Source organism: Crinia signifera, chromosome 5, assembly GCF_055691185.1.
Source record: "Crinia signifera chromosome 5, ASM5569118v1, whole genome shotgun sequence".
NCBI classification, from domain to species: domain Eukaryota; kingdom Metazoa; phylum Chordata; class Amphibia; order Anura; family Myobatrachidae; genus Crinia; species Crinia signifera.
The window spans coordinates 131,467,765-131,611,943 of NC_139221.1; the positions used below are offsets into that span (position 1 = coordinate 131,467,765).

The 144,179-nt window shown below is 45.1% G+C and overlaps 1 protein-coding gene across 1 annotated transcript; it reads right to left on the reverse strand.

The window, feature by feature from the left end:
* Positions 1-20,217: 20,217 nt before the first annotated feature.
* On the reverse strand, positions 20,218-114,132 carry TNFRSF11A (TNF receptor superfamily member 11a). The gene is made up of 10 exons (XM_083188054.1): positions 113,607-114,132; positions 55,136-55,220; positions 53,863-53,988; positions 43,505-43,648; positions 42,585-42,678; positions 41,971-42,044; positions 29,951-30,055; positions 26,184-26,236; positions 22,597-23,176; positions 20,218-21,616 (listed from the first exon to the last, which is right to left on the reverse strand). The coding sequence occupies exons 1-10, from the start codon at positions 113,667-113,669 to the stop codon at positions 21,222-21,224; spliced, it is 1,719 nt and encodes a 572-aa protein (XP_083044180.1). The 5' UTR covers positions 113,670-114,132; the 3' UTR covers positions 20,218-21,221.
* Positions 114,133-144,179: the final 30,047 nt, after the last annotated feature.

A 144,179-nucleotide genomic window follows, 5' to 3' on the forward strand; every position in this document is an offset into this window, starting at 1 on the left:
GAGGTCCAATATTGGGTGGTCTCTCCCACAGTCCCTGGCATCGTACACATTTACTACTATTTGAATTCATATATCATATACATTAAAAAAAAAAAAAAAAAAAAAAAGGGGGAGAGGAGAAAAAAAAAAAAAAAAAAAAAAAGGGGGGGGGGGGGGGGGGAATAAGTTTCCCTCTTTCCAGGTGCATTCCCTCTAGCAGTTGTTGCTTATAGCTTTTAATGTTTTTTTCTTTTTTCGAGCCAGTCCTCAGCTTCTTTTGGACTTGAAAAAAAGTTTGTATTATTCTCATGTATTACTCGCAGTCTTGCAGGGAAGATCATAGAATATTGAATATTTAGATCTCGCATGGCCCTTTTAACATGCATAAATCCTGCGCGGTTCTTTTGCACTTCGATGGCGAAATCTGGGTAGAGCGACACCCTGTGACCATCATGTAGAATCTGCCCTTTTTCACGAGCTGCTCTTAGGGCAGCATCTCTATCCTTATAGTGCAATAATCGGGCTATCAGTGTTCTTGCGGGAGCACCAGGTAATGGCGGTCTCGAAGGTACCCTGTGTGCTCGCTCTACAGCAAATTGCTGGGTGAATATTTCAGTTGAGAGAGTCTGCTTGAGCCATTGTTCAACATATTTTTCTGTGTCTGTTCCCTCTACCCGCTCTGGGAGCCCGACTATACGGATATTATTTCGCCGAAGCCTCCCTTCCATATCCGATACTTTGGTTTGTATACTTGACATCTGAGCGGAGAGAGTTTCCACCTTTTTTATCAGTGGGGTAGTTGTATCCTCCAATTGTGAGATACGGGTCTCTGTTTCCTGCACTCTTTCTCTAATATTTTGAAGGTCTTGTCTTAATAGAGAAACATCTGATTGCACTTGGCCAATCTTCTCTGTTACCCTCTGTTCTGAGGCATTTATTGCCTGCAAGATTTGTTGTGTCGACTGTGTCGACTCTGCAATTGAAGTTTCTAGTTCTGCCCGGGAGGAGGGAGAACTTGGTACACTTTGTGAGGCAGCCTTGGAGGTTTGTGTATTACGTGCAAATTTCTCTAATTTAGCCGCAGCGGATGCTGCTGCTGCTGCGCCCTTCACCATCTTTTCCACCTTTTTATACGTGTTTATTTTGAGAAGCAAGGCTCAGTATTTCAACATGTATTTTGGCTTCTACCAGAGAACCACAGAGGAAAAATTAAAAAAAAAAAAAAAAAAAAAAAAAGATGTATCATACAATTGTGTGGTATTGGCAGATTCTAATCAGTCACAGTCACAATATTCCAGAGACACAGTGTCTCAGTGTATCAGGGTTCCCCGTCTTCTTTATTTAAAGGGAGCCAGTGCACTGGGTATATTGCGGGGTCACAATTTTAACTATATATAGATAGGTGGCAGTTTACCTGCTTTTGGACTCTGGCTCAGCATATATCCGTGATACAATATGTTGTATTGTCTGCCGCAGATGTGATCGTCTCTACGTTGCTGTCTTCTCCACTCAATAGTGCAGCTCGGTGTCCAGCAGACTTGTTTATTGAACACGGCGGTCACTCACTTGCCTGGTCCCTCTAACCGCGTCAGCTGTAGCACACCCGGGGCAGTGTCTAGAAACTCAGCGTCTGAGTATAGCAGGATTCTCCTCCTTGTCTTTATAGGGAGCCAGTGTAGGAGCTGCGTCTAATGGATCACAGTTCTGGGTGCGTGCAGGTATATAGTATATGCTCGCCTGGACCCTGCAGCAGGCTTCCAGCCTCAGATAATTTTATTGCTGGTAGACACCCGTCCAGACCCTCCAGCACACCTCCAGACACAGCTTCACTAACATCCAGCTCAGTGTCTCCTTTATCTGGGCTCCGCAGTGAGCCTCCAGCCACAGGCAGTTCCAGCGTCTGAACCACCCACTCGCCTGTACCCTGCAGCCAGCTTCCAATTGCAGGGTAGCCTTCGCTCGTGGCACATATGCAGGCAGGGGACAGAGGTATCAGCGTTTTTCCCAGCTCTCTTACATATGTGCGCCCGTCTGTGCGCTCAGCCGGCTGGGGTCAGGGTGTCAGCGTCTCGCTTTCTCCCGTCTGTGCACTCAGCCGGAAGTGCCGTGCCGCGTCACCGGGGTGTCAGGTCCCAGCTCCCTTCTCGTCCCCTGCTCACCCGGCAGCGTGTTCCCCGCTCCAAGTCCCCGCGATAGGGAAATCAAGTCTTTTCTGGCCGACCCGCAGTAAGTAGCCGCAGGAGTTTTTAGTTATTCGGATGGTGCCTGCTGCTAGGGGGGTTATTTTCCAGTGAGAACCGGGGTTACATTACGGATGGTGTGCAGGAGCTACAGCGTGCTGCTGCTACTCCATGCTCCTCCAGACCACGCCCCTCGATTTATTTACGCTTTATTGATGATCTCTTCATGGTGTGGACTGGGTCTCAAATGGCATTGGACGGTTTTGTGGACAGGTTAAATTCGACAGCTGGGTCCATTAGATTTACCTGTACTAGCAGTATTGAGCAGATCAACTTTTTGGATGTGATGGTGTCCAAGACTGATGAAGGGTTCAGGACAACTCTTTACAGAAAGCCAACAGATGAGAACAATCTATTGTTGGCTACAAGTTTTCACCCACAGCCCCTCAAGAGAGGGCTTCCGTTCTCACAACTAGTGAGAGCGGTTAGGATTACTTCCAATAGGGAGGATCTTATTAAAACTCTGGAAATCATGGGACAAAACTTTATTTCCCGGGGCTACAATCCAACTGAGGTGCAATTGGCAAAAGAAAGGTGCCTGGAACTCAAAAGGGAGGAGTTGCTGTTACCTCGAGTAAAAGGCACTCAAGAGAAGAAATTGTTATTCCCCAATACATATTCAATCAGCTCAGGCTTGCTGAGGGGAGCCATTATGAGACATTGGCATATTCTAAGAACTGATCCTGTTATTGGCACATTTTGTCAATCTGCTCCAATGTTCTGTTACAAAAGGAGCTCTAATATCCAGCAGAAGGTGGTCACCACGGATGTGGGGCTTAAACCGGTGGTCAAGAGCACCTGGCTGAATACTGGTTTAGGAGCAAACAAATGCACGGGATGTGTCAATTGTAAATTCGTACTCAGTGGCAGTAGCTGGCAACACCCCCTGACAGGCCAGAAGTACAATCTAAAACACAGGATGGACTGTACAACCAAATACACTGTGTACATTATACAGTGCCCATGTAAAAAGATCTATGTGGGGAAAACGATCAGGATGTTGAAGGAACGCATTAATATGCATAGGTCCTCAATTAACAAAGCCCTGATCAAAGTGGATAACAGCACACCCCCCGTTGCGAGGCATTTTGCCCAGATGGGGCACTGTATTAAGGACTTTCGTTTTTTGCCATTTGACTACATTCCCCCATTGAGAAGTGGTGGGGATAGGCATGCCCTATTGCTACAAAGAGAAAGTTACTGGACTTATAAATTGCAGTCTATGGCGCCATTAGGTTTGAATGAAGAGCTCAATCTAGCTATATTTATATAGTTTTGGTCCCAGCTGTCGCTCACTGTCCATACATGACTTTGTCAATACTTGTATATATGTTTGTGTATCTGCATTCCTGCTGCCCTATTTTTCTCATTTTTTAGTCTTTTTTTTAAATATTTTTTTGGTGTAGTGTTATGTGTTTTTTGTCAGTTGTGACATGATGCCATAAGTAATGCCATTGATCCTCTATTAATGAGTAAGCCAGTGGCGCTGACTGCTCATCTTTGGATATTGTATATTCTGGCTATTTTACTTATTGCGCTGTTTGTTTATTATGCAAGCCGCGCTGTCATGGCAACACGTGACGCACTTCCGGCACCAGGGAACCTTCCTGCAGTCCCTGGGCGCGCGGCGGCTAAACATTGGTTCTGCCTGAGAAGGTTACTTCCGGGACGCCGATGTCAGGCAGCCGCGTGGAGCGGGATTGCGGGGGGAGGACCTCGATGCCGATTGGATTACTACATTTCGCACAGGTGAGATTGCATTACTTATAGGTTTCTTAGATTCATTACTGGTTTTGTGCCCTTTGAGAAAGGTTGATTACCGAAACGGCCCGTCAGGGCTAAACTGTGGATTGAAGTGTCTGCTGTCTTCAGCTACTGCCACAATCATGATGAGTATATGAATCTTATTCTCATGTTTCAATAAAAGGAACTATTTTTGCATATTACTTGCAAGGGTGTGCTGGCCCTGTCTGTCAAAGGATTGGTGAATTGCCTACCTGATGATTGATACAAGCTATTGGATTTATGCCTTGCACTCCGGTTGTTACATTACCATGAGAGTGCGTCTCCCTTCTACACCCCATACACACACATATATATATATATATATATATATATATATATAGATATAGATATAGATATACATACATACATACATATATATACATACATATACATATATATATATATATACACATACATATATATATATATATATATACACACACATACATACATATATATATATACATACATACTGTATATACATATACACATGCATATTAATATATATATATATATATATACATATATATATATATACACATATTATAAATATATATACACACATATATTATCAGTAAATGTGCACATACATTGGTGGCCAGGGCCAGGCTGGCAGTGGCGGCAGGAGGACAGTCCTGGACAGTGGACGCATTTCAGCGTGGCGCGGAGGTCGCGGCTCGGAGGTCACAGTCACTGACCCGGCCTCGCGCACAGCACGCCGGCACATGCAGCGGCACCAGCGCTCACTTGCTGCTCTTCAGCTGCCGCCGGGTAGAGGGGGAACGGGCGCTGGGAGGTGCTGCGCGCGCATGCGCAGCAGCCCTCACACAGCCATTTTTCATTTGGGCAAAGTGCTGCGGCCGCTACTCGTGGCCCGGCCAGCCCAGGGGGGAGAGCGGCCGGCCCCTTTTAATGAGTTTTGGGCCGGCCCACCGGGAAATGGCCCGGTTTCCCGGTGGGCCAATCCGCCCCTGCCCTGTACACAGTCCCTGTACACTGGACACAGCCCCTGTGCACAGCCCCTGTACACTAGACACAGCCTCTGTACACTGTACACAGCCTCTGTACACTGTACACAGCCCCTGTACACTGGACACAGCCCCTGTACACAGTCCCTGTACACTGGACACAACCCCTGTGCACAGCCCCTGTACACTGGACACAGCCCCTGTACACTGGACACAGCCCCTGTACACTGGACACAGTCCCTGTACACTGGACACAACCCCCGTACACAGCCTCTGTACACTGGACTTGTGTACAGTCAGCAGCCCCTGCGTGCAGACCCTAATCGAGTGAGCACTGCAGCACCAAACAAAAGTGCACAGCACCAGGGCCGGCGCCACCACTTGGCAGGACTAGGCATTTGCCTAGGGTGCCGGCCGCTGGAGGGCGGTACTGAGCCGCCGAGGTACCATAGAGAGGTACCCGAAAGCAGGGAGCGGGGAGCAGGTAAGTCTGTGATTCATCCTTCCTCCTCCCTCACCCCTCTCCTATCCCGCCCGTGGCATGAAACAACGCTGCTCCCCCCGCGCCGCCCGCTCCCCTCTCCTATCCCGCCCGTGGCATGAAACAACGCTGCTCCCCCACGCCGCCCACTCCCGGCTCCCCGCTGGGGGGGATTTCTGCGTGGCACCACCTGCGCTCCGGGGGGGGGTGTTCGCCCACCGCAGTATCGCCCGCCACCCCCCCCCCCCCGTGCCGCAGTATCGTCCGCAGCCGGTGGGCGGGCGGTGCGGGTTTTTTTTGCCTGGGGCGGGCGGGGGGCTTGCACCGGCCCTGCACAGCACAGAGCACAGAGCACAGATCCCAACCACCCTCTTCCCTCTCCTATAATGGAGTGAAGATGGCAGGGCGCGCGTGCGTCTTATATAGAATCCAGATCCCTCGTTTTGAGTCCGGAATTCAGGCGGGAACTCCCGAGTCAGCTCGGATCCCGCCTCGGATAGCGATGTTCGGGTTGGTTCGGATCTCAAAGATCCGGACCCGCTCATCTCTTAAAAATATAATCATTACATCAAATGTCCAAACTCAAATCATGTCTAACAACAGACTGAAAATAAAACATATTGTTTTCCCCCTAACTACAGTTAGGTTTAGTCTCATGTATTGCTTAACCTAATCATGAGAGTAAGTGGATATCAAAATTTGTTTGATGACTTATTTTACATAGACTAAAGTTCACCCAGAAATCCTTGTCCCTCATACAGAAAGTGGCACAACAAATTTCAACAATCAAAAATAGAGGACAAGTGCCAACTTCTACAGTAGCTGGTGCATATTTGCCTACTTTCAATAAAGCAGTATGGTGTAATGGTTAGCATTACCGCATCACAGCAATGAGGTCATGGGCTCAATACCCACCATGGCCCTAACTGTGCAGAGTTTGTATATTCTCCCCGTACTTGTGTGGGTTTCCTCCGGGTGCTCCGGTTTCCTCCCACAATCCAAAAATATACTGGTAGGCTAATTGGCTCCCAAAAAATTAACCCTAGAATGTCTGTGTGCGCGTGTACATGTGGTAGGGAATATAGATTGTAAGCTCCACTGGGGCAGGGACTGATTGGTCAAATATTCTCTGTAAAGCTACGGAATCTGTGTGCACTATATATAAGAAACTGCTAATAAATAAATAATAATAAATACTAATAAAGCATGTCAGGAAGATTGTGAAGGTGACACCTAGAAGCTCGGACATGTACACGTCTACATGTGAGAGGCGTGTCATAAAATGACTTACATCCAAATGTAGATGAGCCCCAAAGCAGTTAGTAAGATCTAATATTTATTGAAGAACAGACACTGATACATGTCAGGCTTGTTCATGTATTATGTTTTACAGATGGTTCCATATAAGTGGTCATGAGAAATCTTATGTAAAATGCATATAGCCTTAGCTATCATTGTGCCCTTATATGCAATGCAGGGAAACGACACTGATTATTCCATTTGAATGTATATATCACTGATTTGTTTTCCCTAAAAATGTTACATATGCATAATGTTTAGGTGCAATCCGGGAGATTGATAGATTCTTCTGGGAGTCAGGGAGATGCTACTGTTTTAGGGAGTCTCCTTCAGAATACAGTGTAGACAACTATAAGCTGGTGTCTCCCTCTATGGGGTGTAAATGCAATTGATACCACTTTCGGACATCCTCCAAAATCCCAGGTTTTTGCATATGAACGCACAGCCATCAACCCAGTATTTTTTTGTGTCTGAGAGGAACCAACCCAGGAACATGTTTCATGGCACCGACCTGCAAGTTACCTGGGTTTTTACCGAGTCTTTGTTCCCGGATGGGTGACCAGCGATAAGTCGGAATGATGCAACCTGGGAATTTTCTATCTGGGAATTTTCTATCTATGAAAACTGTTTGAATTGGCCAGGAAGGGCCCATCTCTGAATGACCTGCAAACCGTCACCGACCATCGAATGATTTTGTAAGCGTTTGCATAGTTAAGTCAGTCACTGACTGATCTGCAGTGCCCTTGTATGGGAAGAGGGCGGGCAGCTGACATCAGCTGACATCCTCCGCCCACATCCACGTCATGGCCGCATTATCATGGGAATGCCCAGAATTTTTATGGGGACGCCCATGAAACGCTGGGCATTCCCATGGGTGCTACCCCTCGCTGCCACCACCCGCCCGCACTGCTCAGAGTGAATGGGCCGGCGAATAATCAATTTGCTGCACCCACTTGCAAATGGAGCCTGCACATGCGCAGTCTAAAATCATCGCTACCCTGTGCAAATGCCCAGGGGAGCGAATGTACTACAGTCAGGCCCTATGTGTAAAAGGGGCCTACCCTGGAATTTCCCAGGTCTGTTGCGTAGTGTGAAAGGGGAACAAAAACCCAGGATTTTACATATGAGAAAATTCCGGGTCTTAGCAGGGAAAGGCCTGGGTCTTCTGTCTGATCAAGGTATTAGTGGTGCTACTGAACACTAGCTTGTTCAGGAGAGACAGCAAAGCCATCATCTAAAATGACATTCCTCCAAAGTATTTCACTTGCTACATTACAGGAATATTAATAAAGATGTAAGTATGCTGTGAAACGGGCAAATGACTTCGTCCACAATTTATGTTGAATGTTTATATACTTTTAGCAAAAAAATGTAACTCTTCTGGGAAATCTTAACTTTGCCATCAATATTCTGTGACCTTACAATGAATGATTTAATGGTGCAAAATCATATTAGGTAACGTGTAATATCAGAGCAATATAATATCACAACTGCCCTTTTTTAATAAACATTTATCATTATTACCACATAAACATGATAAAGTGAGAATGCAGGAGCCACTGTCTGAGCCAATGATTAACTTCTGCAGGAATGTAGCTGTGTCATGCTGAGAAAGAGCATACTACTGTACCCTCTACTTGCCTATTTGTATTACTTGTACTTACATATATAAAAAAACAGAAAGTGATGGAGCTCTTGCCCCTGGCATTGCATCAATTGGGGTGATTCTAATTCATTCGCTAAGCAGCAAAAATTCACATGTTAGCAAACCATGTAACGACCCCCGCACAAATCCAGGTATTGCCCGCCCCTGCTTTAAACACTGGGCGCTCCCATGGGCCAGCGCCACCCCTGTACTATATTATAGTATCTCTTATATATTTAGCCAGATCTGTCACTCATTCCCTGTGTGTATAACGCTGGGCAGGGTTACAAGAGTGATTGACAGTGTTATACACACAAAGTTTCTGTCTTGGACATACCCCCCCCCCCCGCGCCCAGCGTTATACACAAACCCGCCCCCTCCCCTTCCCCCCCGGGAGAAGACCAGCGATATACACACCACCACCCCCTTGGAAAACACTGCCCCCCCCCCACGCCCAGCCAGGGCTACAGCACACTCCCACCATTATACACTACAGCCAACTGGTGTAGGTGAGCGGCGAGTCTGTGACTGCAACCCCCCCTCCCACGCGAGCGGGTCTGCCCGCACCCTCTCCCCGCAACCCCCCCGCCCCCGCAAGCCAAATTAGAAAGATTGAGCTCTTGAGTGAGACGTTTGCCACTTCTCCATCAGCCGCCTTGATGTAACATCCGTTGCAGTCAATAAACACTAGGAGCAACCACTTCTCATGGGACGATAATGTGTGTCTCAGTTTTCTGTCCAATCAGGAGTGCTCTGTCGCACTAGGTAACAGCACAATGGGATTTGCCCGCACCCCCATAGTCACACCCCCCCAGAGCGGGTCTGCCGCCCGCATCCCCCCTCCCCACGAGCGGATCTGTCCACACCACTCTCCCCCCCCCCCCGTGAGCGTGTCTGCCCACACATAATGTGTGTCGTGAGTGGGTCTGCACTCATATACCCCCCTGCGAGCGGGTCTGTGCCATAATATATCACATATAATGTGATATATATCACATATATTGTGTGAACTTTGGGACCAGTGAAGTCTATGTCCCTTGCATACTCATTTGTGTTTTCATTCCATCATAATTTAGTCATCATCATCATTTTGTAGTCCGCAATCTGAATTTTATCCTAAGTGTGGCAATGCCCATGGGCAGTGGCGTAACTAAAAGTTTTGCGCCATAACGGACCCCCCCCCCGCTGAAATTTCGGCAGCCCCCCCACACACATAGTTAACCCCCACAGTTAAAGCCCCCACCCCGCACAGTAAAGATAACCCCCCCTTACCCCTCCAAAAAGCAGCTGTAGCAGGCACCTTGTCTGTGGTCCCAGCTTCCCTGTCAGCTCCAGGCTCCAGCGTCTAATGAAAACGGACCATAACAAAATGTCCGCCCTCATACACCAGACAGTTTTGTGCTGTATGGGGGCGGACATTTTGTGATGGTCGGTTTAGATTAGAAGCAGAAGCCAGGAAGGGACAGGGGAGCCGGGACTGCAGACAAATCTTCTGCGGGTCCCAGGCTCCGGCAACAGGTGAGCTCCCAGCAGGCGGCAGTGGCAGTAGCATTACAATAGTCCCGCAGACCCCGGCACCCACACCTATACAGCGCCTCCCCGCCACCACGGGGTCTGTGGGGCTATTGTTACGCCACTGCCCATGGGACCTTTTGGCATCTACTGTATTATTGAACAATCAAATTTGGATATAACCAAGCGCAGGGCACTAGTTATAGACCCAGCTGCCGTTTATGAGGGATACTCAACCCTCAAAATAATCAAGCAAATAGACAAAACAAGTAAACGGCGCTAATGGACCATAACACAAGTATCCAAGAATAGAAAAAAATGTTTTAATAAACAAGATAATTTATATCACAATTCCACCGGCCGGTGAGACAATTTTATAAACTCTGTGCACAGAGATTTTTAATAACACATCATATCACTGTTAAAAATCGATTTCTAACCTAAATTGCCCCTGTAGGTGGGGATGGATCACCCACACTCACACAGATGCGCAGGGTTAGTATCATTCGAAAAAGCAGATTAGTCAATCACACCAAAGCTTGAGTTTTTTAGAGCTGCAATTGCTCATTCATTAAGGCGCTGTTATAGCCAAAGAACTCTGCACAAATATTTAGGCTTCCGTTTGGATATATCGGTTTTTGCCTTACTGTATTCCACTTGTAGGTGAGATTTTACCTGCCTGGAGCGGGTCCCCGGCTGCTGGTCCTCCCAATGTCACAGCCTTTTCTAGGACTCCCTGCTCCGGCTTGTATCTCCCAGGCTCTAGTGGTGGCGACGGCAGTTGGTGATGACGCGTTTCCCCGCCTCTCTCCTTGTCAGCGGCTTCATCATGATGAATACTGGAGTAATATACTGTTTTACCTGCAATAGAAGTCTCAGAGTGCCACTATCTTGTACGTGTATATATATAAATATATCTAAAAAATACAGAGAACAAAGGGGCGCTCCATAGTGCATGTAAATGATGTTTTAATAGAGTATACACACTCCAACATAGATAAAAGCAGTTGCTCGTACCATATAAAAAACTGCTGTGGGCTGGTTACCACAAGATGTTAAACAAATACCCAGGAGGGACTCCTGACCACACGTCGGGGAAACAGACACCAGGCTGGAGACAGGGTATGGCAAGAACGCGGGTATCACAGGCCACGCCCTAACGCGTTTTGTCAGGGACTTCGTCAGAGGGCGTGGCTCTGTGAATACCCGAGTGCAATATAACAGGCAGAACCTCCAATGAGCTTCATGCAAAGCGGATGACATCACCCGCCGGTAACAGTGTACATTTAAACAAACCACACACAGTTTGCAACATAAAAAGCAACATAATAACAGTATAGGGCGTGGCCTGTGATACCCGCGTTCTTGCCATACCCTGTCTCCAGCCTGGTGTCTGTTTCCCCGACGTGTGGTCAGGAGTCCCGGCAGCGCAATCCAGCGTGTGCGGTATCCCTCCCAGCGGTGGTGGTGAGCATTTCATCAGGAGCTGTGTGCCCCGGGTATTTGTTTAACATCTTGTGGTAACCAGCCCACAGCAGTTTTTTATATGGTACGAGCAACTGCTTTTATCTATGTTGGAGTGTGTATACTCTATTAAAACATCATTTACATGCACTATGGAGCGCCCCTTTGTTCTCTGTATTTTTTAGATATCCATTCATCCTGACCCTGGATGCCACATTTATTCAAAGGGAGCTGCAGGTCTGATTGTGGACTTTGGTGACTTTATTTGGAAATCCTATTAAGGATCATTTGCTGGACCAAATTTGGACACTACATATTGAGCGCAGCTCACAAGTACTTTTTTCCATATATAAATATATATATATATATACTGCACATCCAGGTGAGAGGATCACACTCTACGCATCATATCGGCTGCCAGGGTGCCATACTCAGGTGTTCCAGAATAACCATTCCATCCAGTATATATAACAAATTAGAGGGCCCACTGTCATGCACTTAACACTTTAATGTATTGGTATGTTGAATTAAAACTTTAAAGCTACAAGCAAGCCCGGTGAGTGCCTCTTATTTTATGTTTACCCCATTTGTTCAGATCAGTGCCAGGCCATTGTGAGTGATATATAATCCAGCAAGATACTCCCTGGATTTTATGTAGCATCACTTGAGCTGAGTGGAAAACTTCCATGTCCCAAACACAGTAACAAGATGGCACTGTGCATGCGCAGAATTCCAAATGGTGGTCATCTTGGAAAAGGTGCTTCAATATGTAGCATGATGTTACACACTCCACACTACAACACCAACTTTGAGATCAGATATCACTTTATGAGCTTGCGGAGAATGGATCTGTGTGAATGCCCGCCCCCCTCTGGCCGCTGAATGTCCCTGCAAGCCTAAACATTCATTCATAGGCTTGCATGGGTGGCTGGAATCATTCAATCGTTGAATGATTTCTTAAGCTCTCGCTAATTACTCGCTGTTGACCTAGATTAGCGGCACCCTGCTCCGGGAACAGAGCAGGGGGCTGACACCCGGTGGTGTCAGCTGCCCGCCCATGGAAGGTCGGTAGCGGCCCCCATGGGCATGGGGACACCCAGTGTTTTTCATCTTCAAGGGAGCCAGCATAGAAGACCTACACATGTGCAAATTCGCATGTGCAGATCTTCAACATTGGTGCCCGTTGCGACCGATTACATTAGAATGACCCCCAAAGAGTTTTACTGTACATTACTGGTCTACTTTATAAATATGTGTGGAGTAGCATACATGTGAAGTGATGACATGTTAGAACTTGTTTAATCATTCTTATTTTAGGTTGCTGCAAGAAGCCACAAATTGTATGTTTTTGTAACATGGACACAGAGTTTCAAGCAAGGGTGGGTGTTGCTGTGTGAAGTTCCACTGTAATGCTCCATTAAATTATGCTTTTTACTTTACAAAAGATGGCTACCTTTTATAGTCTGCACATTCACAGTGTCATCCTGTTATTGTGTTTAATTGCTGCAGTGGCAAACACACATGTTTACTACTATAACAGAACAGTGAATACTTAACAAATAAATATAGAATTTGATGGCAGATAAGATCAACATGGCCCACACAATCTTTCCTACTGTAGAAAATGTGTTAAACACTTGAGCTGGAGTTAAACTATATTTATTTAATAACTAGAAATTATGCTCAACACCCCCCACACATTCAGTCCCTACAGTATGTGTCTCAGACCCTCCTGTGCATATCACCTTTTCATGTCTGTGTGTTATGTGTGGGTAGTTTAACATAGTTTTGCAAAAGTTGACCCAATAAAAAGACCAAGGATGCAGAGCGTGCCTTCAGGAACTCCCTGATTGATTGAATCTAAAGTGACAGTTGCCATTGTTAATGTGTGTAGTCAGAGGCATAAGTTCCTCACAGTCACTCAGAGCCAAGTCGGAATTTGGTGCCCCCTCCCCGTAAAAAATGGTGTGACAATGGTTGATGGGTCTGGATAAGACTCACAGGATTTAGCCATCTGCAGTGTGAATCTGGACTCACAGATTCTGGACTCACAGCATCCATCTCACAGTTCTGCAGCACAGCAACTGCTGTACCAATGGTAGTTCCACCTCTGTCCCTATTACAGGTGTTACCAGGATTCTTGGGACAGAGCCGATTAACTCTGCAGCAGCAACAGTGGGTATATTGCAGAGCTGCGGTCACAATTTGTATCCCGCGGTGAACCACACAGGTGCTGCTATATATGCAGGTGCACCTTTAGAGCATGGAGCCCGGAGGCATGTGACTCCGTTGCCTCTGGGAGATATGCACCTGTGTGTGGTTCTATCCACAATGTGGCCAATACATAATGGCCAGTCACTAAAGCATTGTGTGACAGTCTCCATATAATGAATTAGTCTTTAACACTTTAGACCAAAATTGTACATTGGTCGCACTATTACGGTATAAGTACTGTGCTACAGGCTTATTAATTAAAGTTGGAAATGGTTTTATACAACTTGAAAAATTTGTTGCAGCAACAAGTGCTGCCATCAGTGAATCCAAATGGTCACACTTTAATGTTTATTAAATTAACACTTTCCAAGTATTACACTATAAAGCTTGCTACTTAGCTCTTCATACCACTCCTTGGCTCACATGTAAGATCCAGCAAAAAAAAGCAGTAGGTTACTGATTGCAGTAGGTTTAGTGTAGAGTCACTATTTGTGTCACATCTATAATTTTGAAAGCGGAATTCATAATGTTACAAAGAAAAAGTCTGACACAGCCGCATCTGTGTCTTTTTCTGGTCAGCAATTTTATGAACATAACGTTACAAAGCTTTTCTCTGGTCTGAACATGTCAGGGCAGGACTGAGATATCCACTGTCAGCATCCTTGGATGCTGGAATGCTGATTTGTGCATCTTTAGATACACCATTGGTTGCACCATCAAAACTTGGACTAGCCCCATGGCGGGTGCAGTTTCTCCATCCAAATATGGTCTATACGTAACCACTATCAGCGACATGCCTATCACACTCCTATAACATGACCATGACACAAACCATCTCCATTTGTCAGTTAAGCCACATCTCTGTCACAGACCAGGTAAATATGTCTATCTCCAATTACGTCTTTTGAATCCAGTGGAAAGCCAATTCACCCCCTCTTAAGAACTACATTGTTCCAATTGGGACTTTATTAAGGCGGCATAATAGGAGCGGATCCTTACCAATATTATCCACACAGTGGCACATAGAAAGGGCCGTATCTGAGAGTTTTTATGTACCATTTTTTATTATTGTCTATTATGTTCATGTCATTTTTATGGTTATGCATGCACATTAAATGTTTTTTACATTGAAAATTCCTCATTGGTAAGCGCTACTTTTTTTCCTTTATTCTTTTTCTATATTTAGGGACCTACTCAGTCCCTCTAAGTAGCAGCTTCACAGACCAGGGATACTGGTCAGGTCGGACCTGAGTCGGTGGTCAGACCTGCAGGCCATCCAACCACCTAATCTTGGACCTCCCTCCCGGCAGCAGGATGGGGAGCAGGGGCGCATGCTCAGAGTGACTAAGACGCATGAGCTGGTGAGAAAGACGTTCCAGCGCATCTGACATCGGCACTGCACGAAAACCAAGTCCATATTATTTTCTTAAGTGATTATGGTGCTAGTGTCTAACGAAAGCTTCACCAAACCCTTACTGTAGCCAGTAGTTCAGTAATGAACATCGGTGTGATTTGGTTACAATACATTAAAGAGTAAAAATGACATAGAACAATTCACACATTTTTAAATTTCATTTATATTTGGATCATTATTCCCTGAGCAATTAGTGAAGCAAACTATTTACAGGCAAAATTTGACATAGTATTATCATAAAAAATAACCAATAGTCTTAACAAATAATTAACAATTGCTTAGCTTGGCATATTGTGATTAAATGGCTGAGGGAATAGTATTTTATCTGCAGAAAGCCGCAAAAGAAATAGCACCATTACTGTATCTTGTGCACAGATTTCACATATTATCTAATAATCAGAAACCAGCATTATGATAGGGCTGTTCTGTGCAAGGACAGAATGCACAATACTATATATATACCGTATTCCATAAGCCATGGTCTGGAAAACGGAGTAGAATCCGAAATTTTGACCAAAACCCCTTGTGGTGTCATTCTTTGGAAATCCGTGTGAGTGCTCCTACTCCCCCCCCCCCCCCTCCCTCTCTCTCTATATATATATAAATACACACACATACATACATACATACATACATATATATATAATTGTTGCAAGGGTCCGGCACTGCCCACCAGTTTGATGAACGTACTTGCCCGAGTGCTCGTTCTATTTCAGGGGTCTCCCCCTTACACATATAGCAATCCAAATAAAGAACGTCACTCCAGGTCTAGGTGCAGAAAAAACGTAGTTTTACTAAGTGCCTACGGCGTTTCGGGTCAAGCCCGTCTTCAGGACATACTCACTAAGTATGTCCTGAAGACGGGCTTGACCCGAAACGCTGTAGGCACTTAGTAAAACTACGTTTTTTCTGCACCAAGACCTGGAGTGACGTTCTTTATTTGGATTGCTATATATATATATATATATATATATATATATATATATATATATATATATATACTGTAGTAGTGTTGATTTGTTTGGCATTGAGGAAGAGAGTGGATGCCTAGGTGCCTTCCTCAGAAATACATATAGATTCCCCCGCAGCAGCAGCAATGCTCCTTTCAGAACAGAGAGGCACCAGAGCAAGTAATTCGTATTAGCAGTTCGCATTAGTCCTGAGTGACGGCCCTATCCCTTCTGCTATATTTGCAGTAAAAAAAAGTTGCACTTTTTGCGGCAAATTCACACATTCTGACCTGGCGATTTTAAGTAACACTTCTATTCGCATCCAGATGTTTTCCCATTATAAAGTATACAATTCGTAAATTTAATGGAATGCGATTTTTGTTAAACGTTACTAAAAATCTCCATATAAATAGACCAGGTTCTGTGTTAAAAATTGTGTTTAAGGTCAAATAAAAATAAAAAAAAAAAAACAGCGCGGATTTCCCCCTCCTGAGCATAACCAGCCCCCGGGCTCAAAGAGACGGTCCTGGTTTCTTAAAATCATGTGGCAAAACAAATAGGGGTCCCCTTGATTCTATAAAACCAGCACCATGCTCAAGGGCCGGTCCTGTTCCCAAAATACAGAGGACAAAACGAGGAGGGGGGTCCCCTGTATTTCAAGAACCAGCACCGGACACAACCAGCCAGCAGGGTAATGCCACAGCTGGGGGGAGACTTTTTATATAAGTCCCCCCGGCCAAAGCATTCTCTCCCTGATCGGTCAACATGGGCAGGGATCCTGGGGAAGTGGGGACCCCCCCCAAAGAAGGGGTCCATGCTTCCAGAACTTACCTGCCCATGCTGAAGCCTGGGGCTGTCCCCGATGGCCCTGTGCTGTGGCCATCAGGCTGATAACTGTGTAAAAAAAGAAGAAACGATTGTGTATTGCTGTGGAACTACAATTCCCAGCAATGCAGCACTACATGCACTAAAGGGCCCGCTGGGACTTATAGTCCCACAGCAGTACAAATAGTTAAATAAATACACACACCTGAAAAATAAAACGGCCGATGGCCGAACATTATTGGCTGCTGGGCGGGCCCAACTCCTGGTCTGGGTGCAGAGCCCCAGATGTAAACAGAAAACCAGCTTGTGCGTATCGCAATCCTGGGGTCCCGTAAAAGCACCAAAGGCGGCTGGTGAGTATGTTTTCTTTGAACAGGTACCCCAAACGGATTCTACTGGACAAGGGCAGCGAACTACTACTATCAACATAGGTAAGTATCTGGATGAATGGGCTCCATATGTAAGAAAGTTTTCTTTTTCAGGTATGTGTGCATTTATTTAAATTTTATGAAACCAGGACCGGCTCTTTGAGCCCGGGGCTGGTTATGCTTAGGAGGGGGGACCCCACTCCATTTTAGTTTTTTTACACAAAATCGCACATGTCCGCAAAATCGCACATTTTCATTTCTAAAAATTGCACCATATCACACTTTTTTTGTCGCAAATTCGCATCTCATTAAACATGCAAATTCAGTGCAATATGGTGCGATTTCAGAGCGTGCCTTAAAATTGCAAACCATTAAATGTCACCCGTAGTTCCACTCACTGCCAAAAGATGCCAGTGTTTCGGAGACACACAAATGGACACTAGTAGCAGAATGCAGTACCCCGACATCACAAATTTTCCTGCGCACCTCCACGGATGCTTTTTCCTGGGAAATGCTAGAGCCCATAAAATGGCTTCCAGTTATGGTATAGTTTTCACAAAATAGCTTTTTATTTTTGTAACAAGATGTACAGGTACACAGTAAAAAAAAAAGGTTTGCCCCTTCATGGTGTTCACCTGTACATCTTGTTGCATTAATAAAATGGTAATATATATACAAGCTATTTTTAGAATAATTACATTTGTTGGAGTGAAGCCTTGTCCATGTTTTTCCCAGAAAATGGCTACCTCAGCGGTGTAAGTGAGAGATGAGCACACTTTGAGGAAAAATGCAACCAAAATCTATTTTTGGGTATTTGCCAAATTTTTTGAGCATTGGCCAAATATGACACATGCGATCCATCACAACGGATCCCATGCGTCCCTGCCACCGGCAAGGTCCCGGCGGCTCGCAGGCTGTTGGGTGTCCGTACACTTCTGCGAGACATCGCAGCAGTGTATGGGCACATTAAGTGTTTTAGGGGAGGGTATGTGATGTCATCGTCAGGCCGGATATGCCTTCTTCCATCACACCACCAAATAAGTCCAGGGCTAGGAGGCGGCTGCAATGACTTGTGCCCAGTGTAAAAATCCTGATACGATGGGTTTTGTATATATTCGCAAAGCTGCAAATGGATGTGTAGCCGTGTACATCCATTCGCACAGCAAGCATATTGATTCACAAAGCGGGATATCACACTAGCGGGGCGGAGTCTTAAGTGAACATTGGTCGTGTGAATTCGCATCCGCGCAATCAAGTCTGAATTGACATCCCAGGATCCATCCATAAGTAGTAGTACCAAGGGTGCGGTCTACATTCTATTCGTTGGTGTGTTGTTGTAGGTCTGAATTGGGTCCTAAAACCTTACGCACTGCTTCACAGGCTATTTGTAGTTTTGGCTTAATACAAAACCAAACAAGGCAAAAAAAATATCTACAACTTATTTACATTAAGTATAACAGTGTATAAATTTTTTTTTGAGGGAAACAGTTGCTTAAATAAAGCCACAGAAAGCTTTTATTTAACTTTCCAGCAGATGGCGGACATATTTCCTGTGTAGCATGTGATGCTAAGGAACTCATTTTTGTAATATTTGTCCTTATCCTACTTGCCATTTGTTGATGTAACTTAACCCTTTGAGTGCCAAGGGAATCTGTCAAAATAGTTGTGAAAATTACCAAGCAAATCTTTTTAGTAACCCTTTGAGCATACTTGCCTACTTTTGAAAACTAGTTTCAGGGAGATTATAGTTGGTAGTAGAATTTTGCAAAGAGCCCCATTGTCATGCTCCACCCAAAGGGCGTGTCTAGTTCCATATATGGGGAGATTCTGAAAAGAGATTGTGCCGTTGCACCTAGAAGCGTGGGTGTGTACTGCTACATCTGAGAGGAATCTTTTCAAATTACTTATATCCAAATGTCGATACTTGGAAAAGTGCTGGGAGATGGCGCTGATGATTCAATGTAAATGTATCTATCTCTCATTCCTTTTTTTCCCCAAAAATGTAACAGTGTAATATGGGCTAGGTGAAATGAGGGAGATTGCTAGACTAATGAGGGAGAGAGGGAGATTGCTGTTATTTCAGGGAGTCTCCTGCAGAATGCAGGAGGGTAAGCAACTATGCTTTTGAGTGCCAAAGTTGCTGTGAGAGATATTCAAAATATCCATTAAAAATGCCAACGCCACTCACAGCGACTGTTCTTTTTTGGGTACCATATTTAAAGAACTTCAATTAATTGACTTTGCTGTATTTGTAAGCATTTATAAAAAAATGAAAAATAAAACAACAACAGTGGATCACAGCAATGTTGGCACTCAAAGGATTAAGGTAAGGTAGCATGGAAATAGCATGGTGGAAAATATAACATGTTATTCATTACGTGCTGATCTGTGGAATGAATATGGATAGAATATCCTATATGATAAGCAGTACATGTCTCATTTGAATGAATAATTAGTTTGACTATAGACTCCTGCAAATAGTTATGCTCCAGTGAGGCCACACCTGCTTTATAGCCTTAAAAAAAGTATAATGGGCCTAGTTTCAAATGTAGATGATTTAAAAAATCACTATTCGTCGATTTATGATAATCACTGCATATACATACGCTGGAGCGTGCATGCTTGACCTCCTAAATTGCGGTTGCATGTGGGAAAATGCAACCGCAGTCTAAGGGATGACAGGGGCGGCGACCTGGCATCTAAGGGACCACAAGGAGGCGTGGTGATGTGGCTTTGCTTGAGCGTCAACTCAGGGTTGCGGGAGTGTGGCCCGGGCAATGCAGGAATTGTTCAAGCCATTTGTGGGGTGGGCCTCAGCAGCAGCGTGAATTCACATGCAGCCACTGTGACCCAAAAGATGGCGGCCCACCGCCTGACTAGCCAGGACTTAGCAAGCCAGGACTTCACAGACAGCAATGCAATTGAAAAACTTTGCAATCGAATCAAAGGGAGGGCCTGATGGGCAGCATTGCCCTGTGCTAGGCGGCCCCTTACATGCTACAGATGGGAGTTGCAAATGGAAAATGATGCTTCCAAGACGAATGCCCCAATATATAAAGCAAATCAAATGATATACGAGTTAAACAATTTATAATATGTTGTATACATTTAAATATAATTACTGTATAAAAATATTGTTTTGTTATAATGCCTTTCCACTTTACTATTGCACCCAGCAACTACTGTGCTATTGCAGCCAGCCTCTCCTGTGCTATTGCACCCAGCCGCTACTGTGCTATTGCACCCAGCCGCTACTGTGCTATTGCAGCCAGCCTCTCCTGTGCTATTGCACCCAGCCTCTCCTGTGCTATTGCACCCAGCCGCTACTGTGCTATTGCAGCCAGCCTTTTCTCTAACCGATGGCTGCTGTTATTGCTGCAGTCTATGAAGAGGCTTTGCCTCTCACTACAATCTATCCACAGGTAATGCAATAAGTGAAAATGTCACCACAAAATATTACAATAAAACTAATATATATATATATATATATATATATATATATATATATATAAAATTGCAATTCAATAAATTACAATGTGAAAATATATCTAATTACAAATTAGTATGATGGACGTTACTATTTCCCTTTGCCCCCCTCACTCAAAGATTGCCTGTACACACTAGAAAAAATGACAGAATATGTAGTTCCGTCCACCATTAATATACACAGCCGTACACACAATATTGTGATACTGACCTCCAGCACATTCAACCTAAGGATATCGTACGTCATCCGTGGAGGCGCACAATTCTGCGTACGCAGTAGGTGTGCTTGTTGTTCCAATATGACAAATCATCAAGATATCGTTCTATTGTGTGCCCACCTTAACTTTATACATTTAAAAAATGTTAATTGATCATTATTTAATGTAAATGTTCCCCTTTAAAATGCAGAGATTGTAATTAAATAACTGACATATTGGAATTTCAACAACAAAGACCGCAGATGTCAGATATGTAAATGTTATGCAAATGATTTCCATCATGACTTTAGTGCCCAGGTCAGGCAGCTCTCCTGGCTCTGAAAGTGGTAGATACACAAGGTGCAGTATCCTACAGTAACATCACCTCACAGCTTTATACAATCTCTGTGTGATAATATTCAGGCTTTCCTTCCTCTTGCACAGGCAGAAAGCCTGTATTTTGACAGAACAAAATATCACAATGTTCCTGACTGAAAGTGACTGGGCTGTTTGAGTCTCTTATATGATCTGCAGCTGTTTTGCTGTCTGTATCTGATGTTGAGCAGCTGGGAATATCCGTATATCGGTTAGACTGTGTGTTTCCTACAAAGCTGTCACAGCGGCTTTGGCTCTCTTCTTGCATTGGCCTCCTCATGCTTTCTTCTTTTTTAGGTGCCGTGTGTGCATCCTGGGGGCCAGCGTTATAGTACACTACGACAACATCTGTTTTAATGTTCATTACTGGGGCGCTTGAGATAACCGTTGTGTTGTTATTCCCTGTCACATTTCCTGTCATAAGAAAAGCAGATTTATTATTATTGCAATTTGTCACAAGCAAATAATATTGCAGTATGTTACATACACTAGCAAGAAACCTAGGCCCTTATTCTGGTTCACTCGCAAAGGCAAATTCCTTCTCAAATGGACAAAACCATGTGCACTGCAGGTGGGGCAGATATAACATGTGCAGAGAGAATTACATTTGGGTGAGTTATTTTGTTTCTGTGTAGGGAAAATACTGGCTGCTTTATTTTTACACTGCAAGATAGATCTCACTTTGAACATGTTACATCTGCCCCACCTGCAGTGCACATGGTTTTGTCCATTAAAGAAGGAGTTTGCTTTTGCAAACCAAACAGAAACACTTCCATTATCTAATGTGACTCGTGCCTAAAACAAAGCAGATCTCTGACGACTGTAGTTGTACACTTGCTTTAAGCTGGATAGCGTTACAAACCGTCTCTAAAAACGATGTTCATCAGTCCACAGGAAAACAAATAGCATTCAGAGCAAGTAACTTTGCACCTTGTGCAACCATATAGCACTGCTGCTGGGGCAGATGTAGTGTGACATTTACTTTTGGGAGGGACGTGTCCTAGTTGCTCCATGTTGAAAGTTACCCATTTTCTTTGTTTTACTCACAACTTAGAATTAGACCCTTTGTCTATATATGGGAAAGCTCAGCACTGTAGCCACTCCCCATTAAGTGGTTGTTTTGCAAAAGATGATAAATCTAGATAAATCTAGTTAATTGTCAGGGTTCTCACGGAGAACACTGGCCCTGACAGATCGCTCAGTGACACATCGCACTGCGTGCTGAGCAATCTGGGAATTCTGAGCAATCTAGCATCGCCCAGAACGCTCATCTCCCCATATCGCTTTGTGTGTAGGCCCCATTACTCAAATTGTCTGTTTGTTTAGCCATGGTAAACTAAAAATAGTGAGTATTGGGTATTTTAAGTATCAGAATACTTTCTGCTGTGTCTCACCTGTCAGAGGTGGTGGTGTGTCCGTAGTAGGGCTGCTGCCAGCATTGCTCCTTGTGTACTGGCTGTTAGGGAACTGGAAACATGGCTCCTCTTCACCATTGCTGTCTTCCTGTGAGAATTGCTGGAATGTGTGCTGAGAGGCACAGTGACCACATAAGTTGTCCATAGGGTCTGGATTAGAATAGTTTTCCTCAGTCCATTTCCTAGGAATGGCTTTAGCAGACTGACCACAATGATGGTGTGTAGACAGTGGAATACTGACCCCCTCCTCCTGTGAGGGAGACAACAATCTTTCTGAGCTAGTATCCGACAAGCCAGGGAAAGTTCCTAGAGAGCCAACCTCTATGTCTAAGCAGGAGTCCATGCCTCCCACCATGCTTCCATTCTCAGCATCAGATGATCGTCTCTGATCCATATATTCATCTTCGGTCGGCACCATTCTACCTCGGTGAATCTCTGATTCCTTTAAATTATGTGAATAAAGAGGGTAGTCGATTTCCTCTATGGGCAAATTTGATATTTTGATGTAAGCTGTGTCATTTGTATCAGACTTAATTGGTTCATTGTATGGAGATTGTTTCTGAAATAAAAAGATAAATGGTACAAAATGATCAGTAGTGCGGAATGACGTAGTCAGATGTATTAGTCATGTTATGTGTAATACCATTATTATCAACAGGAACCATGTGTCAGGAAAACATACAGCATTTTACGTCTGTTTATCCACCACATATTGGTGGTCATATTAAATAGACACAGCAGATATGACTTTGGGGACATGTATCACAGATGTGGTTGAAGTGTATTTGGGAGCACCTTCTGCACTGAAGACGAAGAGTCATGGAGTCTGGTGAAGAGGATAGAGTCAGTGTACTGCAGGAGAATCCACTGCAGTAATGCATCCCTACCAATGGACATGCTGCCTGAATTTGGGGGACAACAAGGATCTGCTGCTGGCTGCATCCAAGCTTGGATACGTCAGACAAGGACTACTCTTTTACCTTACCCCAAATGCAGTGTTCCGCACCCTATCCAATTCTATCGGGTTAATTCAATTAGAAGTTCGCGCATCCACGAGTGAGTGCGGCGCCTCCCGCACTTTGGGCCTTATTCTGGTTGGAGCGGTCCGTTCCGAATTCTTTCGGAGCTGACCGAATGCCACGCTGTGCGGACATTGTAAGAACAAACGCCCACAGGTCCTCCGCATTCGGTCGGACTCACTCTCTAAGCAGAGGGTGTGTTTTCAGACTACATCCAAACCGTGCGTGTGCGGTGGGAAAACAAAGATTCTGCACGGTCTTACAGCGTCCGAACGGACGGGAAGCTGCCCGTACGCACCGTTGCGGTGAATTTACGCAAACCTCACGACTCTAATCGGAACTCATACATCTGCCACATGACACACATGCAATTAGGCAACCTCATAAAAAAGGGATTGTTTTTAATTGTAATCAATTATTTCCTAATTGATACTAACACATTACTACCACTTTAGATTAACCCTTACATCATGTGAAGTGCTATTCATTCATTGTTGCCCCTTTACCTATGTTTTATGTATGCATATTATATAATAATTGCACGTCAAATGCAATATTCTACAATGTGTTAATTATTACTAACACATAATAAAGCAAACTTACCTACAGTTATAATCACAGTGTGTGTGTATTATGTTTTTTTCTAATGTAATAAATTTTAATTTTACCCCCAAATGTGTGCTGTTATCGCTGAATGTAAAAGTGACATGTACATTTATATTAGTGTTACCAATTTCTGTCCATTGCTTGCAGTGTAAATTTGTGTAAAATAGCAACAATGCAGTCGTGTTTGCAGCATATATTTGTGTATTTAGTAATGGGCCATTTAGCCAGCAATGCTTCCAATTGAAGCTATGAAAAGAGTGTAATTAATCTCTAATGAGTAGAGGAGTGGATTGTATTGTGTTCAGCTGACAGTGCTTCAGGTGCGGGCGTACTAATTGGGCGAACCGAATGCCTAGCGCAAAGTGAAACTTGCTTATGAAGACCTCATATTTCAGGGGTGTTGGTTCGTTTGCAGTGGGTGTCTTGTCCAAATGCACGCCTACCACAGTTCGTGCACTCCCTCGTGTACGCCCAGATTTACGCCCAGTGTTTCCCACTTTGAAACCACGCCCTTGTGTAGGGCCAAATGACGCCCATATTACGCCCATATTTCCCGCGTCGATTCGGTGCACATTTCTGGACGGTATTACTGAGAACGAGTACGGAGACCATGCGTGGCACATGCGCATTGCGTTGCCTACGCAGACGGCTAAAAAGCGCCCTCCAAAAGAATTCGGAAAGGACAGCACCAACCAGAATAAGGCCCTTTGTGACAAAAATAGCAAATTCCAGGCACAAAAAAACTTAATTCTAAAAAATAATAATAATGAATAATCATTTTAATGCATGCAAAACTGTATTTCTAAACCAAATATTTTTACAAAACTTGTGGTGATTTTAGACACTAAAAGGGGAGCAACTATAGATCAGTTAACCATTATATCCTAGGAAATATTTCTTAAAAATATATTGTACACTGATTGCATGAAAAAAAATACAATAAAAAAATAATTAAACAACATTCATATTAACGATCTCATCTAGAATAACTCCTCTTTGCCTCACTTTGCGGCAGCCGGAATTCGCACAATACTGCCTGCAGTCCCATAGGGATGTGAGCACTTTTAAGTGAATTTGGGCAGAAATTGGGTTGTTATACGATGCCATTTCCGATAATGAAACGCCAATGCAACTGCAACTTACACCATTCACTCTAAATTGGATTAATACTGTATAAGGTTTTTAGCAATATAGTGATCAGGGATATTTCCGCTTCAGTACTTACCAACACGGCTGCAAGCATTTAGGTCAACTCTTTTTTTTTCTTTTATTCAATAATTTTTATTGAAATTTTCATTGTATTTTGTTTACAAACACAACATAAAGAAAAGCATGAAATAAATGTATATCGCAGACAACATTCCTGCCATGACATTTTGTGCTGCATGAATTACATGTATGGTCATACATTCAATAAAGTATACAAATACGTTTAACAATCACGTGTAATGACTCTGTTTTATAAATAATATCTAGTACAAATAAGTATCTTCTTGTCTGGGACACACGATTCAGGACACTACATTGGTATACAGTAGTGTATCTGTGTTTTACGATTTGTGAATCTAAATGATACGACACCAATTTTTACATATCAAACGTCGGGTGTAGGTTGTTGCATAAAGGGAGATGAAAGCCACCTATCCCAAATCTTAGCAAATTTCCCCTCCACTTGTCTGGAGATGTGAACAGATTTTTCATGTTTAATAACCTCGTTAGTCAATGATATCCATGTGTTAACAGTTGGTCCAATGGGAGCCAGCCATGACCTCACAGTGCATACCTTCGCCAACATGCAAAGATTGTTAATGTATCTTTGAGTATTTTGATCAAGGACATATCGATATATCGGCCGCCATGAAACTAAACAAGTACCGGTATTATTATTATTAGTAGCCCTCTGGGACTCATAACAACAGTAGCTGCACAAACATATCTTACCTTAGATTTATGTAACTGGTCACATTTTCCATGCACCCAATCCTGTGCCGCCTCTGTAACAAGCAAGAAATAGTGGAAGTTATCAAAGAGTTATAATTATTTTTATGTGCAGTCATTGATGCAATCAAAGGAGTTTGACAATCATCTATGTTCCACCATTCAAGCAGACTTTTCTGGAGATGTAAAAGTATGATGGGAGTTCAACATGAAAACTTTGTCGATATTAGGCTTCCTTTACAAAGTACATCATAAAAAATCTAACCAATACAATACAATACAATACAATAGATCAAATGAAACCAATATTTTGGTAAAGCGATTTATCTGGTATATTACTAGGGGGAAAAATCCCACTAACTAGAAATATACTCATACAGAGGAGCTGGTTCAGGGCTTCGTGCCAGACAGCCACACATGCATTACCATTGCATGCTCAAAACTAAGGGCCTCACTCAGAGCTGGTTGCCGTTTTGCAAAATTGCAACCTCCGGCGGTAGTCTACAGGAGGGAACATTAAGCACAGGGCCTGCCGGGTCCCTCCCTGCAAAAATGCACACAGCGAAGCACAGGCCAGCCATGTTTTGGGTCATAAAGCCATGGACCTCTCCCGAAGCAGAACGGACATGCCTGTGTTTTCCAGACTGCTCACATAAACGCTGCATCCTGTTCCCGCCACCCTGTGTCACTGCCCCATAAAAACTTAAAATGTGGTTACCAGGCTATCTGCGATTTTCAATAATGTCAATAACTCTGAATAACCCCTAAATGCGGAACTTGACGTGTATTCAGAGTGAACCACATTCATACAGTTGCCTCTGTGTACATCTGCTTCTGAAAATAATCCCCATCACTATCAGGGGTGCCAGATGACACTCGGGATCCCGACTGCCGGTGCTCCGACAGGGGGGATCCCAACTGACAGGGGCTATTCTCCCTCGTGGGGGTGCATGACCCCCATAGAGGGAGAATAGAACCTGTGGCGAGCCACCAAGCCCACATCGTGGTGAGCGCAGCGAGCCTGCAAGGGGCTTCTTTGCGCTCGTCCCCCTGACAGAGCACCGGCAGTTGGGATTCCAGTGTCGGTATACTGACTGTCGGGATCCCGATTGTCGGGCAGTCATAGCACACCCCACTATCAGCACACATATACATCAGCTTTATCCTTATTGCAGGTGATTTGTATGACACTATCTGCTCACTCAGCCATGTTGGAAGATTCAATCAGCGGGGAATACCCTATTTGGGAAAAGTCACTATCGGGGGTTAACACGTGTGGGAAATCCCATTGATTTACATGGAATTAGCAGGTTAGCCCATTTTAACCTCTAATAACTGTATAGGGTAAAGGTTATTTAATTGAATCAATTTACCTCAGACTCTACAAACAGGTAACAACAGGTACATTTGTATCATTAGTAAGGGTTAATACATGCAGGCATAGGGGGAAAATGTACTGCCCAAATTGCTAATTACCCAATTTAGGGCCTAGTTCAGCATGAATCGCTAATCAGAGTATTTGCATATTGAGTGATTATCGAACTGTGCATGCGTAACAAACACATCATGCATGCGCAAGGGGAATTGGTGACTGAAAATGCCTATGTATCATAAATGCAATGGAGTCTGACTGACAGGAAGATGGCATTTGGGGGTGGCAACCTGCAAATTTCTAGGTGTATCTGAAAAAAAAAACCGGCATGCCCAGGCATTTTTGAAGAGGGTCTGGGCTGATCTCTTCTAGCCTGTCTCAGTCTCAGATTAGTGGAAGCCTCACACTTCCTACACCTATGGATTTGCGAATGGATCATGATTAGCAATCAATTCTCATTTCTCTTGCAAGTTACCAAAGCGGCGCCTTCTTTTTCTGCCTGGGTGGCGGCTTTCGCCTCGCAGTCCACTGCAAATTTTCGCAAGAATGATCCCTGCTGAATTAGCCCCTTATTACAGGCAAATCAACCTAAACAGTAAATCACCAGATATATTTTTACCATCTCTCCAAAGAAAACAATAAATACCAGACATAACAAAATCATTGCAATCGCTGGTGTCTTGGTGTTAAGTTACAGTATAAAGCATGGGGAACCTCTTAAATATTCATTTAGAAAATAACTATGGAGTCAATAAACATTTGCCCATTGGTTTCAGACACCTGAAATTAACATAGTAACATAGTTGACGAGATTAAAAAAAAGACGTTATTCCTTCGAATAAACCCTATTTTTTTTTGCTTCAAAACTAGTTAGTGGAATTGAATTTTTTTCTTTACATGAAATTCTACTTTATTTTAATAGCACAGTTATGTCAATGGTGTTTACACCCACGGGAATTAATAATACTGTACATGTACTGGTAAAAAATACATATACTGTATGAAAAGGCACCCACTCCCCAAAACTCTTCATAGTGTGTCCTCCCCTCTAACAATGCATTTTTCTTTCAGTGTATTATGAAAGATTAAAAAATAACTTATTTTATATATAATAAATTGACAATTGGGGCTTTTGGAGAGTGGTTTATTTCATTAAAATCAATGATAAAATTCTACGTATGTTTACTTATTTCTACTGTTTTGGTTTTATTGATAACTGTGGTGATAAATATGTCACTGCCCAAGATCAAGCTGCATTATTCTAGGGCGAGACAGGAAGGAGTACAACAAACTGTTGTTGTACCTCTTTCCCCTAGCTCTGTGCTGATTAATGGGTCTCATGGTCTTTAGCTGAGGTTACATAATAACATACCTCCCAACTTCTTGGCTGCTGGAATAGGGACACTCGCACGGCGAAGCCGCACGCACGTGCCCGAAACGGGGACAGGGCCTATGCAAATGAGGGTGCGGCTTATGCAAATTAGACGCAACCCCATTTCCGGCCGCGAATAGACGCTATGCGCATGCGCACAGCGTCTATTTAATCAGCTTGGGGGGGCTCCCAACTGCCACCCCCCGCAGCGGGACAATGCCGGCCGCGGGTGAGACAGCGGGACAGGACCCGAAAATCGGGACTGTCCCGCTGAAATCGTGACACTTGGGAGGTATGTAATAATACAGAATACAGTATAAGATGAAGGGGGCGATGCTTGCTTTTAAAACTGATATATTACAGAGCTTTACTCATTCATTTCAAAAGAATGAATGGACTGGGTAAACTTTTTTTTTAAATCAACAGTCAACACTACAAATGTCATGCATCTGAATGGAATTCACTAACAAATGACAGAGCATGGACAATTCTGATCAATTAAAGATAAAAAACTAGAGTAAGCAACCTATCCATTTGTAGAACTTCACTTTCTTAAAGCATCTAACAGGGGTGTAACTAGATATTCATAGGCCCCATAGCAAATGTTGGTAAGGGCCCCCTATTTAGCAACTGATAAATGTATGTAAAACATATTACTTAGACAGTAAAGATGGGCCCCCTTCAGCTCTGGACCCCATAGCAGCTGCACTCCTTGCACCTACAGACTCTAAACCACATTCATCATTTAATAATGTTTCCCCTGGGAATTTTTACAGGTTTTATTCCTTTTTATTTGCCATTTGTGTTAAAGAATATGATTTCTTGTACAAGTCAAACTCCATTCCTGATGTATGCGCAGCTGAGCTTTTTTTGTGTGTGTGTTTCGCATACGCCAGAGAGGACGGATATAACTGCATTTACCACCGAATCAGGCCTTCATTACACAACATCAAGAAAAGGAAATGAAACAGTCCCTCATTACTTCGAAAAGATTAAGGTCACGCGCCCAATACTTAGAGCACCTACCTTTCCAGGTACTGTACTGCTTCATACAACACACAAAATAGATGCAGAAGATGATCACTGATGCCAAAATGAGTAACGTAATAATGATTATTATCAACTGTGTCGCTGCAAAAAAAAAGAAAAAGAAAATAATGATAAAACCATTTAAATCAACAGTTTATGTATAGAAAAACAAAACAACTGCAAAAATGTTACTATTCTGAAATATAAGAGTTGGTGTGTGTGTTGGAAGTGTTTCTGTGTTAACATTACTGACTACATACTTATGCTACACAATAGATAGTGTATTGTGGCAGGAATGGTGTCAGATCTCAACCCACTGTACAGGTTGGAATTATTTGTGTTGCTTTCTCTCAGTGTCACCAAGATGTAACAATGTGTTTCAAATGAGAGTTGAGGTGTCTGACTTGGGCTGTTAATACTGCATAAGTTAGTACTTCATAATTAGGCTCAGCAGCATTATAATGTGCCTATTCCAGCCTTACACCTAAATTGAAGCTGATGAAAACAACCTTAAACACAGTAACATTGCAATACTGACTGACCACATGGAACACTGATTCGCATTGAGAGTAACCTAGTGACCACTGCCATTCCATTCCACCTACCAGAGCATTCTGGGAAACTACAACATGTATTTCTTGTCAAAAGCAGTTAATGATCTTGGAAGCTTGACACATTAGTAAACTGTGCAAGTAAAATATCCTTTTCACAGGGACACATCTATTACACAGGCAAATTTGTGAGGTGTGTAATTTATCTGAGATAGGTAGCTAGAGGTAGATGAATAGGCCTCACAACTATAAATAATTTGGCTTTAAAGCAAGAACCTCCAAAAGTACAGTAGTATTCTCTGCGAAACTTTTTTGACACATGATATACCTAAAAAAAAACAGTGGGAGGTTAATAGGCTGCAGAGTACTTGGCATAGGAACATGGGTTCTGGTTTTGTTTAGAACTGAGCAGATTTCTGTTTCAGCTACATATTCAGCAGTTCAGAGATCAGCATATTAACAGGGAGAATAAGGCTGTGCTGGGGGAGCAATGAATTAGTTACTAGCAGGAATGAGTGTTGGAACTATGGACTATTAGAACTTATAAGGCAAAGGTCCACCCAAGTACATAAGGAACGAGCTGGGTTATCATATTCCATAAAGACTCCCTCACATGAGGGAGATCAAATGCATGTGTAATTACATACGGTAACTACCTTTATAAATGTCCCTAGTTGGACTACATGCTGAACATGGGCTGTAGTTTTGGGCACCAGCTAATAAGGTCAAAGAGAAGTTAATGATGGTTTAATTGCTGGCAACTAAATAGAAGTGTTAAATTAGAAAAGAGATGTTAGAAAAACAAAGTTTATTTGAAAAACAAAAAAGAATCCTTAAAAATGACCTAATTACTTTACTAAATTATACCCCTTTTACACTGCCGCAAAAACCTGGGTTTTTCCCTCGTAGACCTGGGTCAGCGGCGGTGTAAAAGGAAATAACCCGTGTCCCTTTACTTGGGACTTCTACCCAGGTCCTGACCAGGGTAGAACACGGGCAGGACCTGGGTAGAGGGCAGTGTAAATGGGTATGCCGGGTCATCCGACCCAGCTCCCATTTACAGCAATGGCGGAAGCCCAACCTCCAGAACGCAGCATCCTGCAGTAAACATGGAGATTGTACTCTGCAGACAGCAGCAGAGGCAGGGAGGAGGTAAATGGATGTCTGTGAGCGGCATCCATTTACCTCACGGATGGGGGCTGGGGGCAGCCCAGCAGCTTACCTTGGTGCTGGGCTTGCCCCCAGCGCAATGATCAGCGTTCCTGGTGGGGTGATCGGCAGTCCCGGCGAGTGGAGATGATGTCATCTCCAAGCGCCGCCCCTGTAGGCACCACAGTGTAAACGGTGCAAATCCCGGGTCCGATCTGGCTTGGATCCATGTTCCAAATACTGGGTCGGATCCAGGATTTGGGTGTAAAAGTGGTATTAGTGTGCCTGGTTTCAACTGGGCAAAGGTTTGCTAGGCAGAACATTTTACCCCTTTTCACTCCCTTAAGAATCTAATTCTGAAAATCCCTGCTGCAAATAACTGTCACAGTTTCCACTCAGTAGTTCCCATGTTCCAGGTCACCTATGGGTGCTCAGGGAAAGTTCACCAACTGAGCACAATGGTGATGCACTGTAAATGGCAGGTGGATGTTTTGCCCCATAAATCCAAAACAAAGCATCCAATTACAGTGGCCAGTATTCAATGCTCCCGATTCTCCGGGTTTTTTTTCGGCGAATCGTGCTGTTTTCACTCCTTGCGGTGAAAATCTGATTCACCCTATTCAATGTTCATGTGCCGGCCAGTTCTCCGTTTCATGCTCGCTACAATTCGCTGGTGTATTTCAATGGGGTTTTCACTGGGATTTGCCAAGAGTGTATTCAATGCTAGGATGGCGAATTGCTTTCTCCCTGATTTTTGCCATGATTCACCATTTTGCATTCGACATCTTTTTAAGGTGAACTGGAAAGTAATCTTTTGAAATAAAGGGTTTTTTTTTCTGTGAAGGGGCGTGCTATTTTATTCATGTGCTTGAAGCAAATTAATATATATTTAATTTTTATTTTATTTGTAAATTATTTTTTTTTACACTTTCACCAGCAGGGGGCCGGGAGCCGCTCATTAGATATTCATATATTCACTTCACTCTGGTCCCGGCTTGTTATGTGCGGGACCAGAGTAGCGGCTCCCTACCCCTGCCCCGTGCCAGCATTCCAGGGGGGCAGCCTCTGCTGCCTGTATCCCGGGAGCCCTCCCACACAAATTCTGGGGCAGGCAGGGAGGCTTACATCTCCCTGCCTGCCTCCGTCCCCCGTCCCCCTGCGGCAAATAAAATTCGCCAGCAGGGGCAGCGAGCCCCTGCTGCATTGAATAGGGTGACAGGGAGGGCTGGCAGCGGATGCTGCAGCCCTCCAGAACCCTGCGAATGTGCAGCGAATCCTAAATCCTAAAATTTATAGGGTGTGGTGAATTACTGAATGGTTAGAGCAGGGGTAGCCAACTTCAGTCCTCGAGAGCTACCAACAGTTAACATTTTCTGGGTCTTCTCACAGATCACAAGTGAAGTAATTATCTCCACCTGTGAATCTTTTGTAATTTGGCAGTGAGAAAAGAGTGCACCTGGGCACCTGCTAAGTGGTCAGGAAAACATGAACTGTTGGTAACTCTCGAGGACTGTTGGCAAAAGCTGGGTAGGACTGAATGCACATATAACTTTTCTCAACCATATCTCTTATATATTTAGCCAGATCTGTCACTCATCCCCTGTGTATATAACGTTCCTGCCCAGCGGGATACACAAACCCGCCCCCCCCCTAGGGCAAAGACCAGTGTTCTATGTGTATAACGTTCCCGCCCAGCGGGATACACAAACCCGCCCCCCCTAGGGAAAAGACCAGTGTTCTACACACCACCACCCCCTTGACATCACCTCCCCCCCGCGCCCAGCCAGGGCTACAGTACAGGCCCACCATCCACTATTACTCCACAGCCACCAGGTGAGCGGCAGGTCTGCCCACACTCCCCCCCTCTGCCAGCACCCCAACCCGGACCCCTGCAACCCCCCCTCCCGCGATCCGCGGGGCCCCTGCACCCCCCTCCCGCGATACGCAGCCGTCCTCCCGCGATTCGCAGTACCCCTGCTCCCCCCTCCCGCAATTCACAGCCCCCCGCACCCCCTCCCGCAATTTGCGGGCCCCCGCACCCCCTCCCACGCCCCCCCCCCCCGTGATTCGCGGCACCCCCCACGACCCCCTCCCGCGATTCACGGCAAACACCCCCCCCCCGCGACCCCCCTCCATTCGCAAAGACCCCCCCCCGCACGATTATTCGCGCCACCCTCTGCGACTCCCCTCCCGAGATTTGCGCCCCCCGTGCCCCCCTCACACTATTCGCGGACCCCCCCTCCTGTACTCCTGTGCTGCCACGCTGGACCCTCACCCACTGGCAGAAGCTGCACAGTGTCCCCCATGCTCCTCTTTAGTCCCCCATATGCCCACACAACCCTATCACTACTCAGCCTCCTGTTTTCCTGTGTCGTGACCTCCGCCAGTGGGGAGCCGCTGACTCAAAAACACCCTACTATACTATTGCACACACACACACCTAAACAACACGCACACACACCCCCACAAATGTCACTGTACCATCCACACTATCAATGTACATCTTACTCTGTAACCGCTTTTTAATTAAACAAAACAATGCACACCCCCTTCCAAATCATATGCTCTCTATTTAACACATTTCACCTATAACTCAAGTTGCAATACAGGCCATCTTTCATACAATTATAACCAGTGGTCGAAGTGGGGCGGTATACAACGGTATACCATACCGCCACTTCTCCACTGTCAGTTTTTTTTTTTAAGTAATAGGAGTGTGCAGACTAGCGTCTGCACACTGCCTTTACTTTACGCAGCGTCGTTGGACGCAGCGCCGGCCGGGGGATGGCATAGACCCTATCCTCTTCTGCTGAGGCTGCAGGCCGGCTGGCAGTCGTGCTTCTTCCGACTTACAGCTTCCTGCAGTGCTCAGCCTCTGCGTAATAATGAGAGCGCGGCAGCAGCATTGCTAGGAGCCGGGACCTGCATAGCCTTGGAGATTGAAGAGGCAGCAGCAGCAGATCCGCCCACTTCCTGTATGCTCTAGAGAACTCCGGAGGGCAGACTGCTCACCTCTTCAGCCTGAAGTCTGTAAGTAGGATTGCTATGTGTGTATTATGTATGTTTGTATGTACTGTATGTATGTTTTCAAGCAGGTATTTTCTTTGTGTGTTCTTTGTGTTTTTGAATGCTGTGTTTGTTTGTATGTATGCAATGTGTTTTTATGCTATATGTGTTTGTGTATATGAAAGTATGCTGTGTATGTATTCTTTGTGTTTATGTATGTTTGTAGGCATGCTGTATATGTATGCCATATTTGCCATGTGTGGGTCTGCTATAGGGGTCCGCAGGATGTTCACAGGTTGAGGGACCTCTGCTGGTGGGCTAGTCCCATTGAACCTCAGCCTGGCCAGTTTCACAGCTACCTTGGTCAGCCCGGACCAAAAGCCCCTCTGGTGACTGGCCAGCCGGCGTATGCAGCTTTACCCCAGCTGTCTGCTCCTGGCAAACCATTCCTGGCTTTAGCTGCACAGGTGGGCAGTAAAGAGCCAGCATGACCTGGCCTCAACACCTGTGCACTGCGCTGCCCAGCTTTAAGAGCGAAGACCCAGTGGCTGCTGTGTGACATCCCAGGGGTATATGTGTGTGTATGTATGTGTGCTGTCAGTGTGTATGTATGTGTGCTGTCAGTGTGTATGTATGTGTGCTGTCAGTGTGTATGTATGTGTGCTGTCAGTGTGTATGTATGTATGTGTGCTGTCAGTGTCTATGTATGTATGTATGTATGTATGTATGCGTGCTGTCAGTGTCTATGTATGCGTGCTGTCAGTGTCTATGTATGCGTGCTGTCAGTGTCTATGTATGTGTGCTGTCAGTGTCTATGTATATGTGCTGTCAGTGTCTATGTATGTGTGCTGTCAGTGTCTATGTATGTGTGCTGTCGGTGTCTATGTATGTATGTATGTATGTATGCGTGCTGTCAGTGTGTATGTATGCGTGCTGTCAGTGTGTATGTATGCGTGCTGTCAGTGTGTATGTATGCGTGCTGTCAGTGTGTATGTATGTGTGCTGTCAGTGTCTATGTATGTATGTATGTATGAATGCGTGCTATCAGTGTGCATGTTTGTGTGCTGTCAGTGCAGTGGAGGTATGTCATTTTTCAAGCATTATTATTTATTGTTGTACTGCAAGAGCTCCGCCACCTTGAGGAATATGGCGCCATCTTCTTCCCGAAGACAGAACCAACTGCACATCACCGCCAGCTACAGGGACTCATTGACATTACCAGGGACCATGATGGGTACGCACACCTCAGACTACTGCCTCCCCTGAACACAGGCCACGAGCAACAGTCAAGGTGAGTGGGGGTGAGGGCTATGCACTGCGATCGCAGCAGGGAGGGTGATTAAGAGGTGGCAGGCTGTACAGGGAGACATCACCTGTGCCTGCCCCCGGGTAGCAGGGAAGAAAGAGTACAAGAGGCAGGCTGAACTGCAGGGAGGCATAGATTGTGACCAAGCTGGGGAGTACAGGAGGCAAGCTGTACTGCTGGGGGTAAAGGGAGAGGAGGCTGGGTCTACTGCTAACCCTCCCCTGCTACAATCTAAACCCCAACCATCTCCCTCTCAAAGCCTAACCCTCCACTCTCCTCGCCTAACCCAAACCCTGACCTCCCCTTCCGCTGCCTAATCCTCCCCTCCTATAGACTAACCCAAACCCTCCCTTCCCACAATTTATCCCGCCCCTTCAGCAGCCTAATCCTAACCTCCTGTCCAGCAGCCTAACTCCCTCCCATATCCTAACCCTCCCCAGGCTCCAGTAGCTCAGCCCTAACCCTCCCCTCACACAGCCTAACCCTAACATAACCTCCCAAAGCCTATTCCTTATGGTCTCCTCCGGCAGCCTAACCCTATCCCTCCCCTCCTGCAGCTAAACCTTCCCCTCTTGCATCCTAACCCTAACATCACCTCCCATAGCCTAATCCTAACCATCTCCTCCAGCAGCCTAACCCTAACCGTCCCCCCGAGTAGCCTAAACCTATCCCTCCTCTCCCGCAGCCTAACCCTCAGCTCCCTTCCAGCAAACTAAACCTCCCCTCTCGCAGCCTAACCTTACCATCACCTCCCATAGCCTAATCCTAACTGTCCCCTCGGGATGCCTTAACCTAACCCTCTCCTGTTGTTGTTAACCCCAGCCTCCCTTCATTAACCCTAACCTCCACTTAAACCTAATCTCCCCTCCCGCAGCCTAAACCTTAACATCCCCCCCTAAAACTAACCTTCATCAACTTCAGCAGTGTAATGGCGGGTATAGAGGGGACAGTAGTGTAGTGGCCGGTATAGAGGGGTCTGACTCAAGCACAAAGAAATGCAGATGAAAATACAAAGAAGATGCAAGGAAGGCCGCAATAGTGTCCAACTCAAAAACAAGCCTAATGAGGAGTAATTCCACCCCCCCCCCCTCAACAGACCCCACCCACTCAAACTACCCCACCCCCCATTAGGGCTGCTACCATACTTTTCCCAGGCTGCTTTTCAATCCCAATCCGCCCCTGGGCATAGAGACTCTCAGCGGTGGAGATGGATGCTGGAGATAGATCGCCGCCGGGCTGCTGCGTGCACCGGGTGGAAGTACTGTACAGTCGTCCGTACAGTACTTCTGCCCCGCGCCTGCCGCAGCCCGGCAGCAATCTATCTGCAGCATCCATCTCTGGCCAGCAGGACTGAAAGACAGCCACCGTTGAGATTCTAAGAGGTGAGGGAAGGAAAGCTTCACTGACATTGAGAGGCAATGTGTATCTGGCACTGAGGGGCAATGTGTATCTGGCACTGAGGGGCAATGTGTATCTGGCACTGAGGGGCAATGTGTATCTGGCACTGGGGGGGCAATGTGTATCTGGCACTGGGGGGGCAATGTGTATCTGGCACTGGGGGGGCAATGTGTATCTGGCACTGGGGGGGTAATGTGTATCTGGCACTGGGGGGGGGGGGCAATGTGTGTGAGGTTATCAGATTCACTGTAAATCTGTAATTACTATATTTTATTAGGTGTAGTAATTAATGTACTATTTTAGTCCGTCGGTACCCTCTTGTTCTCCATATATGTCTATATACCCCTATATGTGTGTGTAGTTCCAGATCATATATTATTAGGCTGTATAATCCCACCTCAAATGTAATGTCTGTATTTCCCAGGACTTTATTCATGTAAGCATTGTACCATTGGCAATCTCCCCAGGGGGGTTTACAATTCTTTGTAAACCTCTGGGCTCTAGCAGACTTTGTGGAACCGGCCACCACAGGGGGTGATCAGCCCATAATGTAATCAGCCGATTATTGTTCCTGCTGTTTACATGAGGGGGATAGCTGAAGGACAATCACCACAGGGGGTGATCAAATTCCCCTACTATCAACAGGAGGGTTGTCCACAGGGGGTGACCACCACATAATGTAATCAGACTGTGTTTTATATCTTGGGTTGACTCTGCTATGCATATCTTGGCCACTTCCAGACTTTCTGGAACCGACCCCAGCAGGGGGCAGAAGCAGATGGGCAGCAGCAGTACCTGGGAGGGGGGATAAACCTGACTTGAATCCACCAATAGGGATTGAGTGCAAGCCCACTGATGGTATGGAGAAGCGTGGGAATTGGAAGTTTTTTAAAATGACTGGCACACAAGCCAGGAAGATTTTTTTTGATGGACTGTCCTGGACTAAGAGGTTATGCTCTGTCTAGGTATCGTGTGGACTTATATGCTATCACTGCGGTGTGGATAAGTGATAGTTTGCCCTGTGGAACTGATCTGGGACTGTGACTATACAAGGACTGTCTGTTTGGGCCTGCTACCCGATAACGTTTATATGCTACATTTGCCTCTTTTTCCTGTCTTCATCTACTTTCGTGTGCTGTGATAAAAATAAACCATATTTTGGTTTCATCTGCTCGGTGTCTGAGTGATTGAGGAACTCGTACCCTCACATTTGGCGGCAGCGACAGTGGGATCATTCAGACACCAACCTTCGAGCACAGAAAGCACAGAGAACAGAGGATCAGACCATATGTAAGGAAACGGAAAATGCAATAAGGTGATGTTCAGCAAGTGAGCAGGTGTCATTCCTGTGGAAAGGGAAAATGTTTCCAAGGAAAGAAAATCGATGCCTCAAGACCCCTGTAGCAGAGGAGCTCAGGGATGGAGGTTCTTCAGTGTATCGGCAGGCTGGGAAGCCGGATCTGTTATTTATTGTCAGGAAAATGCATTATATCTGGAAGTACTGGGAAGACGCTCAGCAGATGGTCAGCGGGTGGAGAGTATCCAGCATACAGGACAAGTTGTGTTACCTGGGGGATGCATTTCTGCACTGTAAAGGTGAGGCCACCTCTTGGAATCTGCTGGGAGAGCCAGAGTTTGTAGAATTTACAGAGGAAGTGATTGCTACAGTTACCCAGATGCTACAAAGAGGACAATATTCTGAGGCTGAAGGACAAGTCCAGAATACATTGATGCCCCAGATAGAACCAGAGGAAAGGTCTAGAAGGGGGCTACTGCAATCTGGGCAGACAACCGAGGGGTCTGCCACAGAATTAATTGTTACTGCAAGAGAAGGGTCGTTGTCAGGGGGGCCCCTAACTGCCCTTGAAGAAATGAGTATGGAGGAGCTGATAGCAGAAGGTCAGCTGCGAGGGATACCCATCCGATCCTGCACTCGCGGGGAAATCCTTCAGCAGATCCTTCACGATCAGGGAGATCCTACAAATGCATTTGCTGATTACCGAGCATGGATTCTCCATTTCGGTGCACAGTTGAGTGTGTGGGAACAATTGCAGTGTCTGGAGGAGTGCTTCGTGGTGGCAGAGGAAGAGGCGATTGATCGGGGGCTCCTGGATACCCCAGCATGGCAAGATCAGTGTCGCAGGGGGCGTGATGAAAGGCACCGTTTGCAATTGCTTCTCCCCCATCCTAGGGAGGAAGCTGCTCAGTGTTCTCTACAGGGGGAGGTTATCCCCAAAGTGAAGGAGGTTATTCAGGAGGAGCTGCACTACTGCTTCCCTTTTGCTGAGGTGGGAGATGCAGAATTATTAACCTGCTGCCAGGGGATCTATGAGGACTGCGCCCAGGAGGAGATCACCGTGGTTAGAGGAGTATCCAACAACATCCAGGCCACCAGCCCACCAGTCACAGATGACGTCGTGTTTCGGGCTGCCCAGCATACTCAGCTGGGGAAGGAGGCTATCGCGGAGAAGGAGGTGTGCGCAGAAGTAGCTGCAGGTGAGCATCTGGCTTTTAAGGGGACAGAGCTGACACAGCCTGTCCTGCAGCCACCAGCGGAATTGTTTGTGATGGAGGGTCCCTCCTCAGCCCTGGACATTGAGACCAAATGCTGGACTGAAATGTGCCATGCCCCTAGTTTGGGTTTGGGGGAGGAAGGACATGACGGGGTGGTGGAAGTGCCAGGGCCAGAGCCCCTATATTGGCCTGCTGTTCGGCCCCTGTTCCTTGGGCAAGAGGGGGAGGTGGAAAGTGGTCCCTGCCCCATTGTGCCCGAGGCAAAAGTATTAGTAGGTTACAATGTTGCAGAGGGGGGGTACCCAGAATCCGAAGAAGAGGAATTGCTACAGCCTTTGTTAGTTCCAATGTATGACTTAGACTGTAATCATGCCCTTGCTGGTTCTGCAAACCAGCCGCCTTTTACAAGATGGGTTTGGTATGATGTCACCCTGTGGGACTCAGGTGGTATATCCAAACCCCAGATTCTCGGCTCTGCATCCCGCTATTCCAGGTTGTTATTGGTTCCTGAACAGCTGGGTACCGGGACTACAATAGTAGGGGAAGGAATGTGAGGTTATCAGATTCACTGTAAATCTGTAATTACTATATTTTATTAGGTGTAGTAATTAATGTACTATTTTAGTCCGTCGGTACCCTCTTGTTCTCCATATATGTCTATATACCCCTATATGTGTGTGTAGTTCCAGATCATATATTATTAGGCTGTATAATCCCACCTCAAATGTAATGTCTGTATTTCCCAGGACTTTATTCATGTAAGCATTGTACCATTGGCAATCTCCCCAGGGGGGTTTACAATTCTTTGTAAACCTCTGGGCTCTAGCAGACTTTGTGGAACCGGCCACCACAGGGGGTGATCAGCCCATAATGTAATCAGCCGATTATTGTTCCTGCTGTTTACATGAGGGGGATAGCTGAAGGACAATCACCACAGGGGGTGATCAAATTCCCCTACTATCAACAGGAGGGTTGTCCACAGGGGGTGACCACCACATAATGTAATCAGACTGTGTTTTATATCTTGGGTTGACTCTGCTATGCATATCTTGGCCACTTCCAGACTTTCTGGAACCGACCCCAGCAGGGGGCAGAAGCAGATGGGCAGCAGCAGTACCTGGGAGGGGGGATAAACCTGACTTGAATCCACCAATAGGGATTGAGTGCAAGCCCACTGATGGTATGGAGAAGCGTGGGAATTGGAAGTTTTTTAAAATGACTGGCACACAAGCCAGGAAGATTTTTTTTGATGGACTGTCCTGGACTAAGAGGTTATGCTCTGTCTAGGTATCGTGTGGACTTATATGCTATCACTGCGGTGTGGATAAGTGATAGTTTGCCCTGTGGAACTGATCTGGGACTGTGACTATACAAGGACTGTCTGTTTGGGCCTGCTACCCGATAACGTTTATATGCTACATTTGCCTCTTTTTCCTGTCTTCATCTACTTTCGTGTGCTGTGATAAAAATAAACCATATTTTGGTTTCATCTGCTCGGTGTCTGAGTGATTGAGGAACTCGTACCCTCACAATGTGTATCTCGCACTGTAGGGAAATGTGTATCTGAGAATATGACCACGCCCCTTTTTCAGTGATCACGCCCCCTTTTCGAAGGCGCGCGCATAAATATAACCTTTATTTTTCCATACCCCCACTTTAAAATTTCCACTTCGAGCACTGATTATAACCATATTTCTCACAATACAAACGTTCACAAATTAAGGGGGCGCAGCCCCTTACGACTGTGTGAAGAGCGCCCGTAGGCAGGGGTTAAAGTGAGGGGGAACTGGGTGGAACTGAGTTCCACCACCTCTAATGGTGAGGTGGAACATTTTAACCTCTACATTGGCCCTGCACAGTAATTCTCACAGAAAAACATTCTAGTTTGCAGGGGGGTGCTAAATAACCTACCACTGGCCCTGTACCTGCCTAATGGGGGTAAGGGAGGGGGAGTAATTAGGTTGCATAGAGAAATTAGTTCCACCACCTCTGCATGACCACTTTAAGCCCTGCCCGTAGGGCACGATGAATCACCTAGTTAACAATATTACTGTAACATATTACAATGTAATATATATAAGAATGTAACATACAATCAGGTTGGTTGGGTTGATGGTTACACTCTGCATCAGAAACGTTAGTGCCAGGCAGAATCTCTTCTGTACAGCTGTGGGAGAAGAAACAAGGGGCTCTTATAATGATGTAATATTAGTGTTAAGCATAATAGTAAGTACAGATAAAATACATTACATATAAAACTAAAGGATGGTAATCCCAAGCCACAAAAAGAATCACCATTGAATTTCAGTATGTGATTAAAGACAGATGTCACCATTTACTGAGGATTTAAGCAAAGAAAAATTGTCGCTCTCCATCAGAACTTCAATCGCTTCAGATCGCTTCAGATCTTCTGATCTGTTTCAAACTTGCTGGATATGCAGAGATCGGAGGTAGGAGCAGATAGGGACTGGGAGTGGAGAATTTGTGGGCTAAAAACTGTCACAGCTCAAAGTAAAAATGGTCACAGCTCAAAGTGAAAGCACATTGCAGAAGCCATCATTTTGATTAGCTTTTAACTAAATAAAGAGAACCTACAGGTCACTTGTACTCTTGTCCTGAAGGCAACAAGGTATGCAGGTGGGACACAATCAAAAGTGCTCATGCTAATTATATACTTACAATTTCTAATGCAATATGAATGACTTACTTTGTCCAGGGCTTGCAGTGGTCTGTTGCCGATGAGGAGTCGGAATAAAATCCCACATTGCAAGGTGCACATATCGTATTTTTATTTCGTTGAACTAAAGTAGACAATAATTACAAGTCTTTAGATGTATGCCTGGATAGCAAGGATGTACGGCTGAGAATAATAATAATAATAATCGTGAAAATAATATTAATATTATGTACTGTAAGAGAGTGAACGCTGCCTAAAATTCTAGCACATTCTGATTTGCCAACATTGTCCCAGCTACTGATTAATGTTCTCTTCTTATCCAACTGAAATGAACTTAGTAAATGTATTTTCTCACAGCAAGGCACTGAGGGGCAGATTTATTAAGCTTGGAGAAGAGATAAACTGGAGATAAAGCGGAGAAAAGGTAAAAGGAGATAAAGCACAGCCAATCAGCTGTGTTTGAAAAAGACAGTTGGGAGTTGATTGGCTGGTGCTTTATCTCCTTTTACTTTTTCTCCGCTTTATCTCCAGTTTATCTCTTCTCCAAGCTTAATAAATCTGCCCCTAACTACTGTATGTAATTGCATGAACAACATCAAATATTTTTTGAAACCATGTAAAATAATAGCAGTAAACAGCAGAGAAAAGCTAGTGTGATCACATGTAGAATAAAAACTGCCTTTGTGAATACAGTATACAATGCTGTATACTGAAGCATTGAAGGAAGGTTTAAAAACTGGAGTACTGTAATCACATGTATAATGGAAACCGCTTTTACTGGACATGGGTCAGCTTTAGTATAACAATACGGTATACAATATAATACACTCTCCTGAAAATTCCCAATGGGGAAGAGTACATTTGTGGATAAATAAATCTCAGGTCTATAAGCTTAGTAAATAACATAGTAAATAACTAAAATCTACTTAGTAATTAACATAAATAATCACCGGGAGGCTGCACTCCAAATCCAGGGGGGCATTTTCTGTTTTCCATACATATATACTGTGTTGTGTCAAAGTAGTATCCCTTTGTGCACATACACTCTCGGGGATGGGTTATGTTCCCACTGTGAAGCTCAATCAATGCGCTCCCTGTTAAGAGAAAAGTATAAATTTTTTGATGGGTTTACATATGACATATTAGACAATGACCCTTATTCTGGTTCACTCACAAAGGCAAATTCTTTCTCAGATAAACAAAACCATGTGCACTGCAGGGGGCAGTTGTAACATGTGCAGAGAGAATTAGGGGCCTTATTCTGGTTCGTGCGGCTGGGCCGTACGCGTACGTTCCGTTTTTTTTTTTCATCTGCGCATGCGTACCATCTTCAATACGCAGGCGCGACCACTCCACAACGCTCACGGACGGGTCTTTCCATGCGAAAAAACCTGTACGCGAGAGTACGGTCATTGTGGGCGGCATAGGGGCGTGTTGAGGGGAGCGGCCGAAATAATGAGGGAAAATGGGCGTAAACATGGGCATACACGGGGGTTTGCACCAAAAAGGAACGGTGCTACTACCGCTCGATCGGCTAAAGCACCGTTCATTTCGGACACAAAACAGGCGGCCGCCAACCGCCACCTCAGACCACCCCTACAGATACCGCATGACAGCGGACGCCTGGGTTTGCTAATTTACACTGATTACTACTCAAACACATACACCTGAATGTAATAAGCAATGCTGCAGTCTATTAAGTCCAAACCATTATTTCACTACCTGCAAGCCACACACAGCACTCAAACACCTTGGAAGCTTATCTTTGTATACTTCTCGACATTTAAAGGTTTGTTTAATTTAAGGTAAGAATCTTTTTAAGACCTGCTTATATATGCTAAGGTAGGTATTTGTAAAACATTTATACACATTCACTACGTGCTTTCATAGACTTTACACAGTAGCACACTCAATCTACACAAGTCGACATGTGTCAACGTGTTCACTCTAATACAAACATAGGTTTCGTATTTATGATACAATAACATAAACCACACCTAACACCTACAAAGGATGTTTCAGCAATGTTTTAAGCCCATGCCCACTATTTTGCGCACAATCTTTGTATAGTACCCAAAATACCGACCTGTACCACTTTCTGATCTGCTATGAATTGGATTTTACTACACTCTGGATGTAAGATGCCACCAATCACATTATTGCACTCACATCTCTCTAACAAAGGATTCCTACTTCTGCTTATGACACTGTAAACTCATATATATTTAAATAGTTAAACATGTTTGTTCACAAGCAATTTTATCATGTTTGGCCGATTCACACATCTTTTTTTAGGGAGGACACATATGCATTCCTACACAAATGTCCCTTTTGCCCCTTGTTTGTCTACCTCACCCACTCCATGAGGAAATCATTGTTCTGGACCTGCTTTTACCTACTAATGTAGGAGCTACCTCACCTGCACACAAACTGCTTTCTCACCTATTAAGTTGCTCTGCACATGTGCTGACACAAACTAATTAGCAGGGAAAAGTTGGATATGAACATGTGAATGGCCATGGAGAGGGTTACACATGGGAAACTTCTACCACACTTCAAGAAATGCTCAAAAATACCCTGGTCAGTAAGTACACATAAATGTATTATTTGTTTCACACAAGAAATTACACATACAACAATTGTGTTGTAATTGGGAAAATAAATTTATTTGCTGTTCAGCATCACAGCTTATTTGCCACTTTAATGTCATAAATAAAAATAAAATATAAAATATACACAAAAATAAAAATCAGCCAGAACAAGAGGTTGCATATCTCCAAACATGTGTTACCCTGCAAATGCAATGGTGAAAGAAATGTGGACACCAGAATACGTACTGCAACAACCAGGGTGAATACTAAGCATGATACACACCACCAAAAATTTATCCTGCATTTCTAGAGGTCAAAATAAGAACTTTAATGCCCATGGCACGAAAATGGATCGATGGCCAACTCAGGAAGTGGATGTCCAGTGCAATTTAAACATTTGGGGTCCAACCACAGAGGAAGTGAACCAGGTGTCATTATTTTGGCCCTTTTTTCCCCTTTTTAGATGGGGCCTTGGGGACAGGGGCCTTTGGCTCTGATGGTTTGCGCGGCCTTCCCCTACTGGACACAGGAGGGTCAGCAGAGGTGGAAGGTTGGGGAGCAGCTTGGGGTGGGCCAGCAGATGGGGGATTGTCCCTTAGGGACCTGGCGGTGGTGAGCAGCTCCACCAGAATGTCATTCTGGCGGCTGAATTGCTGGACAATGCTTTGCATGCCAGCCGCCAGAGTGTCATTGATGCGGTTTAAGGCCTCACACTGCTGCCTCTTTGTGGGCTTCCAATCTGCCAGAAATTCCATAACCTTCTGCTGACAGACCGCAGACTCCTCCCCTCGCTGCTCCATCCTCTCCAGTATCACCATCCACCTGGCATCCCATGTGTCCTGTGGCTGGGGGTGTCGTGTTGGTGGAGGCTGGACCACTTGCTCCACCTGTGGCTCTGCAGAGGAAGATGCTGCCGGTTCATCCTGTGTTTCTGCTTCTTCTAGGATAATAATTGAAAACAATGTCACCATCACATACGCACTAAAAAAAATCTTTCCAAATACAATGCACTACTGTGACTTACCATCAAAAACAGCAGCAAAGACCTCCACCGGGAGCTCACTATCCATATTGGATATCCCCCTGACCTCGGCCACATCAATAACATCCAAGGCGTCCTGCTCCAGGGGGGTATATTCCAAATGATCTGGCATAGGCCCCCTCCCGGTGGACATGCTGTGGTTGTACCGGTCAGTCATCTTCCTCTTCAGTGTAGTTTTGAAGTCTGACCACCTACAAGTTAAAAAATACAAATATCACCATGAGATATGTGCACCACTGTGCTAGTGAACATCATGACTACGTTACATTTGCTAGTGTGGGTGATCTTATGTTTTTTAGCCATATGTTTCCCACACACACATTAATGTCTCCATTATGAGGCATTTCAGTGTCTCATCTCATTCATTAGGCCACTAAATGCACATACATAGATCACTATGCAGAAATGACATCATCCATGGCCAAATTATGCACCTCCACCTGGTGTCAAACTACACATTCCACCATAGCTTGACAGTGTTGTTATTATGGAGTAATTTAACTATGGGAAGGCATACTGGGATGTGTAGTTTCTCACCAGCTACATGTGCACAGTTTGGTCATTCTTGTTTCAGTAGCATCATATGGAACGTGTTACAACAACTCTTTTTCAACAACACACTTTCTGTTGTCCCATCACATACTTTACATGAGCAGAACTGTGCCCATAACCTCACATCACACCAATGGTGCATGTTTCATATATAAATGTGGGTTATTAGACATGGTTGTGTTCACATGTGACATTGAAGTGTAGCACTATCTACAAACACACCTTTCTATTATTCTCAAAACATACATGTAACATATGTACACACATATGACATTATCAGGGGGAGAAACACACTTGCCTTTTCTTCACTGCAAGCCAATCTCTGACCACTGGTGACACCTGGTTCACTTCCTCTGTGATCTTGTCCCAAAGGTTTCTCTTTGCACTGGCACCCGGCTTCCTGGTTGGCAATTCGATCCATTCTCGTGCCCTGGGCACTAAAATTCTCAATTCTGCCTCTAGAAATGCAGGGTTTCTCTTTTTGGTGGTGGTATCCTGCTCAGTCCTCGCCCTAGATGTTGCAGCTCGTTTTCTGGTGGCCCCAGTTCTCTCACCATGCACCTGCTGGGTCACACCTGTTTGGAGAGATGCAACCTCTTGTTCTGGCTGGTTGCTTGGCCCTTGTGTAGCTGGTGGCATTGCAGTAGTGGCTGTTAGTGAGGGGCCCCCTTGCTCTTGGGTCCTCCTTGTCCTCTCCTGCTCCCTGTGCCTCAACCTTTTAAGCAAGGATTCTGCTCTTGCTCTCTGTAGAGCGTCCTCAGCTGCGGAATCATCTGAGCTAGACATGTTTGCAGCAATTCTGGCCTGCATCTGACTGAATATTTATATGGTAATCTCCCGCCATGAACAAGGGGGCGTATATTTTTCCCGCAATGTAGTAGCTAATTTACGCCGATATTTCCCAGCGATAATTCCCGCTTAAATTACGCAGGTCTCAACGCACCTGAACATTCACCTGTACATGCACATACACAGGTTGTGGACCATTGTGTGCTACATGGTGAAATGTGTGCACCTGTCATTCCAATGATGAGTGTTGTCAGGTGGTATCTGTTGGAGTTCGTGTATGCTTTCTGAATCACATTTAAAAACATCACGTTATAATGCTTTCCTTACATATGTAATGAGTATGAAATTGTCATACACCAACATGTTGTATTGTGCCTTTTTATCAGCGTATTTATTAGTAGACGGTTGCGTGTATTATTTTCAGCACACTGTATATACAGTACGTCTCTCCATGGAAATCGTATTGTGCTTTTTTTATCAGCGTATTTATTAGTACACGGTTGCGTGTATTATTTTCAGCACACTGTATATACAGTACGTCTCTTCATGGAAATCGTTGTATTGTGCTTTTTTTATCAGCGTATTTTTTAGTAGACGGTTGCGTGTATTCATTTCAGCACACTGTATATACAGTACGTCTCTCCATGGAAATCGTTGTGTTGTGCTTTTTTTATCAGCGTATTTATTAGTAGACGGTTGCGTGTATTATTTTCAGCACACTGTATATACAGTACGTCTCTCTATAAATTGAAAGCATACTGTTGGTTATGGTGTGTGTATATCAGAACGGTCCGCGTAAGTTTCTATTCGCATCCAGTTTGTTAATGTAAGAAGGATTAATAAAGTTAATACTAAACAAACAAGTTTTTAGACCAATCAGCAAGCACCAAAAGTTATATATGTACCTGCAATTAATAACTGCACCATTGCCAATATGTCTTCAACCAGGGCTAACGCCTTTTCGAACCAGGAGCTGGTGGCCTTGGTTGAAGTGATGGACAGGCGCCTGGGGCCCAGGGGCCCATATGTGTCCAACATGGACAAGCGGCGGGCATATAATGCTGCCCGCCGGCTAATATACGCCCGGATCGGAGTCCGCAGAAGCCTGGCCCAAGTGAAGCGGCGCTTGTCTGACCTGCGCCGGCGGCAGCCAGTGATGCTCTCTTCAATTCGCCGCCATATTGCCCGATGTAAGTTTTTATTTACTAGTATGTCTGCGTTTTATTTGCAATGATTTCTGTACTTTTTATAAATATGTTCATGAGTATGTGGGTGTATATGGGGTGTATATGGGGTGTATAGGGGGTGTATATAGGGTGTATATGGGGTGTATAAGGGGTGTATAAGGGGTGTATAAGGGGTGTATATGGGGTGTATATGGGGTGTATAAGGGGTGTATAGGGGTGTATATGGGGTGTATAAGGGGTGTATATGGGGTGTATAAGGGGTGTATAAGGGGTGTATAGGGGTGTATATGGGGTGTATAAGGGGTGTATAAGGGGTGTATAGGGGTGTATAAGGGGTGTATATGTAGTCGCTCTGTTTTTGGGTGTAGCATATCAATTAGTTAGCATGATAAATGTATGAAATATAACAGAAATGATAATTTGTAAGGTTATGAGCATGACTAATGTGAATTTTTCATTCCCCAATTTTTATGAAACCCAACCTTCGATTTCTATGCCATCAACATGAACATTTCAGCACGCGCAAGGGCACGCATGGAAGCCCGGGAGGAGGCAGCCCGGGAGGAGGCAGCCCGGGAGGAGGAAGAGGAGGAGGAAGAGGAGGAGACATTGGGACCTGCTGGTGACCACCCCATTTCTACATCCCCTTCCACCAGCCACTCCCCTACCCCCACCCACACCCCTACCCCCACCCCCACCCACACCCCTACCCCCACCCACACCCATACACCCACCAACACCCCCTCCCCACCCCATTTCCAACCCCCCTACACCTCCCCACCACCCACCCCCAAACCTCTCCAATCCCCACTCCAACCCACTACCTGTTTCCCAAGTCCAATCCCATCCCCCTTGCTCCTGACCCCCCCAACCATTGGACACCCAACCAGCGGCGAGCAGGATGGCTCAACTAGCCGTAAGTAAATAATGTGTCTAATGTTTACCTACACATTTCTACACATAAACAATCACAACAACCACATATGTGTATCCAACATCAACATTAGTTGCAACATATCACTGCTTGGCGACCATGAGTTGTGGCCTGTCCTTCTCCAGGAACAAGGGTCCCCTTGGTGGTTTTTTTGAGTGTGGCCATGCCTCAACCCTTGAATAATTGACATAACAGTACATCCAATGACATATCCAACATTAGTGGTGTTGTAGTTATGTGGCTCCAGGTGTTGGGTAACTCCACTTCCCAGCATGATGTGCAACATTAATTTATAGATTGTTTTGTTCATAGTGTGTGAGCCCATGCGGATGCATGCTTTACAAACATAGCTTTAGGCCTATAATTTGTACAGCAATGTCCTAAATTTAAAATAGTAAGGAGTGCTTAAGCCGAAACAATGTCATAACCCTTAAATAGCACAGCCTAATTGTGAGGTTAGAGGTGAGTCCCCCAAAACAAAACTACCAATTGGGATACAGCATACATTCATCAAAGAAGGAGGAATCTATTTAATGTTATGTAATATGTACAGTATGTGTTTACATATTAGTTTTTTGTACTGTGTTTACAGCATACCCTTCTTCAATGTAGTTGAAAAATGTATGTGGCCTTCACACTTAACTCACAACTTCTTATTATGTTCAAATACAACAAACATTTGTGTATATTATATATTAATTATAATGTTTTTTTTCCCCTTCACTACAGACACTGAACAGCACCAGGAGGAGGTGGCAGCGATAATTCAGGAGATCTTCCTGACCCTCCTGTATTTGCACATCCTTTTTGCCCAACTGGAGGCCCGCATTTAAGTTTTTACAAAAAGTTTTTATGTTTGTATTTAAAAAATAAAAATGTATGTACAGAGAGAAGTTGCCTGTGTTGTTAATCAAAAATATGTTTGCAGATTTGTAAGGGCAGGTACATACAGATGTGTAATGTAAGTTATTTTTGTAATTTGAGGTGAGGATTGCTGTGTGAATGTGTGTGTTTTTGAGTTAAATAACACATAGTGAAAATGCATGAAAGATTAATGTTGTTAGATTAAAACATCACACATAACATCAGGGTAGGTATACATGTTACACATTTTGGACAAACTAATTATGGACATAATTTAGTACATACACACAAACACCAACATAAATTTATTTAAAAGTAAAAGCAATGTGGGGACACATAGATAGTGATTAAAATGCCACATAATAACATAACAAATATACATGTAATGAGGGTTAAAATGTTGTTTTATTAGGGTGTTTATTAAGGTAGACAATTGAGTTAATAGAAAACAATAATTGAATAACAATTAGAATAATTAATTAATTGTCTTCATTATAGTTGAAAGGCAAGATTTGCAGGTCCATATATGTGAAGGGTATGCCAGCGTGCACGGACGTACGCTCACTCTCATGAGCGGTGACATACGCTGAGTTTTCCATTGAAAACAATAGAGACCCATCCGTGCACGGTGGCGTACGCCCAGATGGCCGCAAGAAGTCGGTGGGAAGACGGACGAGAGACGTCCGTAAACGATGGCGTACGCTCTGTTGTACGCCAGTTGTCGGAGTCTAAGGGCTGATCCGTCCGTGTACGTTGGCGTACGCTCAATTGTACGCCACTCCCCTTCGACGTTGTTTCTGGCCGTACGTATGCGGCTGATTTGTGGGTGGACTTAACCTCAACGGCCGCGTACGGAGAGCGTACGCTAATATGGAACGTACACACGTTTGGCCGCACCAACCAGAATAACCCCCTAGATTTGGGTGAGTTATTTGGTTTCTGTGCAGAGAAAATACTGACTGCTTTATTTTTACACTGCAATATAGATCTCACTTTGAAGTAGAACCCCACCCAAATCTAATTCTATCTGCACAAATTACATCTGCCCCCCCTCCCCCTTGTAGTGCACATGGTTTTGTCCATTTGAGAAGGAATTTGCCTTTGCAAGTGAACCAGAATATCCCCCAATATTCATTGGTGAACACATTTTAAATGAACCATCTAAGTCTTCTTATCTGTTTACGTTGACACTCACTTAGGGGTAAATTTACTAAAGCTTCTAAAAGTGAAAAGAGGGGATGTTGCCCATAGCAACCAATCAGATTCTATAATTGTCTAAAAATGCAACAGAGAAATGATAAACAGAATCTAATTGGTTGCTATGGACATCAATCTCACTTTTCACTTTGAGAAGCTTTAATTCATTTAAGGAAACCAGAAACAATGTACAGCATATTTTTCATTGATAGCACATACAGGGCCAGATGTAAAAGCTTGAAAAGTGATAAAATGGAGAGTGATAAACCACCCACCGATCAGTTCCTACCTGCCATGTCACAGGCTGTTTGAAAAATTACAGGTAGGAGCTGATTGGTTGGTGGTTTATCACTCTCCATTTTATCACTTTTCAAGGCTTAGTACATCTCACCCAAAGGGGCAGATGTATTAAACTGCCTATAACGTTTGGCGAATAACGAGACCCGCTTCTCTAGCATAACGTGGAGAAGCGGGCAAACGTTATAGGCAGATGTGTTAAGCAGATAAGGAGAGCCGTTATCCCCAGTGTGAACGGCTCTCCTTATCGGCTCCCTCGCCGACCCGCACATGCGCACTCGCAGTCCGTCCACCCCCCCGGCCCGCTTTCTGGGCATGCGCGAGATCTCGCTAAAACCGCGAGATCTCCAGCGCAGCCCAAGCCAGATGCAGGGCTAGCGTTGTCCCCACAGTGGGGGATAGGACAAAGCTAGCCCTGAGCTGGTGAAGTGGCCGGGGTGAATAAACGCCTTGAAGGCTGGTAATACGTCGCCCCGGACGTTAATCTCTGGGGGATATTGCAGGGACAATTTCTCTAAGCTTCAGAAGTGATAAAATGGAGAGTGATAAACAGCCAGCCAATCAGCTCCTGTCTGACATTTTTCAAACACAGTCTGTGACATGGCAGGTAGGAGCTGATTGGCTGGCTGTTTATCACTCTCCATTTTATCACTTTTGAACCTTAGAGAATCTGGCCCTATATCTGGCCAGACTTCACAAATGGCTGGGCCTTTGAATTTGTCTGCCAGGCTGTGACGTCATTATTGGCAATTCCTGCAAGCCATATTATGTGCCACCGGTGCGTCGGCTGTAGACACAGCTGGACATGTAGCAGAAGTACACAACCAGATAGCCTGTTTTCCAATAGTTTCAGCGCATTATAATAATTGAATCTAAGTACACTTAGTATAACTGTATTGTAATGTCCCTGTGTAAGCAGTTCAAAGAGCTCAGACTAAAAAGGCAGCCTTCTGCCCTGTGGTCTGGCTGTAATTCCCCTTGATTTGATTGCATTGTTAGACCCAAGAGCAGACCTATCTAAATCATATTGTAGGTGGGAGACTTTAGGGGTGTATACAAGGTGCAATTGCCTTATTATCCCAATTCAATCGGAATCAAATCGCAGGGCAAGGTAACACTTCAATTTGGACTGTACAGTACAGATATGTAGTATATAGTCTTGCCTGCACAGTCTATTTTTCTATTTGATTTTGATGAGGCAGGAGTGATCATCGTGATCGAATTGGCATGGAATGCGGCTGAAACCCGATCGATGTCGATTCGATTTTGACTATATAAGCAAAATAGGCAGAATCACACCGTGTCTACGGGGTTTAGGGGTAAATTCACTAAGATGGGAGTTCAAATGAAGATGGGATGTTGCCCATAGCAACCAATCAGATTCTATCTATTGTCTTCTAGACAGTGCTTAATTAATAAGAAGTACTGTAAAATCAGATTTTTTTTGTTATGGGCAATATCCCATCTTCAATAGATTTCCCATCTTAGTAAATGTACGCCTTAATGTCTCGGCTCAGGCAGTGGCGCCAGGGAGATGATGGTTCTGCTGAAGTCAGAAAAAACACACGCTGTCGGAATCAGCCTACATATAGCCCAGATGCTTAGACACTATAGGGAATATGTATGAACCAAAGGCAATAGCCAACAGATGTGTTGCCCATGTTGGAAGCTGATATGATGCTTGACATCTTTTCTCTTGAAAAATTATACGCAAAAAACACTTGGTTGCTCTGGGCAACACTGCCTCTTTCCTCTGCAGAAAGGTTTGTTATACGAGTAGCCCTCTGAATGGGATATGTTATATACTTTGGCACATGTACTACACAAATATTAGCAGTGGGAATAGTTAGCTTACCTGGATCACACACTATATGACGTCCACATTGGTGATCATCGTTCCAAACACTCATGTACTCATTTTGGCCACATGCCTCGCAACTGGTGTTTTCTACAGAGGTACACCTGTTAGCCATGTATGTTCCTGTGTTAAAAACAACAACAACAAACCATGTAAGTTACCCGACAACTTCATTTATCACTCTGTACTAGTAACAGTTTAGAAGGGGACAGATGAAGATAAACGAGGTGTATACTGGGCATACAGTATATTAGCTGTAGATGTGGGGGGGGGGGAGGAGCAGAAAAAGGATATGAGGTGATGTGATGTAACGGATTCATGAGAGAAGCAAAATAACAGGGGTCACTGTGCTCACATTGTCAAACAGGCTCATCAACATACATATGGGCACATGGTCAAAAGATAGACACAAGCAATAGGTGTATAAACATTTTTTTAACTTTTCTATACTGGGTTCCGGCTGGGAACAGTAAAGTGGATGGGGCACACTCATTGGGAGTCCTGATGCTCAAGTGCACACACTAAAGGCGGGATGTACTAAAGGGAAAATGCGGTAAAACAGGGGTTTTACCGCATTTTCCTATTTACCATCACCCGTCCGCCCCGTTTTCGCATACCCTATAGAAGCCTATGGGCTTCTATCGCCGCCCGACGTCCGCGCCCCCCCCCCCCCCCCCTCCCGTCCTCCTGATCTTCTCCTCCCCCAGCAGTTGTCACAGCCGGCAGGACATCCGGTTTCAGGGGTGAGGAGGAGATGCAGGGGGACGCTGGCAGCCGCCGGGAGGTGATGGAGACCCCCGCAGACCACATCACAGGTATCGCGGGGGTCTCTGTTACTGCAACCCGATGCTAGCCGCATATGTTAGTACATATGCGGCAGCATCGCGGCAGCTGCCATGCGAAGGGCGGCGATGTATATTAATACATCTCGCCCTAACACAAGAAAATGTAAAAAAATATCATATTGATCTTTTTGTATTGTTGACCTTGTACTAGTGTCATCCTTGTGTATGTTGACCTTGTAGTAGTGTAATCCTTGTGTATGTTGACCTTGTACTAGTGTCATCCTTGTGTATGTTGACCTTGTAGTAGTGTAATCCTTGCGTATGTTGACCTTTTGACTGTCTACCTAGTCTGTGAGCGATACCACGCCCTATGGATCTACATTTCTCTGCTTGACCTAAAGGAACATTATTATTAAATGACTACACAGCAATTGTATATTCTTATTAATAAACACATTTTCTAGTAACCACTGGATAAAACTTACCTGGTGGACATTTATTGCAGCATCGTCCCTGATATTCATACTGCCTCTCTGAGTTGCAACGAACAGCTTTCTGGTACAGATGCACCTATGGATGATAACAATAGAATATCAGTTTATATGCAGATCACAATTATGATCGTAACAGTACTAAGTAATAGAGATGAGCAGTTCGTATTTAGCATACCTCCCAACTTTCCGGCTGCAGAAATAGGAGGGGGCGCGGCTTATGCAAATGAGGGGTGCGGCTTATGCAAATGAGCCGCGTCCCCGTTTTCGGACACGAATAGATTCTGTCAAATTCTGTCAAATTGGGGGGGCTCCGAACTGCCCCCCCCCCCCCCTGCAGTGGGACACCTCCGGCCGCAGGTGGGACAGCGGGACAGGACCCGGTAATCGGGACTGTCCCGCTGAAATTGGGATTGTTGGGAGGTATGATTTAGGGACTAATTCAGACTGGATCGCACAGCACATTTTTTTCGAATGAACAAAACCATGTTGCACTGCAGGTCGGGCAAATGTAACATGTGGCGAGTAAAGGCCCCCTAAGGACAAGTCAGCTCCCCGGGAGGGCTCACTTACAGTTTGGCATTTGATGTGCCATTTTTACATTTGATAATCCCGGGGAGCTGCAGCAGGGGGTAGGAGAATTTCTAAAAAAAACAGTCAAAAGACTGGCCAGCCATTAATTGGCTGAGAGAGCACTCTCAGCCAATCAGCGGCCTCCCATCAGTGCCCACCCCGCTGTCCAACACCTGCCGCCTGCCACGTTACTCATCACTGCCTGCCCCGCTGAAAGAGTTTTTAAACTCTGCTGCCCACCCCCTGCTGTCTGCCCCGACCTGCACTTAGGTGTGTGCCAGCGGTGCCTCACCACAGGTACACACTTACAGAATCGGAAAAGTGTGTCGCTGGTGAGTCCGATCCGATAGCTTGTATGTGCAGGAGGTTCAATCTCTAGAGTCCGACCCAATGTGCATTGGACCACGCATAATAACTAACCCAAACATGCAACACTGCAAAACATTGAGGGTATTCAATCCCTGCCGCTATTTCCGATGGGGTAACTAGCAGCGGGTGCCTATTTAATGCTGTCTTTCCCAACAGTGGCAGCTCATCAGAATGGACCCAACTTTAAAAGCAGTCGGGCCTGTTTTGCCGAAAACGGCAGTGGATTGTCGAGATCACAGCCTGTCAATTCACGGCCATTTTCGCAGACACTCCCCTTTTTGCTAATCGGAAAACAGGACAATGAATCCCACCTGCCGATAAACAGACGAGCAGACCGAAAGTAGGCCGGGTCCCGACTGTCAGGACCCGGGATTGAATTTCCCCTCAAGTTTGTCTGTCACAAAATTAAGGATGTCTCTGAGGAAAACATAGGTGGCAGGAACTTCCAAGATGCCACTTGAGGGGCTGAAAAGTGGATATTAGTCTCAGTGTAGGCTTGATGGGGTTTTCTCCTGCAGGAAACTGGGGGAGTAGGCATTTTCTTAAGAAGAGATAGGGCGGGATGCAGTAACATCCGCCGCCCCACTTTGCTTCCCTCCGCCGGATACCACAGCAATACTAATCGCATATGCTCTAACATATGCAATCAGGATCGCAAAGGGCAGCTCTTGAGGTAAGAGGCAATTATTTACAAGGCATTGCCTCCTTAAAAAAAATTCTGAGATCGGCGGCCATCCCGCACGTCCTGTGATCTCGGAGTGCATTACATCCCCCCCCCCCCCTTGTTCCAGATGAGACAACACAACTTAAAGTTTCATGGCATATCTATTGGGGAATCTGGTCAAGCTCGCAGATCCTGCCACTGAAGAGTACAGCTAATGCTTTCAAACTCTTTCCTTTTTCTTTCACTTCAAAAACAGCAATTTCACATAGTGCACACTAGAGGGTGTACAATCCTTATGTCAGTTTATCTAGAAGAATAGTGTTCAAGCAGTCTATTATCTGTCAGTTTGATGCTACAGTATGTCTATAGAGGATTATTACATTTATACCACCTCTTCAAATTGTGACCAGAACTACATACACCTAACATAGCATACATTTACAAAACTACTCTCACCTAATGTACAGTACAGAAAAAAATGTATACATTCCAAAACTAAAAAGATGCAGGAAAAGAGTCACCCAGGTAACTTTAGGTTGATAGTTAATAGATCGACCACTATTAAACTATTAATCGACATGGTCCGTAGGTTGACACGGCATATGGTCGACATGAGGTTTTCCCCGGGTTCATGTACTACAAGATAATTGCCCCCCCCCCCATGTTGCCCTTTTCACGTGTCAACCATTTTCATGCCACCTTTTTCCTCGTGGCAACCTTTCCATGTCAACATTGTGCATGTCGACACTGTCGGTCCTAAAGAGTCACAAAGAGTCTCTAACTTTCAGGAACAGGCTGTGACAATTGTTGCCAAAAATCTAAGCTTGCTTCCTTTTGTTTTTTCAAGGGTTTCTCATTTTTTGCAACTTCCTACTCTCCCATATAAGCCTAAAGTAACACTACCATGCCGTATACTGTATGCTTCAGACACCATGAGATTACAGATAGAGGTCTGATCCAGACATGGATGCAGTAAACACAGCAAATAATGATGGAAAGCGGGAATCATATTTAGTGCCATAATGTATTTATAGACACATGTACTGTATGTTATTTAGTTATTTAAATTTTTACTACTTTTGTTGATTTTAGCTTTTAGATTCTTTTTTTTCCCCCAGATGTTTTGGGCTGTGACTCTCTAGGACCACCTGTTTTGTTTTGGGCTGTGACTCTCTAGGACCACTCATAGAATTAAGAAGCACCTCTTCCACAAATAAGTTTATGGTAATATTCTTTACATTTGCACTTTCAAATTTATTTGTAGTTGTGCTCAGGATTAACTTCCTGAGTTCTGAAATTAGGACTATCTTTACACTTGACTCCCTGTAAACTGTAATCTTCTCAGCCTTGAAGGCCCTACAGATGGGGGGATGCCACATAATGGTTAAAAAATGCTTGTGTTCCCCCACTTGCCCCTTCTGTGGTATCAGACCTCTTCTTTTTTTTTTTTTTATTTAAAATTCTTTATTTGATTTTATATATGAAAAAAGAAGAAGAAACAAATACAAAAATAGGAACATAAATAATATCACAAACATACACTTACAATTATATTTACATGACTAACATACATTTAAATAGTAACAATTACAGGTCATTGATCAATTACAATACATTATTTCACCACGCATACTCCTCCTAGCATTCTTTATTAATACAGTCCACTTTTTATAGATATTTCGGGATATTCCCCTTCCTTTCTACTTTCTTTTCCTTTCATTTAAATTCCTTTTTAATTTAGGCACTGATTCATGCAGCACATTATTATTAAATCGATATCTAACCCTTTATATACCATATTTTATAGTGTAATTTTCAAATGTATTTACTTGTACAAAAAATAAATAAAAAACTTTATATATTCAGAAATTTTTTTACCTATTTACTTTAGTGTTTACTCGTGTATAAATTCATTTCTATTAATTTACTTTTATTTAATAGTATGTGCATTTAATGTGCAAAAAACCATCTTGAACATATTTGACATATGTGATTTTTTTTTTTTTTTATATATATATAATTTGTGGCCATGTATTATCTTCCCTTTTACCACTCCCTCCCCCCTCCCTCTTTCCTTACCCCTTTTCTTGTGTTGAATGAATCAGTGCCCATCATATCGCTGCTCTTCTTCTTCATCATTTATTTTATGTAGTCTGGAGTTCCGCCATCTATCCCATTTATCATGAAACCTAGTCATCGTTTTCCTTGTATAATGCATATGGTTCTCGTGCCTAATCACATCTCTCACCAAGGCTCTCCATTTTACTATATCTGGTTGGTTCGTTGCGAACCAAGTTCGTGCAATGATCACTTTCGCCAGGGTCGTCAAAGTGATAATATACTGATATAGTTGTGTTTCATTGCTTCCTCCTAACTCTAATCCAAGAAGACATGCCCTGGGGCCGCACTGTGCTATATTTGGGACAGTAAGTCTAATATCATTCCATACCTCCTCCCAGAACATCTGTACTCTAGAGCATTCCCATATCAGGTGCCAAAACCCTGTTCCTTCCATGGTGCATTTTGGGCATCTAGTATTGTCCCTTATACCTGCCTTATATAGCATCATTGGAGTACGGTAAACCCTGTGGAGGACATAAAAATATATCTGCTGGTATCTAATACTACTTGTTGCGTATTTAATTGACCTTAGTATGCTTTTCCAGTTTTCTGTTGACAGGTGACCTACATCCATTTCCCATTTGTTTTTTAATTTTTCTAATATCTCAGGATGTTGATTCGAGTTTATATTAGCATATAATTTAGAAATCTGCGACCTCCCATTCATAGTTTGTAACATTTTTTTAATGGGGGATGTGTAGGTCTCCAAAGTGTATCCTCCAAATTGCTTATATATGGCATGCCGTAGCTGGAGATATCTAAAAAATTGTTTATTTGGTATATTAAATTCAATACTCAATTGACTAAATGTTTTAAATTGTTCATTGTCATACAATTGTCCCATTTCCACTATACCACATTTTTCCCATATATTATCTACTGATATTTTTACAAACTCTTTATAATTCCTATTAAACCATATGGGACATTGGGCTTCTATTCCCGTCCATTCCCCCGTCTCATGCACCTGTCTCCAGATCAGTGCCATCTGTCGAAGCATTGGATGGATCCCTTTTAGGGGACATCCAGACAGCAAGAAATGAACTGGAGATTCCCACTGACCCATCTGCTTTTCAAAGAGGGCCTGGGTAGTTTGGTCCAGGTTGTTATTAACCCATCCCTGAGCATGTGCCAATTGTGAAGCCATGTAATAGTTTCTAAAGTTTGGCAGTGATAGTCCTCCTTTTTCTTTTGGTTTGTATAGGGTTCTGATTGCCACACGGGCTTGTTTATCTTTCCAGATAAATGAGAGTATGGTTTTTTGTGAATACTGCCTTGGATATATATATAGGTGAGTTTTGACAGACATATAGATATTTTGGCTGTACTGCCATCTTCATCATATTTATGCGCCCAGTGACTGTAATTGGAAGTTTTTTCCATATGTGTGCCTTTTCCTTAAACCAAGCTGTGATTGGCTCTACATTTAACTGGACAAACATATGCATTTTTGGAGTTATCCAAATGCCCAAATACTTAAATTTAAGGGTCCATTTCAACTTGTACTGGTTACGATACTCCTCAGGTATCCTCCCTGGGTACTTATGTAATATCTGGACTCCCGTTTTTCTTATGAGACCGCGTCCCCTCGCGGGGCTCGCTGCGCTCACCACGCTTCGGGCACGGTGGCTCGCTGCGCTCGCCACACTATATAAAATCAACTCCATGCGTAGTTGGATAGTAGGGGTATGAAAAAATGGGGTGCATTTAACATGGGAGTCCAGATAATACATAAGTACCCCTCCCTGATATTGGGAGCATGCTCGACTTGTCCCAGTTAATGCGCAACCCTGATGCTCTCCCAAACTCTTTTACTTGATCTAGCATTATTTGAAGAGACTTCCCTGGTTCTTGCAAGAAGATTAGCATGTCATCGGCATAGAGTGCTATAACATCTACCTTTTCACCTATCGAGATTCCCCTGATATCTGGGTCTGACCTTATCTTACAGGCCAATGGCTCGATTGCCATGGCAAACAGGGCGGGGGATAGCGGGCATCCCTGCCGAGTTCCTCTCCTAAGTTCAAAGGAATCTGAAACATATCCATTTACTGACATCATTGCGTGTGGGGATGTGTACAGCATCTGGATATATTTGATGAATCGGGGCCCAAATCCCAGTTTCTGTAGGACTGCCCACAAGTAGTCCCAGTCTACCGTATCGAAGGCCTTGGCTGCGTCCAAAGACACAACCAAGGCCTCCGTCTCCCCATTCTGCTCCCCTTGTAGGTGGCAAAACAGACGACGCAGATTTTGGGTAGTGGTTCTACCTGGCATAAAGCCTGCCTGATCCATGTGCACTATGGACTCAATCACCCTGTTTAATCTGATGGCCATTATCTTGGCCAATATCTTTGCATCTGTATTTAATAACGATATTGGCCTATATGAATCTGGAGAGACAGGATCCTTTTCCTTCTTCAATATCAAAATGATAACCGCTTCCAACATCGTGGGGGGAAGGGAGCCCCATTGTAACAATGAGTTAAATAAGTCTGTCAAATATGGTACAAAAAAGTCTGCATACTTTTTATATATTTCTATGGGAATCCCATCCCTCCCCGGTGCTTTCGCATTGGGAAGGGAGGAGATGGCCTCTGCCACTTCCTCTTTGGTATATGGGACTTCTACCATATCCGCATCTTCTATCGTCAGAGAGGGCATTGTAATATGCTTTAGATATTCCTGAAGTTCCGAGTATGTACATTTCTCTCCAGATCCATATAGGCCAGCATAGTACTTGCGGAACACCTCCACTATCTCTTTCCCTGTATAGCATGTATTGCCGTGCTGATCTTTAATGCTGGGGATTACATTACAGCTTTTCCCATCTTTAGCAAGGTAGGCTAGTTGACTGCCCCCTATTTCCGATTGATAGTACTGACAGTGCCTGCTGAATTGCATTTTCCTTTTAGATTTATTGAACAAATATTCTACCCACTCCTCTTTTGCATTTAACATTTCTGTCTTATTACCTAATGTCCTAAAGTTGATATAGACGGCTTCCAACTGCTGGAATTTAGTTTCTAGGTCTTTCTCTTTTTTTCTACTATTTATCTTAATTTCTGCTATTTTTTTAATGCAGGAGCCTCTTAATACAGCTTTCAGAGCATCATGGCGTGTTCCTAGGTTATAATGCATCTTATTGTCGTCCATATAATTTTCCCATTCTGTCTGCATTTCTTTATTTCTATCTATTACCTCTAACCAGTATGGGTTTAATTTCCACGTTGTTTTTCCCCGCTCCTGATTCAGATCAATGGTGAGACATATAGGGGAGTGATCCGATATTCCTTTAGAGAGATGTTCTACTTTAAGTATAGCAGGGGCAAGGGAGGGAGATATCAGAAATAAATCTATTCGAGAGAAAGTGTTATGCGTAGGGGAATAACATGTAAACTGAAGGACATCTGGGTTCCTGACCCTCCATATGTCTACTAGGCCCATTTCTTGTGTTAATTTCGAAAATGCAGTCATTTGGATTTTATCTGGGGGCTTCATTTGACTTCTATTAGCCTTCCATCGATCAAGTTCATTGCTCATTATATTATTATAGTCACCCATGCATATTACTGGTGTATCGGGGGATCCTGCAATAAATGACATTATCTGCCTCATTACCTCATTATTATAAGGGGGGGGAATATAAATTGCCAAAATATTTAGAGGTTTAAAATTTATGATAGCTTTAAGAAAGACGAACCTACCCTGGGGGTCAATAACACTAGTTTCTATTTGACATTTTATAGATTTCCTTATCAACACCGTTACACCTCTAGCATTGTTGGTAAATGTAGAGTGGAGCGCTGTACCCACCCATGATTTATTTAGCGCCTTAGTTTTATCCCCATACAAGTGTGTTTCTAAGAGGCATACAACATCGGCTTTATATTTCCTGAGCTGCGACATCACTAGATTCCTTTTTATTTTATTGTTCAATCCCCTGACGTTCCAGCTCAGGAACCCTATCCCTTTTAACTGCTCAGCCATATATATGCTTCTGTCTGTTCCATCCACCATATTTCATACATTTTACAGCATTTACTAGGCATATAATGACCCATCAAAACATGGACTGATTCATCCCATTTTATGTCGGGCGTCCTATGCGCATTATTAGAAATTATTTTAAATTGACCTGTTTTACACAAAAACATTTTTACATACAAATACAATACATATAACAACCCCTCCCCCCACCCTATCCCACTCTGTATAGCCTCATCCCTTAAGGTATACCTAGTTCCCATTACACTCAACCACTGGCGTAACTAGCGTGAGGCAACCCCCGCGGCCGCTTGGAGGAGCGGGGGCAGCGGGGGCGCCTGCACTCTCATACCCCACGGTGCAGTGCAGGGACTGGGTCGGGACGCGCTGTCAGTCAGCAGCGCCGGCAGCAGGAACTCTCTCTCTCTCCCCTCTGACGGCAGCTAAGCTCCGAGTGTCATAGAGACAGGCTGCCGCTGGCTGCAGATAGAGGGAGCTAGTGTGCAGATCCTCTAAGCTCCAGCCTCCGGCGTGTCCTGTCCTGTACGAGAGAAGGCCTGCCCTGGAATCTTGTGGCCAGCAGCTGAGTAGGTACAGTACAGGTAGTGGTACACTTTGCTGAAGTTTGAGGGAGTAGGGGAGGACTCGGAGGTGGTATGTTTGTGTGTATATGCTGTGTGTGTGCTTGTATGCATGTGTGTATGTATTCTATGTGTGTATGTGACTGTGTACATGCTGTGTTTATGTATTCTGTGTGTATGTTTGCTATGTGTGTTTTCTGTACATGCTGTGTATCTTTTTTGTATGTATGCTATGTGTTTGAAGTTATGCTGGGCTTGTGTGTGTGTGTGTGTGTGTGTGTGTGTATCTGATGTGTGTGTGTGTGTGTGTATCTATGTTATGTTGGTGTCTGTACATGTTGTGAGTATGCTATGTATGTATGTATGTGTGTGTGTGAATGTATGCTATGTGTGTGAATGTATGCTATGTGTGTGTGTGAATGTGTGCTATGTGTGTGTGTGAATGTGTGCTATGTGTGTGAATGTATGCTATGTGTGTGTGTGTGTGTGTGTGTGTGTGTGTGCTATGTGTGTGTGTGAATGTATGCTATGTGTGTGAATGTATGCTATGTGTGTGAATGTGTGCTATGTGTGTGTGTGAATGTGTGCTGTGTGTGTGAATGTGTGCTATGTGTGTGAATGCCCCTGCTCTCCCCTCAGACCATTTGCACTACTAGCAGTAATGGAAGCTGAAGCTGCAGTCATACATATATTTACACAGCAGCTACAGTTAGTAAAGAGTAGACACAGCAGAAACTGAGGTATGTAGTGGGAATTAAGGGGGGGGGGGACTTGTGTGCAGGGTGTGCTTCATGTAAGGAGTGAATAAGATATTGTAGGTATAATGGCTAAGAGGGGTGGGAAATGGAATGTCATAAAATTCTGATGACAAATGATTGGCAAGGAGGAAATGTGCTAACATTATGATGAAAAATGTGAATGGTGGGAGGTGGGGGCATGTTATTAAAAATATGGACAGGTAACACAAATATTAGAAGGGGGCATGTGAAGAAAAATTTGAATGGTGGGGGCAATTGAGGATAATTGTGATGGGCAGGGGAGACATGTGAAGAAAAATGTGGGAATAGGGAAATTAAATGAAAAATGTAGTAGTGGGCCGTGAAGGAAAATGTATATCAATGCCTCTTTCCTTTCTTTACCTCTGCCACAATCTACATTTGTCCCTCTAGGCACCCCTCTCCCCACTCGTCCTTCCTCATCTGTACATCTGCTACCTCCTCATCCTCATGTGTGCCTGCACCTCCCCCATCCATGGCTGGTGGCTGCCATTAAAAGTGACCAACAGAAACAAGAATTATGGCAGGTAAGCACAATTTACATAACACACATGTTGTGTGTGTGTGTGTGTGTGTGTGTGTGTGTGTGTATATATATATATATATATATATATATACACACACACACACACACACACATACGTGAGATGTGCCGTTACACATTGCGTCATATTGTGAAAGGGGGTCCTAAGGTAAGTCGCATATAGTGTAGGTGCACTATTTGGGGGGGGGGGCGCCAGAAAGTTTTTTGGCAGGGGGGAGCAAAATTTATAGTTACGCCACTGCACTCAACATACACCAAGCTACATTCCCTACCGGGAGTAAAGGAACCTTCTAGTTCCCATGGCTATATTAGCACATGGAGGCTCCCACATTTGTATCCATGTCATCCCTATTATTTCTTGACGGCAAGAAAAAAAAAAAAAAAAAAAGTCTCCACTTTAAGCTGTATTAAGTTTCATTTTGCGTATAATAATAACCATATTAGCTGAATACATAATGTTTATCTCCCATACAGTCTCGTGTCACATGTGCAAGAAGGAGAGGAAAAGGGGAAAAATAAAAAAAAAAAAATAAAAAAAAAAAAAAAGGTGCCGTTTTCTCTCCTTTCTTAGACTTCCTCCCCCATCAGATTTTAATTTTGGGCATCAGATTTTCTTATATTTTTTTTCTCAAGCCAGTCCTCGGCATCTTTTGGATTTAAGAAAAAGTGGGTTTCGTTTTCATAGATTACTCGCAGTCTTGCCGGGAATATCATTGAGTATTTTATGTCCAGATCTCGCATGCGTCTCTTAATCTGTATAAAGCCGGCTCTACTTTTTTGTACATCCGTGGCAAAGTCTGGGTAAAATGCTACTTTATGGTTGTCATACATAACTGTGCCCTTCTCTCGTGCCAGTCTCATGATAGTGTCCCTATCTTTATAGTGCAGTAATCTGGCTATTAAAGTTCTTGCCGGAGCTCCTGGAGGTAGTGGTCTCAGTGGTATCCTATGCGCTCTTTCAATAGCGAACTGCTGCGTGAATGATTCTTTTAGGAATATTTTCATGAGCCATTGTTCAATGAATTTTTCTGGATCGGACCCCTCCGTCCTCTCCGGGAGTCCGACAATGCGGATATTATTCCGTCTAGCTCTTCCTTCCATATCCGACATCTTAGACTGGATGCTCACCATTTGTTGAGCAAGGGTCTCTACTTTTTTCATTAAGGGAGCGGTAGTGTCTTCTACTTGTGAGATACGATGTTCTGCTTCTTGCACCCTTTCCCTGATATTTTGTATGTCTTGTCTCAGCAAAGAGACATCTACTTGGACCTGGCCGATCTTCTCTGTTACGCGTTGCTCTGAGGCATTAATTGCTTGTAGGATCTGTTGTGTCGATTGTACTGGTTCTATGTTTGAATCTTCTAGCTCTGTTCGAGAGGAGGGTGAGCTAGGTACGCTCTGGGACGCCATTTTGGAGGTCTGGGTATTGCGTGCGTATTTTTCAAGTTTAGCTGCCGCCGCCGCCTCCGCTGCGGTTTTTTTCACCATCATTCAGAATGGACCAGATGGTTTATGCAGAGTTTGTACTTCCTCTCTTTAAGGAGTGGGGTGGAGGTGGGGATATTCAATTAACAGTGTTCCCTTAGTCTGTTAGTGTATTGCGCAATACTGCCAGTGGGACTTATATACGATTTGCAGAATTTTCATATACCGTTAGGTGCACTGCGCCCTCTGGAGCCTAGGTATATCCAGTAGAGTTCAATCAGTATCTGCCCAGCATGTACAGCAGCACTTAAAGTTCAAAGTGCAACCACTCTGAGTTTCACGTATCCACCGCGTGTAGTCAGTATACAACCGGGGAAGAGTAACTCCTTGTCCTCTGTTGCGGATAGATAAGTCAAAGGCATGCAGCCCAGGTATGGGGCCTGGATGTATCAGATAGAAGTGTTACACCCATGTGTACCCTGTAATATATAGCAGCTCTCAGAAGACAAGATGTACACACCTTGGGTTTCACACATCCATAAAGCACAGTCAGTATATAACCGGGGAGCAATAATCCTCCATATCCTCTACTGTAGATAGACAGGTCAAAGGCATGCAGCCCAGGTATATCAAAAAGATGTTTCAACCAGTATATACTTTAGCAATATGCCGCAATTCTCTAAGGTGAAGGTGTTCACACTTTGAGTTCCACACATCCACAAGCTGCAGTCAGTGTGTAGCCGGGGCACAATAGTCTCCTTATCCTCTGCTGCAGATAAACAAATCAGAGGCATACGTATCAGTATCCCCAGGAGTAGTAACCCATGTACAATGCGCAGTGTGCGCTTCTCACCTCTGCAGCCCGTCCACTGCACTATCCGTCAGCGGGTTCAGTCCTTACTTCAGCCTCCTCCCCTACTCCTTTCCTTCACCTCGTGCGACTGGTGGCAGGGGTCACAGCAGCTCTCTGCCGCCTCAGCAGACGCTCTGTCTCTCCGTCTTCACAGCGTGTAGCGGCCGGAAGTGCAGCTGCGGCGTCACCGGGTACACAGGTACGCCTGTATCTTTATTCCCCGCACTCAGGGACTGGGGCTCTGGTTCCCAGCACTCTCTCCGCCGGCTTCCCCTCAAGCGGCCGCCTCACCGCTCCAAGTCACAGCGCTAGCGACACTCCCGCAGGTATCCGTGTCTTCTGGTTCCCTGATGGGGGATTTTGTCTTTATTCTCTAGGGCTCAGGATATCATCCTAGGATGATCTGTGGGAGCTGCAGCTTAGCGTGTGCAGCTGCTACTCCATGCTCCTCCAAGCCACGCCTCCCCCACTGGATCAGCACCGACCAGGTATCAGACCTCTTCACATATCCCATTATATACCCTCAGAACCCTCCACATGCCCCTTCTGTGGCATCAGCCCTCTCCACGTGCCCCACCCTTGGCGTGTAATATTACCCTAGACATGGTTGACAGTCTGAACACTAGCACTAAGGGGTACATTTATTAAAGCTTCGAAACCTGAAAATAAACTCCTTATATTTCATAGTTACCTACCCTCCTGCATTCTGCAGGAGACTCCCTGAAATAGCAGCAATCTCCCTCTCTCCCTCATTAGTCTAGCAATCTCCCTCATTTCACCTAGCCCACATTACACTGTTAAATTTTTGGGGAAAAAAGAAATGAGAGACAGATACATTTACATTGAATCATCAGCGCCATTTCCCAGCACTTTACCAAGTATAGTAGCTCTTACTAACTGCTTTGGGGTTCATGTACATTTGTATATAAGTCATTTTAAAAGATTCCTCTCAGATGTAGCAGTACACACTCAAGCATCTAGGTGACATGTTCACAATCTCTTTTCACAATCTCTCCATATATGGAACCAGACACGCCCTTTGGGTGGAGCATGACGCGCTCCCTCAATGGGGCGCTTTGCAAAATTCTACTAAAAACTATAATCTCCCTGAAACTAGTTCTCAAAAGTAGGCAAGTGTGTTATATTTTCCTTATATTTTGCTCTGTGCACTGTATTTTTTCTCTGGCTCTTTCTCTCTCACCCAGGGCACTTAAACTAGTTTAGTGTAGTTCTCATTGCTAGGCACTGGCACAATTCATAATTTACTCCAAACATGTTGGAGTTGAGCAGGGCCAAACTGTCCATCAGGCAACCTGGCAAATTGTGAGAAGGGCTGACTGCCTAATGGGCGGGCCTGGCTATGCAGAAAGACCAGGGTTAGCTGAGCAGCTACAGATGTAGCGCCTCTCTTCTTTGCTGGCGCCCGCCAAATCCCTTTCACTGGCGAGCACCGGCGATAGTGACTGGGACGCGCATGCGTCTCACGCACACGCTCGTCCCAGTATCATGGCGGCTGGGCAGCGTCTCCACTTCAGGGAGGAGGTGCCATGGCTCCGTTGCCATGGGGTGCGCAAGCATCTCGTGCACGCATGCCCCTGGCGGTAGCCGGCCGCTGGCGGGGACTGGCGATGGAATCGCCAGCTCCTGCAAAGATGAAAAGAGCTACATCTGTATGCACAGTCGCAAGTGAAGTAATGTGGATCTTTTAAAATGTGTCAGTAATGACCTGGAAAACATGAACATGAACTGTTATGGGTACTTGAGTACTCCCAGTACTTTGTGTGGCAGGCTGGCATAGGGCCAGATGTACTAAACTTGAAAAGTGCTAAAATTAAGAGTGATAAAGTACAAACCAATAAGCTCTAACTGCCAGTGCCATGTTGCAGGCTGTGTTTTTTGAAAATGACAGTTATGGGCTCAGTGGCTGATCATTTTTTACTCAGCTTTCAAGGTTTACTCCATGTCGCCCATAAAGAGCGATGGGGGCGTGCTACGAGGCCAAGCTCCCGTGATACACCCTAGTTAGCCGTGAGCACACACCCCTTCTTGTGCACACTCTGTAATTAACCATGGACATTTCACATACCCAGTGTGTCCCTGAACTTCAGACTCTCTAGTATGATCCAACACTAAGCTATGCGGTTTGCTGTTAGTCTACATTCCACATTAAACTAAATACCAGGCACCAAAGTTACTCCAAGTTACTCAAAGAAACCAATTGTTGCCTAAAGAAGAACAATGTGATACTTGAACACAAAGAAGAATTTATCAGAAATGCAGCTGTCGGTCCTCTGGTCATGCCCTGAATAAAGTAAATACTGCCGGATACTAAAAGAATATTGTAGCGCTAAGTAGTTGAAAACAATATGTTCTTAGCTCTCCTTCATGCGATCTAATCTGATTACTTTTTACAAAGCAAGCAATATGATAACTAATAATTACATATACAAGTCGTGTAGTGAGACTGAGGACCTGGAAGTATTCTCTCTATGTGCACCGAGGGGCATATCATATCTGCATGCTTATTTCACAATTGCTGCAGTAATACTTATCTGTACTCAGACTTCAGAGGCGGCAGAGGATGCAGATCCCTTTGCAGGACAAAAAGTTGTTACTGGCCAGGAAGCCATGCACCTCTCTTTAATGCTAAGGGCCTGAGTCCAAGTGCTCGCAGCAGTTGCCCACTTGTGACTTCTTTGCTGAGAATGCCAAGAAAACAGTACTGTGGGTCTCAGCAATGCAGTGATCACTTTCTTTTGTTCAACTCCAGCAGTGCAGCTGTGTCTTCCAGGTCAGGTGATGCAGAGTTCTGATGGTGTCATTTGGCCCAGTGGTTCTGGCAATGAATATGCTAAACCTAACCCTCCAGGCCCCCGAAGCCTAACAGTAATGTTGTCATTCACTTGAATAGGTCAGAAGAGGTTCTGAGCTATTCAAATCGGGGCAATTTTTCCCAACAGGGCGGAATGCTCCGATCTTTCGGAAACCACGTGGATTGGCGATATAGCCGCAGATCCAAGTGAAATGGAAACTGGGCCAAATCCGACCTCCTTTCCGAAAATCTCAATACAACTTTAAAAAAAGTCCTTCCTCCCACACCCTCCTCCTTCGATCACCTTATGGCCACCGCCATGCCACCTATGGCCCTGGTTCCCAACGTCAATCACCCGGGCCTGGCGCTGAGCAGCAGCACAAGCCTAAATCCAACAGTCGGAGTTTGGCCGCTGATTAAATAGGTACAGTAGTAATGAATGTCACAACGGGTCCGACACTAATTAACTATAACCCTTTCACATTTTCCATGTGTTGACGATTGTCATGTCGACCTTTACCTTGTGTCGATCTTTTGTAAATATTGACATTGTGCATTTCACCATTTTGCTATATCAACCTATTGCCTGTCTATCTAGACACGGTCAACCTGGCGCCCGGATACCGCCTAGAAGCAGCATGATACTTGTATGTACAATAGAATTTCTTTTCAGAGAATACTTTGTTTAAATCCCCCATGATCTTGTAATACTGGAGATTTGTGAAATATGGTTTTTACCTTTTAACAACCTGACAGAGTAAATAGAAGCTGGAAAGGTTATAAATGGCACAGGGTATTTCCGTGTAACATTGACACTCAGGTTTACTGTGTCAGCTGAAAACCAAAATGAAAAGCTGTTGAGAGAGATAAATGTATTAACTATAATTAAATGACAACAGTCACCTAGCCTCCATGTCGGGGTTTAGGGGTGACTGCTTTGCATCTATTTCCCATAAAGCCAATACTTACAAAAAAAGAGAGGAAAGAGACCATGGGAAAGACTATTTATGTTTCCCTAAGGACAGGCAAATTGCACAATTGCATGTATTTGGCAGACACTCCATGTTCTTGTAAGCATGAACACAAAGTGCCATTACTTTATTTGTCCTAAAATTATAAAAGACCTATTGCTGCATGGGAAGCTGCCAGTTCTATTTCAAGGGCAGTGGCATGAGATTGGATGGTGGCTACAGTGAACTAAAAATATGCCACTGCCTTCCAAACTGGAACTAGCACGTGCTTTCATATATCCCCTGGTGCAATCACTATCAAACACAAGGACAATCATTTTACCCTCAAAAAGTACTGTGTTTAACTTAAGTGTACATCGGATTACAGAAAAAAAAAGGTGTTTTGTCAGATATGAGGCGTTCCGTTAATGCAATGTGGCTATGGAAAGTTGGCTTTTTTGCAATATTTTTTTTATATCAAGCTATACAATCTAGCCCAGAGGTTCTCTAACTGTGGGTCCTGACCTTCTCAGCATGGGGTCGCGACTCCATGTTGCTGACCATCAGGCTGATGAGTTTTCTGATCTTAGTCAGTGATTCAAGGAGAGTCTAAAAAATCTGTTGAATTGTCTGTTATTTTAGACTCCTCCCATCATTTTGTGCCTCCACAATGCTGCCATGTATGTGCTGTCTGCTGACTACACATGTGATGTGATGACCTTCTGCAGTCACTTGCTGGGGTCCTGTAATTATTTTTACTGTCTGATGGGGTCCCAGAGCAAAATAGTTTGAGGACCCCTGATCTAGCCTACATTTTAATATTGAGTGAAATTATACCTGCCTATTCTCCCAAACTTCAGGGAGTCCACACAGACTCATAAAGGCTATGGGCCTGATACACATTCATGACCGATGGTGAGGGTCTGCGTATGTGCATCAGCAGAAATACGGATGTGCAGAACCACTGCACGAATGCCTTCCTGGCGTACTTAAAGAACAGGGTGAATAGGGGCGGGCAGGGGGCTGTCCAATGGGAACGCAAAGCGTTTTCTGGGTTTGCCCACAAAAGCAGTTGGTGTGCCCAGAAAAAAACTGGACGTCCCCATGAGAATGCAGGTGGGTCGAAGCCTGCATGGGGCGGGCGGCTGGCATCACATGACGTCAGACCCACCCCCCAATTCAGACCTCTCCAAGTCAAATTAAAGACTTATTTGCAAACGGGTAGATAAATGATTTTTAGCCCTTTCGGATGCACAAAAATGGATGTGTATGCATACACATCCATTCGTAGGCCGGTAGGGACATTCGTGGGGGGGCGGGCGTTCCATTGCCCGGCGGGTGGACAGAGTTAAGCAGCAAATGTACCCTGCTTAGCAAGCCAATGTGAATCATGCACTATGTCTGTGTGCACCTCTCTATAAGGCCCATTGTAAATAATAATAAAAACAGTTGAGGCAGATCTCATCAAGAATATATGCTATAAATTAGGTTTAAGTATAAAGTAAAATCAATGGTTTTTATTTACACTTCATGAGGGCAACAGTGAGCAGCACAGAGCCCCAATGCTTAGCTTGCTGCTTCAAAGCATTTGGGTCTTGAGCTAGATTTCCACCAAGACCCTATCTCTGTGGAGATTGTATGTTCTCCACATGTTTGCTTACATTTGCATGTGTCTGATTTCTCCCACAATCCATTGGCTGCTGACAAAATGTACCCATAGTGTGTCATCCTTGCCATGAAAGAGGCAAAGGCTCAGCTCCCAACCCATATTCCCTCATAATACTGTCTGTTGAGACCACGAAAGCAAGGACAGTCTCCTAATATGTTGTACCCAGCCCTACACACCCCTAAAACACCCAAAATTTCTAAACACAGATCCTGTTTATGAAGCGAGATACTGTATGTAAACTGCAACCCTGCAATCCCCTTCACATCCTGTCTCTCCAGCAATTTATTGACTAAACTATTCATGAGTATTCCAATGATCAATGTTTTTGCTGATAAGTCAGTGTGCACTGTCTTTACTTAATGCTTCTGTTGTTGCACTGTTATATACCTTGTTACTGACCATTCAAAATAAAGATAAGAAAAAGTGGGGTTTTTTTTACATGTGTGCTAGCGGCCTAAGTTAGCATGAATTGCTAATCAGAGAATTTGCAAATCAAGTGATTATCAATGACTGCGCATGTCAATTAGTGTCAAAATATCCAAACTTGCAGAGTAGCCACAGTTTGATTGTCTGAAACATGGTGTTTGGATGTATTTGTGATAACTCATGCATACCCAGGCGGTTTATGGGTGGGTCTCTGATATCAGCGATGACCACTTCCAGCCTGATTCTTGAGCAGATTATTGGAAGCCATAGCCTGGCGCCCATAGAAAAAACTGTCCCTTGGCTCTTTACACACGTTCTAGGTTTTTTTTTTTGTATGCACAGGAACTAGTGCCTGATTTTGGGTGACATGCTCCCCTGTGTGTATTTGCAGGGGAGCGATTTTGACTAATGCGCAGGCGCATTTCTGCGCACATGCATGTGATGGGTGCGAATGGGAATGGCAAACTACAAGTTTGTTGTCCCATTCGCTCCCAACAGTGCGCGCATGGGGTGGCGGCGGATAGACGCGCCCATGGGAACGCAAAGCATATCATTGGAGTTCCCATGAAAATGCTGGGTGTTCCCATGGAAATGAGGCAGTGACGCAGCTGCCGGGGGCAGGCAGCGAACATCACCGGATGTCAGCTGCCCCCCCGGAGAGTGTCTTAGTTTTGCGTGCATGTTCCATGTCATTTGATGGTTGGCGACCATCGGATGATGTGTTTCTTGTTTGCAACACATCCATTCGCAACCGTGCAGTCAAATTCCCCATGCGGAAATAAGGTCCTTAAGCCGGATTTAATGGGGTACTTAGAAAGAATATATAAAATATATATTAAATATTTCTACATCTATTTCTGCCATGCTTGTCAAATTAATTCTGGGGTAGGGTTTCGATGTGATGGCTGCAGCAGCATGCCACAAACCGGTGTGTGTGAAAGGCTTTATCTATCTGTGTAATCACTGACATGTTAGGACAGGCCGGCCACGGCCCAGCAGCCGGCCTTTTCAGTGGATACATCCAGCTATTACCCAGAGGCCCTTGTGAAAGGACACTACACCGCTCCGTATGCATTAAAATTCTAGCATTTGACGTCCAGCGTTTTGTCATCTGGGCAGAACCAAATTAGGTGAAATAGCCCTTTCTGTCTGGGCGGCGGCTTACTGCTCACAGTCCAAGGCGTATTTTCTAATTAACAATCCATGCTGAACTAGATCCTAGGTGTGACTTGTCAGGCTAGGAAGGATTGTAGCAGCACAACAGATCTGGCACATACATAAGGGCTGTGGCAAATTGGCATTCCTATAATCTCTTTGTGAAGTAAACACTTTTTAATCTCTTATTAAAATAAAGGAACACCGACTTTTCTTCAAATATAACTGGCAGAGAATGCAGAGATTAATGGGCTGATTCTGGGCTGAGTGCAGAGAAAAAAAAAGTAACTTTTTCCCCTGGACCATTATGCCAGTACCCAGGTGAGTAAAGCACCACAGTGATCAAGGCGCGGAGCAGCAATTGAGCAGACATTGTCAACACCAATTGCAATTTTAATGTGGCACCTGGCTACCTACTGCTTGGCTGTCCCTATCACGTCTACAATACGTTATATCGCAGAGTCGCTTCTAGCAGTGTTTATTAGTGGAGTCTGTACAGTGCTCCTCAATACTGGTCTGGTACGGCTCCGCCAGCGAGAGGCCATGGCTTGTTTAACCTGCTGCCATCAGGCAGATGCTACCGGGCCATTCCCACCAGGTCCACCAGAAGCCTAAAAAGTTTCTTTCCTCAAGCGGTTCACCTGCTGACACGTGAACTCATGAACACCTAACTGTCTAGTCGTGCCATAACCCTTTGCACATAATCTAACATGGTGTCCCCTCGGAATAACTTTATATATGACTGTAAATGTTCCCCCACCTGTTTATATTGTTTATACTGTATGCTGTTTACTTGTTACCCACCTGGCTGCTGCACAGCAAACTGAAAACAAATTCCTAGTATACGCAAGTATTCCTGGCCAATAACGCTGATTCTGATGAACAATCTCCACACTGAGGGATGCCAATTATATATTCGCTTACCAAAAAAACGTAGGCACTGGACCTAACCTTTACAAACCATGTTGCAGAACAAGGGATGCAAATATATATAAATTGTCTGTGTGCAGGGTAAATACATACTGGCTGCTTTTGCATGTACTGTAACTTAAAAATGCCAGACAGCTTTATTTTTACATTGCCAGGATGCTCCCCTCTTACTATAGATATCTACACATTATAAAGTACATCTGCCCCAAATGTAGTGCAGCACGGTTTTGTTAAGGTGCAAAGGAACTTGCCTTTTTTGGTTATCTCCCAGACCCTAAATGCCTGCATAGAGGAGTGATAAACACTGGTTTCTGATCATATTGTCATATTGGATTATATATATGTAGGCTAATATTTCAGAGGATGATGACGCGCAGTTGTTGTGTTACGAGTGGCGACTTCCGGTATGTGCGTTCCAGGGCAGTGGAACGCACGCCGGAGATGACCGCAATGAGGCTATAACTGTTATGGTTTCGGGAGTTAACCCGTAGCCGTGACTGCTGTTTAGGACAGCCACAGCGAGACCCTACTCTACCTCTGTTGACCCCCAAAGCCAGGTAACCGGTTCCTGCAGGAGCTAGGCTTCGCCTGTAGCCGCCACGTTTGGAAGGGCGAGTTAAGCCTGCCCTGGCTCCGGTGCAGCCAGGAGTTATGATGGTACAAGGAACCGGGACCTCCTAAGGGTACAGCCAAGAGGAGATCTAGCTACGGGACCTAACTGATATTTAACAAAAGGCAACTTGCCAAACTGGCTACGCTGCTAAGCGCCAGCGACCTAGTCGCTTAACCACCAGCGACCGAGTCGCATACACAAAAAATACACCACACAAAAAGGCACACCACACGAAAGACACGAAATGAGGTGACGAGGGAACGACACCAAACAGGAGAACTGCAATGGGGCGAAGGCCCAGGGCACCTCTTAGGAACTACAGAGGATGGCCCCAAAACAAAGGTTAATCCCAAGGCTGGGTAACAAATACAAAAGAACTGAGCTGACCCCAAAAAGGGGTACTCACGAGGACCAGAGGGGGGTCCCAGCAGGAGAACTCTCAGGCAGGACACTACAGGTGCCAGACCCGCAGGGAGACCGGAGAACCACTGTGACAGATGCTATAACCGGCAGGGGTATGCTGGGCTGGCCTCCTTATAAAGGAGTTTCTGCAACCCAGCCCGCCCAGCCGAATTAAAATCTGCTGCTGTCACGGAGGAGGATTCCTCCAATACACTTTCTAATCAGGAGGCTTCCGCCGCTGCCCCCGGTGGTGTCCATCGTTGCTGGGCAACGGAACTGCAGCATCCGGCTGCCTGAGCCCCCCGGCGTCCCGGGTTGCTAGGCGCCGTGCTGACGCGCTGTTCCTGCGCCCGGCCGCCGAATCCCGGGCGTCTGCGGTTGCTGAGCAACCCGGCCGCCTGGCGTTGTGACGGGGAGGATGTGCGGCCGTGAGATGCCGCCGCCCCGTCACAGACGCTGCACGCCTGCTGCGTGCAACAATAACAGCCTCTGCGCATATAGGGTTGAGCCTTAAGTAGCAATTTTTGGATAGATTATTATGATTGCCCTAGCTGTGATATATGGGAGACAGTGTTTGTATATGGAATCATGTAGATACAGTGTGCAATTGATTAATTGGCGAGCAGCGGGGGCACTTCCTGCCTCATGGGTATATATACAGTGTATTGGGATATGGTGGAATGGACTTCTGGGGCTGTGACCCATTCATCACTTGTCTTGACAAAGGGCCCGCAGTGGCTCGAAACGTCGACATCTACACTGAAAATATGGTGATGTATTAATAAATTTTATCTGCATTGAAACTTGGAAGACTGGTGAGTGCTCTTTATATTGAACTATATATATATATTAGAGATGTGCGGCGGCCACTTTTTCTGGTTTTGGTATTGGATCTGGATCTCCCTTCGTGTTTTGGATCTGGATTGGTTTTGGCAAAACCACCCTTCTGGGTTTTGGTTTTGGATCTGGATTTTTATGAAAAAATGCTAAAAATGGCTAAAATAACAGAATTTGGGCCTGTTTTTGCCCCTAAAGTATTATTAACCTCAATAACATTAGTTTCCACTCATTTCTAGTCAATTTTGATCACTTCACAGCTTACAAAATTGTTTTCATTTACTGTAGTTGGGCCAAAAGGGTATACCGAGGTAGCTGGATGACTAAGCTAAGCGACAGCAGTGGGCATCACATACATGTGGACCTTACACTTCCAACCTGGCACATCTTGGAAGCAGAGCGGCACTGCAGGGGCAGACAGGGTGGCAGTTTAATAAACTATCCCAAAAAAAAAGAAATGCTCCAAAGAGCAAAAAATACAAAGAGGTATCGGCCTTGTCATGACTGGTGGTAGCAGCTTCAGCACTTCTATCAGGTTGCTGATCTCCCACTATTTCCTCCTCAATCATCCTCCAAAAATGTGTTTTTATTTTATTTATTACTTTTATTTAGTTTTCTTACTTTACACTGGACACAGCCTGTCACACTGGACACAGCCCCTTGGACACTGGACACTGCCCCTGGACACAGCCCCTGGACACTGGACACAGCCCGTCACCCTGGACACAGCCCATGGACAATGGACACAGCCTCTGGACACAGCTCCTGTACACTGGACACAGCCATCACCCTGGACACAGCCCCTGGACAATGGACACAGCCTCTGGACACAGCTCCTGTACACTGGACACAGCCGTCACACTGGACACAGCCTCTGGACCGTGCCCCTGGACACAGCTCCTGTACACTGGACACAGCCGTCACACTGGAAACTGCCCCTGGACACTGGACACAGCCCGTCACCCTGGACAATGGACACAGCCCGTCACCCTGGACACAGCCTCTGGACACCCCCCCTGGACACAGCTCCTGTACACTGGACACAGCCGTCACACTGGACACTGCCCCTGGACCTTGCCCCTGGACACAGCCCCTGGACAATGGACACAGCCCGTTACCCTGGACACAGCCCCTGGACAATAGACACAGCCTCTGGACACAGCTCCTGTACACTGGACACAGCCATCACACTGGACACTGCCCCTGGACACAGACCCTGGACACTGGACACAGCTCCTGTACACTGGACACAACCCCTGTACACTGGACACAACCCCTGTACACTGGACACAGCCCCTGTACACTGGACACAACCCCTGTACACAGCCCCTGTACACTGGACACAGCCCATGTCACACTGGACACAACCCCTGTACACAGCCCCTGTACACTGAACACTGCCCCTGGACACAGCCCCTGGACACTGGACACAGCTCCTGTACACAGCTCCTGTACACTGGACACAACCCCTGTACACTGGACACAGCCCCTGTACACGGGACACAGCCCCTGTACACGGGACACAGCCCCTGTACACTGGACACAACCCCTGTACATTGGACACAAACCCTGTACACTGGACACAGACCCTGTCACACTGTACACAGGCCCAGTCACTGGACACAAGCCTTGTCACACTGAACACAGCCCCTGTACAGCCCCTTGTACACTGGCCACTGCAGCCCCAGTACACTGGACTTTTGTACAGCAGCCCCTGCAGCCCCTAATCGAGTGAGCAGCAGCAAAATAATATATTATTATTATAGCACAGCACACAGCACAGAGCACAACCACCCTCTTCCCTCTCCTATGCTGGAGTAAAGATGGCGGGGCGCTCATGCGTCTTATATAGAATCCAGATCCCGCTAGAATCCGACAGCGCGATGATGACGTTTTGCCTCGTTTTCGTCCGGAATTTAGGCGGGAACTCCCGAGCCGGCTCGGATCCAGACTCGGATCGCGATATTCGGATCTGTCGGATCCCGGAGATCCGGGCCCGCTCATCTCTAATATATATATATATATATATAGTATCGGAGTTGTTTGGCACTCGAGATGAATGAAACCAATGCCGGGGTGCCTTCCCGAAGGGAGATATACAAACGCAGATTTTCTTCCAGTACCCAGCCGGGTGTTCTGTCAGAAAGAATAGGCGGCACTCGTCGGACTTTAGATTCAGTGGTTTATATTTGTATAGATAAACAATACATTACACCAGTTTAAGACGACGTTTCAAGACCCATAGTGGTCTTTTCATCAGGTCTCTGTGCAAACGGTACAGTGCAAAATCAGTGTTCAATTAGCGTGTGCATGAGAACAAGTCTGTAGCTAATCCACAGGACTTCTGGGTAGACGGATGCAGTGTTCCGCCTCCACATCATGTGACCCCGTGATGTCACTGTGGGGCTACAGGCTGTGAATAAAAAACAAGTGATAACATTCAGTGTACAAAGTAACAACAATAATATACGTGCGTGAAACATATTGGTGAATTCATACACATCTAATATATTAAATACTAAAAAATGTGTTAAGGGTATGTACAAATACTTAGTGGAGATATTAGCAGCCTGGCTTGTCATAACGCTGCTATTTATTAGTGCTGTCAGGCAGCGTATATTGTCTTATGTTGCAACTTCTAACCAGAGTCTGAAGCGGGCGCCCAATCAGTGTAAATAGTCTACCACTTGTTTCAATTAATTATATTGCTCGTGTTATGTTCCCCTGGGTGAAATCTACCTCATGGGGAAATTAGTCTATTGTGCGCTGCGGTGAAACACCGCCCGTCAATGACGGCTAATAGCTAAGTTAATTACCACTTATCGTGAAAGGAAGACCCGCTAGTTTATTCTGGTCTATTTTAGGCTGTATCTATTATTGGCTCCACATACCCTTACATACCCGCAACATTAAAAACATGACATTGATAACATAATCAATTATGTACTGACGGTTCCCAGTCTATGCGTATAAATAATTTTAATATTCAATACTGTTTATTGGGGATTTAATCCGTCCTGGTTGCCAAAAGGTAATCAAGCTATTAATTCTGGCCAGGCCAATTTAAGTGCTGTTTGCGTAATGCTGAATTAATGTAACTAAATTGATACTGGGTGATCCCCAGTTTGTATAGCGGACCTATGCACTACTGTTCCAAAACCATAATAAACAAATATGAACTGACATGTTGTAGACCGATAACATAGAAACATGTTTGACAAAAACAATACTGCTACAGAGATATGTTTATCGAAAGCATGTTGGGAAAATATTTTGAAGCAAAAAAAAGTTAATTTGGGGGAAGAAACATTGTTAGAGAAAAATTGTTAGAGAAAAAAATGTTAGAGAAAAATGTTCCACGTGAATTGCTCATTTAAGCCATGCGGGGACAAAGTTTTTAATGTGTGAATCCATTTAGATTCGCATTGTGAGAGTTTTTTCAAACGATCCCCTCCTCTTGGCGGCTGTGGTACGTGGTCGATTATTTTGCACCTTAGGCTAGCAAGGGTATGTCCAAAGGTTTTGAAATGTTTTGCAACGGGTTGATCAATATTTTTAGAGTCCTTTCCTTGTAGGGCCGCCCGAATGGCTGCCCGATGCTGGGTCATGCGGATTCTTAAATTGCATGTAGTTTGCCCCACATATACCAACCCACACGGACATGTGATGGTGTAGATAATGAAGGGCATCGTACATGTGAGGGTATATTTGACCCGTTGCAAAACATTTCAAAACCTTTGGACATACCCTTGCTAGCCTAAGGTGCAAAATAATCGACCACGTACCACAGCTGCCAAGAGGAGGGGATCGTTTGAAAAAACGCTCACAATGCGAATCTAAATGGATTCACACATTAAGAACTTTGTCCCCGCATGGCTTAAATGAGCAATTCACGTGGAACATTTTTCTCTAACATTTTTTTCTCTAACACTTTTTCTTTAACAATGTTTCTTCCCCCAAATTAACTTTTTTTTTGCTTCAACAATTTTCCCAACATGCTTTCGATAAACATATCTCTGTAGCAGTATTGTTTTTGTCAAACATGTTTCTATATTATCGGTCTACAACATGTCAGTTCATATTTGTTTATTATGGTTTTGGAACAGTAGTGCATAGGTCCGCTATACAAACTGGGGATCACCCAGTATCAATTTAGTTACATTAATTCAGCATTACGCAAACAGCACTTAAATTGGCCTGGCCAGAATTAATAGCTTGATTACCTTTTGGCAACCAGGACGGATTAAATCCCCAATAAACAGTATTGAATATTAAAATTATTTATACGCATAGACTGGGAACCGTCAGTACATAATTGATTATGTTATCAATGTCATGTTTTTAATGTTGCGGGTATGTAAGGGTATGTGGAGCCAATAATAGATACAGCCTAAAATAGACCAGAATAAACTAGCGGGTCTTCCTTTCACGATAAGCGGTAATTAACTAAGCTATTAGCCGTCATTGACGGGCGGTGTTTCACCGCAGCGCACAATAGACTCATTTCCCCATGAGGTAGATGACACCCAGGGGAACATAACACGAGCAATATAATTAATTGAAACAAGTGGTAGACTATTTACACTGATTGGGCCCCCGCTTCAGACTCTGGTTAGAAGTTGCAACATAAGACAATATACGCTGCCTGACAGCACTAATAAATAGCAGCGTTATGACAAGCCAGGCTGCTAATATCTCCACTAAGTATTTGTACATACCCTTAACACATTTTTTTGTATTTAATATATTTGATGTGTATGAATTCACCGATATGTTTCACGCACGTATATTATTGTTGTTACTTTGTACACTGAATGTTATCACTTGTTTTTTATTCACAGCCTGTAGCCCCACAGTGACATCACGGGGTCACATGATGTGGAGGCGGAACACTGCATCCGTCTACCCGGAAGTCCTGTGGATTAGCTACAGACTTGTTCTCATGCACACGCTAATTGAACACTGATATAAGTCTCTCCCGAGGTAAGATACTCTTGTTTGTGATTTTGCACTGTACCGTTTGCACAGAGACCTGATGAAAAGACCACTATGGGTCTTGAAACGTCGTCTTAACCTGGTGTAATGTATTGTTTATCTATACAAATATAAACCCCTGAATCTAAAGTCCGACGAGCGCCACCTATTCTTTCTGACAGAACACCCGGCTGGGTACTGGAAGAAAATCTGCGTATATATATATATATATATATATATATATATATATATATATAGCAAATAAACAGCTTATCTTACTAGGGTAAAAAGCAGTGGCTCAAGTATAATGGGTGCACAGCATGCCCTATGAATTGCTGCAACCAGGGCTGCTATTCCCGTGACTGCTTTTTAAATATGATGCTGGCATTAACTGTCCTGCACAGCTGTTCCACCAAGGCACCATGAAAAGCCCCCACAGCATGAGTTGAGTGGGCACAGAGCATAGCCAGCTGAAGTGACATAGGCATGACAGATGTCAGAAATCACCCACAAAGCTATGGTACCCTTAGAGGCCAGCCAATCCCGCGTGGGAGCATGAATCAACACCAATAAGGAATCCGTGCACCAAAAGGAGGGAGTACAATTTAGATAAATATCCTGGTTCATATTAAACATGGACATGACATTCAGCAGCAAGGAGGGCTTAATCCACAGGGCCACCCTGTTGGAATGGAAAACAAGTAGTGGAGGCTTGCCAGTTCAGAAACCTTTCTAGTAGATGCAATGACCAGAATAAACATGACCTTAACCGTGAGGTAACACAACTCCACTCATTCTAGTATTTCAAAGGGTTCTGTCACGACACGGGGTACACTTCTGCTCGGGAATTGGCTTGACCTATCACAGGGGCGCGGAGTCTAACCGTGCCGGGGGTTTTCTGCCAGTGACACCTCCAATTGGGATTTGGGCTTCTGCGGCTCCCGGCACGTCGGTCGCGGCCCCCTGGATAGGTTCCCCTTATGAGCGTAAGTGTAGGGTGAATATGGACCTGGCCGATAACTGGTCGGTACCAGACCGGTAGTACAGCACCGAGGAATGCCGCAGAGAGTAGTCAAGCCAAGCCGGGTCGGGTCCAATTGAGGCAACAGTATCAGAGGTCAGGCAAACGGGTGGTCAAGGTCAGGCCGGGTCAGTACACTGGAATCACGGTTACGGTACACAAGGATTGAGCGGAGAGTGGTCGGGAATAGCACGGGTCGATACACTGGAATCACGGTTATGGTACACAAGGATTGAGCGGAGAGTGGTCAGGAATAGCAGGGTCAATACACTGGTAACAAGCAGTAGAACGCTGGAGCAAGGTAATGTGAGCCTATACTCTGGCAAGGTGAACCTGTCAGGGACCTCCTTATATCCCTGCAGGACACCCTTGCATTTCCTGCCTGTGCCTTTAAATCTACAGGAGCACGGCGCGCGCCCCTAGTGAGCGCGCTCCCGCTTGGCCGGAAGACGCCGGGCTGTGACTCCCGTCTGCGCTGCAGCCTGTGTGCTGCTGCCGACGGGGAGAGAATGATCTGGGCAGGACGCCCTCCCAGCGTCGCCCCGGATCACCCGCCGACCGCTGATCCCCTGCCGCCGCTGCCTGCACCACACTCGCCCCCGGACCCAGTAAGTGGCGCCCGCGGTCCGGGAGGCTGTGACAGGTTCCTTCTGTAAAGCCTCCAACAGCACAAGTCCCAAGGAGGTATGTATGGGGGTTGGAGACAAAGAACAACTTGAAGGAATGTCAACAACAACCTAAGCCACCAGAGTGCTAGCCAACCAACACTGATAAAGAACCAAGAGGGCTGAGAACTTTTGACAAATTCCCCTGGAGCTAAGACAAAATGTGTGATATACGCAAAACAAATAAATGTCTACATTCACACCAGGATAAACATAAGTTCTAAACCCAATTATATATCTTGGCTTCTGAGCCTAAAGCATAGTCTCAACCACAGACTGGGAAAATGTTTGCTCACATAATCTGGGTTTACACAGCAAATCCATCAAAGGCAATCGAGGCAAATTGGGGTGTAGATACGGACCCTGATAAAGAAGGTCTGGCCACATAAGTAGACCGTATAGATTCACGACCACCATGTCTTGAAGTAAGGCATACAATTGTTGACAAGGCCAGTCTGGGGCAAACAGAATACCTGGGAGAGCTTCTCAACAGATCTGCCTAAAAACCCATGGAAAGTCCAAGGAGCTGTCATGGCATCCATCAGAATAGCTTGAGGATCCCGTAATCAAGCACCCTACCAGGTACATTTCCTGTTCAAGTGAAAAGCCATTAGATCAATGTTGAGATTTCCCTACCTGGACACCATAGCCATAAAAAACCTTCTGGTGCAGTTTAAAATCTGAATGAATCATGTCGCGACTGAGAAAATCCACCTCCCAGTTGTTCACCCCCGGGGTGTGGACAGCTAAAATGATAGGAAGCCAAAGCTCAACCCAGTGGAGGATGTGAGAGACTTCCCTCATTGCATCGTGCAGGCTATTACCAGCATTCTAATCATTTCACAAGTGGCACACATATTTATCTGCATAAATAAATAAATTCTGAATAATTATGTTAAGCATTTGCTAGCAATAAATGCCTTACGCCAGGCATGTCAAAACTATGGCCCTCCAGCTGTTTTGAAAATATGGCCCTCCAGCTGTTTTGAAACTACAAGTCCCATCATGCCTTGCTACAGTTTTGTAAGTTATGCTATAGCTATAACAAGGCATCCTGGGGTGTGTAGTTTCACAACAGCTGAAGGGTCACAGTTTGGACATGCCTGTCTTACACACTTTGTTTTTATTATTTCATACAGTAGCTGCAAAGATAGATTTTGATTTGATAGAATTTGATGTTCTCCTCTTTTTCCAGTTTGCCTTCCCACATCCTTTACTAAAGGAAAATATTGCAGTAAACTTTTAGTGACTTAGGGGGAGATTCTCTAAACTAAAAATGCGGTAAAACCCCCGTTATCGGGTTTTTACCGCATTTGGGGATGCTCTGTCTTGAGAAAGTTCCCGCTTGACTTCAGGAACGAAACGCGTTGACATCATCACTACCTTCCCCGCTATTTGGAGGATTCCTCACTTCAGGGTCGAGCTAAACAAAAACCTATTTAGCTCCCCGCTACCATCAATATATGGGTGAGAGAAATTCTAAAATTTTCCTTCTATAACTACATGAACTGCCTTTTCATCTAGCGCATGTTTGCTTACATGCTAAACTGGCACTACTAATCCATTACTGCAGGATACCCCGTTCTATTTGATTATTAACAATCAATCTAACATCTGAACTGAGCTACCCCAATTACTGGGATTTTTCATATTATACCTTGGAGACACCCTTTACTATTCAGGATTTAACCCTATATGTTTTTATATTTATGTTTTAGTGTTATTATGCATGTATATGTGTTTAGCTTTTTTACATTTATAAAATAATACAATTTACAAGCGTGTCCAGTGTCATTTCTTTTTGGCCGTACCTAACTAGAATTGGAGTTAATTTTTTACTACACACACCCAGCAGCGCAATTGTGTTGAAACCCCCCCTATATCATCACTACCTGTAGACTGGGATTCCGCCCTATCATGACCTTAGTCAGACGCCCAGCTGAAGCGCAGCTTTCTCCCCCCGGAAATCAGCTGTTTGGCACTGCTATTGACCTCCGTCTTGCTGTAGCCCCGGCTGCCACTGTATCTCCTGCTGGATGCTGATTCCATCTGCCGCAGACCTTGTTCCTGTACCGCGGCGGTCTGGACGGTGACTCTGTTACATGCTGGATGTAGACCGGGTTGGCGAATAACCGTCTGGCCGTGGAATCAAGATACCGGCATCTTAGAGCACCATCTCTTTGAAACAGCTTGGCTAATCTGCTGTAGTAGAGGAATGCCTTCCTTTGACACAACGGTCACACTGCGGCTACAAGGGTGAGCAAACATCTGAATTATTGGGCCATCTGAGTTTTCCTTAGGATATGTGAAAAAGTGAGAGTGATAATTTATATCACAGCCCGCTATCCATTTGAGTCTGCTCTAACATCACCACTGAGTACATGATTTATATGCTAATGACCGGCTCTGATATCCTTTTCTGATATACTATACCCTCATTATATGGAAAATTACATAAACATAGATTGACAGTTTGTTGCCAACTGTCCATCCTAATCCACATAATAGGATTGGTCACTTTAAAATCGGAAACCCAGTTGAGACTTGGGGCCAGATTCTCTTTGCTTCAAAAGTGATAAAATGGAGAGTGATAAACAGGCAGCCAATCAGCTCCTACCTGCCATGTCACAGACTGTGTTTGAAAAATGTCAGACAGGAGCTGATTGGCTGGTTGTTTATCACTCTCCATTTTATCACTTTTGAAGCTTAGAGAATCTGGCCCTTGGTATTCATTTAAAATGTTTTAATATTTTTTTCTATTATATTTTCGTTTATATTGCATATTGTGTACATGTAAATTATGTGTATATTTTAAATATTAAATTTATATGAATTTCAAATTCATTAAACAGTGTGTCCTCATTTATTTTGATTCAGCCAAAGTATCAGGAGTATAACTATTTCCAGCAGCAAATTACATCTCACTGTTGTGTTTTTTATGCTCTAAGCATCCCCCGCCGGGTTACCGTGACAGGGGGCATCGCCAGAAAAATCTGGCGATGCCCCATAGAAGCCTATGGGCTTCTAACGCGACCCCCCGCTGCCCCGCACCGACCCCCCCTCACCTGTGTCAGGGCAGAACAGAGCTGTGCTGCCTGGACCTGTGACCTCCTCCTCCCTGCACTCTGATCCTCTTCCGGGTGCAGGGAGGAAGAGGAGAGCCAGCCCTCCTGCAGCAGCAGCTCCAGGCCGGGTAAGAGACGGAGGGTGGAGCCGTCGGGACCCGCCGCTCATTGCCGGGTCACCGCAAAAGACAGCTTTTAACGCAAGAGCTGTCTTTTGTCATAATTATCGCATATGTTAAATCATATGCGATAATTATGTTTGCAGTAGCCGGCGATGGGCGGCGGTAAGGGGGCGCGGATATTAGAGCATCCCCCCCTTATAAACAACAGCAGCAGGCATTATTTGCTGAGGACAAATTAAATGCAAACGGTCTGTCTCTCTTAATACTGCAAATGGTCATTTATATATAAGATAATGATTTGATAGTAAAGTACCAATGAGAAGCTCTGAAATCTCTATAGATTTAGTAACATCCCACTGCAAATACATACATACAGTATACAAACAATTAATATTATTGCAACCCCCATGTCAACAGGTGACCTGGTTTTATTATTGATATTAATAAACTTTAAGCTTTAAGATACATATAAAATCTAGCACTTTTATTTCTGTTATGCTAGCTTAAGGATCATGAATGGTGTTTTAAAAGCTCTTTAACTGTAAAAAAATTTAATAATTGGTTATTGGGCCATTGCAAAAAAAAAATCAACAAATTGTTGTAAATGTAATAACATTAGTAAGAGCAATATAGCATTATGATGGTCAAAACTAAAATAAAGCCTTAACATTGAGTAAAAAAATGATATATAAATAGAATATAGAATAGGTACAAAACTACAGTATGCAACAATAAATTTCTAAAAGAAAAGGGTAACTATATTAAAGGTTAGTATAAAAGTAGCAGGGGAGGAGAGGAGGGGATGGGAAAATGGTCAGGAAGCAAGTCGATAAAGGAGGAAATAAACAGTGGAAACAGTGAGGAAGTGGTCCGTATTAAGCAAGTCTGGGTAGTGGTGCATTGTGCCAAGAAAACCAAGGGAGCCACACACAGTGAAACCTTTTACTGTGTTGTTCCGAAGACATGTAATATATTCTATCTTTGACACAAACCAAATGCTATTTAACAGTTCTTGGCAGCTGGTGCCTGGCACCTTCCAATTCCAAGATATCTGATGCTCGGCTGCACATGAAATATCTTCTGAAATTTTTGATACTTTCAATGTTTAGTATTTGTTAAGCACACACTTGTGAAACTCAGTATTGAGAGGTAGGTCTTTAATGTCCATACTACAAAGCAGTGATAAACTGGGTCATGAAGGGCTCTCCAAGACAATGCTGCGGTAGGGTCCCACGCTTTAGGAATCTACCACAGCTGGGGGAGGGGGGCAGCCCATGCAGAGACTTGGTAAGCTACCAAAAATCATGTAACTGCATCTATGGTGAAATTTCTCACATGGAACGTCAGAGGTTTAAACTGCAAAGTAAAAAGAGCACTAGTCTTAAATCACTGTAAGAACCTGGGGGCGGATATTATTTGCCTCCAGGAAACACATCTAAGCAGTGATAAAACTCATGCCCTTAAACGTTCATGGATAGGCCACCAATTTCACGCCCCGTTTACATCATCATCTAGGGGAGTGTCTATCCTTGTTAAGAAATCAGTTGTCTTTGCATGTCGCTCAATTAAAATCGATCCAGGAGGTCGTTACATCTTTATGGACTGTAGTATAAACCAGGCCGAAGTATCATTGCTCTCAGTCTATGTCCCCCCTCCATTTAACTATGAGGTGGTGCGCTTGGCAGTGTCCTTCTCTTTAACATATCCGGATAATTATTTAATATGTTTGGGTGATTTTAACAATGTCATCTCTCCTCAGTGGGATCGATGGAGAAGAAATGATAGTACAATGGGTAAAGAGAAGTCAAATTTTGCTAAATTTGTGGAAGAGGTTGGATGGAGGGATGTTTGGCGGGAACGGCACCCTAATACTAGACAATATTCATGTTATTCAGCCACATACCAGGTATTCTCCAGACTGGATATGCTTTTTACCTCTGATACAATGCTCCCTAAGATTGCCTCTATTGAGTACACAGCTCGGGGTATCTCTGACCATTCCCCTTTGGTGACGATATGTAGTCTGGAGGAATCTGGGGGCTTAAGAACATGGAAACTTCAGCCTTTCTGGCTTAATCAGATAGACCAAGGAGAAGTGGAGAGTGCAATTAAGTTGTTTTTTGAGGTTAATCAAGGTTCATCCTCGATTCCATGTACATGGGATGCCTTTAAGGCCTTTTTAAGAGGGATACTTATTAAACAAATTGCCTACCAGAAGTGCCAACATCGGAAGAAAAATGCTGAAATGGAGGGTTGGGTATCTAATCTGGAGAACATCTATTTAGCTTCGGGACTAGATACAGACCGTGAAGCATGGCAAAAGGCACAAGCATCTTGGTTGGAATATGTACAAAAAGTGAACTATAGGAGACTTAGATCCAATGCCAACCAAAGGTTTGCTAACTCTGATAAAGTGGGTAGTATGTTAGCCTATCTGCTCAGGATGGATAGGCCGTCAAATATTATAACAAAAATAACAACAGATCATAGCCCACCCTTGACATCCACCCCCGATATATTGGAAGAATTTAAGTTGCATTTCAGTAAAGTCTACTCATCGAGTAAAAATATTTGTAGCAATGAGTTGGAGGTGTTCTTTTCCTCACTTGTATTACCGAAGCTCTCTCCTGATGCTCAGCATTCTCTAGATGCACCCTTTTCTATCGAAGAGATAAATCAAGTTATTAGGACTCTACCCAGGGGTAAGGCCCCAGGCCCGGATGGGCTGCCAGGCGAGCTGTATCAAAGGTACTTAGAACTTTTGGGGCCCCGGTTACTGGAACTATGCCGAGAGATGACTCAAAACGGTGTATTACCCCTATCACTCTCTGAAGCTACTATTGTAGTTCTCCCTAAAAAGGGTAAAGACCCTGCTAGAGTAGATTCGTATAGACCGATTTCGTTACTTGGTACAGAGGCAAAAATTATAGCAAAAGTGATGGCAAATAGACTGAACAAAGTCATACAAGAAATTGTTCACCCTGACCAGGCAGGGTTTATGAGGGGTAAGACTACATCACACAATCTTCGTAGAATCTTTACCTATATCCAGAATATTAGGCTAGATCGTCAAAACGCTGCCATTGCTTCATTCGACATAAATAAAGCCTTCGACACTGTCGAGTGGGCTTTCATATGGCGGGCTCTGGAGGCCTTCGGGTTCGGTACAGGCTTTATAAATTGGTTGAAGGCGCTATATGAAAGTCCCAAAGCCAGTATTGTCATTAATGGAAATAAATCTACCCCTTTTTCATTACATCGCGGCACAAGGCAGGGGTGTCCCCTATCACCGTTGATTTTCTCAATTGCAATAGAACCCCTAGCGCAGTCCCTAAGAGAAAGATTACACTGCTCTCCCCTGGGGTTAACTTCAAACGCAAACATCATATTGTTGTATGCTGATGACCTGTTAGTGGGGATTAAAGACCCGAACAAGGACCTTCCCGTGGTCCTCTCACAATTAAAAAACTTTGGGGTGCTGTCAGGACTAACTGTAAACTGGGGCAAATCTCATATCATGCCCGTAGGTCTGGCAGGCCCGGGTGCCATAGGGATGACAGATAACCCGATGGTTGTAGTATCACGCTTTAAATATTTAGGCATAGTGGTGGCGAATAATCCAGAGGATTTTATAACTGATAACTTACTTCCAGCCATGGAGGAACTGAGACATAAATGTAAATGCTGGTCTAAACTTCCTCTGTCAGTAATAGGTCGGGTTAATATAATTAAAATGGTAATACTTCCTAAATTATTATATATCCTACAGCAGACCCCTATATATATTAATGATAAGACGTTTAGAGCCATTAATAGTATATTGCTATCTTTCATTTGGAACAATAAGCGTCCAAGAATAAAATTATCTACTCTATGGCTTGACCGTAGGGATGGAGGTCTGGCGCTGCCCGACTTTAAGAACTATTACTTTGCTTCGCAATTGGCGCATATAAAGATGTGGCTGGCAGACGTTACCCAAACTCCTGAGCTACTTAGGCTCATTAAGCAGGTAGCCCCTAGGTTGTCCCCCATGCAACTTCTCATATCAAATAAGATCTATAGGCAATATCCCCCTATTATTACACAAGCATTAAAGATCTGGAATGCGGTATCTAAGTCCTATGGATATGACAGGGTAGATCCAGATTCGTATATTTTCGGGATTAAAGCGTTTGAGGAGGTAAATAAACAACAAGGAGGGAGGTTATGGGCTCAATATGGGATGGTCAATATCGGCCAATTTTATCAAAACCAAGTCCTTAAATCTTTTGGAGCTCTTCAGCTTGAATTTAACTTACCCTTTTCCATGTTTCATAGATTCTTGCAAGTCAGGAGTGCTTTAACAACTCACTATCGCGGTCAATCTGACTGGCTGTCGGAGAATCCAATTAAGGTGTTCCTACTGAAAATTCAGGCACGGCACTGTCTTGCAAGACTCTATAGGTTCTTAATCTCGAATTGTCAGAGTAAAGGCCTGAACCAATTAAGACAAAAATGGGCAGCGGAAATCCCTAATATCAGCGACTCAATATGGCAATCTGCCCTAGCTTCATCAAGCCGGGCCTCTAACTCCATCCGAGTACAACAAGTACAATATAACATATTGCATAGGATATACTTGACCCCAACCAAGCTGAAAGCAATACTGTAGGTGCTTCATCTTCAGATCAGTGTCCGAAATGCGGGGAACCAGCTGCCTCGTTTAGGCATCTTTTATGGTCATGTCAAGAAGTAAGTAGGTTTTGGGAGGAAGTTATTAAGGTATGTCAAGTAGTAGGGGCTCCACGAGACATCTTAACAGAAAGTAGTATATTATTAGGGGTTTGGCTAGACCCCAGGGTCACTAGAGGGTTGAATCTTTTACTGTTAGCACTTATTTCACTTGCAAAATTAATAGTAGCACGACATTGGCTTGCCCACAAAGGTCCGCACTATCAAGAATGGATAAATATAGTTAATGTCACGTATGAACATGAAAAAAAAAATTTCGCTTCCAAGAAAAGGAGCAGCGAATTTTATGAAATTTGGCACCCTTGGCGCCTATCACCGTATTTTCCACATAATATCGTTATATAAAACTAAAGTTATGAGATTATTAGAAATATAGACATAGCGGTTTTACACATAGCACGTAAACACTATTACTAGCTGTTCAATCAATTTTATGTGGATGTTATTATTACTAAAAATACTTACTGAACGGCTGGCATAAGAAGGTCACATTTATGATAGTATTCGACAGTGTAAAAATTTTATCTGAATCGTGGTATGTTTTTTTTTTTTTTTTTTTATTATTAGCGTGTCACGGCAGAAGGGCTGGATGGAGTCGTGTGGTGCACAGAAGCTGGAGACGGACCAGGGCGAGTAGGATTGAAACGTGCAGGTTTAATAACTGGTTTCATAAATAATAAGTTCACTTAAATACTTCTTTAAGTGGCAAAAGAATAAATCAATAAGTCCAGCACAATATACTGCCAGTGGTAATTCTGGAACCAGTCTTTAGGTGAGCCAGAGTACATAGAAGAAGATGCAGGAAGAGGTTGATTTGATGATGGAAGAAATGGATCCGGAAGACTGGAAGAGGATGGAATGGATGGATGATGAAGAAAGGGAATCCTGGAACAAGCAGGAGCCAGCACTAGATAGCGCTTGCAGCATTGGTGTCAGGAGAAAACCTTCCTTGGATAAGGTGCAGGGAGCAAGGCACCAGAGTCAGGAGAGAGAACCAGGATCCAGGAGTCAGCTCGGAGATGTGAACGACTCAGAAGACTCATTGCACTGACACGGATCAGCCTGGGCAGCTCCACTATATCCCCAGGGAGTGGCTGCCATTGGCTGTCCGTGCAGGATGAGGAGGAACTCTCTACTCTGGCCCAATCCGCTACCGGCCCTTACTCAAGATGGCGCCGCCGGCCTCCCGGCGCCGCAATCGTCAAGGACGCTGCTACCTGATGCTCCGTCGCTGCCGCCTCTACCCAGCGCTGCCCCCACCTGCCCGCCTCAGAGTGGAGCCTGCACACGCTAGCCGGCGGCGGGCGCGGACGGGTGAGTACTGTACCCGCCGCGCTCCGTCGCGGCTGCGTGTGACAGTACCCCCCCTTTTCAGGGTGGCCCCAGGACGCCTATGGGCCTTGTGAGGATTTTGCTGCAGAAATTGCTTAATCAGCTTTGGAGCATGCAAATCAACGGAGTCCACCCAAGAGTTCTCTTCAGGACCAAAACCGACCCACTCCACCAGATACTGAGTACGAGCATTGCGGTGACGAGAGTCTATGATACGTCTTACCTCGAATTCGATCCCACTCTCGGAGTTAATCTTGGGTGGTTTGGGAACCTTCTTCTGATAAGAGTTCAATCTTAAAGGCTTGAGGAGGGACACATGAAAGGAATTCGAGATCCTTAGGGAAGGAGGAAGTTGAAGTCTATAAGCGACTGGATTAATGACTTGGGTGATGGCATATGGCCCAATGTACCGGGGAGCCAGTTTCATAGAAGGCAGACGGAGGCATTGAACTTGTTTGAGAAAGGACAAATTCTTGTGATCTGAATACACAGTGATCTTATGCCGCGCACCCTCCAGAAGGTATCGCCACTCCTCTAACGCCGTTTTGACAGCAAGTAACTCTTGTTCCCCAATGGGGTAATTCTTCTCTGCCGGAAGGAATTTTTTGGAGAGGAAAGCACAAGGATGTAATTCTTGATCCTCTCCTTTTTGTGACAAGATGGCCCCAATACCTTCCGAGGATGCGTCCACCTCGAGGATGAAGGGCTTGTCGAGATCTGGTTGGAGGAGAATGGGTGCCGTCATAAACGCCCTCTTTAACTGTTGGAAGGCTGAGAATGCTTCTGGCGGCCATTGACTTGGATCAACTCCTTTGTGGGTAAGAGCTGTGAGGGGAGCAGCGATGGTAGAGAAGTTCCGGATGAATCGCCGGTAATAATTTGAGAATCCTAAAAATCTCTGAATTCCCTTGAGTGTCGTGGGAGGTGCCCAGTCTTGGATCGCTCTCACCTTCTCTGGATCCATCTCGATACCAGTAGCAGAGAGAATGTGGCCTAAGAATGGAATGGAGGTGACTTCAAAAACGCATTTTTCCAACTTACAGAATAGTTGATTTTGACGAAGACGTCGTAGCACCTCGGACACGGTCTGTCTGTGATGTTGAAGATTGGAGGAGAAGATGAGTATATCGTCTAGATAGACTACAATGGAATGGTACAGCAAGTCCCGGAAGATATCATTCACGAACTGTTGGAAGACGGCAGGGGCGTTGCAAAGGCCGAAGGGCATCACCAGATATTCATAGTGACCGTCTCTTGTATTAAAAGCCGTCTTCCACTCGTCACCGGAACGGATTCGTATCAAGTTGTAGGCCCCTCGTAGGTCCAATTTGGTGAAGACAGTCGCTCCTCTGATCTTATCAAACAGTTCTGTGATAAGGGGTAAGGGATAGCGATTCTTTATAGTGATGTCGTTCAGGCCTCTATAGTCGATACAAGGCCGAAGACCGCCATCTTTCTTTTTCACAAAGAAAAACCCAGCCCCGGCCGGAGAGGTAGAAGGTCGGATGAACCCCTTGTTTAAGTTCTCTTGGATGTACAAGGACATGGCCTCAGTCTCGGGTAGCGACAGAGGATAGATGCGGCCACGAGGAGGAAATTTCCCAGCCATCAATTCTATTGGGCAGTCCCAAGGCCGGTGGGGAGGTAAAGTGTCCGCACCTCCTTTACTGAAGACATCTGTAAATGGACGATACGGTACGGGTATAGACAAGGGTGGAGCTGAAGAAGATGAAGAGCAGTTATTCTCACATTGTGGATGGGTCTGGTAGACCGGAAGGATCTGAGGAATGCAAGTAGACTGGCAGACTGTTCCCCAGGCCTTGATCTCCATAGTGGTCCAATCAATTTGTGGATTATGTTTGGAGAGCCAGGGAAGACCCAGGACCATTTGATGAGAAGATTGTGGAAGAATGAAGAATTGAATGGTCTCTTGATGTAAGGCTCCGATGAGCAACTTCAGCGGAATGGTTTGATGAGTGATTTGTCCACTCCGAATTCGACTCCCATCCACAGCCGTGAGGACCAGCGAATGATCCAGAGGTTGCACAGGCAGGGCATGCTGGTTGACAAAAGAAGAAGAAAGGAAGTTCCCCGCTGCTCCAGAATCCAATAAGGCCTGAAGTCTTCTCTCGCCTTGGGGACACACAAGATTCACTGGAATAATAGAGTCAGTAGAAGAGGGAGATGAAAACAATACTCCTAATCGGACCTCCCTCAGGGGGATTAGGAGCGGTCGTTTCCCGGCCGCAGTGGGCAGGCAGCCAATAGGTGAGCAGATGAGCCACAGTACATACACAAATTCTCTCGCCGTCTTCGGAACTTCTCCTCGAGGGACAGGCGGGAACGATTGATTTGCATGGGTTCATCAGCTGGTGCAGCAGGCGAAGGAATTGCCTTGGGGCCCGGAGCAACATTGGGAGAGAAACGAGGATGAAGGCGATCAGAACGATTTCTCTCAAGTTGGCGTTCTTGGAGTCGCAGGTCGACTTTGGTACATAGGGAGATGAGTTCTGCCAGGGTGGAAGGAGGATCGCGAGTTGCTAACTCGTCTTTGATGCGCCCAGCCAGACCGTTCCAGAAGGCAGATACGAGAGCCTCTTCGTTCCATCGAAGTTCGGACGCCAGGGTTTGGAACTGTACGACATATTGTCCCACTGGGCGACTGCCTTGACGAATCCTCAGGATCTCCGTGGCTGCAGAGGACACTCTGCCGGGCTCGTCGAATATACGACGGAAGGAGGCCACAAACTCTTCATAATTATTGAGAAGAGGGTCCGCACGCTCCCAGAGGGGGGACACCCACTCCAGGGCTGGACCAGCCAGTAGGGATACGATGTAGGCCACCCGGGTTTTGGGCGAAGGGAAATTGGAAGGCTGGAGGGTAAAATGCATGTCACATTGATTTAGGAATCCTCGACATCCTCTCGGAGACCCGTCATATTTACTGGGTGTCGACAGCTGTAGATGGTGAGGAACAGATGGACTCGCAGGAGCAGGAGGGGCAGAGACTCCAGCAGTGGGTGCGGCCGAAGCTGAGGGAGCCGCCTGAGGTGGTGACAAGGACTGGAGGAAGTGAGCCACTTGACGCTGGGTGGTTTCTACTTGTTCCAGGCGAGCCATGATGCCTTGAAGAACATCCGTCATGGAAGCCTGTGCTTCACCCGATTCCATCGGGTCAGTGCAAACTGTCACGGCAGAAGGGCTGGATGGAGTCGTGTGGTGCACAGAAGCTGGAGACGGACCAGGGCGAGTAGGATTGAAACGTGCAGGTTTAATAACTGGTTTCATAAATAATAAGTTCACTTAAATACTTCTTTAAGTGGCAAAAGAATAAATCAATAAGTCCAGCACAATATACTGCCAGTGGTAATTCTGGAACCAGTCTTTAGGTGAGCCAGAGTACATAGAAGAAGATGCAGGAAGAGGTTGATTTGATGATGGAAGAAATGGATCCGGAAGACTGGAAGAGGATGGAATGGATGGATGATGAAGAAAGGGAATCCTGGAACAAGCAGGAGCCAGCACTAGATAGCGCTTGCAGCATTGGTGTCAGGAGAAAACCTTCCTTGGATAAGGTGCAGGGAGCAAGGCACCAGAGTCAGGAGAGAGAACCAGGATCCAGGAGTCAGCTCGGAGATGTGAACGACTCAGAAGACTCATTGCACTGACACGGATCAGCCTGGGCAGCTCCACTATATCCCCAGGGAGTGGCTGCCATTGGCTGTCCGTGCAGGATGAGGAGGAACTCTCTACTCTGGCCCAATCCGCTACCTGCCCTTACTCAAGATGGCGCCGCCGGCCTCCCGGCGCCGCAATCGTCAAGGACGCTGCTACCTGATGCTCCGTCGCTGCCGCCTCTACCCAGCGATGCCCCCACCTGCCCGCCTCAGAGTGCAGCCTGCACACGCTAGCTGGCGGCGGGCGCGGACGGGTGAGTACTGTACCCGCCGCGCTCCGTCGCGGATGCGTGTGACATAGCGTTTCTTACGTCTGTTACTTTTTTTTTTTTTTTTTTTTTTTTTCTTGGTTCTGTAATTTTCCTATTCCTTGTTTAACTATCTATGTATGTATATGAAAAAAAAAGAATAAAAACAAATAAAGACTGAATTAAAAAAAAAAAAAAAAAAAATCATGTAACTGAACCTCGGTACAGTAGTTTTCTTTTGTAATGTGAAGTGGCAGTGCAGGAAATACAATGGATCAGGAGAATGAGCAAAATACAGGGAAGGAGGTGGATGTGCACCCAATTATTTAAGTGGAGACATATTGCTTGTTTCCACTGCCAAAATAACCCATCTTATTACCGGGTTTACGAAAAAGTTACGATACCAGTATCAGACCTGGAATGGATACAGATAACCTGCAGTGTGAACAGTGTAACCTCAGTCATCCGACCAAGTTCATGTTTAAAAGCATAGAGGCAGCCCGCAGCCAGTGCTTGGGGATGTAATCTCCGAGCACTAGCAGAACATAAAGACTTCCCACGGGTGCTACCTCCGAGAGGTCTACCTGCCAATATGCTGGGTTGGGCTGGACTTATTTTTGTATGGTACATCCTATATCAGCACTGCATTACTGGTAAAGCCCGTACCCTCATTGCCACTGTTGTTGTGTGGCAAGAAAATCTGACACTATAACCTCTGTAGATATCACTCTGCACCGTGTTTTTCAGCTGCGCCAAATTAATTGCTGATAAACATTTCTGATTAGGAATCTAATTCAGCATGGATCACTAATGTGAGCATTCACAGTGGACTGCAAAGAGAAGGTTGCCGCCCAAATAGAAAACGCCCCTTGCTAAATTGCGAGAGATTACCAATGATCGCTAATCATGATCCATTTGCAAATCCAATACACAATTCCTGGACCATCAAACAGTTTTTGCCACCTGTGCAATAGTGAGCAGATCTGAGACTTCCACATATCTGCGACTGTGTCGGGGGGAAGAAGTCATCGATGAAATCACAGACTCTTGTCACAAATGTCTGGGTACACCTGCATTTTTTCAGACACACCCAGAAAACATCAGGTTTCTACCCCCAAACCATTGACTTCCTGTCAGTCAAACTGTGGCTCCATTGTCTTTCTTATCCATGTGCATTTTCTGTTGCTATTTCCCCACACAATGGGTGCGGTACGTATGCGCAGTCGTTCGGTAATTGTGATATTTTGCAAAGTCTCTCTTTAGCGACCCATGCTGAATAAGGCCCTAGGTTCGAAAGTTTTAGGCAGGTGTGAAATAAATGCTGCAAATTGTAAAATAGAAGTAATATTTGTTCATTTATTGTGATATAACCCTGTCCTCAGGACCTCACACAGTGCATGTTTTGCAGGTCTCCTCACAGAATTGCAAGTGAAGTAATTAGCTCCACCTGCGGCTCTTTTAAAACATGTCAGTAGGTAATGAGTGCACCTGTACATCTGCCGGGTGACCTGGAAAATGTGAACTGTGTGGGGTCCTGAGGACCGAGTTTGAGAACCCCTGATTTATATCAATTAACGAAATGCAAAGTGAATAAACAGAAGAGAAATATATTTTAAATCAATATTTGGTGTAAGCACCCTTTGCCTTTAAAACAGGAATATTGTTTTAAAATTAGATTTCTCTTCTCGTCATTCACATTGAATTTTTAATTGATAAAAATAAACCATTACCACTTTTAAACAGTACTGAATCCAAAAAGGTTCTGTTATCCTGTAATAGATTGTCCCAAATGTATGGCAAATGCAGTGGCGTAACTACCTAATTCTTGCCCCCCCAGTCCCCCACCCACCCCCCCACCGCAGATTTTTCTGCGCCCCCCTCCCTCCCCTCGGGGCCCTCCCTCCCCAGAAAACTGTCTGCAGTATGGGGGAAGCTAAGTGTCCGTTTTCATTATAGCAGCAAGAGCCCACATGTTCTCTGCACCTCCCCGCCACCGCGGGGGCTGTGGAGATAAAGCTACTGTACGCCACTGGGCAAATGTGGAAAGTACTGTTAGTACTAACAAATGATGTGGAACGTGCATGCATATCTAAGGTTGCTCAGAGCAACTAGGGATGCCAATCCTGGAGCATTTTTGCAATCCCGGGAATCGGGATTGAAAAATGCTCAATCCCGGGATTCCCGGGATTGACATCTCTCAATTTTACAGGCAGTAAGAAGGCCCTGACAACCCCCCTCCGGCCGTCCTGCACATTAATTTACTTACATGCCTGGGTGGGTGGCCGGGAGCAGGGCAGACATCTGCGGGTGAAGGGAGTGGGAGCAGGGGCAGACATCCGCGGGTGAAGGGAGCGGGAGCAGGGCAGGCATCCTATGGGCGGGCGGCATCGGCGGTGGCAGCAGCAGAGCCGCCGGTGCTGCAGACATGTTTTAAAGGTGCGCGGTCGCAGTCACTCTGAAGAGGATATGGGCAGTGCAGTCTGCGCAGACGGTCAGAGGTCACGCTGCGCTGCCCATACCCGCTCCGAGTCCAGACTGCAGGCCGGGGATCAGGATCTCCTGGGCAGCGTCTGAGCGCTTTCTCAGATGCTGCCCAGCATTAGATATGCACATGTGCTGCTAAACCCGGAATCCCGGGATTGGAAGGTCCAATCCCGGGATTCAAATCCCGGTGTTTTTTAGGACAAATCCCGGGATCCCGCCGATCCCGGGATAGGCCACCCTAAGAGCAACCTTAGATGTGCGTGTACATTCTGAGGAAAGAGGGTGGACAGCTGCCATCTGGTGATACTCGCTGCCAGCCCCCCACGCCCACGTTACTGGCTGATCACCATGGGAACGCCCAGCGATAACATGGGAATGCCCATAAAACAAGGTTGGGTGCGTGCATCCGGAAAGGCCGCATGCGCCTAGCACATGCACAGAAATGCGCATGCGCATTGAGATAACATTGGCCCTGTGCGAACTAACACGCCATTGCGAGTGGACCTGAATAAGATCCTAAACCATTTCTTATCCTGCACCACTGGCCTCTACAAATGTCGGAAAGGTACAGTACAGCAAGGCCAAATAATGACGGCAACGTTCATATGGAAATTCTTTTCCATATACTTCAGACTATTTATATTTCCATTTTGTGTTAAAACCAAACAACAGACATGGGACATTTACCAAAATGGATTCGTAGAAAAAAGGTGTATTCGTAGGGAGAAATACACCTTTTTTTTACGAATTTGTATTTTCGGGATTTACAATCCCAAAAATACAACAATTCGTATTCCTAAAGATGGAACATTCGTATTTGTAGTTACAAATACGAATGCCCTACACCATCGATAGGATACGACAGAAATCACCATTCAAAAGAATGGTGGTTTCTGATTTACTAAGCAGCCGTACTGACAATACGGCTGCTTAGTGGTGTGAAACACCCACGCAAATACGACAGGAAAATAGAACACCATTTTCCTGTTCTATTTGCGTTTTAGCCTGCACGGATCAGTCAGATCCGTGCAGGCTGCAGTGTAAAAAAATAGAAAAAATAAATAAATTAAAAAAAAAAACGGCGTGGGGTCCCCCCCACAGCCATAACCAGCACCAGGCTGAAGGAGCCGGGGCCGGTAATTAAAAACCAGGGAACCCGACAAATAGGGGTTCCCCGATTTTTAACAACCAGCCCCAGGCTCCAGGTCCGGGGCTGGTTCCCAAAATACGGGGGACAAAATGAGTAGGGGTCCCCCGTATTTTAAGAACCAGCCCCAGGCACAACCAGCCGGCAGGGTAATGTCACAGCCGGGGGACACTTATAATATAAGGTCCCGCGGCCAAAACATTCTCCCTACCGACCAGTCAGCCTGGCCAGGGGCCCTGGGGGAGTGGGGACCCCCCCAATGAAGGGGTCCCCCCCCTCCAGGACTTACCTGACCAGGCTGAAGCCTGGTGCTGTCCTCGATGCCCCTGGGCGGTGGGCATCGAGCTGATAAATGTTGTAAAAAATAGATAAACCATTGTTTTTTACTGTGGCACTACAAGTGCCAGCAAGCCTCCCCAGCAAGCTGGGACTTGGAGAACCACAAGTCCCAGCCTGCTGGGCATTAAAGGGCCCGCTGGCACTTGTAGTTCTACAGTTAAAAAAATAGTGCACAAAACACACTGACACACTTTTAAAATAAAACTTTATTACACACAAAGCCCACACATACTAATACTTACCTATCTTCTCTCCGTAGGTAGCCCTGATGTCCTGTGTCGGCGTCTTCTGGTCCTGTGTCGTCTTCTTCCTCCATGTCGACGTCGCTGTCGGCGATGGTGTCCCCGTCCGGATCCGAAGAAATCCATTTGGGAAGCTGTGGAAGGAAACCATACTCACCTGTCCCAGCGCGACGTAGTCCAGGTAAGGGTCTTTGCAAAAAAATAAACCGAAAACCCCGAAACCAAACCGGACACGACGGAGACGCACGGTGTGTTTGTTTACATCGTGCGGCTCCGCCTCCCGAATGCCGCTATTGGCCGCCTTGCGGCCTAGCGGCCAATAGCGGCATTCGGGAGGCGGAGCCGCACGATGTAAACAAACACACCGTGCGTCTCCGTCGTGTCCGGTTTGGTTTCGGGGTTTTCGGTTTATTTTTTTGCAAAGACCCTTACCTGGACTACGTCGCGCTGGGACAGGTGAGTATGGTTTCCTTCCACAGCTTCCCAAATGGATTTCTTCGGATCCGGACGGGGACACCATCGCCGACAGCGACGTCGACATGGAGGAAGAAGACGACACAGGACCAGAAGACGCCGACACAGGACATCAGGGCTACCTACGGAGAGAAGATAGGTAAGTATTAGTATGTGTGGGCTTTGTGTGTAATAAAGTTTTATTTTAAAAGTGTGTCAGTGTGTTTTGTGCACTATTTTTTTAACTGTAGAACTACAAGTGCCAGCGGGCCCTTTAATGCCCAGCAGGCTGGGACTTGTGGTTCTCCAAGTCCCAGCTTGCTGGGGAGGCTTGCTGGCACTTGTAGTGCCACAGTAAAAAACAATGGTTTATCTATTTTTTACAACATTTATCAGCTCGATGCCCACCGCCCAGGGGCATCGAGGACAGCACCAGGCTTCAGCCTGGTCAGGTAAGTCCTGGAGGGGGGGGACCCCTTCATTGGGGGGGTCCCCACTCCCCCAGGGCCCCTGGCCAGGCTGACTGGTCGGTAGGGAGAATGTTTTGGCCGCGGGACCTTATATTATAAGTGTCCCCCGGCTGTGGCATTACCCTGCCGGCTGGTTGTGCCTGGGGCTGGTTCTTAAAATACGGGGGACCCCTACTCATTTTGTCCCCCGTATTTTGGGAACCAGCCCCGGACCTGGAGCCTGGGGCTGGTTGTTAAAAATCGGGGAACCCCTATTTGTCGGGTTCCCTGGTTTTTAATTACCGGCCCCGGCTCCTTCAGCCTGGTGCTGGTTATGGCTGTGGGGGGGACCCCACGCCGTTTTTTTTTTTAATTTATTTATTTTTCTATTTTTTTTTACACCTTGCAGCCTGCACGGATCTGACTTGATCCGTGCAGACTGCTAGAAATAATTCGTATTAGCGGCCGTATATACGGCCGCTAATACGAATCATTACACCATCGGAGGGTTACAAAGCAGTCGTATCTGACTGCTTTGTAAATCCCCCTCCGGAACACGACTTTGCATACGACTTAAACAGTCGTATGCAGTCGTAGGGAAACAACCAATACGAAAAACTAGGTTTTTCATATTGGTAAATTTCCCCCTTTAAGTCACTTCAGCATTTCTTTAAAATAGAACAATATGAGGAAGAAAGAATTTCACACTTCACATGATCAAAAGTCAAGAAAGACAAAAAGGAATGAAACTAAAATCTGAGCGTCTTTCTCATTTGTTTCTATCATGGTAATAATTACTGATAGCTATCTGACCGTAGGGGAGATGTATCAAAGCTTTAAAAAAGATAAAGTGGAGAAGTTGCTCATAGGGATTCAGTATGAAATCCCGGCGGTCGGGATCCCGGCGTTCAAATTCCCGAAGCCGGAATCCCGACCGCCGAAACAAGGGGGGGACGTGGATCGCCCCCCCTTGCAGGCTCGCTGCGCTCGCCACGCAGCGGGCCCGGTGCCTCGCTACGCTCGGCACACTAATTTATTCTCCCTCCAGGGGTGTCGTGGACACCCACGGAGGGAGAAAGTGTCGGGATTTCGGCGGGCGGGATTCCAGCGTCGGGATTCTGAACGCCGGGATCCCGACCGCCGGGATTTAAACTGCATCCCGCTCATAGCAACCAATCTACTGCTGTCATTAATCTAGCACTCTGCACAAATACAGTTTGAGGATGACAGGCTGCTATAGACAATGGGCCTAAGGGGCCAATTCTGAATCACTCGTAGTGATCCGAATGCGGCCTTTGCGCATGTGCAAACCACAGCTATGGCAAGTTAATCACTCTCTAGGCTGTACGTGGTGGGAGGGAGGGATGTGGCGGATGGGGCAGTGGCCGTGCAGGGCCATGGGAACGCCCAGCGTTTAATGAGTGTCCCCATGAAAACGCTTGGCATTCCCATGGGTACAAGGGAGGGCCGATGACATGATGTCAGCCGCCCGCCCTGTCTTCATCCCAGCGCCCACAAATAACAGTCAATCTAGACTGACTGTTATTTGCGATGGTAAGATAAATCATTAGAATGTTGGCGACCATTGAATGATTTCTCCTATAGCGGCGGCATGCGAGGGGATGTGTCTTAGTTAAATTGCTGAAGACACAGGCCGATGTGGCAGTGGTCGACACGTGAAAAGGTGGACATGAGTTTTTCATGATTTTATTAATATTTTAAAAAGCAAATTCATATTTTACCATCCACCATTTGGAGTACAATTAGGAAAGGCCTGAAGCGTGGCGTGTGAAGTGAGCAATGTGCGGGTATGCTGTACATTCAATGTGGGTCCAATCAAAGCCCAAAAAAGTGAAAACTCATGTCCAATTTTTCACATGTCGACATTCTGCGTGTCTCAACATTTTATCCAATGTCGACCTTGTGAATGTCTACCTTTTGCAGTCAACCTATTTATTGTCTACCTAATGTACCATATCCCTGGATTTGACAGCAGTTGATAAAAACCTTATGACAACAATGTTGCATTTCTGGAATAAGTGAGCTAGGTTAGTGCCCTTTATGAAACTGGCAAGTAAATACGTTTTCGGAAAAGAAAATTCACCTGTAACGCCCATATGGCAGATGCTGAATACAAATAGTGCTGTCTCTGGTGCCAAGTGGCATAGTTTTGTAGCACAATTGACCATATCATACCTAATATTTTCACTGGTATTCTGTAACACACCTCATGGGCTCATTAGTGTTAGAGTGATGTACTCCACCCGTACAGACGCAGAATTAAGGTCATAGGTGAGAATGAAACAGGAAAACGTGTTCCACAGTCAGGAAAAAACATCTGCCTCGCTTACTTGATTGTTTCCCAGATACAACAATCTACAGTATGTTTTCCTAAGGATTATGCATTCAGCAGACGCACACACCCACTCATACTGTAACTGCCATTTGTTCCCTTGAAAAAAAAAAAAAACTTTCACGAAAAATGTTCAGGATTTTCTGCTTAAACACAGCCGCCCTTTATTAGTAAGAAGAATTGTTCTGAGATTAGTTAAATGTAGTGTACAGTTGTACATGGTACGTGTTGTTATCAAATACATTACATATCTGGTATGAATCTGAACACTTATACAGTATATTCTCATGTGCACTGTTATACAATCTGCCTCTGCACACATATTACCTCATTTGCACTTTCAGTTATACCGTATGCATCTGCATTAAACCTATCTACATTTTTAGGCTCCTCTCTGGGAGAAGGTAGAGGGCATGAGTAACAAGAGAGGGGGGACGCTGGTGCTGCCAAATGGTGGTTCACCGGTGGTGCACTCCTGGAGGTACCACTGGCGCACGCCTGCTCATCAGTGGCATGTTGAGAAAATTCCGGTTTAGCCCGCTCTTGCAGCACAGCTCAGCCCAGAAAATTTCAGGCTATTTTGGGCTAGCGATTTCATAGAGGAAACCCAGAAAACTCTTAACTAAAACCAACTCTTTATCCTTAACCACCAAGTGTAGAGGTTGCAGGATGCATGGGTAATTTGAATAGCAAACTATACTTTTACAAGGGTAAAGGCAGAGGATACCAAACTTTTAAAAAAAAAAATAGCACCCATATGATAACATTTTCTTATTGAAAAACTTTGTGTAGATTGACAGGAAGCTGGTGTTTGTGGGTGGTAGCCGACCATTATCTGGGAGTGTCAGGAAAAACGCAATCGTACCCAGGCGTTTGTAAGGGATGCCGAGTAACGTCAGCTCTGTCCATGATGTGCCTGTTTCTATCACACCAAACGAGTAAGTCTTGGGCTATGCACAGAGTGCACACACTGGAACAATCATTTGATCGTGAGCGAATTTCGTATAGATTTGCTGGTAATTGCAGGGCTGAAATATAATTTGCAAGCCTTGCAGTGCAATTCGCAGGCTTTTACAGTGCAAGATTTTACTCTGGGTGGGTGGCGATAGCAGCTCAGTGATCTGGTGAATAACCTCCTATATCACTAGGGATGCGTACTACCGCAGGTTGTACCTCTGTACAAGCAGCTTAATCTGAGGACATTGTCAACAATAGCTTTACAATTGGATGTTGCCACTGACGATATCTTTTGCAATGTACAGTTTATACACAATATATCATTCTTCCGGGAGTTCCTGGGAGATCAAGGGAAATCATGGACAACATGCTATAGTTTTCATGTCTCGTGTCTACCCAGCATTTGTACACTATGTTTATACTGTATGTCCTTTTTAGGACAGTTATGTGGTGAGGGAAAGTATTGTTTGTCCACAGATTTGGTAGCCACCAGCACTGCATTTGCCTATTAAACTGACCATAAACAATTTGATTTCATCCTGGACCACCAACCCAATTTGGAGACCAGACAGTTAAGACATTATGGGCACTTCCGATATCTGGGACCCTGGCCCGTTTTGTTCTGCTCGCCAGTATATCGGCAGACAGGATTCAATGCCCACCTGCCGATCGGCAAAAAGGGGGCGTGTCTGCAAAAATGGTCGTGGACTGTCGAGATCTGGCTGTGATCTCGACAATCCACCGATGTTTTCGGCAGAACGGGCACGGCTGCTTTGAAAGTCGGATCCTTTCTGATGAGCTGCTGCTTCATAGCTGATGGGAACGCCATAAATAGCGGCGGGGATTGAATACCCCCCTATGAGTTGAAAATGGCACTCCACATGGGAAGAGAGGGGGGGTAGGGGAGGAGGCTCACATAAAACCCTCTTATTTGGCCTGAGTATATAAAACACAGTTTCCCCATAAGTATGGAACACACCACTCCACCTCAGTGTATGACAGCGGATTCCTCAGAGGTTATGACCTCTGAGGAAGCCGCTGACATACACTGAGGTGGAGAACAGGTAAATGCTCTAAATACCCCCATCCTGCACAACATACCAGCCAGCACTGACATATATCTGCGGTGGGTTCTTCATCTTGAGATTTCAGATAAGGCTACCTGGAGACTCCAGATAGGGAAGCACCAGGTGCAGAGAGTCTAATTCAAACCAACCTCTACAGCTTCAGCCACAACTCAATAGGAGTATAGAGCGGGCTTGACCTTACTGGTACGGTTACCAGACACAAAATTGGACTCTACATTACTAATGTAAAAAGAAGTGGTAAATCAACGGACTTCTGTCCGATATTCCAGCAGGTTGCATTACCCGTTCTTTCTTTATATCTCCTGTCATTTTTTTTTCTGAATGCTGAAAAGAATAGACCGATTTGCTTATGTTTGATTGGGGAAGGTTGGTCCAAACCTAGCTTAAATATGCCGATACTTATGCCCATACTAGTTATTCGTTGCATCTCCTTTATAAAGGGGGGGGGGGGGGGGGTTAGTAATAGATAGTTAGTATAGTTAGTTGGGGGGGGGGGGGGGAAGGTTGATGGGATCCAGGTATACCTAGGTTGGGATTAGGTCATACAGGGTGGGGGGTTACAGGGTGGTTTTGCTTTGATAGTTTAGAGGGGTTTAGTTTAATAAGGATAATAACTTCTGTTGTTTTTTCTTGTTTGTTCTATTGGGGGGGGGGGGGGGAGGTTTCAGCAATGGGACGGACGGTATTGTTTTGGTATTGTCTATTTCCTGGAAATATTACGACATATATTTGCCTAGCTCCAATTTAGTTAAATGCACTGAAAATGGTATTTCTGGATGTTTCGCTGCACTCTATATCACTTAGACTTATTTGCCCTAATAGCGCCTTCGGGCAATAGCTATTAACTATATCCCTACTGTGGAGTGAGGTGAGATATTGCCAGTCCTGCCTGTTGTTCATCCCACTTATTTATCTGCAGATGTATGTTAATACCAGCTGATTCTGTATTGTTATCCTCGGTGTGCATGTTATTGTAATCGTCATGTCCCAATGCTACATGTTCATTGGCTATTGCCATAGTTTATTGCTTCAATTGATCACTTTTGCATCAATAAAGACAGCTAAGCGTAATCTTACACTTCATGGAGGTGATGGACAGCTAATTAGCCTCAGCCTACTAACAATACCTCGCTTATGACGGACAATAATTCTAGTTTAAATGAAAGTTACTACTCTGCTTGGCATAGTTTAAAAATCACATCAAGATGTTTTTATTAAATTTGATTGTCATTAACTTTGATACAGGCCGGTATATTATAGAATCATTCTATTCCCTAGCACTCTCTATATTTCTATTTATTGCCATTTGGTACTGCTTTGTGCGGATATATTGGGCTACCACATGCCACCTCAAACTTGATGAAAGTTGCCATTCTTTCAAAGGGGATCTGTACTTTTCATGCTTTCAAAGTCATTTATCAGCATCACTTAAACAGAAGAGGAACAAAAAGTATCTTAACTTATAATTCTTTGAATAACTTGGGGGAAGATACAAAGTTATATATATAAAAATCTGTTTCTGTTTTGTTTCTGTGCAGGGTAAATACTGGCTGCATTATTTTTACACTGCAATTTAGATTTCAGTTTCAACACACCCCACCCGAATTGAATTCTCTCTGCACATCTGCCCCACCTGCAGTGCAGTATGGTTTTGCCCATTTTGACAACCAATTTGTACTGCGATCAGATCTGAATAAGGGCCACTGTACATCTTTAAACATGTGAAATGTGAAACATAAATTGCTAAATCCCTTTACTTTACAGTGCAACTATTGGATGTAGGGAGTTTCCATTGTCTTAGCTTTCCTGTAAAGCATGTGTCTTTTACATATAAGTATACCGTAAAAGGAAGGCGTGTCTTCATAAGTTTCTTTTACACCTTGTGGTGGTTCTCTATTCTCTATCTATATATAAGGCTAACTACTCCTCACCTCTATGAGAGCTCGACTGACCAAATTACTCTTTTGTGTGCTAAAAGATGTCATAACAGAAAGGAAAGCCATTTTTGTAGGGACACTGATCTGTTTAAAACTTGTTGGATATGGAGGAAGTGAGGTGGAGAGTTTGTTGGCTAAAAACTGTCACAGCTCAAAGTGAAAGTAAAAACTGACACAGCTCAAAGTGGAAGTACATTGCAGAAGTCCTCATTTTGACAGGCTTTAATTAGTCTTCAATAAATCTTTGTCCAAGAGCCCTGTTCTGTGCAACGCAACCTTAGTATAGTGTAGAAAAAAAAAAGGAGTCCTCTATTCTCTATCTTCAACTAATGTGTTTTTTAGCACCATGTTCTGTACAGTGTAGAAAAAGGGTTTCTCCATTCTCTATCTTCAATGAATGAGTGTCCAAGCACCCTCTTCTGTGCAATGCACCCTTAGTCAGTGCAGAAAAAAGGGGTTCTCCATTCTCTATCTTCAAGGGATGTGTCTCTGAGCTCCCTGTTCTATGCAATACACCATTAGTACAGTGTCTGACCACCCTTGAAGCTTTACTGCAGCAGTGGCCAAACCTGTCCTCAAGATCTACCAACAGTGCATGTTTTTCAAGCAACCTGTGGATCTATAGTAGGAATGAATGCAGCAGGTTTGAAAATGTGACAGTTAGTAATGACTACAGCTGTGCACCAGCTAGGGGATTGGGAAAGTGTGGTAAATCTCAATGATTGGTTTGGCCACTCCTGCTTTACTATAAGGAGTGGCCATGCCATGCTGGTGATGGTAAGTAAGGTGTTCAAACATCGCCCTTATTCTGATCGGTGCGGATATTCCCGCTTGCGTACGGGCCGCCGATGTTTATCGTCTGCGCATGTGCAGAGGTCACTCTGCGCATGTGCAGGCGATTTCGCCGCATGGATTCTTTATACGCCGCACAGGGGGCGTAGAGGGGCGTGAGGGGCTACTTAGCCTCATTACCCTATGCATACGCCCCCCGTTTCATGGGCGTTCCCATGCAAACGCGGGGCGTATGCATGGTAATGAGGCCGTGACGCGTGGGTACGGGGCGGGCATCTGACATCGCCGGATGTCAGCTGCCCGCCCCCATACATGATTTCACACGGACAAGTGTCCGTGTGGTCTTGTGTTGCGGGACCTGGTGGAGCGTGCGGCCCTGCATTCGATGTTCGGCGACCATCGAATGCAGGGGCAGCTCCCAAGACGGAGGAGGCGTATCCCCGTCCAATTTCATGCGGATCGCCACATATCCGCGTACGGACGGCAGGTGGCGATCCGTATGGAAGGCGGGGATTCGCCTGCACGGTTGCGGCCGCATATTCTGATCGGGCCGCACCGATCAGAATAAGGGCCATAGTGCTTCTGTCCAGCCAGCACATGGGAACCACAGTCCATTAAGGAACTAAGGTTTTACTTCATGGAGAAGAGCAGAGTTTGAGTCCAACCCTCTAGGTTTTACTGTGGCTGGAATAGAGCAGGCACAGGCTACAAAGAAAAGCATGTGAAGAAGGGGTCATTGCCTGTAGTAGTGTGGATGCATTGTAGAATTCTACCAATATATGAAGCAGAAACAATCCGGTAAAGAGTATAGATATAGGGTATGACTAAGGCAGTCATTGCCAAGAGTGCAAAAAAAAAAAAATCAGTTTCCTAGGGCCATCCAACATCTACAATAATCATCAGGATTAACCTCTAAAATCAAGAGTATTCCACCAAAGTTGTGAAAGCTGGGAGGTATGGATGAGATGCAGTAAGCATTCCTGCGGTCAGGATGCCGATGTAATTTAGGAAAGATCAGGATACGGATGCTGGAATACCGAAAGCCGGAAACCCGCTCATTAAGTAAGCAAGGATTGCTAGCAAGCTGCCAGGCAAGGGGGGATAGGTTTAGGCTCCAGGGAGGGGGTAGAGGCTAAGGTCAGGTTTAGGGAGGGTTATGGTTAGGCCGCAGGCAGGGGAGTTAAGTTTAGGTGGTGGGGTACAGGGGTTAGATTTAGGCACTTGCAGAGAGGGTTAGGATTAAGGGGGGTAGGGGGAGAGGGTTAATTTAAGGCCCCTATCCAGTCAGATTTGGCCTGTTTTCTTCAGATTCTGACAGACCGATCTGAAGAAAAAAGGCCAAATCTGAGCTCCCTCAGATCAGATGTGCGGCTGAGTCTCAGATCCATCTGACAAAAAAATCTTTGGTGCTGCACCAGAGATCAGTCTGATCAGAAGCTGGGAATTTTAATAGGACTGATCAGATCAGTATCTGAAGTGAATAGAGTGAAAAATTAGCCCAGGGTCAGACCAGATAACTGGGAGAGTTCAAGGGAAATCTGAAGAGATTTGTAGCTTCAGATATGTCTGCGTACTGGATGGGGGGCTTTACTTGTGGAGCCCCTGCTGGGATCCTCTTCTTTTCCCTCCTCAACTGCAGATACGGTGGGGTAAATTTACTAAATGGAAGTTTATATCGAAGATGGGATGTTGCCCATATCAATCAGATTCTATGTATTATCTTCTAGAAGGTGCTAAAGACATGCACAGCTAATTCTGATTGGTTGCTAAGGGCAACATCCCAGCTACAATAGAAACAAACATTCTCATAGAGAAGAATCAGTCCCAGAACTTAGAAGATGACACCAGTGGTGCCAAGAGAAGGGAGGAGGGTAATGAGGCAGGAGCTGCAGTGTGGCAGGGAGAACACATGCGACAGTGGACTGTCACATATGCTGGCTGTGGCTGCCGCAATGAACCCAGTACCCAGTTCAACCCTCAAGGCAGAAAGGTCAAAGACTAGCAAGGTGCGTGTCATGGCACCTGTAACCTAATTAATTTATATAAGTTATAAATATCTTCACCCACAGAATGGAGACCATTTCAGTGACTATGTATTATATAGTCACTGAATTGGTCTCCATTCTGTGGAAATTAAGAAAAATTATATTTAACACTTGGAAATGATATGTCAAATAAGAAATGGCATGTCCTAATATGTGTAAATTACAAAATTCTACTTGGACTATGCAGCTCTGAAGACTGTATCTTCTAATGGGTATCACAGCACTCAATTCATATTTTAATGTATATTACAGTGTATATATTTTTGTTTTGTTTTTGTTTGGAGGGGGGGGGGGGGGGGGCAGTACCAAATTGCTACCTTGCCCCAGGTACCAGGAATCCTAGTTTCAGCTCCTAGAACTGTGAATACATCAATATGTATAAGTTGACAAAGCCGATTTTAAACATGTTGCGTGCCCATTGTCGTATAAAAAGCACAGGAATTAAACCTTCAGTGCCATGGAGTCCATTTGTCCATGCCGGATGGGGGGCCCGTATTGACTTGAAAATCCTTATGCAATTCCTGAACCATCAAAAGATTTTTGCAGTTTGTGCAATAGTAAATAGTTCTGACCCTTTCACTAAGCTGCGACTGAGACAGGCTGGAAGTGGTCATCGCTGATCACAGACCCTCCTCAAAAACCTCTTGTCACGCCTGCGTTTTTCCATCCACTCCCAGAAAACATGAGATTAGCACCCCTGAGTGCCAGCTTCCTGGCAGTCAACTGTGAGGAGATTGCGTTTAGGATCCATACGTATTTTCTTTTACCAATTGCACTTGTACGGAACGCATGCAAAGTCATTCAATAATCACTCTATATTCACTCTTTAGCAGTCCAAGCTGAATTAGCCCCACAGTTCCATAATGAACACATTGCCATGGGCGAATCCATCGGCCCACTGCCTCATGCTCGGACTTCTGTGTGCAAGCGCTGTGGCCGCTTGCACACAGCAGCTGCACAAGCGCAGAAATAACTACAGTATGTGCATGCGCAGCTGCCAAAAAGCAGTCCCCCATGTGAACAGTCCCTCCCCCCCGTCATGTGGGATGTTGGGGGGGGGGGGGGGAGAGTTATGGGATGTGTATGTTGGGGACAGTCAGTGAAAGTTGTATGTGTTATGGGAGCAGAGGGTTATAGAGCGTATGTGGGACAAACAGGGGGACTAGGGTGTAAATGGGAGTAGAGGACTATAGGGTGATCAGAATAGAGGGTTATGGGGTGTATGTTGGGGATAGAAACTGATGTGCAGAATGTTATTGGTAGCATTATATGGGGTGTTTGTAGGAGATGGGGGAGTAGGGTATGTTGGGAGTAGAGGAGTAAGGGGTACATGTGGGAAGACATGGGTAGTAGGTTAAGGGTAGAGGCATTATGGTCATATGTGGGTGGACAGGGAGATCGCTGTTAGGGGGACGGAGAGGTTCAGTGGTGACAGAGAGGTGATGGGGACGGAGAAGTGGAGGGAGTGAGAGATGCAGGGGTGATGGGGTGGAGAGGTGGAGGGAGTGATAGATGCAGGGGTGATGGGGATGGGGATGGAGAGATGGCCACTCAACGCCCATCGCCATGGCTCTGAGCGGTGTGCGCTCAGCTCCTTGGCTGCTGAAGGGCTCAAACCAGCTCCGACAGACATTTGAATTATGGCTTCTTCCCTCCAGTCTATCAGAGCTCATAGTTAGCGATTGGCTGCTGGAAAGCGAGCTCCAAATAACTCACTAGTATGTGCCATATTTCAAGTGTCTGTCAGCGATGGTATGAGGGCCGTCGTGCACTCTCTCCTCCCCTCTTACGGTGTGTGGCATAATGTGTAATGGGCATTAGGGTGTGCAGGAATGTGTAATGGGCATTACGGTGTGCGGCAAGGTGTAATGGGCTTTACAGTGTGTGGTAGTGGGCATTGCAGTGTGCAAAAATATGTAATGGGCGCTACAGTGTGCGGCATAATGTGTAATGGGTACTGCAGTGTGTGACCATGGGTAATTGGCAATACAGTGTATGACAATGTGTAATGGGCATTAGTGTGTGCGTTATCCTGTGCAGTGTGTCTTTCAAATCGCTATGCCTGGTCGGACCCAGTATTTTGATACCGGGTCCGACCTTTCGCACTATAATGCTGCCCATTATACACAGGGCGACCCGGGTTTAACCCAAGTTAAAATGCTGGGTTGGTCAACCCTGGTTATTCAGTTTGGTGCTTTCACAACGACCCTGCAATAAACCAGATTATAAATGCAATCTGAAAGGAGTATGAGGTCCTCTACCTGGTGCAATGTGTACTAGTGGCCCTACTAGTGAATAACGGACACTACTCTAACACTACTACAGTATGTGTCAACACCACTTTCCCTCAAAGCTATGCCCCAAATTATTGCACCCACCTTCGGCGCACACTGTTCCTATTTTGAGTATGGGGGGGTCGAAGCATATTTTTGCACTTGGGCCCACAGCTTGCTAGTTCTGCCTTTAGCCCCACCTGCAATACAAAATGGTTTTGTCCATCCGCGAAAATGTCAGCCTTGCAAACAGGTCTGAATCAGTGATGTTCTATCTGTGATCTTACTGGATTCTGAGTAGTAAGCTGAAACATGAATAAGAAGCTAACTTCCGCCTCGTCCGCAAGTTATTGTATGAATGCAACACATGAATGTGAGACTTACAGTTTGCATAGTAAGTGCCAGATAGGTGACCATAATCCAACCTCTGGATACAAAGCTCTCCATCCCGTCTAGCACTGCTCTGTGCCTGGGCTTCCTTCAGCTCACACAGGTCCAGCGTCAGTGTAATCTTCATAGGCTGCTCTTTCCTTCTCTGTACATAAGACCCAAGTTGCAGGTTATTCCTCTGCTATGTTTTATTTCCTGCTTTCCTCTTCTCTCACAGAAACTGTGGCTGTTCTGGTGTATCCCATTACATGGCTGTCTCTCCAGAGACTGTACAGATTCCTCCCCTGGGTACATCCACAGACATAGCTACACTTCCTCTGCAACTCAGATATTGTACTGTACTGTACAGTAGGTGCCCGTCCTGCTGAATCCTCTGTCAGAGTGGCGTGTTGCAGATCCTGTACTACATAGATGTGTCACAGATGCTGCAGAGGGGACACTCACACTCTGCTAAAAGGTGTTAATATCTCTGAGCTCTCTCCTCCAGTGCTGACTGCAGCCACTTCCCTCTGAGGCTGAGGCTGAGCCCACATATCCTGGCTCAGTCTCTGTTCCCAGCTGTGCCTGCCCCTGTCTCCTCCTCACAGTGACCAGCCAAGAGAAAGGAGAGCACAGATTTATAACTTCTGAGAAAAGACAGAATTACAACTTTTCTTTAGAATTTGGACACAGTTTCAAACGTAATGATCTTTGTTATTCTATTTACTTAGAAGGAGCTTCATAACATAATTCCCCACTATGTACTAAAGGTGCCCATACACGGTGTGAGGGTGCTATGCGTTGCGTGTTCCCACAGGATCCCATCGCACAGCACGTAAAGTCTGTGTAGCCCGTGCTTTTTGAACTAGGTCCCAATCGCATGCAAATCGCATGCGATGTGATCTAGTACAAAACGCACAGGAATATTGTACCGTGTATGGGCACCTTAACAGCTTAATGTAGGAGGTTTCACAGAGGCTGTATGTACTAAAAGTTACAGAAGTTAGGGGCACAAACATTGTCCCTGCAAGTTACATGTAGTACATACATGCAGGGCAGCCGAGAGGTATGCCGGGCCCTGGTAAAATGTTGGGGGGTGGCTTAATCATGGGAGGTGTGGTCAGCTCCCATGATTAGTACACACCCATAAAAAGTTTAGAGGGGGTTCTAAAGTCGAGGGGGTGTGTGTGTTACCCCCCCCCCCCCCCCATCAGCAGTAGCAGCAGCACACAACTACAGTGAGATGCTCATGCTGAGCCTGCTGTCAGCGCACCACATGCTGTAGAGGTGTGTGTGTGTGTGTGTGGGGGGGGGGGGGGGTTAGGGTTACCAACTCAAACTCATCCCTTTAACTCGGGACACATTAATTACACAGGTTCTGTATCAGTTTAAAACCAGGTGAAATGGAATCTTGAGGTGTGGCAGTTTAAGACCAGGTGAAAGCCAGCCACAGAACCTGTGTAATTAATATGTGTCCCGAATTAGAGGGATGAGTTGGTAACCCTAGGGGGGTCGAACGAGAGAAAAATGTTAAAGTCCATAGCAATACAGACTGATGCACCTAATAATTGCCACCAGGATCACCGGACCCAGGGCTGCCTACGGGCTCAAGAAAGGTAAGTATCAGTATGTGTGGGCTTTGGATGTATTAAAGTTTTATTTTTCATGTGTGTCAGTGTGCTTTTTTAACTATTTCTATTACTGTGGAACTACAAGTTCCAGCGGGCCCTTTAATGCCCCGCATGCTGGGACTTGTGGTTCTCCAAGTCCCAGCATGTGGGGGAGGCTTGCTGGGACTCATAGTTCCACAGTATTAGACAATAGTTTTTCATTCTATTTTTTTACACTTTAATCAGCCTGGTACCCAACGCCCATGGGTACCGGGGACAGCACCAGGCTTCAGCCTGTGCAGGTAAGTTCTGGAGGGGGGAACCCTTTGTTGGGGGGGTCCCCACTCCCCCAGGACCCCTGCCCAGGCTGAATGGTCGGTAGGGATGAATGCTGAGGCATTATGCCCCCGGCTGTGGCATTATCCTGCTGACTGGTTGGGCCTGGTTCTTAAAATACGGGGGACCTCTATTCATTTTGTCCCCCGTATTTTGGGAACCAGACCCAGCCCTGGAGCCTGGGGCTGGTTTTAAAAAGTCAGCGGAGCCCTATGTCAATTGTTCCCTGATTTTTTAGAACCAGCCCCGGCTCTGTGAGCCTGGTGCTGGTTACGGCCGTGGGGTGGACCCCACGCAAGTTTTTTTAATTTATTTATAAATTTTTCTTTTTTCTTTTTTATACTGAAGCCTCTAAAGCCAAATACACCAGGAAATTGAGGTCTATTTTCCTGGCGTATTTGGCCGGCAATTATCGACAGTTTGCCGATAATTAGCGGACGTATTTCAATATGGCCGCTTAGTGAATTAGGAATCCCCATTATTTTGAATGTTGATTCCTATTCTTATTTCCCAATGGCGTATACATTCGTATTTGCAAATACAAATACAAATGTGCCGTACATATTGAATAAATAAAAAAAAATAAAAAAAATGTGCCATAAATACGAATATGTGTATTTTTTGGCATATTAAATGCCAAAAATACGAATACGCCTAAAAAAAATTGTATTTTACTCTGCAAATATGAATTTTTAGGCGGATTTGCCTTAGTAAATTTCCCCCAAAGTGTCTAGTTTTTATCAACAGTCAATCAGCTCCTACCTGTCATTTTTCAAACCAAGCCTGTAACTTCACAGTTAGGAACTGATTGTCCAGTGATAAAAACCAGACACTTCTCATCCAAATGGACTGGCTGGAGATGTCCCTCAATAAAGAGACAAAAGCAAAGAAATTCTTTGCAGTATGGTTACCCATATGTTCGGTCACTACCCTCTCCCACCAAAAACCAACTTAGAAAAGCTGTTCAATTGACATCCTGGTATAATCTTATGTTTCTCCAATTCAACATACCCCCTTTTTGATCAGTCGCCCCATGCTCTTTATCTTCTCCTGACAAAACCAATGTTATGTCTTGTGTGATTTGTATTGGATGTGTTCTAAACAACTGGATTACTGAATAATGCTAAAAGAAACAACAATTCCAAGTTCTTCTATTTACAGAACTTTTATTCATGAAGTTCATTTCACATCAGTGTTACAATGTCCTATTATTTCTTTCACTGTATGTATTTTGCAGTTCTTCAATAAAATATATTTAAAAAAAAACAGACACTTTATCACTTCGCTGAGCTTAATAAATCTGCCCCATAATTCCTAATGGAGCGATTACTGACTGCGAATAGTCACAGCCCTGAGCAGCACTCTGCATCTCAAGAAACATCTGTATAGGTTAGAAATTAAATAAAAAAAAAAACATATGTTAACATGTCGGCATGGTGGACATGGACACGGTATCGTTGCCCCTTGCATAGCACGCATAGCTCGCCATGCTTCAGGCATGGTGTCTCACTACGCTCAGCAAACTATTTTATTCGTTCTCCTCGTCCCATATCGGTTAAAAAAAAAAGTGAAAACCCAATGTCGACCTTTTGGCTGTCGACCTGGCCATTGTTGACCTAATGCTTGTGTGGACCTTCCATCCATGTCGACCTTAGGCATGTCTACCTATTTCAGTTGTCAACCTAAGCATGTCGACATTTGTTGTGTCGACCTAATGACTGTATACCCACTAACATTACACAAAAGACATACAAAGTTTTGCAGGGGGATTGTTTGCTTTTGAGGCAGTTTTATCAGACACTGAAAACCACCTCTGAATTTGGCAGAGGAACCATTTAGGACAACAACTACCCTCCAGGATTACAACATCCAGTACTGTATATTTATCTATCCTGTAAAGCACTATACCTATCACACTGGGACTGCCTTGACTGCATATCAGGAGAATGCCAGCTTCCAAGAGGATGCCATCTCCCTGACTTATTTGATTATATGAGACTGCATGTGGTCGAACATAGAGCCATTATGGATGTGGTCTTCTGCTCTCCCTTAACATACTGACAGCTTATAATTTGGAGGACAAGCACTATGCTTGTCCTCCAAAGAGAAGAGCAGCAATCACAGAGAAATAAAACGCCCATCCTCCTCTTTCTTACAAGTTCTACTGTACATATTAACACGCTTATTGACAATATAGTAACTTAATAATTAAGGTTGAAAAAAGACGTTAGTCCATCGAGTTTTCATTTAAATTCATTAACAGCAGTTGCTGTAATCTCCCCCACTGGCAATGAGTTCCAGAATTTTACTGCTCTAATGGTGAAGAATCCTCTTCTTAATTCAGCACAGAATTTCCTTTCCTCGTGCCTCAGTACATGCCCGCGTGTGAGTGTCCTGAGTATAGGCCTGTTAGTGAACATATCATCTCCCAGTTCCATATGATTCCCAATCCTGTATTAGAACATACTAATCATATCACCTCTCAATCTCTGTTTTTCCAGTGAAAACATATTCATCCTGGTTAACCTATGTTTGTATTCTAGTGATTCAAGACCTTTTACTAGCTTATTCAACCTTCTTTGTACTGGTTACAATTAATTTATGTACTTTTTAAGGTGTGGTGCCCAGAACTGAACACAGTATTCCAATTGTGGTCTCACCAATGCCTTGCAAAGAGGTACTATCACATTGGCATCCTTTGAATCCATACCCCTTTTAATGCATGTCAGTGTCCTGTTTGCTTTTGCTGCTGCACTTGAGCAGTGAGCGCTATTACCCAATTATTCATCTATGATGACCCCAAAGTCCTTCTCTACAGCAGAATTCCCTATAATAACTCAATTTAGCCCAGGGTTGCGGACTTTTAAATGCTCCTCTCCGGGAGAAGCCCGGAGAGGAGACTTTCCTTACCCGATCGGGGGGCGGGGCTTGACTGTACCGTCATTAAGCCCCGCCCCCATGACGGGAAATAGGAGAAATTACTGATCTCCATGGAGGGGCGGGGCTAAAATGACACGATTGTGCCATTTTAGCTCCGCCCCCTCCTCTGAGACCCGGGAATTCCGGGAGGGTCGGCAACCCTGATTTAGCCTATGAGTAGCTCGTTCATTTTTGTTCCCATAATGAATTACTTTACATGTATCAACATTAAATTGCAGGTTCCACCTTTCCACTCACCTTTCCAGTTTAATTAAGTCACTTTGTAGTGTATCCACATCCTCTCCGGAGTTAATTTTCTTGCTCAATTTCGTGTTGTCCGCAAATATTGCAATTTTACTCACTACGTAATTTCCTATATCATTAAAGAATATATTAAACAAGTTGGGTCCCAATATTGAACCTTGCAGAACTCCACTTTGGACCTTATCCCAGCTGGACTGTATGCCATTTACCACCACTCTCTGTCCCTGATTGTGCAACTAGTTATTAATCCAATTACAAATTTTCTTAATACGAATGAATACTACTGGCTATGGCCGTATTGTTAATGAAATATGATTCATAAATAGGGCAGATTTACTAAGCTGCCCTATTTTACGAATTCGTATTTGACCGATGGCATAGCCAGTTGTATTCTGGTTTATACGAATTTGTATTTAGCAGCCATATACTGTATATATATGGCCTCTAAAAACAAATACGACGGGCATAACTAGCCCCAGGCTCAAAGAGCTGGTACTGGTTTAAAATAATCAGGGAACAATTGAAATATATGTATTTTTTAAAACCAGCACCAGGCTCAATGGCTGGTCCTAGTTCCTAAAATACAGGGGACAAAACGACTAGGGGTCCCCCATATTTTGTGAACCAGCACCAGGCTCAACCAGCCACTAGGGGAATGCCACAGCCTGGGGCTGTCCACGGTGGCCCTGGGCAGTGGCCATCGGGCTGATAAATGTGTAATAATAGAAAGAAACTATTGGGTTGTGTCCACTCTTACAGCTACTTACACGTAGGTAGGTTTCCGTCCCTCTGCTGGTCCAGAAGAAATCCAGTTAGGGTACCTGTGGAAGGAAACCATACTTATGGGGTCCTCCGGAGTAGATCACGTCCTTCTTTCCATGAAGGCATCCACGGTCTTGGCAAAATAAATAAAACAAACAACACGACACCCACGAACTGAGAAGAAAGCCGCGGGATGTGTTTGTTTACATCCTGCAGCTCCTCCAACGAATATCGCTATTAGCCGCCTAGTGGCCTAGCGACTCCTTTTTGGCGCTAGGGGGGCAAGCCTCCCGGATTTCGACCTGTCTTCTGCATCCCTATCTTCGGCGGGGGTCAGTGGGACCAAATGACACGTTCGCATCATTGCACGGCAGGGGGTGTGTGGTTACGAGGACAAGTTCACACTGGCCATGCCCCCAAACTGTGTCATATCGCTGTAGCCCTGCCCCCCTGCCTCAAAGAACTGGCTGCCCAGCCCAAAAGTAGGCAACCCTGTTTAACTTACAGTACATGTGCTCTATTTTGATCATAGATTTCAAGTTACCTTCATCCTCATTATCATGGATTATTATTATTAAGGTGCCCCAAAAACTTACAATTGTTTTAACAAATCATAGGCAAAACAAATGAAACTTATAGTATGGGCAAGATTTAATGCCACCCAAGTTCAGTGATAGTGCGAGCTGTTCGATGAACACGGACGTTTTTTGAAAGGGGAATTAACTTACAAGGCATGGTTTTGCTTTGTAAGTCAATTCCCCTTTAAAAAAAACATCCGAGTTCGGCGGACAGCTCGCACTGCCGCTGAACTTGGGCGGCATTAAATCTTGCCCTATGTGTATGAAGAAGGTGCTGACAAGCAGCAAAGTGTATACAGAGCCTGCTTGTGAGATTTACAGCTTAGAGGCAACTGCTGGTGGCAACGTATTAGGTTGACCACAGTACAATCTCTCCAACCCACATTTATAGCATAGTTTTATGGTGAGAATGCTGAGGCAGCAATCCTGTGAAGCTAGAGGCTACAACATGTTTAACTGTCACAGTAGTTCATAATCCTAAAAAATATGAAATCTGTTTGAGAAGTTTGTAACAGAAAGTAGCCCAAAATTGTTCGAGTTTCAGAAAGATGCTTTACAAAGATGTAATTTTAGAATGTATCTATCTCTCTCGCTCTCTTCTCTACGCGGGATGTACTAAGCAACTGTGGTACATCCTACCACACATCACATATATACTAATTGAATATGTACTAACATTGCGGCAGGGACTCCCAGGCTCCACACAGTGGCGTAACTACTCCCACCAGCCAAAAAAGTCTCTGGCGCCCCACAAACGTTAAGAAACATAGTATATATTATTAATGATCAGGCAGGTCAGGCCAGGGAATGGAATTATTTTTTAAAACTCATGTTTAGTGCAGTGACTGCAGTCTGCAGGCACTGCTGCTCGGCCTGCAGAGAGGTGATCCACAAATGCCTATGGGAAGAGCTGTGTGCAGATGTACATGGGCAGCAGCCCTCCCCTGGCCATCTTAACTATTGGCAATGCTGTCGCGGCCGTTTCATGTATTGTAAAAGCTGCCACTGAGTGCTCGTATGTGCGATGGCAGTAGTGGCGGCATGCGGCGGTCAAGCAAGTGGGGGAGAAGGTATGTGGGGTTGCCCACCGTTGACCGCTCACAGTTGTACCTGTGATCGCGGTAGCAGCGGTCCGTGACGTGAAATTTCTTTAGAAGTGGTCCAGTGCACCACGGCCCAGACCACCGCAGTTTTGCCAGTGCTGGCGCAGATGTCAGTCAGGGCAGTGGGGGGAGCCGGGAGAGCAGCACTGCAGATCAGTAGAGATCCAATCTGTGGCATCCCAGACCTGGCGCTCCCTGCAGACTTGCTCCCTCAAGCTGCCGCGGGCCCATTGCATACCTCCCAACTTCTGTGTTGGGGAAATAGGGACACTCGCGCGTCCGAAAAGGGGGCGGGCGTATGCAAATGAGGGCGCGACTTATGCTAATTAGCCGCAACCTCATTTTCATACGAGAATAGACGCTGTGCGCATCTATTCTATTAGATTGGGGGGTCTCCCAACTGCCACCCCCCGCAGCGGGACAATGCCTGCCGCGGGTGGGACAGCGGGACAGGACCCGAAAATCGGGACTGTCCCGCTGTAATCGTGACAGTTGGGAGGTATGCCATTGTTAAGCCACTGGCTTCTCCTCCTTCTCCCTGCCTACAGAAGGGGAAGTATTGCTGCTAGGGAGGTGACTTTGTCCAGGCAGCACAGTAGGAGTGCATCGCGCAGGGTGGCAGGGACCAATGGGGGGCAGCGGGGTATGAGAAAAGAAGCCAATCGGCTTCTATAGGGTAACGCCAGAAAAAGGCGTCACCCTCTGTTGCGGAAACGCAGCTACCCCACGTTGATAAATCTGAAAATGCGATAAACCCCCAAAAATGCTGTTTTTGTCAAATTTTTTCCATGTGATACATCCGGCCTCTCTCTCTCTCTCTCTCTCTCTCTCTCTCTCTCTCTCTGGGCCAGATGGATTAAGCTTGAAAGTGATAAAATGGAGAGTGATAAACTTGGGGTGAGCGGGTTCGGATTTTTGATAACCGAATACACCCAGGCACCCCTGATCCGAGTACAGACCCGAGCACTGTTTGGGTATTCCCGCCCAGACCCGGAGCTCAGAACATGGCAAAACTTCATCATCCTGCGTCGGATCTTTCAAGATCCGGAATCGATGTAAGTCCGAAGCTGTCGTGCCATCTTTCACTCCAGCATTGGAGAGGGAACTGGTTGAACAGGTCTCCGGTGCAGTGGTGGTCTGGGGGGGTGGGGACCTGGTGTAGTCCAGTCGTGTGCTGCTGTGCTGCCTGTGCTGCGTCTCACATGCACGCGCGTCCCAGTCACTCGGTGGCTGGGTGGCGGAAACCCTGCCCGTCTCTGCTTCAGGGAGACAGGCATGGTTGGGGGGTGCGGGGAGGTGGCGGGAACCGACAAATGGCGACAGGGAGGACAGTTTTTTGTTTACCTTGCTCATCTCTGTCAAACGCGATAGTTTAAAGTCACGCATATTCAAAGTGGTCTCCACGTGAACTGTCATCTGTCGACGTGTGACCAATGAGCTGAGCTGTAGGCGTGGCAAACTTGCCTTCCCGCCTCGACTTGTTCTATATAAGGAGCTACCCAGTGTGGTTTACCGCATGGGTGAAGAAATTTGCAGAGGAGCAGGACCGCATGAAAAACTGGAGGAATACATCACCGCGCATTTGCTATCGTACCAGATCCAGGACCAGTCTCAGAAGGTGTCATTTTGGGGATCCAAAATTTGGGAAGGTAATATGCAGAGGTTTATATTTTTGGTTTTGCATTTCTTCGCGCTCGCCACACTATATAAAATCAACTCCATGCCGACGTGGATAGTGGGGGTATGAAAAGGTTGTAGGATGCGTACCGCCGCCGCTCGCCGCGCTTCTAGTTGGCGTTAATCGTGGGTTGCCGTTAACAATGGGGGGGGGGGGCATTTAACATACAAATTACCCATTAGGGTGCCTATACAATCAAAAATTGGGGCCATTGGCCCATTTAACATTGTTCCCTATGTGAAATCGCGTCGGTCGCATCGCATGCCATTATAATGGAATGCGATGGACACGATCAACGCGATTTTGTAATAGCCGGCTACTTTAACATTGATCCCTATGTAATATAGCATTGATTGCGTCGGTCGCATCGCGTGCCATTATAATGACATGCAATGGACGCGATCAACGCGATTTTCTCAGTGCCGGCAATAAAGGCTAAAAATAGCCAAATATCGCGCCCATCACATACCTTAAGTTACCTTAACTTAAGGTATGCGATCACCCACAACGGGCGCCGTGCTAGGAAACAAGTACCGATTTATGTCGTATTGTTTGGTAAAGTTGTTGCGCCGGGCTATTTGCTTTGAATGGGATTTTTTTTGGCCTGTTGGACTTTTTTGATTGTGGACTTCTGTATCCTGCTTTTATGTTGCCTAGTTATTTCAAATGAGTTTTGCCTTGCTTATGGCGCAGTGTCTGTAGCCTTGTGATCAAGTTTGTGGTGTGGCGTCTGTACTACTGTACTGTTTTAATATTTGCTTCTTCTTCTTCTTGCTCAATGCCCATCACTGGAGTAATTCTCATGGCCAGTGGCGGATTCAGGGGGGGGGGGCACCCGGGCACGTGCCCCCCCTGTCATTTCATTTTGTAGCTGAGGACCAGGGCTTTCCAACGAGCCCAGCCCCGTGTCTCTAGCCCCCCGGGAACCGGAGATATCGCCTGGCAAAGCTGTAACGTTTTTCCCCCATAGGATAATATGGGACCCGTCAATTCCGACCCCCACCCGGTTCCGACGGCTGCCAGTTCCCGCCCTGGCATCACAGAAGCTTGTCGTTGATCTCATTCAATATCAAATCGCTGGGCCTTCAATATGATACCATGATATGATATTGCGTGTAAACCGATTTTTTTATTTTTGAAATGTAATTTCATGGCTGTTCATGTTCTTTGAGGGCAGATTACTCTGGAACCAAACGTTCCAGTTTCACTGGACCAAAATCATTCAAAGCTCACTCAAAAGTTCTTCAATATGATACTCATGTAAATGGGTCAGTTGCTTCCGAAGATATAGCCGGTTAAATGAGATAACTGGTTAAAGGGGGAAGGGGGGGAGGGGTGGTTTTCTCTCCCCCTCACACCAGAAAATGCAGGGACTAGGCTGGTGTAAAAGGGGCCAAACTGGGAATGCATTTTCTGGTGTGAAAGGGGTATTATTTCAAATAGCCGGTACCTGCAGTGCTCTGAATACAGCCAGGCTCTGCCACTGTCAGTGGCTATCACTTCTGCCTGGCGGCAGCTGTCCCCCATTTACCACGAGCATATATTCCCCCTTGGCAATGAACATGTAATCCCACATGGCAACGAGCATGGAACCTCTGGCAGTGAGCATGGAACCCTTGGCAATGAGCATGCAGATAAGCAGCACTTATGTAGCATAATTTTTAATAGGCATTATGGTGTTTGGCATAATACATAATGGACATAATGGCGTGTAACTTAACGTGTAATGGACATTATGGTGTAAATGTTTAATGCGTGCCTTTGGTGGACAATGTCCCTGTTTATGAAGCGTATTGTGAATTTTGGCTTAATCCGTGTGGCATTATGTGAATTCTGTCTCAATCCGTGTGGCATTATGTGAATTTTGGCTAAATATGTGTGGCATTATGTGAATTTTGGCTCAATCCGTGTTGCATTATGTGAATTTTGTCTCAATCCGTGTGGCATTATGTGAATTTTGGCTCAATCCATGTGGCATTATGTGAATTTTGGCTCAATCCATGTTGCATTATGTGTATTTTGGCTCAATCCATTTGGCATTATGTGAATTTTGGCTCAATACGTGTGTTCTTATGTAAATTTTGGCTCAATCCGTGTGGCATTATGTGAATTTTGGCTCAATCTGTGTGGCATTATGTGAATTTTGGCTCAATCTGTGTGGCATTATGTGAATTTTGGCTCAATCCATGTGGCATTATATGAATTTTGGCTCAATCCGTGTGGCATTATGTGAATTTTGGCTCAATCCGTGTGGCATTATGTGAATTTTGGCTCAATCCATGTGGCATTATGTGAATTTTGACACAATCCATTTGGCATTATGTGAATTTAGTTTCATTCCATTTGGCATCATGTGTAAGGGGGAAGTATAATGGGGTCTAATATTTTGTTGTATAATGTGTAGAAGTTGTATATGGTGTTGTAGACTACACTCAAGGACACACCTCTGTTGAGTGACCACACCCCTTTTCCGGAGCGCGCCTTCGGCGCGCGTACAACTACATCCTTCACTTTTGTCACCATGGTGGGCCTGCATACTTTAAATGCCAGCGCCTATTTTTAATCCCATTCCCACCCTCTCTCTGCCGCTTTCTTAGCATGTACACTGGCACCACTAACACTGCCCCTCCCCCACCTAAACCCTCTTTTATCATGGTGCCCCCCCTGTCATTTTATCCTGGATCCGCCCCTGCTCATGGCCCCTCTGCCTCTGTTGAACTACTGCAACCAGCATGCCCTGCCACATAATTTATTAATTTTGTGGCAGGGCATTCTGGTTGCAGTGGTTCCACAGAGGCAGAGGATCCATGAGAAAGACACCAGTCTTGAAAATATATTGAAGTGTGTGGATCTGCCCTGGTCCCACTGATACATGTGATGTCTTGTGATTTTTCTTCTGTTTTTCTGTTGCTATCTGCATCATTCTTTCCTCAATGCAAATCACTGGAGTCTTTCTCATGGCCCCTCTGTCCTCTGTGGAGTTAAAAATAAGAAAATATATATATTACATATGGAACATTACTGTATTTTCACACATTTAAAACATGTTCAACTTAAAAAATAACATTGTCCAGACAAAGAAAGATGAAGGGAGAAAAATGCCTTCAACATGTCAGCCTCCTGTTCTGTAACCTGCATTGAATATGCGGACCCAAATCACCAAAAATTTCTCACCAAAACAGCTCGACAAGTTGAAGAATGGAGTACTCGGCACTCGAGCAAAACAAAACACAAAAACCAGCAAGCTCGATTCAAAAATCGAGAAATGATCACAATGAATATGCGAGCTTGGAAAATACATAATTCACCCTGAGATAACAACAGCTTAAACAAATAGCAAGCTCAACAGACATTGAATACCCCCCTTTATCATTATACATTGTATTTGCACTAATATATACAACTTCAATTTTACATTATGCTACCAATTTTACCTTGTAATTGTTACATTTGATATCATTACTGTGGTGTATTATTCTGTGACATTGTCATTGCATAGTAAAAAGACTTTATTTCAAATAATAAAAACTAATTGTCCTACTCATTGTTGCTTCTAGAAAGGAGGTCCGAGTGCAGACTCTGCTTGGGCCCCACTCCTCTCAAGCTGACAGCGCTGTAAACTTTGGGAACTAGGGTCACTAGGGGACACTACTGCATGTGTGCACATCTCTGGAATAAAACATTTTCTTAGAGATTTTCTTAGAGTGCATGTGCAAAATGCCAGGAAAATGGCTGATTATCTGTGTGAGTTATACTGCATGGCTGCTGCCAACACAGGACTCCAGATAGTATGTATTGAAAAAAATACAGACTGTGCGGTGTGGGCCCTTCTGGAATCCTGGGGCTCATGTGCACTGCAATATAAAAATGCCAATGTTTACCGCGCAGACTCCAGTCTTACTGTTCTCTAGGGAGACTTTATCTCATAACTCAAGATGGCTGCTGAACATGCAGTGGTGGATTTCCCACAAGGCAGCAAATTATGGTCCTGGAGGTGTTAGTGGGTTGCTGATGAGGTTGCTTGGGGGTCTTGAGGCATCTGCTTTAAGCCCAAGATGAAGACTAAAATGGGAGTTTTATGGTATATGGGATGTGGTCCATTGCAACCAATTAGATTCTACTTCTTTTTTTATTAAGCAGTTTCTAGAAAATAATACATATAATCTGATACGTTGCTATGGGCAACATCCCATCTTCAATAGATCTCCCATCTTAATAAATTTACTTTAAATTAATGAATAAATAATAAGCAGTAAATATAATATTCAAATGAAAATATTCAAAAATGATATGCAGATATGTTGTGCCTCTATTACATTAATAAAAAGAGAGTGCAAATAAACAGTATTATAAAGTTTTAATATCCACATATATATAGTCATAAAAATAATCAACTGACTTAGAAATTAAAATGATCTAGCAATAATTCAATTCAACAAAACGTGATTACCATCTACCTACTACATAAGATTCAAAGTCCAGAACTGAACGGTATGCTCAATGAAATAATTGTTGGAAGCAATTTCTGGAAGTACAGTACACTTACCGTTTCCAGTGGACAGGTATTTAGTGCAGAGTAAGGTAGTTGTCTTTCAGCTGCATATACTAATTGCCATATAGCATGAATGATTGTAAGTATCCAGCCTTGAGTCACTCTCCTTGCATCATGTACAGGGCCAGATTTCCCACTAGGCCCGTGAGGCACAGGTCTATGGGCGGCACCTGCTGGGGGCGGCAAACAGTTGCATGATTTTTTTTTTCTTTTAAAAATATAATTACCTCACGGAAAGTGCCCACCTACAGCTGTACCTGCGGCACTTGTAAACTAGCACCGGGGATAGAGTGTTGAACACCCGGCGCCAGAGAGGCAGCCCTTTAGTGCCAGCAAGTCAATGACAGGAGCTTTGACCTTCCGGCGCCGGGGATCGAGTGCTGCTGACCTGACAGTCAACAGCTTCCGGCGGCGACCATGAGACGAGAATAGCCCTGGCAGCAGGTGCCAGGGCCGGGGACTACAAAATGAGCAGCGGCGGCAGGCGCAGGGGAGGAGGAGAGAGAGGAGCAGTTTCAGGTGCCTTGGAACACAAGATGAGCAGTGGCGGCAGGCGCAGAAGAGGAGGAGAGAGAGGAGCAGTGACAGTTGCCGGGACCACAAGAGGAGCAGCGGCGGCAGGGGACAAGGAGAGAGAGGTGCAACGGCAGGCAGCCCTGTGGCACAGGGATCAACTTCTGCTGAAGACCTGGTGTAAGGGGGATGCCACATTGCTATGCTGGGGAGAGGGAGCTGAAGACCCGGGGAAAAGCAGCCCTGCAGTGCTGTTGAAGGTACATGCACTGTTTTGGAGTGGGCAGAGCTCTCCCTATCCCCCCTCTCCCTCTCTCCCCCTCTCTCTCTCTCCTTCTCCCCCCTCCCTCTCCCCCCTCTCCCCCCTCTCCCCTTCTCTCCCCCCCCTTCTCTCCCCCCCCTTTCACCCTCTCCCCCTTCCTTTCTCTCCCCCCTGCCTATCCCTCTCTCTCCCCCTCCCTCTTTCCCCGCTCTCCCCTCCCACTATCTTCCCCCTCTCTTCCCCTCCTTCTATCTACCCCCTCCCTCTACCCCCCCCCTCTTTCCCTTCCCCCCTCTCTCTCTCCCCTCCTCTCTCCCCCCCTCCTCCTCTCTCTCTCTCTCTCCCTCCCCCCTTCTCTGTCTCCCTTTTATCTCCCTGCCTATATTGAGGGGGGGGGGGGGGGTGGCAAAAAAAGCGGTGCCTAGGGGCGGACTAACACTTAAATCTGGCCCTGATCATGTATCAAATTGCAGGTGAGATTCAAGGACTAGAACTGCCGCCTTATGACGGACCATATGCTGTGTGGGGCAGTGGGGGTACTGGTAGTGGATCTACATATGAACTACGCCAGTCTTGTGCAAAATTAGCAGGGACACTGGTGTTTTACCTCTAGGTTTGTTTGTAAATACCCAGTCTTATTTTATTTGTTAAAAGAGGCATGTGCTTTCCAGCATATTCCAGTCTTCCTGTTCTCCAAGGAGGCTTCATGTCCAAACGAAAAAGATCACTAACAAGCATGGACAATCTTGTCTTCACTGTGTAGCATCTTTCCCATTGGGCACGATGGGCAGTTGCCCGGGGGCCCTAGGACCTAGGGGCCCCCGGCCCAGCCCAATGGGAAAGATGGTGGCCGGGGTCCGGGAATCCGCTCACCCTCGCTGGGGGATCCGGGCAGGGGGATCAGGGCGGTGGCGGCAGAGGCGTAGCGAGGGCGGTGCCGGTGGAGCACCAGCTCCGGGCGATGGAAGCTATCCTGGCGCCGGAGCCGTCCCAGCACCGCCAGCTCGCCCGCTCCATCTCCCCCGCTAGCTCCCACCGCGGCTCGCTGTGTGCGGGAGACGTGATGCTATTTAAAATTCACGTCTCCCTCTGGACCGCCAGCCAATAGGCGCTTGCGGTCCAGCAGCCAATCAACTGGTGGCTGCTGGACCGCGAGCGCCTATTGGCTAGCGCGGTCCAGCGGGATATGTGAATCTTAAATAGCAGGCGCAGCAGCACACACTAGTGCACTGTTACAGCGGGGACTGGGAGCGCCTGGGCAGCGGACAGCTGGGGGGTCCCCACTGTCAGATGTCGCGCGCAGGGGCGATCCGCGGCACTGCTCCCCTCTCGTGACAGCCATCACAGCCGCCGCAGCTAACATCATCATCCCGCCCACCCGGCTCCCAATGTGCTGGTAAGTTGTGGCCATCAGAAGGGGGACCATGCTCGAGCTCCAGTATAACAAACCTAAAAGAGGTCCAGACTCACCACCCTGGTGTTGGATGGTATGGGTATGTTGGGGACAGTGAAAGAGTAGGGTGTGTAATTGGGAGTGCTGTAGAGGAATAGGGAGTGAATGTGGCACAAACAGGGGGACTAGGGTGTATATGTGAGTAAAGCTTTATAGGGGGTCTGTGGGTGGAACAGGGTGTTTGTGGTGGGGATAGAGGGTTATGGGGTGTATGTTGGGGGACAGGGTGTTTGTGGTGGGGATAGAGGGACGTGGCAATGAGGTCTCTCCTCTTATATGGAATCAGTATGGGAATTCTGTAAGGGGCAGTAATATGGGCAATGTTTAAGGGGCACTACGAGGGGAATTATGTGTAAGGGACATTACGCCGGAAGCTGACTGGCTGCCGCACGGAGCCAGAGAGGTGAGGGTTGGGGAGGTGACAGTGGGCTCCTGGGCAAACTAATTTGGGGGGGGGGGTCCAGTGAACTAGGTTGCCCAGGGGCCCTTCCTAATGTTAAGACGGCCCTGCTGTGTAGAGTAACATGCTGGGAGGGAATACAGGCAGCTGGCTGGTGGGTAATTTACCGGTGGTCATAAGACATCATGATGTTGATAATCCCTTGTAAGTATACTAAGTTTCTCTCTGCCCTCAGCCTATACTCAACTCTCCTCACCCCACAGCCTATCATTAACCCACCGTGGCATACTTACAGTGCAATTGGCATGCCACAAGATGGGACTCTGGCTTTGGCATTGAGAGGGATGGAGATTTTCCAGCGAGGTCTTCTGCCCATGAGTTGGAATTCGACTGCTGACACACTGGCCAGCAGTATGTTACCTGCATCCCGGGGGGGAGACAGAAGTCTCTTGTTTAGCTCCTATGAGAGTTACCTGCTATAATGCTATCCCAGCATCCCTGCATCGCTACCCATTTACAGCATGACCTCACCGTCTGTAGAGCTGCATGAAACCTCAATCTGCGCAAATTCAGCTCCTCCATCGGTGTACTGTATATGTAAAATAGAGTAAAGCTGTACCTGCTATCAATAAACCAACTACAGTGTTTTTAATGTAATGCATGACATCAATGTAAGTTATTTTAGACATTTTGGGCCTTATTCTAGTTCACTCTTATAGGCAAATTTCTTCACAAATGGACAAAACCATGTGCACTGCAGGTGGGGCAGATGTAACTTGTGCAGAGAGAATTAGATTTGGGTGGAGTTTTTCTTCAAAGTGAGATCTATATTGCGGTGTCAAAATAAAGCAGTCAATATTTTTTCCTGCACAGAAACAAAATAACTCACCCAAATCTAATTCGGTACTTGTTTCCTAGCACGGCCACAATCTTATGGATCGTGTACCTTTAAGTTAAGGTACACGATCCATACGATGGACCCGATTTCCTTTGAAATCAGGTCCATTTTGCCGGCTAGGACACAATATCGGGGGCATTGCGTCGGTCGGGACCATTAACATTGGTCCTGACGTGACCGACGCGATGCCCCCGATATTTCCATAGGCTTCAATGTTAAAAAATATTTTAACATTGAAATCGTGTCGGGAAAGGTAAAATATCGGGGGCATCGCGTCGGTCGGGACCATTAACATTGGTCCCGACGCGATGCCCCCGATTTTTCCATATGCTTCAATGTTAAAATATTTTTTAACATTACAATCGTGAGAAAATGTGAAAAATGTGAAATGGGCCAATATGACCCATTTCACATTATAGATGTCCCCGTCGTCACCCCACGATAGACGCCAACCCGAAGCATGGCGAGCGCAGCGAGCCCGCGAGGGGCGGCGGTGCGCGTCCTCCGACCTTTTCATTCCCCTACTATCCACGTCGGCGTGGAGTTGAGAATAGAATAGTGTGGCGAGCGCAGCGAGCCACCGAGCCCGAAGCGTGGCGAGCGCACGCGTATACGCGTGCGCTCGCCACGCTTCGGGCTCGGTGGCTCGCTGCGCTCGCCACACTATTCTATTCTCAACTCCACGCCGACGTGGATAGTAGGGGAATGAAAAGGTCGGAGGACGCGCACCGCCGCCCCTCGCGGGCTCGCTGCGCTCGCCACGCTTCGGGTTGGCGTCTATCGTGGGGTGGGGTGTACGCCGTTAAATTTGGGGGGGTTGGGAATATTTTACATTGAATCCAATGTAAAATCGGGTCCCAGGGACCCGATTTACATTTCATTCAATAAAAAAATCGGGTCGAAAATCGGTCGGTCGCGTCGATCGCATCGCATGCGACCAAATCGCATGCGATGCGATCAACCCGATTTTTCCGACACGACCACCCCGATGTAAATCGGTGTGGCCGTGCTAGGAAACAAGTACCTCTAATTCTATCTGCACCTGTTACATCTGCCCCCCTGCAGTGCACATGGTTTTCTCCATTTGAGAAGGAATTTGCCTCTAAGAGTGAACTAGAATAAGCCCCTTTGGGACCATAATGTGACTTTCTTAACAAAAACAACAAGAACACATGAAACAAATACTTTGAAAGAAAATACTTGCAGGAGGGAATGACCAGTGACTAAGGGGCTAATTCAGCATGTATCTCTAATGTAAGAATTTGCAGTGGACTGTGAGGAGTAAGCAGCTGCCAAGACAGAGTTACTACCCGTTGCAAAAATTGCAAAGAGATCGCTAATCAGTATCCACTCGCAAATCCCGAACCATCTAAAAGATTTTGGTGTCCTTGCAAATGTGAGTAGGTCTGAGGCTTTCACTATTCTGCAACTGGGACAGGGAGGAAGTGGTCATCACTGATGTCACACATCCTCCTCAAAAACACCTGAACACACCTGTGTTTTTTTCTGACACATCTAAAAAACAGCAGGTTACCCCCAAATGCCAGCTTCCTGTCTGCCAAATTGCGATAGGGCTGCGATTATGATCCGTACTCATTTTCTGTTGCTAATTTACTTTGCACATGTGTGATGCATACAGTAGGTATGTGCTGGCGTTTGATATTGCTCTATTTGTGAATTCTCTATTTAACAATCCATGCTGAATTAGCCCCTGGGTTCGTTAGAAATTCCTGATAGAGACTTTAGATACAAGATGCCTTTAGATGTGAAATCTGGGTGATTACAACAAAACCTCAGTTTTCTATGATAGTACTCAATTCCTTGTAAATGTATTCTAGATGCCACAAGATCTAGATTTTTCAGGTTGTAGATGATGAAAATATATTCTAGATAAAGAGGCAACTGCTGAAGCAGGTATAGTAACTACAGTAGGTGTTCTCCATTTCTGACAATCCTCTCCAAGGGCCTTATTCTGGTTCGTGCGGCTGGGCCGTACGCGTACATTCCAGGGGTTTTATTGATCTGCGCATGCGTACCATCTCCAATGCGCAGGCGCGACCACTCCACAACGCTTACGGACGGGTCTCTCCGTGCGAAAAAACCTGTACGCGAGAGTACGGACATTGGGGGCGGCATAGGGGCGTGTTGAGGGGAGCGGCCGAAATAATGAGGGAAAATGGGCATAAACATGGGCGTACACGGGGGTGTGCACAAAAAATGAACGGTGCTACTACCGCTCGATCGGCTAAAGCACCGTTCATTTCGGACACAAAACAGGCGGCCGCCAACCGCCACCTCAGACCACCCAGTACTTCTGTACTTTCACGGCGCCAGCATGGCGGCGCGCGTCAGAGTCCCCTTGCGGGGCTCGCTTCGCTCGCCCACGCTGCGGGCTCGGTGGCTCGCTACGCTCGCCACGCTAATTAAAATCAACTCCATGCCAACATGGATAGTGGAGGTATGAACTATCCATGTTGGCATGGCGTTAACTTAGTTTATTTTACTTAGTTAGTGGCGAGCGTAACCCGGAAGTACGCGTGGCGCCGTGAAAGTAAAGAAGTACCGACCACCCCTACAGATACCGCATGACAGCGGACGCCTGGGTTTGCTAATTTATGCTGATTACTACTCAAACACATACACCTGAATGTAATAAGCAATGCTGCAGCCTATTAGGTCCAAACCATGATTTCACTACCTGCAAGCCACACATAGCACTCAAACACCTTGGAAGCTTATCTTTCTATACTTCTCTACATTTAAAGGTTTGTTTAATTTAAGGTAAGAATCTTTTTAAGACCTGCTTATATATGCTAAGGTAGGTATTTGTTAAACAGTTATACACATTCACTACGTGCTTTCATAGACTTTACACAGTAGCACACTCAATCTACACAAGTCGACATGTGTCAACGTGTTCACTGTAATACAAACATAGCTTTTGTATTTATGATACAATAACATAAACCACATCTAACACCTACAAAGGATGTTTCAGCAATGTTTTAAGCCCATGTCCACTATTTTGCACACAATCTTTGTATAGTACCCAAAATACAGAACTGTACCACTTTCTGATCTGCTATGAATTGGATTTTACTACACTCTGGATGTAAGATGCCACCAATCACATTATTGCACTCACATCTCTCTAACAAAGGATTCCTACATCTGCTTATGACACTGTAAAATCATATATATTTAAATATTTAAACATGTTTGTTCACAAGCAATTTTATCATGTTTGGCCAATTCACACATCTTTAACATACCTGTACCAAGACATGACTGTTTTTTTAGGGAGGACACATATGCATTCCTACACAAATGTCCCTTTTGACCCTTGTTTGTCTACCTCACCCACTCCATGAGGAAATCATTGTTCTGGACCTGCTTTTACCTACCAATGTAGGAGCTACCTCACCTGCACACAAACTGCTTTCTCACCTATTAAGTTGGTCTGCACATGTGCTGACACAAACTAATTAGCAGGGAAAAGTTGGATATGAACATGTGAATGGCCATGGAGAGGGTTACACATGGGAAACTTCTACCACACTGCAAGAAATGCTCAAAAATACCCTGCTCAGTAAGTACACATAAATGTATTATTTGTTTCACACAAGAAATTACACATACAACAATTGTGTTGTAATTGGGAAAATAAATTTATTTGCTGTTCAGCATCACAGTTTATTTGCCACTTTAATGTCATAAAAAAAAAATATATAAAATATACACAAAAATTAAAATCAGCCAGAACAAGAGGTTGCATATCTCCAAACATGTGTTACCCTGCAAATGCAATGGTGAAAGAAATGTGGACACCAGAATACGTACTGCAACAACCAGGGTGAATACTAAGCATGATACACACCACCAAAAATGTATCCTGCATTTCTAGAGGTCAAAATAAGAACTTTAATGCCCATGGCACGAAAATGGATCGATGGCCAACTCAGGAAGTGGATGTCCAGTGCAATTTAAACATTTGGGGTCCAACCACAGAGGAAGTGAACCAGGTGTCATTATTTTGGCCCTTTTTTCCCCTTTTTAGATGGGGCCTTGGGGACAGGGGCCTTTGGCTCTGATGGCTTGCGCGGCCTTCCCCTACTGGACACAGGAGGGTCAGCAGAGGTGGAAGGTTGGGGAGCAGCTTGGGGTGGGCCAGCAGATGGGGGATTGTCCCTTAGGGACCTGGTGGTGGTGAGCAGCTCCACCAGAATGTCATTCTGGCGGCTGAATTGCTGGACAATGCTTTGCATGCCAGCCGCCAGAGTGTCATTGATGCGGTTTAAGGCCTCACACTGCTGCCTCTTTGTGGCCTTCCAATCTGCCAGAAATTCCATAACCTTCTGCTGACAGACCGCAGACTCCTCCCCTCGCTGCTCAATCCTCTCCAGCATCCCCATCCACCTGGCATCCCATGAGTCCTGTGGCTGGGGGTGTCGTCTTGGTGGAGGCTGGACCACTTGCTCCACCTGTGGCTCTGCAGAGGAAGATGCTGCCGGTTCATCCTGTGTTTCTGCTTCTTCTAGGATAATAATTGAAAACAATGTCACCATCACATACGCACTAAAAAATATCTTTCCAAATACAATGCATTACTGTGACTTACCATCAAAAGCAGCAGCAAAGACCTCCACCGGGAGCTCACTATCCATATTGGATATCCCCCTGACCTCGGCCACATCAATAACATCCAAGGCGTCCTGCTCCAGGGGGGTATATTCCAAATGATCTGGCATAGGCCCCCTCACGGTGGACATGCTGTGGTTGTACCGGTCAGTCATCTTCCTCTTCAGTGTACTTTTGAAGTCTGACCACCTACAAGTTAAAAAATACAAATATCACCATGAGATATGTGCACCACTGTGCTAGTGAACATCATGACTACGTTACATTTCCCAGTGTGGGTGATCTTATGTTTTTTAGCCATATGTTTCCCACTCACACATTAATGTCTCCATTATGAGGCATTTCAGTGTCTCATCTCATTCATTAGGCCACTAAATGCACATACATAGATCACTATGCAGAAATGACATCATCCATGGCCAAATTATGCACCTCCACCTGGTGTGAAACTACACATTCCACCATAGCTTGACAGTGTTGTTATTATGGAGCAATTTAACTATGGGAAGGCATACTGGGATGTGTAGTTTCTCACCAGCTACATGTGCACAGTTTGGTCATTCTTGTTTCAGTAGCATCATATGGAACATGTTACAACAACTCTTTTTCAACAACACACTTTCTGTTGTCCCATCACATACTTCACATGAGCAGAACTGTGCCCATAACCTCACATCACACCAATGGTGCATGTTTCATATATAAATGTGGGTTATTAGACATGGTTGTGTTCACATGTGACATTGAAGTGTAGCACTATCTACAAACACACCTTTCTATTATTCTCAAAACATACATGTAACATATGTACACACATATGACATTATCAGGGGGACAAACACACTTGCCTTTTCTTCACTGATAGCCAATCTCTGACCACTGGTGACACCTGGTTCACTTCCTCTGTGATCTTGTCCCAAAGGTTTCTCTTTGCACTGGCACCCGGCTTCCTGGTTGGCAATTCGATCCATTCTCGTGCCCTGGGCACTAAAATTCTCAATTCTGCCTCTAGAAATGCAGGGTTTCTCTTTTTGGTGGTGGTATCCTGCTCAGTCCTCGCCCTAGATGTTGCAGCTCGTTTTCTGGTGTCCCCAGTTCTCTCACCATGCACCTGCTGGGTCACACCTGTTTGGAGAGATGCAACCTCTTGTTCTGGCTGGTTGCTTGGCCCTTGTGGAGCTGGTGGCATTGCAGTAGTGGCTGTTAGTGAGGGGCCCCCTTGCTCTTGGGTCCTCCTTGTCCTCTCCTGCTCCCTGTGCCTCAACCTTTCAAGCAAGGATTCTGCTCTTGCTCTCTGTAGAGCGTCCTCAGCTGCGGAATCATCTGATCTAGACATGTTTGCAGCAATTCTGGCCTGCATCTGACTGAATATTTATATGGTAATCTCCCGCCATGAACAAGGGGGCGTATATTTTTCCCGCAATGTAGTAGCTAATTTACGACGATATTTCCCAGCGATAATTCCCGCTTAAATTACGCAGGTCTCAACGCACCTGAACATTCACCTGTACATGCACATACACAGGTTGTGGACCATTGTGTGCTACATGGTGAAATGTGTGCACCTGTCATTCCAATGATGAGTGTTGTCAGGTGGTATCTGTTGGAGTTTGTGTATGCTTTCTGAATCACATTTAAAAACATCACGTTATAATGCTTTCCTTACATATGTAATGAGTATGAAATTGTCATACACCAATATGTTGTATTGTGCCTTTTTATCAGCGTATTTATTAGTAGACGGTTGCGTGTATTATTTTCAGCACACTGTATATACAGTACGTCTCTCCATGGAAATCGTTGTATTGTGCTTTTTTTTATCAGCGTATTTATTAGTAGACGGTTGCGTGTATTATTTTCAGCACACTGTATATACAGTACGTCTCTCCATGGAAATCGTTGTATTGTGTTTTTTTTATCAGCGTATTTATTAGTAGACGGTTGCGTGTATTATTTTCAGCACACTGTATATACAGTACGTCTCTCTATAAATTGAAAGCATACTGTTGGTTATGGTGTGTGTATATCAGAACGGTCCACGTAAGTTTCTATTCGCATCCAGTTTGTTAATGTAAGAAGGATTAATAAAGTTAATACTAAACAAACAAGTTTTTAGACCAATCAGCAAGCACCAAAAGTTATATATGTACCTGCAATTAATAACTGCGCCATTGCCAATATGTCTTCAACCAGGGCTAACGCCTTTTCGAACCAGGAGCTGGTGGCCTTGGTTTAGGTGATGGACAGGCGCCTGGGGCCCAGGGGCCCATATGTGTCCAACATGGACAAGCGGCGGGCATATAATGCTACCCGCCGGCTAATATACGCCCGGACCGGCGTCCGCAGAAGCCTGGCCCAAGTGGAGCGGCGCTGGTCTGACCTGCGCCGGCGGCAGCCAGTGATGCTCTGTTCAATTCGCCGCCATATTGCCCGATGTAAGTTTTTATTTACTAGTATGTCTGCGTTTTTTTGCAATGATTTCTGTACTTTTTATAAATATGTTCATGAGTATGTGGGTGTATATGGGGTGTATAGGGGGTGTATATGGGTGTATAGGGGGGTATAGGGGTGTATATGGGGGTATATGGGGTGTATAGGGGGGTATAGGGGTGTATAGGGGGTGTATAGGGGGTATAGGGGTGTATAGGGGGTGTATAGGGGGGTATATGGGGTGTATAGGGGGGGTAAAGGGGTGTATAGGGGGTGTATAGGGGGGGTATATGGGGTGTATAGGGGGGGTATAGGGGTGTATAGGGGGTGTATAGGGGGTGTATATGTAGTCGCTATGTTTTTGGGTGTAGCATATCAATTAGTTAGCATGATAAATTTATGAAATATTACAGAAATGAAAATTTGTAAGGTTATGAGCATGACTAATGTGAATTTTTCATTCCCCCATTTTTATGAAACCCAACCTTCGATTTCTATGCCATCAACATGAACATTTCAGCACGCGCCAGGGCACGCATGGAAGCCCGGGAGGAGGCAGCCCGGGAGGAGGAAGAGGAAGGCCGTGAGGAGGAAGAGGAGGAAGAGGAAAGGCGTGAGGAGGAAGAGGAGGAGGAGGAAGAGGAAAGGCGTGAGGAGGAAGAGGAAAGGCGTGAGGAGGAAGAGGAAAGGCGTGAGGAGGAAGAGGAGGAGGAGGAAGAGAAAAGGCGTGAGGAGGAAGAGGAGGAGGAGGACACATTGGGGCCTGCTGGAGCACACCCCATATCAACATCCCCTTCCACCAGCCACTCCTCTACCCCCACCCACACCCCTACCCCCACCCACAGCCCTACCCCCACCCCACCCCATTTCCAACCACCCTACACCTCCCCACCACCCACCCCCAAACCTCTCCTATCCCCACTCCAACCCACTACCTCTATCCTAAGTCCTATCCCATCCTCCTTGCTCCTGACCCCCCCAACCAATTGTGAGGTTAGAGGTGAGTCCCCCAAAACAAAACTACCAATTGGGATACAGCATACATTCATCCAAGAAGGAGTAATTAATTTAATGTTATGTAATATGTACAGTATGTGTGTGTCAACAGAATAGTATTTAGGACCGTGTTTACAGCAGACACATCTTCAATGTAGTTGTAAAATGTATGTGGCCTTCACAGTTAACTCCCAAATTCATATTATGTTACAATGCAACAAACATTTGTGTATATGATATATTAAATATACTGTAATGTTTTTTTTCCCTTCACTACAGACACAGAACAGCACCAGGATGATGTGGAGGAAATTCTGCGGGAAATCCTCCTGACATTATTTTATTTCACAATTCTTTTTGGCCGACTGGAGGGCCGACTGGAGGCCCTCCTTTAATTTTTTTTCCCCCCTTACTCTGTTTTGTTGAAATAAATGTTTTTGAAAAGTTAGAAGTTTCCTGTGTTTTTAATCATAAATATGTGAGAGGGTTTGTAAGAGCAGGTACATACAGATGTGTAATGTAAGTTAGATTGGTAATTTGAGGTGAGGGGTAACCATTGATGTGTGAATTTGTGTGTTTTTTAGTTAAATAACACATAGTGAAAATTCATGAATGTTTAATGTTGTTAGATTAAAACATCACACATAACATCAGGGTAGGTATACATGTTACACATTTTGGACAAACCAATTATGGACATAATTTAGTACATACACACAAACACCAACATAAATTTATTTAAAAGTAAAAGCAATGTGGGGACACATAGATAGTGATTAAAATGCAACATTAGAACATAACAAATACAGGTACACCACCGATTTTCCGGCAACCGTTTGTCCGGAACCTCTTTTAATCCGGACACTTTTGATTTGTCCGGATTTAAGAAGTTTAGGGACCTCCTTTAATCCGGACAAAGCAAAATTGTAAATTGTCTGGATTAAAAGAGGTTGATGAACTCTTTTAATCCGGAACACTTTCTGCGCATGGGCGTAACACGCAATAGGCGCAAGCGTCAGTGAGTACAGCTTCCGCTGACACTGCAGGTGACACAGGAAGCATCATGTTGTCTGAGGTCAAAGCAAGTACCGCACATCGGCGGAACACACAGCATGAGCAAGTGCCACTGGGTACAGCTTCCAAGGATCCCGCAGGTGACACAGCAGGCAGCAGTGGGGCTGATATAGCGTCCAAGGTCCCAGCAAGACTTTCATTCATACCGCACTTACTGTTAATGGTTGTTCAAAATATACCTGATACCTGCTTTGCTTATACAGCAGTACACTGTAATAAACAATTTTGCATACACTACTGTGTTTGTTCACTCATTAATATTATGCTGTAGCATATATTTGACTATTTATTGCTTTAGAAATGTACTGAAGGTGCAAAATTAGTAAAAACTAGAAATCCTTCTGTAATCCGGCAAAATCGATAATCCGGCATGGCATTGGAACCAATCATGCCGGAAAATCGGTGGTGTACCTGTATACATGTAATGAGGGTTAAAATGTTGAGTTATTAGGGTCTTTATTAAGATAGACAATTGAGTTAATAAAAAACAATAATTTAATAACAATTTGATTAATTAATTAATTGCCTTAATTATAGTTGAAAGGCAAGATTTGCAGGTCCATATATATGAAGGGTATGCCAGCATGCACGGACGTACGCTCACTCTCACGAGCGGTGACATAAGCTGAGTTTTCCATTGAAAACAATAGCGACCCGTCCGTGCAAGCTGGCGTACGCTCAGATTGCCGCAAGAAGTCGGCGGGAAGACGGACGAGAGACGCCCGTAAACGGTGGCGTACGCTCTGTTGTACGCCAGATGTCGGTGTGTAAGGGGTGATCCGTCCGTGTACGTTGGCGTACGCTCAATTGTACGCCACTCCCCTTCGACGTTGTTTCTGGCCGTACGTATGCGGCTGATTTGTGGGTGGACTTAACCTCAACGGCCGCGTACGGAGAGCGTACGCTAATATGGAACGTACGCACGTTTGGCCGCACCAACCAGAATAACCCCCCAAGTTATTAAATATTGTTGCTTCCCACTTATAAAAGTCAAGTGCATGCTGGGTAACCCATTCATCAAACTCCTAAAAAAGTTGGCCTACAAAGTCATCATCAGAGTCAAGGCCTAAGTCAGCATAAGAGGGTTTGTCTTGTTTTTAAGGAATTTATTTTGCGGAAACCATTATGGCAGTAGGTAAATATGGTGTCTTGAAAATTGGAACAATGGTATATTTTGGAGCTAGCATCAATGTTTAGGAATCTAGGTGAAAAGTAGAAACTGTTGAGTGGACTAGGGGCAAAATGTATCACGCATGACTTTTGCAACACATAAAGCAACACATCCCACCAATGATCACATAATCATAATTTATGCAGTAATCAAGACTGTGGTTACTCACCTCACTGGGCATGCTTCTGTCTGCCAAGCCTCTGCAGATCTACTGGCAGGGGCGGATTTAGGTGTCTGTCTGCCCCTAGACACCACCTTTTTGTTGCCCCACCTGCACCATAAGACAGAGCATAGTACAATATATGTGTGACAAGCACTCACGTTGCTGTAAGAAGTCCTGCATGAAGAGGCGGATTTTCATGCAGGAAAATCCCCCCCCCCCCCCCGCTCCAACCCAGAGAAGAGAGGCCACCAATGACTGTGACAGTCACTGCCTGCCCATGAGCCGCTGTCCCCCCTCCCCCCATGCTATGTGGATGTGCGCTCGGCTATCCTGCGTGTGTCTGGCAGCGACTCTGTGGCACAGTAAGAGTGGCAGGGGAGTACCTGCCAGAGTTCAAGGTCACTGCGCCTTGAGCTACTGCCATCTTGTCCGCCCCAACCCCCCAGTGAATGCAGGAGAGGTCCAAGATGGGGGTGAGTAGAGGGTTTTGCTGGGGAGCCAGGGCCTGCCCTTTCTTCCCTCCCTTCCATTGTCAGTAAGGGAGGGATGCCTTGCCACTCCAAGTAGGTGCCGTCCATAGGCCATGCCTCAAGGGCCTAGTGGGAAATCCGACCCGGTCTACTGGTCTCATGAGAGGAACATCGACCCCAACACTTTGCATCCATCTCTGCAACAAGCCCCTGGATTCAAGGTTATGCTTCAAATTTCTGAATTGGAGGAGTGGACTGGAACGACTTGAGCCCCATACACACTAGATGATATAGTGAAAGATATTGCTTAGAAAGGGTCTATTATCACCTCCACAGTTCTGGATATTAAATGTTCATCGACAAATCTTTATATTCCACTAAGGGACCTTATAACAGACACAATTCTGCTAAATTGTCCAGAACTACTCCTTTACAGGCTCTATATTATATTTGGCCAGTATAGTGAGAGCTCCAGATTGCTTTACTGTCCTTTATACTGTATTCTGCATGTCTAATAAACCCTAATCAGTTATTTATTGGTGCTTACTATCGGTTAAACCCCATACACACAAGCTGGAATGCTCAACAAGCGATATTGGCAGTGTTTTTCTTTAAACGATATTGTTAGCAATATTTTTCAGTGACATCATCTGGCTTCCACTTTTAGCATGCCCAACATTGGGCATGTAGCACAGACAATATGGGACAGGGGCGTTAACGATGCATGGGAGTGCTCATTGTTAACGATATTGAGCATACACACTAAGGGCCTGATTCTGGATGACTAGCAAAAGCAAATTCTCTCTCTAATGGACAGAACCACGTGCACTGCAGGTGGGGCAGATGTAACATGTGCAGAGAGAGAGAGTTAGATTTGGGTGTTATTTTGTTTATGTGCAGAGTAAATACTGCCTGCTTCATTTTTACACTGCAATATAGATAACAGTTTGAAGTACGAACTCCACCCAAATCTAACAAATCTAACTCTCTCTGCACATGTTACATCTGCCTAACTTGCAGTGCACATGGTTTTGTCCATTAGTGAGAGAATTTGCTTTTGCAAGTGAAACAGAATCAGGGCCCAAATGATCTGAGTGATATATTTACAAATATTGCCCAGTGTGTATGCTCTAAATGACAAACGATGCACGCTGCCGCTAAAACTCCCCACCCTCATTGCCTGTGCATGCAGCTCAATCTGACAATATGGTCAAATAGTGTATGTTCGGCCGCGATCTCGGTGACGTCACTGAACGATATCGTTAGCAATATCATTTGTCCTTGTGAGCGATATCAGCGGTGCTGCAGATCGGCAAGTATGTACGCACCTTCACATATGACTCTATTAGTATATTTGTTATACTCTTTTGTGGCTAGATCACAATCATAATATTAAGCTTGGAATACTTCTCCATAAAGGTTGAGCAATTTGTACTTGTCAGTATTGTGTAATGTACCCATGTAATTTATTGCCATTGTCAGCACATTTTATCTTAAAAATTCCTAGTTCTGAAAAATACAAATAAGTATTGTATTACATACATTTTCATGAGCAAGCTAGACAGTCTAATGATGTAAAGTGAAAAAGAAAATAAAGACAGTTAATCTCATAAAACACAAACATCAATCCTGATAAAGCCAATGCCACCGATGTTACTGGGGATTTCCAGAGGTGTGTTCATGTTCCATTTGGACAGGTGATCTCAGTGAGACTAAAGACAAGAGGTGATTAATGGCAGAAGTACAATTCCTGGAATTCTATGAAACAAAAATATTGATAATATCAAGTTCAATACTGTACACCACCCTGTTTCTGTAGCAGTTTATTGTTAATGTTTATCTATCTGTATCACATACATACAGTATATAAAATGTGTGTGTGTGTGTGTATATCTATATATATATATATATATATATATATATATATATATAGATAGATATATATATATATCTATATATATATATACATATATCTCAAACGAAGGGTGACATTCTATGGTTTGAGATAAATGCGCATGTTTTTTTAGCGCACCACATCGCTGCTATTCGCCCTTTTTGAAATGGCATTTTTTTGTAATAATTTGCATATTTAATGTGATGCGCTTTGGAGGCTGAAAAGTGCGATGTAGTGCGATTTGCGGCGAAGTGGTGCGAATTTAAGTCCCAAAAAAGTGCGATTTCTTCCGCCGGTCATGTGCGAGTTTTGGACCAACCGGAGTGCGATTTACAAAACTGTCTCCGCATGACTAAGAACCCCCCAACCTATTGGCCCACCTCTGTCCCCTCCATTATGCATCACACCCCCTATATAAAGGGGC

Excerpts from the sequence above, each read along its gene's own strand:
- TNFRSF11A (XM_083188054.1), bottom strand. The coding sequence starts at position 113,669 with ATGGAGAGCTTTGTATCCAGAGGTTGGATTATGGTCACCTATCTGGCA. Across the intron at positions 30,056-41,970 it reads TCAACCCAACCAACCTGATT|CGACACAGTTGATAATAATC; the intron begins GTATGTTACATT and ends TTTTTTTTGCAG. Across the intron at positions 23,177-26,183 it reads ACCAGTTACATAAATCTAAG|AAACAATCTCCATACAATGA; the intron begins GTAAGATATGTT and ends TTTTTATTTCAG.